Below are 105,454 nucleotides of genomic sequence, written 5' to 3'. Positions count from 1 at the left end.
TGACCTTGGGCCATTTTTCCTGTTCAAGTTGTCTAACTTAAGTGCAATACATGTGCACCAGTAGGTGAGCACAGGGTTGGCGAAGAGTTAGAAGATTTCTTCTTAAATTAAGTTTGTTTAATTGCCACTCACTATAAAGAGTGTGAAAGTTAAAAAAATGATAAATGCCTAGAGACATTTAAATGCAGCTGAACAAAAACCATCAAAGATATTGAAAGGGCACCACCATGACTCAAGTGGTTTATGGCAGTAAATGATGATGGTCCATTTTTCATGTTTAAGGTGTTCCCACTTTGTCTAAATTAAATGCAGCTTTTCTCTGTAACCAGTAGGTGATCACATGAATTGTCAGAAGCTACAGGTCTTTAATTGTAGTTCATGAATTTGACAAGTATTGAATGCCAAGAATCAGCCTGAAGAAATTTAAACTGGAGTTGAAGAAAACCGTAATCATATTGAGAAGTTAAATCCAAGTTTAGTACTGTAGTTTAATGTCTTGCAACTGAAGGCTTCAGCTGAATTGCTGTCATTCCTGAAATATTTGGGAATGTTGTTGAAAATGTTAAATACAATGAATGATTCTCCTAAACATGGAGGAGAATGAAAGTCAGAAATTGTGGACAGAATGAATCTGCTGTTGTGGCAGCCAATGGGAGGAGCCACAGAAGCAGGGACTTATGGGAGTGTTCATGCTGATGTTTGCGAGTTTTAGGTATTGGTCTTTATCAGTTATTCAGTGAAGTTTTGTTGGTTTCACTGTGATTGTTGGTTTGTGATGTCAATGTGATGTCAATATTTGTTATTCAGTGTGGCTGATAATGGGCCACCATGACTGAAGTGGCTATGGCAGCTGATGACCTCTGCCATTTTTCCTGTTCATACCATTCTGACATTGTGTCCTCAAAGCTGCTGCTTCTCTGGTTAGCCACTAGAGGTGAATGCAGGCACAGCAAATTAAAGCAACAAGATATATTTTTTTTTTGTTCAGCTGAAATTTGCTAAATGTTAATATAAAAGGTTTTAAAGGGTCAAAATAGCTTGAAGAAATAAACAGACACTAATATTTTGTCCTAAACATGAAGGAGAAAAAAGGTGCAGAAAACTGTGGAAAAAATGAGTTTAATATCATTGAATATGAAAAGATTTAAAGTTCAAAACCCAATGGACAATCTTTTAAGTTTAGGGTAAAGTGGACTTGAACCTGCTCTCTCTCTCTGCTTCTTCTGCATTTATGGTCCAGTGTTTCTACCACTGAGCCAACAGGAGTCTCTCACAAGCAGTGAGGTTTTCATGCATACATATTGGAGAGCTCTCCCAAGCTGAATGCTTGTAAATGCGCCAATTGAAAACACCTGCCAGGTTGCACTGCCTACCTGCTGAGGTGCATGGACTGTTTATGCTGATGTTTGGGAATTTTAGTTATTGTCCTCATCAGTTATTCAGTGATGTCTTGTTGGTTTCAGTGTGATTGTTGGTTTGTGATGTCAATGTGTGGTTATTGAGGGTGGCTGATAATGGGCCACCATGACTGAAGTGGCTATGGTAGCTGATGACCTCTGGCCATTTTTTCTGACCATGCTGTTCTGACTTTGTGTTATTAAAACTGCTGCTTCTCTGGGTAACCACTAGGGTGAGCGCAGTCACAGCAAATTAAAGCAACAACTTTTTTTTTTTTTTTTTTTTTTGTTTACCTGAAACTTGCTAAAGTGTTAATATAAAAAGTTTTATAGGGTCAAATGGCTTGAAGAAACAAACACACACACAAAAACTTTGTGCTAAACATGAAGGAGAAATAAGGTGCAGAAAACTGTGAAAAAAGTGAGTTAAATATCTTTGAATATGAAGAGATTTAAAGTTCCAAACCCAATGGAAAATCTTTTAAGTTTGGGGTAAAGTGGGACTTGAACCTGCTCTCTCTGCTTTTTCTGCATTCATGGTCCAGTGTTTCTACCACTGAGCCAACAGGAGTCTCGTACAAGCAGTGAGGTTTGCATGCATACATATTGGAGAGCTCTCCCAAGCTGAATGCTTGCAAATGCGCCAATTGAAAACACCTGCGAGGTACACTGCTTACCTGCTGAGGTGCGTGCACTCTGGCCAAATTTGACTCGGCGCAACTGTCAAATAAGTGCTTCTAAATCAAAAACCGTAGCTCCTATCAAAATCATTTTTGAACTGTGAGCACCACAAGGACCTGCTCTAAACAGTGGTGTCATTTTTATTTTCCTGGGCTCAAAAGTGTGGTGTGTGGGAGCAGTTTAAAAAAGGTGCTCATTTCTGCTTTGGAGAAAATCACCTCTCAGAAATTACTATGGAGGTTAATGAAGGAGTTGGAAGGTACTCTCTCTGTTTGAATGCTTACAGTTTAAAAAGTGTACATTGACAGGGTTTAAAGACACATTTTTTGAAAGTAGAGAAGCAGCTCTACATTTTGAGCAAAAAATCATGGCTGTAGAGTGAAGAGTGTGGACACAGCGGCAGTTTAGAAATAAATTTTCCATCTGAAAGTTTTTGAAGTCTCCCACTCTACTAATCAGGCTCCCACTCTAGCAAATGCAATACACAACCATTATAAACTCTGAAACGCCTGAAAAACCTCCTCAAACTTAAATGCTCACTGTGCTTAAACCGTAAAAGATTTTAAAACACAAAGTAATAGCTGAATAGCTGAAAGGCTTGGCTTCATTTTAAAGCTTAAATGGTTTCTCTAGCTTAAGGTATGCTGAAGTTATTAGCTTTCAAAGCCTGAAGGATTTTTAAAGGATTTGAAACTTCCCCATTCATTTTCAATGGGGCTAAAAATTCAGAAAAATATTAATATAAAATCAATGCTTAAAGATTTGAACCAGAAAAGTAATAGCCCACTTCTCCCGAAGAAGCTGAACGTTTTGATACCTTAATTATTTTTGTAGCTTAAGCGGTTTTTGAGTTTTTAGCGGTCAAAAAACGTACGGAAGAACATATAATATATAATAATAATAAAGATTACAAGAACAATACTGTGAATGCTTGCAGCATTCACAGTAACTAGAAAAAGCATTTCCTGAAGAAAATGCACTGTGAATGCTGCATGCTGAAAGATTGGAGCTGAAATGCCAAGAAAGGCTTCAAACAGCTGGAACTTTATTTGCTGAATGAGCTTCAATGAACTGCTGAATACCTGAACTGCGGAACTGTTGAATACCTGAACTGCTGAACTGCTGAATTGCTGAACTGCTGAATACCTGAACTGCTGAATTGCTGAACTGCTGAATTGCTGAATACCTGAATTGCTGAACTGCTGCATTGCTGAACCGCTGAATTGCTGAACTGCTGAATTGCTGAACTTCTGAATACCTGAACTGCTGAACTGTTGAATACCTGAACTGCTGAATTGCTGAACTGCTGAATTGCTGAACTGCTGAATAGCTGAACTGCTGAATTGCTGAACTGCTGAATTGCTGAATACCTGAATTGCTGAACTGCTGCATTGCAGAACCGCTGAATTGCTGAACTGCTGAATTGCTGAACTTCTGAATAGCTGAACTGCTGAACTGTTGAATACCTGAACTGCTGAACTGCTGAATTGCTGAACTGCTGAATACCTGAACTGCTGAATTGCTGAACTGCTGAATACCTTAATTGCTGAACTGCTGAATACCTGAATTGCTGAACTGCTGAATACCTGAACTGCTGAATTGCTAAACTGCTGAATTGCTGAACTGCTGAATTGCTGAACTGCTGAACAGCTGTTAAAAATGCTGAACAGGTGTTAAAACTGCTGAACGGCTGTTAATAATGCTTCAAACAGCTGAAACTTTATTTGCTGAATGATTGGAGCTGAAATGCCAGGAAATGCTTTAGAGCTGAATTCTGATTGGCTGAAAGAGTTAAAGCAGCTGACAAATGCTGAAAATGAAAAACAGCCTGAAGAAATTTTAACAGCAGCTGAAGAAAAACCATAAAAGACATTGAAATGGGTAAAATGGGCCACCATGAGTGAGATGGCTATGGCAGCTGATGACCTTGGGCCATTTTTCCTGTTCAAGTTTATGTAACTTAAGTGCAATTCCTATGTACAACCAGTAGGTGAGCACAGGGTTGGCAAAGAGTTAGAAGACCTCTCTTCTTAAACTCAAGTTTGTTTAACTGCTGCTCACTATAAAGCATTGTGAAAGATAAAAGAAATAAATTCCTGGAGACATTTAAACTGCAGCTGAAGAAAAGCCAGGAAAGATATTGAAAGGGCATCATCATGATTCAAGTGGCTATGGTAGTAGATGACCATGGTCCATTTTTCATGTTTAAGGTGTTCCCACTTTGTCTAAATTAAATGCAGCTTTCCTCTGTAACCAGTAGGTGATCACATGAATTGCCAGAAGCTACTAGGTCTTTAATTGTAGTTCATGAATTTGACAAGTATTGAATGCCAAGAATCAGCCTGAAGAAATTTAAACTGGAGTTGAAGGAAAACCGTAATCATATTGAGAAGTTAAATCCAAGTTTAGTACTGTAGTTTAATGTCTTGCAACTGAAGGCTTTCAGCTAAATTGCTGTCATTCCTGAAATATTTGGGAATGTTGTTGAAAATGTTAAAATACAATGAATGATTCTCCTAAACATGGAGGAGAATGAAAGTGCAGAAAATTGTGGACAGAATGAATCTGCTGTTGTGGCAGCCAATGGGAGGAGCCACAGAAGCAGGGACTTATGGGAGTGTTCATGCTGATGTTTGCGAGTTTTAGTTATTGGTCTTTATCAGTTATTCAGTGAAGTTTTGTTGGTTTCACTGTGATTGGTGGTTTGTGATGTCAATGTGATGTCAGTATGTTGTTATTCAGTGTGGCTGATAATGGGCCACCATGACTGAAGTGGCTATGGCAGCTGATGACCTCTGGCCATTTTTCCCTGTTCATACCGTTCTGACATTGTGTCATTAAAGCTGCTGCTTCTCTGGTTAGCCACTAGAGTGAATGCAGTCACGGTAAATTAAAGGTACAAGATATTTTTTTTTTTTTTTTTTGTCAGCTGAAATTTGCTAAAGTGTTAATATAAAAGGTTTTAAAGGGTCAAAAATAGCTTGAAGAAATAAACAGACACTAATATTTTGTCCTAAACATGAAGGAGAAAAAAGGTGCAGAAAACTGTGGAAAAAATGAGTTTAATATCATTGAATATGAAAAGATTTAAAGTTCAAAACCCAATGGACAATCTTTTAAGTTTAGGGTAAAGTGGGACTTGAACCTGCTTTCTCTGCATTCATGGTCCAGTGTTTCTACCACTGAGCCAACAGGAGTCTTATACAAGCAGTGAGGTTTGCATGCATACATATTGGAGAGCTCTCCCAAGCTGAATGCTTGCAAATGGGCCAATTGAAACCACCTGCAAGGTGCACTGCCTACCTGCTGAGGTGCATGGACTGTTTATGCTGATGTTTGGGAATTTTAGTTATTGGTCCTCATCAGTTATTCAGTGATGTCTTGTTGGTTTCAGTGTGATTGTTGGTTTGTGATGTCAATGTGTGGTTATTGAGGGTGGCTGATAATGGGCCACCATGACTGAAGTGGCTATGGCAGCTGATGACCTCTGGCCATTTTTCCTGACCATGCTGTTCTGACCTTGTGTTATTAAAACTGCTGCTTCTCTGGTTAACCACTAGGGTGAGCGCAGTCACAGCAAATTAAAGCAACAACATTTTTTTTTTTTTTTTGTTCAGCTGAAACTTGCTTAAGTGTTAATATAAAAAGTTTTATAGGGTCAAATGGCTTGAAGAAACAAACACACACACAAAAACTTTGTGCTAAACATGAAGGAGAAACAAGGTGCAGAAAACTGTGAAAAAAGTGAGTTAAATATCTTTGAATATGAAGAGATTTAAAGTTCCAAACCCAATGGAAAATCTTTTAAGTTTGGGGTAAAGTGGGACTTGAACCTGCTCTCTCTGCTTTTTCTGCATTCATGGTCCAGTGTTTCTACCACTGAGCCAACAGGAGTCTCATACAAGCAGTGAGGTTTGCATGCATACATATTGGAGAGCTCTCCCAAGCTGAATGCTTGCAAATGCGCCAATTGAAAACACCTGCGAGGTGCACTGCTTACCTGCTGAGGTGCGTGCACTCTGGCCAAATTTGACTCGGCGCAACTGTCAAATAAGTGCTTCTAAATCAAAAACCGTAGCTCCTATCAAAATCATTTTTGAACTGTGAGCACCACAAGGACCTGCTCTAAACAGTGGTGTCATTTTTATTTTCCTGGGCTCAAAAGTGTGGTTGTGGGAGCAGTTTAAAAAAGGTGCTCATTTCTGCTTTGGAGAAAATCACCTCTCAGAAATTACTATGGAGGTTAATGAAGGAGTTGGAAGGTACTCTCTCTGTTTGAATGCTTACAGTTTAAAAAGTGTACATTTGACAGGGTTTAAAGACACATTTTTTGAAAGTAGAGAAGCAGCTCTACATTTTGAGCAAAAAATCATGGCTGTAGAGTGAAGAGTGTGGACACAGCGGCAGTTTAGAAATAAATTTTCCATCTGAAAGTTTTGAAGTCTCCCACTCTACTAATCAGGCTCCCACTCTAGCAAATGCAATACACAACCATTATAAACTCTGAAACGCCTGAAAAACATCCTCAAACTTAAATGCTCACTGTGCTTAAACCGGAAAAGATTTTAAAACACAAAGTAATAGCTGAATAGCTGAAAGGCTTGGCTTCATTTTAAAGCTTAAATGGTTTCTCTAGCTTAAGGTATGCTGAAGTTATTAGCTTTCAAAGCCTGAAAGGATTTTTAAAGGATTTGAAACTTCCCCATTCATTTTCAATGGGGCTAAAAATTCAGAAAAATATTAATATAAAATCAATGCTTAAAGATTTGAACCAGAAAAGTAATAGCCCACTTCTCCTGAAGAAGCTGAACGTTTTGATACCTTAATTATTTTTGTAGCTTAAGCGGTTTTTGAGTTTTTAGCGGTCAAAAAACGTACGGAAGAACATATAATAATAATAACTAGAAAAAGCATTTCCTGAAGAAAATGCACTGTGAATGCTGCATGCTGAAAGATTGGAGCTGAAATGCCAAGAAAGGCTTCAAACAGCTGGAACTTTATTTGCTGAATGAGCTTCAATGAACTGCTGAATACCTGAACTGCTGAACTGTTGAATACCTGAACTGCTGAACTGCTGAACTGCTGAATTGCTGAACTGCTGAATACCTGAACTGCTGAATTGCTGAACTGCTGAATTGCTGAATACCTGAATTGCTGAACTGCTGCATTGCTGAACCGCTGAATTGCTGAAATGCTGAATTGCTGAACTTCTGAATACCTGAACTGCTGAACTGTTGAATACCTGAACTGCTGAATTGCTGAACTGCTGAATTGCTGAACTGCTGAATACCTGAACTGCTGAATTGCTGAACTGCTGAATTGCTGAATACCTGAATTGCTGAACTGCTGAATTGCTGAACCGCTGAATTGCTGAACTGCTGAATTGCTGAACTGCTGAATTGCTGAATTGCTGAACTGCTGAATTGCTGAACTGCTGAGAAAACTGCTGAACAGCTGCTAAACTGCTGACCAGCTGTTAATAATGCTTCAAACAGCTGAAACTTTATTTGCTGAATGATTGGAGCTGAAATGCCAAGAAAGGCTTCAAAGAGCTGAAACTTTATTTGCTGAATGAGCTTCAATGAACTGCTGAATTGCTGAACTGCTGAGTACCTGAACTGCTGAATTGCTAAACTGCTGAATTGCTGAACTGCTGAACAGCTGTTAAAAATGCTGAACAGGTGTTAAAACTGCTGAAAGGCTGTTAATAATGCTTCAAACAGCTGAAACTTTATTTGCTGAATGATTGGAGCTGAAATGCCAGGAAATGCTTCAGAGCTGAATTCTGATTGGCTGAAAGAGTTAAAGCAGCTGACAAATGCTGAAAATGAATTTTAAATGCAAAACAGCTAAAATTGTCAAGAAAGTAACTAAATTAAATTCGATTTGCTTAAAGGGCAGAAAAACAACCTGAAGAAATTTTAACGGCAGCTGAAGAAAAACCATAAAAGACATTGAAATGGGTAAAATGGGCCACCATGAGTGAGATGGCTATGGCAGCTGATGACCTTGGGCCATTTTTCCTGTTCAAGTTTGTCTAACTTAAGTGCAATACCTATGTGCAACCAGTAGGTGAGCACAGGGTTGGCGAAGAGTTAGAAGATTTCATTCTTAAATTAAGTTTGTTTAATTGCCACTCACTATAAAGAGATGTGAAAGTTAAAAAAATGATAAATCCCTGGAGACATTTAAACTGCAGCTGAACAAAAACCATCAAAGATATTGAAAGGGCACCACCATGACTCAAGTGGTTATGGCAGTAAATGATGATGGCCCATTTTTCATGTTTAAGGTGTTCCCACTTTGTCTAAATTAAATGCAGCTTTTCTCTGTAACCAGTAGGTGATCACATGAATTGTCAGAAGCTACAAGGTCTTTAATTGTAGTTCATGAATTTAACAAGTATTGAATGCCAAGAATCAGCCTGAAGAAATTTAAACTGGAGTTAAAGAAAAACCGTAATCATATTGAGAAGTTAAATCCAAGTTTAGTACTGTAGTTTAATGTCTTGCAACTGAAGGCTTTCAGCTGAATTGCTGTCATTCCTGAAATATTTGGGAATGTTGTTGAAAATGTTAAAATACAATGAATGATTCTCCTAAACATGGAGGAGAATGAAAGTGCAGAAAATTGTGGACAGAATGAATCTGCTGTTGTGGCAGCCAATGGGAGGAGCCACAGAAGCAGGGACTTATGGGAGTGTTCATGCTGATGTTTGCGAGTTTTAGGTATTGGTCTTTATCAGTTATTCAGTGAAGTTTTGTTGGTTTCACTGTGATTGTTGGTTTGTGATGTCAATGTGATGTCAATATGTTGTTATTCAGTGTGGCTGATAATGGGCCACCATGACTGAAGTGGCTATGGCAGCTGATGACCTCTGCCCATTTTTCCTGTTCATACCATTCTGACATTGTGTCATCAAAGCTGCTGCTTCTCTGGTTAGCCACTAGAGTGAATGCAGTCACAGCAAATTAAAGCAACAAAATTTTTTTTTTTTTTTTTTTTGTTCAGCTGAAATTTGCTTAAGTGTTAATATAAAAGGTTTTAAAGGGTCAAAAATAGCTTGAAGAAATAAACAGACACTAATATTTTGTCCTAAACATGAAGGAGAAAAAAGGTGCAGAAAACTGTGGAAAAAATGAGTTTAATATCATTGAATATGAAAAGATTTAAAGTTCAAAACCCAATGGACAATCTTTTAAGTTTAGGGTAAAGTGGGACTTGAACCTGCTCTCTCTCTGCTTCTTCTGCATTTATGGTCCAGTGTTTCTACCACTGAGCCAACAGGAGTCTCATACAAGCAGTGAGGTTTGCATGCATACATATTGGAGAGCTCTCCCAAGCTGAATGCTTGCAAATGCGCCAATTGAAAACACCTGCCAGGTGCACTGCCTACCTGCTGAGGTGCATGGACTGTTTATGCTGATGTTTGGGAATTTTAGTTATTGGTCCTCATCAGTTATTCAGTGATGTCTTGTTGGTTTCAGTGTGATTGTTGGTTTGTGATGTCAATGTGTGGTTATTGAGGGTGGCTGATAATAGGCCACCATGACTGAAGTGGCTATGGTAGCTGATGACCTCTGGCCATTTTTCCTGACCATGCTGTTCTGACTTTGTTTTATTAAAACTGCTGCTTCTCTGGTTAACCACTAGGGTGAGTGCAGTCACAGCAAATTAAAGCAAAAACTTTTTTTTTTTTTTTTTGTTCACCTGAAACTTGCTAAAGTGTTAATGTAAAAAGTTTTAAAGGGTCAAATGGCTTGAAGAAACAAACACACACACAAAAACTTTGTGCTAAACATGAAGGAGAAATAAGGTGCAGAAAACTGTGAGAAAAATGAGTTAAATATCTTTGAATATGAAGAGATTTAAAGTTCCAAACCCAATGGAAAATCTTTTAAGTTTGGGGTAAAGTGGGACTTGAACCTGCTCTCTCTGCTTTTTCTGCATTCATGGTCCAGTGTTTCTACCACTGAGCCAACAGGAGTCTCATACAAGCAGTGAGGTTTGCATGCATACATATTGGAGAGCTCTCCCAAGCTGAATGCTTGCAAATGCGCCAATTGAAAACACCTGCGAGGTGCACTGCTTACCTGCTGAGGTGCGTGCACTCTGGCCAAATTTGACTCGGCGCAACTGTCAAATAAGTGCTTCTAAATCAAAAACCGTAGCTCCTATCAAAATCATTTTTGAACTGTGAGCACCACAAGGACCTGCTCTAAACAGTGGTGTCATTTTTATTTTCCTGGGCTCAAAAGTGTGGTTGTGGGAGCAGTTTAAAAAAGGTGCTCATTTCTGCTTTGGAGAAAATCACCTCTCAGAAATTACTATGGAGGTTAATGAAGGAGTTGGAAGGTACTCTCTCTGTTTGAATGCTTACAGTTTAAAAAGTGTACATTTGACAGGGTTTAAAGACACATTTTTTGAAAGTAGAGAAGCAGCTCTACATTTTGAGCAAAAAATCATGGCTGTAGAGTGAAGAGTGTGGACACAGCGGCAGTTTAGAAATAAATTTTCCATCTGAAAGTTTTGAAGTCTCCCACTCTACTAATCAGGCTCCCACTCTAGCAAATGCAATACACAACCATTATAAACTCTGAAACGCCTGAAAAACCTCCTCAAACTTAAATGCTCACTGTGCTTAAACCGTAAAAGATTTTAAAACACAAAGTAATAGCTGAATAGCTGAAAGGCTTGGCTTCATTTTAAAGCTTAAATGGTTTCTCTAGCTTAAGGTATGCTGAAGTTATTAGCTTTTAAAGCCTGAAAGGATTTTTAAAGGATTTGAAACTTCCCCATTCATTTTCAATGGGGCTAAAAATTCAGAAAAATATTAATATAAAATCAATGCTTAAAGATTAGAACCAGAAAAGTAATAGCCCACTTCTCCCGAAGAAGCTGAACGTTTTGATACCTTAATTATTTTTGTAGCTTAAGCGGTTTTTGAGTTTTTAGCGGTCAAAAAACGTACGGAAGAACATATAATAATAAATAACTAGAAAAAGCATTTCCTGAAGAAAATGCACTGTGAATGCTGCATGCTGAAAGATTGGAGCTGAAATGCCAAGAAAGGCTTCAAACAGCTGGAACTTTATTTGCTGAATGAGCTTCAATGAACTGCTGAATACCTGAACTGCTGAACTGTTGAATACCTGAACTGCTGAACTGCTGAATTGCTGAACTGCTGAATTGCTGAACTGCTGAATACCTGAACTGCTGAATTGCTGAACTGCTGAATTGCTGAATACCTGAATTGCTGAACTGCTGCATTGCTGAACAGCTGAATTGCTGAACTGCTGAATTGCTGAACTTCTGAATACCTGAACTGCTGAAATGGTGAATACCTGAACTGCTGAATTGCTTAAGTGCTGAATTGCTGAACTGCTGAATACCTGAACTGCTGAACTGCTGAATTGCTGAACTGCTGAATACCTGAATTGCTGAACTGCTGAATTGCTGAACCGCTGAATTGCTGAACTGCTGAATTGCTGAACTGCTGAGAAAACTGCTGAACAGCTGCTAAACTGCTGAACAGCTGTTAATAATGCTTCAAACAGCTGAAACTTTATTTGCTGAATGATTGGAGCTGAAATGCCAAGAAATGCTTCAAAGAGCTGAAACTTTATTTGCTGAATGAGCTTCAATGAACTGCTGAATTGCTGAACTGCTGAGTACCTGAACTGCTGAATTGCTAAACTGCTGAATTGCTGAACTGCTGAATTGCTGAACTGCTGAACAGCTGTTAAAAATGCTGAACAGGTGTTAAAACTGCTGAAAGGCTGTTAATAATGCTTCAAACAGCTGAAACTTTATTTGCTGAATGATTGGAGCTGAAATGCCAGGAAATGCTTCAGAGCTGAATTCTGATTGGCTGAAAGAGTTAAAGCAGCTGACAAATGCTGAAAATGAATTTTAAATGCAAAACAGCTAAAATTGTCAAGAAAGTAACTAAATTAAATTCGATTTGCTTAAAGGGCAGAAAAACAACCTGAAGAAATTTTAACGGCAGCTGAAGAAAAACCATAAAAGACATTGAAATGGGTAAAATGGGCCACCATGAGTGAGATGGCTATGGCAGCTGATGACCTTGGGCCATTTTTCCTGTTCAAGTTTGTCTAACTTAAGTGCAATACCTATGTGCAACCAGTAGGTGAGCACAGGGTTGGCGAAGAGTTAGAAGATTTCATTCTTAAATTAAGTTTGTTTAATTGACACTCACTATAAAGAGATGTGAAAGTTAAAAAAATGATAAATCCCTAGAGACATTTAAACTGCAGCTGAACAAAAACCATCAAAGATATTGAAAGGGCACCACCATGACTCAAGTGGTTATGGCAGTAAATGATGATGGCCCATTTTTCATGTTTAAGGTGTTCCCACTTTGTCTAAATTAAATGCAGCTTTTCTCTGTAACCAGTAGGTGATCACATGAATTGTCAGAAACTACAAGGTCTTTAATTGTAGTTCATGAATTTAACAAGTATTGAATGCCAAGAATCAGCCTGAAGAAATTTAAACTGGAGTTAAAGAAAAACCGTAATCATATTGAGAAGTTAAATCCAAGTTTAGTACTGTAGTTTAATGTCTTGCAACTGAAGGCTTTCAGCTGAATTGCTGTCATTCCTGAAATATTTGGGAATGTTGTTGAAAATGTTAAAATACAATGAATGATTCTCCTAAACATGGAGGAGAATGAAAGTGCAGAAAATTGTGGACAGAATGAATCTGCTGTTGTGGCAGCCAATGGGAGGAGCCACAGAAGCAGGGACTTATGGGAGTGTTCATGCTGATGTTTGCGAGTTTTAGGTATTGGTCTTTATCAGTTATTCAGTGAAGTTTTGTTGGTTTCACTGTGATTGTTGGTTTGTGATGTCAATGTGATGTCAATATGTTGTTATTCAGTGTGGCTGATAATGGGCCACCATGACTGAAGTGGCTATGGCAGCTGATGACCTCTGCCCATTTTTCCTGTTCATACCATTCTGACATTGTGTCATCAAAGCTGCTGCTTCTCTTGTTAGCCACTAGAGTGAATGCAGTCACAGCAAATTAAAGCAATAAGATTTTTTTTTTTTTTTGTTCAGCTGAAATTTGCTAAAGTGTTAATATAAAAAGTTTTAAAGGGTCAAATGGCTTGAAGAAACAAACACACTCTAAAACTTTGTGCTAAACATGAAGGAGAAATAAGGTGCAGAAAACTGAAAAAAATTAGTTAAATATCTTTGAATATGAAGAGATTTAAAGTTCCAAACCCAATGGAAAATCTTTTAAGTTTGGGGTAAAGTGGGACTTGAACCTGCTCTCTCTGCTTTTTCTGCATTCATGGTCCAGGGTTTCTACCACTCAGCCAACAGGAGTCTCATACAAGCAGTGAGGTTTGCATGCATACATATTGGAGAGCTCCTCCAAGCTGAATGCTTGCAAATGCGCCAATTGAAAACACCTGCGAGGTGCACTGCTTACCTGCTGAGGTGCGTGCACTCTGGCCAAATTTGACTCGGCGCAACTGTCAAATAAGTGCTTCTAAATCAAAAACCGTAGCTCCTATCAAAATCATTTTTGAACTGTGAGCACCACAAGGACCTGCTCTAAACAGTGGTGTCATTTTTATTTTCCTGGGCTCAAAAGTGTGGTTGTGGGAGCAGTTTAAAAAAGGTGCTCATTTCTGCTTTGGAGAAAATCACCTCTCAGAAATTACTATGGAGGTTAATGAAGGAGTTGGAAGGTACTCTCTCTGTTTGAATGCTTACAGTTTAAAAAGTGTACATTTGACAGGGTTTAAAGACACATTTTTTGAAAGTAGAGAAGCAGCTCTACATTTTGAGCAAAAATCATGGCTGTAGAGTGAAGAGTGTGGACACAGCGGCAATTTAGAAATAAATTTTCCATCTGAAAGTTTTGAAGTCTCCCACTCTACTAATCAGGCTCCCACTCTAGCAAATGCAATACACAACCATTATAAACTCTGAAACGCCTGAAAAACATCCTCAAACTTAAATGCTCACTGTGCTTAAACCGGAAAAGATTTTAAAACACAAAGTAATAGCTGAATAGCTGAAAGGCTTGGCTTCATTTTAAAGCTTAAATGGTTTCTCTAGCTTAAGGTATGCTGAAGTTATTAGCTTTCAAAGCCTGAAAGGATTTTTAAAGGATTTGAAACTTCCCCATTCATTTTCAATGGGGCTAAAAATTCAGAAAAATATTAATATAAAATCAATGCTTAAAGATTTGAACCAGAAAAGTAATAGCCCACTTCTCCTGAAGAAGCTGAACGTTTTGATACCTTAATTATTTTTGTAGCTTAAGCGGTTTTTGAGTTTTTAGCGGTCAAAAAACGTACGGAAGAACATATAATAATAATAATAATAAATAATAAAGATTACAAGAACAATACTGTGAATGCTTGCAGCATTCACAGTAATAAAGATTACAAGAACAATACTGTGAATGCTTGCAGCATTCACAGTAATAATAAATAATAAAGATTACAAGAACAATACTGTGAATGCTTGCAGCATTCACAGTAATAACATCTGGAAGGTCTGGGTTCGATATATATATATATAAAAATGTACATAACTAGTAAAACATAGTTTAAAGCCAAACACAAGAAAAAAGTGAAAATTTGTTACCAGCATGGATTTCTGCTGTAACTTCCTGAATATATTTGAGGTAGAACATTTGAATAAACACAACCTCAGCTGTAGCACATCCCAGATTGCCATTGTGTGGAGACACACAGTGCATTGAACAGCATGAGTTTCTGTATTTTTGGTGAAAATCCGGATGTGCAAGTGGCCAAAGTGACAGGTGAAAACCTTTGAAGCAGTCCAGAGGTGAACAAGGAGATGACTTTGAAGGAGAGATCAGCAAAATTTGGATCTCATCACAGGCGTCTCATTGAGTGTGTGTGTGTGTGTGTGTGTGTGTGTGTGTGTGTGTGTGTGTGTGTGTGTGTGTGTGTGTGTGTGTGTGTGTGTGTGTGTGTGTGTGTGTGTTGGTCTGTGAAACTTTTTAGCAATGTTATCATGGTGCCATTGTTCACATTAATGAAAAAACACTGAGTTTCTAGTTGATCACAGCCCCTGTTTTTATCACCTGTTCTAATTCTTCTTGTGTTGTGTTGTTGATTCCAGTTTTCGCTTTGAGATACGACAGTTTAATAAGTCCCAGGAAGAGTGGCACTTAGTGTGACCACGTTTATATGCCAGTAGTACCAAAAAGCATGTTTTTTTTCCCCATCAAACAAAGCAGTAAGGAGTATTTTTAGGCTTTGCAATTGAAACAAAAAAAACATATGAAAGAAATGTCATCAGTTCCATTGTGGAAGTCCTAAAGGTAAACTAAAGCAAAATCTGAAGTGTTGTCAACACGTTCCCTGGTGCCCTCAAACACCTACACACTTCACACAGTCACATGTCCTCAGACAGCACTAACAGATTGTACAGCCTGTAGACGCACTCCACATATACAGCTATAGATGCACTCATTCCTGCTTGTATTGTGCCCAACCTGGCAAGAAGTAGAGGGTGATGCTAGAGTGAATATCATGGATGAGTCAACACAAAGAAACAGCACAACAACACTGGTGGGCTGAGCTACTTTTATCCGCTGTCTCATGCCTGGATGGCTTAGGTTTCGTACTGCAGTCGGGGGACACGTGGCTCTGAGTGGGGTCTGAGAGGGCAGACACGGAGATTCGGCAGTTGGACGAGCCCTCAGATGAAGCTCTTTTACACCATTGTTCCAGCCATTACAGCAGCCAGCGCTGGTCGCCCTCCCTGCCCTGATCTGAGAGCACCGGGCAGGGATACGTTATCTGCAGAATCCCCTCCAGCCCTTCCAAAGACGAGCTCGCTTTCACATGCTGATGAGCCCAGAGATCACCCACACACTCAAACTGTACATTGCACACACATTGTGAAAGAACCTCACGTGCATGCAAAGAGAGGTCTGTACGTACACACTCACTGTCAGGGTGTATTAAATAACACAAGCGCCGTCACGCACAGCCAATGAGCTTATCTGAAGAACTAATTATCATGGCAATGAGAGGAGAGGGGAGAAAAAAAGGGGGAGATGGTGTGCTGGATGAAGGCATGTCTAGTTGAGGAGATGAGGAAGAGGAAATGATGTTTGAGGGAAAATAAACTCAGGAGGAGGATGAAAGGAGGAAGAGCGACCAAATGTAGAAGAGAGAAGAGGAGAGGGGATGGAGAACTGGGTTGAACAGCGGGGAGTCACAAGAAGAAAAAAAAAAAGTGTGCATCAAGTCATGCTTTGCACTCAGGAGAACGTTTGTGTAGCAGAACAGTTGTCCAACCCTGAGTGAACAATATAAACAAAAATGAACTTTGTGAAGAGCAGTTCCCAACCCTGGAACTGTGTCTAACAAAGCCCACTGAATGATAACAAATGCCACAGTTCAGTTTAACATGAGGTATAACAGAGCCACAGGCATGAATATCCATTCAGCAGTGAGTGGATAATCAGTGGATGCTGAGTGCACAATTCCCCGCGGGCTATATGGGAACTTTGTTTTTTTTGCCAAAGTCAAAAAACATACAGAACACTTTTTTTTTTTTTTTTTTTGACTATTTTATTTATGAAGCGCCAAAATGATGGTACATGCTTCCAAGTACAGTCAACACTAAAATAGTCTTTTAGTGTGTCAGAATAATTTTGTTAATTTTATTAATGAAATGGAGTGCTCGTGATTCAACGGCTTCATCTATAAATAACAGAAAATGTAATAAACTACCTTTTTCTAGTCTCTTTCAGTTCACACTCAGTAATTATAAAGTAATGAACCGAAGTTGCTGCTGTAATTACTTTGGTTTTACAAGACTCAAAATATTCCAGTAGCTTAAATAAGGTAAATGACTGAATTTGATTACATTTTTATAACTTTTTTCCCCTGTTCTGTGTACTAATCACAAAAATATGCACTGCATATTAGCAGAGGAGGCCTTTGTCTCACAATCACTGAGGGTCACCCAGGCTGCCCCACCATCTGTGTTAACGCTTTCTAAAGTTCAACCAGTGCATGTTGTTTTGATGGTGTTTATGTTTGAATGACTAAAATAAGCATTATGATTCTTCCCATAATTTTTAAAAATGTTATTCCTTCAGGGATGCTCAATATAATAGTTTTTCCAAGACATAGCAGCTGTTCTCTTCAGTCATTTGTAAATGGCTCATAAAAAGCCCGGCCTATGTATGCACCATTTCTCAATTTGCAACAGTCTCCCCACAAAGTTCTTTTCATCTCTTAGTGTAATTAACTTTAACAAAGTCATCTGAAAAAAGGTGAAGCTGAACCGGGAAGCAAAGACGACGGGAGGGATTTGTGTCAGCAGCAGAGAGCGTGGATAACGGCCGGGCAGCAGAGCACTGACGGCTCGGTAGAAAGGGTGAGAATTAAGAATGATAATGAAGGAAAAGGTGAGAGCAGTGCTGGCAGCAGGTTATGAATGGCAAGTTTTTAAGGGGAGGACAAGAGCTGTGCTCCTTCCAAACTGGTGGCAGTGAGGTTTAAGTAGAGGGGGAGGACAGGACTAATAGCTGGGTGGAAGTGGACTATATTTGGGAAAAGAGGCTGATGAGGATAAAGGTGGCAGGCAGTGGAGATGATATATACTACAGCAGGAGCAGCATAAAATAACAAAATATGAACCTAATTGCACAAAAATGTAATGAGGTACTTGATCGCATTAGAGATGCATAAATTAATCTGGAATAAAGTTTGTTCAAATGTACACCAGGTCAAAAACACCTTTAGCAGTTTAAACATTGTATCTAATTTTCACTTCCCTGTTAGTGGGAGAGTTTGAAGAGGAAGACGAGTAAAGGCTTCAGGACAGAGAAACTGAGAGAGCTGCACCTCCAGCTTTTCTTAACAGCCAGGGGTCAACATATACTGTCATATTTTTTTTTGGCTCATCCTTCGAGAATGAAGGGGGTCCAGTTACCAGTCTGGTAACTGGACCCCCATCAAAATTACAGTTTCTTCCTGAAAATAGAAGGTATACACTCACAGGTCTGTCATTCCTTTTTTCCTGTGTTCAGCACCTCGGTCAGTGGTTGCTGTTTTTGAAGTGCTTGATAAATAAAGTTGGCTTTGCTTTGCTACTGTCGCCTTCCCATCAGCTCGAAGCAGTCTGGCCGTTCTCCTCTGACCGCTGATATCAACATTTGCACCAAAACAACTGGATATTTTTTCTTTTTCACACCATTCTCTGTAAACCCAAGGGATGGTTGTTTCTGAAATGGCATGTGATTTGCTTATTAGATAAACGCATTAATGAGAAGTTGAAGAGGTGTTCCTAATGAAGTGGTTGGTGAGTGTATTTCCACTATGTGTGTGCAGAGATTCATGGCTTCATGTACAGCTCAGTGAAGAGTGCTAATGTGCTCACTGGCTTTATGCATTTGAATTATTGGACAGATATGATGCTAATTCATGTCATCGAGTGTAAACAAGAAAAAAAAAAGACAGCACAGATCAAGCTTTCGTGAACATCTGCTGTGCACATCCATCAGTGCGTTAGGAATCGCACTGGGAAACCAGTTTGGCTATTGATTGGCTCATTGGGGACTTTGGATCTTTGCCCTTATGGAATTCTCCCACAGATTTCCATCAGCGTATCTCTCTTTAAATGTCTTCAGTCTTTACTTCTCAGCCATATCCCAGCATCTTCTCAGCTATTCCAACACCTTACGTGACACCACCATCACTGATTTACCCATGAATTCTTACCATTCACACATCTGAGATTTAAGAAGTATTTGGACATGCTCAGAATCATGCTCGTCCCGGGCAGATGGATTCACTACCCATCTTTGCTTTCCTCAGTTATAGAGTTTACATTGAATTGGGTAAGGAAAACAACTCCAGGTATTGGAGTCGGGGGGGAAGCAACTGTGACAGTGTTATAGCTATGACAGTGACAGCTGAAGGCAACAGGAATCACAGGACTGAGAAATGATTTTTGTCATATATTAAGTTAAATCAACATTTCTGTCATTTCTTTTATAATTATAATTTACTTTTTTAAAATGTTCTCTGTGGCAGAGCAAACCCGTTTCAGTGCATTGATCTGACACATTATTGCAGCTTTCAACAGTGTTTTACTAAATTAACACGTTTGGATTGGTGGAAATATTAACAACAACAAAAGTAGTCTTTAACAAATAAAAGGAAAATTGATATTTCCATTTAAATTTTGATTAACAGTGATGAGGACAGAAGCAGAAGAGTAGGAGCGCTCGCTGTGAACTGTCGTTATTTTGATGTTGTGTCACGGGTGGGGGGCAATTTTGTTGCTCTTCACATTTATTATCTGCTGTGTAAAAACTCAGACATCACCACAGATGTTTGTAAAAATATATTAACAGCAACAAGAACTCGATACAAAGCAAAACCAAAAAAGTGGAAACTCTCAGGGAGCACGAGTGTGGCAAAATGAAAACTAGCCGCATATTTTAGTATACTGTGGCTGTATGGATATTTTTCTTACATGCATTTATGTGTGTCCACCCATGTGTGTGTGCGTACATGCTCACGCCTACATGTGTGTGTGTGTGCAGGTGTGCGTGCTTATCCACCTGTATGTGTATGTACTTTCCTGGGCTCAGCTCGGGAGCTAACAGGTGCAGAGAAGACGCCCACCGTCACTGAAGAGACTGACATCGATGCAGAGGAGGCGAACCAGGCACCGGCAGCAGAGGATCTGAACCTCAACAGGGGAGTGACTGACCTGGACGCCACAGCCAAGACAGACCTGAACCACTCAGAAAACAAGGTACAGTAAACCAACACTGTGGGTACACATATGCAGTGTGGTACCTATGGCCAGCTGAGGTTCATGTATATTCTTTGTATGTATGGCAGCAATGTGAGAGCTCTTTGTTTGGTTAGCAAGACTAGCAAAGTGCTTTATTCTGTGCATTTGAAACACTTTATCTACCGTGCATACATGGTTATTTTAGAATTGTACGTTAATCTCACACACATTTTCCTCGGACTGCGCAAGTCTGCAGGAGGGTAACAAAGGTTTACATGGGCCGCATTTTACTTCTTAAAGCCTCCTTTTCAAGCGATAGGAAACAGAAAGGCCCCCGGAGACCAGGAGAGTCAAACAAGTTATGCTACTGTTACAAGGAAGATGGCAGTTGGAGACCACAGCACAACCAAAATTATTCCCGCTGTGTGCAACAGACTGTCTTTTTGTCTTTGAAGTGTTGTTTTTGAAGACAGGGACCGGGTCCCCAACCGCTCGCAGTCAGTTTCCATCTTCAAAGTGACTTTGGTGCATCAAGACCGTCATAAAACAGCAATGAGACAAAGTCAGTCTGCTATCAGTTGCGACCGAATGAGGTCAAGTTGCAATTACATGCAATAATGAGGCAGTTAACTGTGATGAATCAGCAAACGAGTTGTGTTCGTCAGCGGATTGATTGCAGCGTGTTTGCAATCTGTGTTTATACATTAGACAGCAGTTATTTGCAGACCTTTGCCAATCTGTCTGAGAGTGACTTCAGTCCATCTGAGTCAGACCACGACTGTATGGAGACAGGTTGCCTAATTGTCTTGTGATCAAAAGTGGTTGAGGGTGTTGTACACTCAACGTCTGGGCAACCAGTTGGTCACCACAGCTGCTTACAATCGGCTCCCAAATGCAAACCACCAGGCAACCACCATTTTTATTAATTTTTTTCTCTTATTTGTAAGAGGCTGCGGTTCTATTTTTACTCTAAAGTAACTGAGCCACCGGCAGAAACCAAACTGATAATTTAAGCTGCAAAAAGCATTTTAAAAATGTATTTATTTATTTTAACTGAAATGGGTTTTTTTGGAATTAGGCCCTATTTCTATCAAATCCATGGTGTTTAACTTTATTCAGCACTATGTGTGTCATGCATTAATTTAACTGTGGCCCATCATTTACTGTATCTTAGACAGTGTGGCCTGTTGGACAAAACTGTTGCCCACCCCCTACCATAGAGAGACCACAACCTCAAAAAGCAGTAGCAGATCAAAGACAGGGTGGCAAAAAATGTGTCTTTGCATTCAAAGCTACACTTATAGTTGGGAAACCTGGCAAGAAATGAAGTATTTGCATATTGTTTCAGGTTAACTTGACTCCACAGGGTCTCCAAAGTTTATACAGACTGTAAATTTTTATTTCTCTAAGGCTCTCGTTCATATAATATTTACTTGAGAAAAATCATAAAGTTTTCATTTCCATTTGACTTTACCTGTATGTATTAAACTCTAGTAAAATCAATGTTATACCAACTCTGTGCTCGTGTATGGCATGGCTACTAAAGCAAAAAGCCTCCACTGCTTGGTTTCTTTCAGAAGCTGTCAGCAGTGTGTTAGCAGCTGAGCTCTGAGACTACCAGTTCATGTCTTTGTGTGGCCTCATAGTGCGAGAGATTTGATACAGCTCAGTCAGACCATCTGCTCTCTGGCCTGTGGAAGCTCACGACCAGCACCTATCTATAACCAGAGAAATACTCTCTGGCCTGTCGGGAGGCGTGTGAGCGTGGCTGTTTTGTCTGGCTGCCAAAGCAGCATAGTAACTGTTGTTTACTAGATTTACTGTTGTATGCAGGGGTGTAATTGTGTTTTTGTTAGAGGCAGCAGTGGGAGGACAACTGCGTGATAAGGGCAGAGATGGGGTGCTGTTTATTATGCTACTCTCTTGCTCTAGACCTAGGGTTCCATACCAAGTTGGCAACAGCGGTGCATTGTAATAATTTTAATACTTTTACTATGTTTTTATTATTTATTGCTTCTCATAGTCTGGCTTTGCTGAGTGAGACGGAGTCGTGAGTGAACACGACTTGTAAAGTATTAAATATTGACGACGTCAGTGTTAACTTTAAGCTGTAGAGTTTTGTGGATGAGTTTATCAGTCTCTCACATCAGTGTGGAAGAATTTTGGTGCACTCTTCTTTACAACGTTGCTTCAGTTCATTCAGGTTTGCGGGTGTTCGTTCATGAACAGCTCCCTTGAGGTCCCAGCAGACAGCCAGGTCGAAGTCTGGACTTTGACTGGGCCGTTTCAACACCTTGATTTGTTTCAACAGTGATTCTATTGCTGGTGTGTTTGGGGCCATTGTCCTTTTGCACAACCCAGTTTTAACCGAGCTTTAGCTGTTGGACAGATGGCCTCATATTTGACTTTAGAATACTTGGGTATACAGAGGAGTTCATGGTCAATTCAACAACTGCAAGGTGCCCAAATCATCACCCCTCCACCACCGTGCTTGCCAGTTGGTATGACGTGTTTGCACTGATATGCTGTGTTTGGCCGTAATGCACAGTACCACTTTTAGGCAGAAACCAAACATCTCTACTTTGGTCTCATCTACACAAAGGATATTTTTCCAGAGGTTTTGTGGTTTGTACAGATGCAACGTTGTAGACCTAAGCTGTGCTGCCATGTTCTTTTTAGAGAGAAGAGGCTTTCCTGGAAACCCTTCCAAACAACCTATACTTCTTCAGTCTTTTTCTAACTGTACTGTCAGGAAGTTTAACATTTAACATGCTAACTGAGGCCTGTAGAGTCTGAGATGTAGCTCTTGGGTTTTTTGCCATTTCTCTGAGCATGTATGGTCCAACCTTGGGACGAATTTACTGGGATGTCCACCCCTAGGAAGCTTGTAGCATTGATTTAATACACATCTCAATGCTCCAGACCAGCAAGTGTCTGCATTTATAGAGGTGCTCACACTCGCTGATGATCAATTATTCAAGTTAATTTGATTAGCAACACCTCGTTGCTGCTTATTTCCTTAATTCCTATGAAAGCAATAAGGGTGTACTTGGTTTTTCACGGGACTGGTCAAACTTTTTTTTCCATAACTGTATATAAGATAAAGGTAGTCACTGTGACGACCTCTTGGTTACTCGGTTTTTATTTTAATGCCTCAATGTGAGCATTTTGGAAATCTCTATCTTATTTTGGTTTTTTTGTTTGTTTAAAAAAGCATGAGTGAGTGGGCTCATGTTCCCAAAGTTTCATTAATTTTGGTTCAGACGTTTTTGGGTTATATTGCTAACAGACAGACAGACAAACAAGCAAACAGGGGTGAAAAATAACCTCCCTCCACCTATCAGTTGGTGAGGTAATGAGACATAATGAGTATATTTAAGAGATACGCCCCATAAAACCATTCACATTCTTCAGATGTCAGATACTTGTAATAGTGTTAAAGCTGAACAAGGTGTTCTTTGTCACTGGTCCCTTGACATTACCAGTCAGGACAAACTGGACCAAACAGAAAAAGCAATCCAGTCATATAACGAGTTAGGAGAGGTGGTGGTAGAACTCAACTAGAAGACCACAGTTTCCTGTCCCATTTGGGATGTTTGTGTTTTGCATTTAATTTTGTTTTCACTTTGTGTTTAGTTAGATTTATGCAACAGAACTACTTGGTTGGGTTGAAGAAATGATTGTTGTTTGGGTAAGAAGATGCTGGTTCACAACATAAGCGTGCACCCTGAAAAATCACTCTTAATTAGTTGGTTTAAATTTTATGCCAAGTTGTCCTGACTAAGTGTCCATGTGTCAGGGTTGAGAATGAGACCCATCTCTCATTATGGCTGCATTCAGTGCATGTCTTTTGTCCTGTCTCTCTCCCCTCACCCCCAACCAGTCGTGGGAGATGACCCCCCCTCCCTGAGCCTGGTTCTCCCAGAGGTTTCTTCCTGTTAAAAGGGAGTTTTTCTTTCCCACTGTTGCCAAGTGCTGCTCCCAGGGGGTCATTTTGGCTGTTAGGTTTTTCCTGTATGGTCTTTACCTTACAGTTTAAAGTGCCTTGAGGTGACTGTGTGTTGTAATTTGGTGCTATATAAATAAAATTGAATTGAATTGAATTGGAGTGCTGTATGACCTTGTGCATACTGCTGACATGACAACTACTATGCTAAAACAGCAGCAATAGACACCCTGGGAATGAAAACCAGCTCTCCAGACTCACTACTGTTTTCACTTTTCTGTAAGCTTTATTTGGTCTAGTATCTATTTTATATGAAGGAATAAGGAATATTAATAAGATTGCTGCTCTCTAGCCAGAAGTAAACAATGCACCAAGATTCATTACTGAGTGCTCTTGAGCGAAAGGCTGTGGCTTCAAGAGTTGCCAGTTTTCTGGACAAAGTTGCAACATTTGCCAAACTTTTCTCCTACTTAGCAAGTCAGAGAGTTGTCTTATTTATTCCCTCTGAAGCTCAGACGGCCACGTTAACACCAGCTGATTTGGGGTGATGTTTTTTTTTTTAATCTCTTTATGGTCTTTTTTCATAAGAATTCATAAAACGCCCTGGGCTGTACTTAACTCATGGTAACTAGGTTGTTCCTTTTTCATCCTCAGTCAATGGCAAATACTGAAACAGACAAGCTGTCAGGCAACACTCCAGGCCAGAGTTAAGTATACTTTTCATCAGGACCCAAATGAGATGTTATGTCACCTCAGGGTACAGGCTGACGGAACCATACCTGTTAACACAGCACATGAAGATGCTAAATCAGAGTTGTATAACCGAGCTACTGTATTCAGCTGGTTGACAGTCCTTGGGTCCCATTAACGTTAGTTATGAGACCCTTCATTACAGCCCCTGATTGAAAGCAACACGGCGTGAAATCACTGGAACAACGAGCTCTCAGCAATGACCTCTATTCTCAGGTCACTGGAGGGAGTGTCTGTGTGTGTGTTACACACTGTTGCATGTTCATGTACTATATGTATTCTTTTAAATGTTTTTTCCCCTCAACACATTTCATCAGTCTTAAATGTGACAGATTAAATGGAAATGCGCAATGACAAGCAGGGGAAGGTAATAGTGAATAAGATGTATGTGTGTGTGTGTGTGTGCGCCACTCTTGTGCCTTTATGTCAGTACCCATATATATGCATTTTTCTGTCACATAACCTTGTGTGTCTGTGTGTGTGTGTGTGTGTGTGTGTGTCAGTGTGTGTCTGTGTCCCTGAGCAAAGGGATTTGATTCACTACAGGGTTTCTTTGGAAGCTCATGAAAGGGAAAGCAGCCTGTGAGTGTTAAAGTTCATTCTCTTCCTGTCAGCTCCCATTAGACTGACAAATCCCTCGAGTGCCTGTGTTCAAATGATCCCAGAGGACTCAGAGAGCACACATCAATCCTACCTTAGGCTTTCTGTCCGTGAGGTTGAGTCAGGACGTTTACCTTTAAAGGGCTTCCCTCAGGGATCAGAAAGAGTATTAATACAAGATAAATTACAAAGACAAAAACCGCAGTATACAAGGGGAAGACAAAAGTGTGTTTTACACATTTCTAACTTGTTTTTTGGTGAGAGATAAATGCTTATCTAATGTCTCAGTCACACTAGAGTAAAAAAAAAGGACGGCAGTCTCCTTGTGACTATGAACAATCGGTGGTTTCCCGGTGATCTCAATAATTTTTTTTGCTGTGGGAAACCAATTGCAAGTAGTTGAAGTGACCAACTGGTCACCCAGAGGTTGAGAGTGCAATAATCTCAATCTCTCTGCAACTTCTTTCTATCGCAAGGCGATTGCACGGGTCACCCGGTGGGAGGCAGCCTGACTCCAGACAATCATGGTGCGACTCGTACCGACTGCAATCGCTCTTATACAGACGGGTGAAGGTTGGCAAATAATTGGTGTCCATAAATTAAGTGCAAATTGAGACGCAGATTGGCAACATGTTGCAATCAATCTGAGGCAGTTTGCACTGATGAGCGCAACTCTTTGCAATAGGGGACTAGACTCAACTGGTTGCACTCTGGTAAATTGCCATCCTGCAGCAACTACATCCGTATTTGTGGAGGTATTTCATTTTTAAACCTGTGAGGATCTGGCTGGACTCTAAATGTAAGTATGTGAATTTTTGTGTATGCAAGCAGCAACAGGTTGTACGTGCTTTACATCTTGACCCCATTCAATCGCAGACTGGCACTATCTTGATGCACCAAATTTGCTTCAAAACGCGGCAGCTGACTGCGAGTGGTCCCCATCCTCGAAGCAACCATTTCAAAAGCAGTCAAGAAGTTTATTGCACACAGTTGCAATGATTTTGGTTGTGCCATTGTCTCAAACCACTGTTTCTGTAGCATGCATGTAGCATATAGCAAAAAAAATAAAATAGAGATCCATCAGTGAATTGAACAAATTCTCACACTGATTTCAGAGAAGAGACGTGTTTTTATGCCAGTCTTTTTTGAATCTCCCATCTAGAAACAAGGGATTGGTGCTGTTCTTTAAACAGAAGTATTTGTTATCTTTGAAGGTGAAATAGAAATGGGAGGACATGTATGTTTACACGGACGTGTGTGCTTTAAAGTTCGGCTGTACAACCAATGCTTTGATAGAGATATTGCTTCTGGTCTGCTTTCAGACGCTGTCAGGTGGGCGTAAACACTCTGATCTATGAGAGTAGCACTACAGGCATCACTCCACTGGCAAAACACTTCCTCTGTCTCTCTCTCTTTTCCTCACCATCCTTCATGAGTTTGCCTCACTTGTTTTAGACTTAATGTGCCCTAACATGGTCGGATTACTAGACAGACTTCCCAAGTCCAAGCTTTGGGGCCCAGTGGGTGAGAGGCAGTGTCTCTGTTAAATGTGATGCGAGTCTTAAAGTTCTTCTAAAGACACTGAGATCAGGTAAAAGCTGAATGTTCTGATTGTATTTTTCTCCTCTCCATTTATTTCTCCTGTATTTTGCTTGTTGTCAGTCTGGCTTTGGGATCATAGCAAATAAAAGAAAAGATACGATTAAATAAACAAAATTAAGTTTCATTTAACAGCAGGACATTTTTCTTTTACCAAATGCGATAAAAATCAAACCTAGAAAATGAGAGTGGCTGGAAAATAATCTGCCAGGAAAACTCAAATAAAACTTTACAGAAAATCAGAACTGAGATGGAACAGAAAATTATGTAGGAAGAGCGAGCTGCCAAAATACAAGGAAGAGGCAGACTTTATAGATCCTAGACACAGTGGCCAGCTGCCTCCTCTTTCTTGATTAGGTCCAGCTCTAGCCAGCCAGGAAACATGGAAAATACAGACAGCATGGACTAAACACACGAGACCCAGAGACAAACCCTGAGGCTGGTGGATAAGTGTGGTAGACAGAAGAATTAATGCCAACAAGTCGATCCAATATTTGTTTAAGTCATACTTTTTACTCTAGGAAACCTGGAGGCAGTATGCAGGATATTTATTATCAATTAATCCAAAATAAGTGTTGAGAGAGTGGAGAATTATTTGGTTACAGCTGTAGGTTCGATGAACAGCATGAAATTTGTCTACAAACAGCTGTAGGGAGAGTCGCATTTCCAAAAATGAATGGAGAATCAACATTAGGGACGGGGGGGATATGGTATCAAGCTTTAGCTCGACTTTTTGGCAAAATGCGTCCCTGAAGTATAACAAACAAAATCAAGATTTCCATAAAAATCCCAGTGCAAACTCAGAAGATACAACAAAGCAGTGCACGTTCTACAGCGAAAAATATTCAGATCTATTTTTTGGTAAACAATTCCTCAAAAACGGTTCCTAAGGTTCCCTTTTATTAAAGTTTCACATCATTTGAGATCATCTTATTCACTGCCAAACACACATATGTGTGTGTGTGTGTGTGTGTGTGTGTGTGTGTGTGTGTGTGTGTGTGTGTGTGTGTGTGTGTGTGTGTGTGTGTGTGTGTGTGTGTGTGTGTTGGGGGTGGGGTGGGGGGTGCATTTAAAATGTGACGTTCATTAATGTTTAATTACATTGATGAGTGCGTTAATCTCAGGCATATATTCACTGTTTGAATGATTCCCGCCTCTGCTGACTCTAGTTTCCAAATCTCTGTTTGCATTTAGTAAACATTTAGCTTGTAATGGGCAGAACGGGATGAAAACAGATTCTAAAACTCTGATATGATGCATTTTCTCAGATATTCCTGTTTCATCATTATTTCAACAGTGATCACTGGGGGGGGGGGGGTTATGTTGATGTGTTTTCCCAAAACTTCTCAGCTGGAGAGTTTATTTTTTAACGTGTTCAGGTTATATTCATGCATCAGTTCTGTGAAGGACGTAGTAACCAAATCCAAATTTGAAATTTTTGGTTCAAATGATTGTCAGTAAGTACGGAGGTCAGGAGAAAGTGAGCGTCTACAGCCGTCTGCAGAACACGGTGGAGGTTCTGTCATGGTTTGGGACTGCAATTCAGCCAGTAGGGTTGGAGGTCCTATCAAAGTTAATGGAATTATGAATGCAGAAAAAGTCATGTCAGATTTTGCCCCATCATGTCTCATATTTCAATAAATTGTTGCACTGTTCCCATTTTCCTAATAAAATATAAGTTAATGAAAGGTCACTCAAGAATTTTGCACACTACTGTATATAATAATTCACTGTATCTAACACTCTGTTCCTGTATGATGATCTTAGTTCAGTAAAATGAGGCTTCTGTTTAGCCTGTACACAATTCACTGAAGTTTCTGTGGGTTACTAATGTAGTTTTAATTTTACAGTCTATTTTTGATCTCTTACTTACAACTGAAAATTAACTTCCTGGTATCTTAATAGTTTGTGTTAAATTCCTCTGCCGTGATTCTGACAGGTCCTGCTGCCATATTTGTGTTTATTCTTTTTTGTTGTCGTCATTTGTATGTTTCACAGGCACGTTAACCTTGAAAGAATTTGTTCTCCTTGTGGAAGTTATAAATGTAGCGCCACTGTTAGATATATTAAATCATAGCATTCATTTATAGCGTGTTAGTCTATTTCATGAAACAATTTTAATCCCATTACTTTGGGCTTTAAAAAAAAATAACATCCATGTCTCTTCAGCCGTAAACTCGCAGCCTCTAAGCTGCAGGCACACTCACACTTGGCCCGTTTCCCCGCCGCCACGGCAGCCTTACACGACTTATCTTTCCAACACTCTTCACACAAGCAGGCACTAAAAATGCAGCCTCTCAACTTTTCACTGTAAACTCAGTGGGCTTTTGTGAAACTGTCTCTTGACCCATTTATATTGGAGGCACTAGCTGAGGTCGTTTCTGTTGATAGCCTCACTGTCTGATTTGATTTCCCAGCATGTGTGTGTGTGTGTGTGTGTCTGTGTGTGTGTGTAGTCTTGTAAAGTTGTGATACAACAGAAGTCTGCCAACAACCAAGGAGTCACCAAGCCCCAAAGCCAAAATCCCATCATGTTACAGACCTTAACATTTTATCATTCCTCATTCATACCCTCTGTTTTTGTCCATGTCTGCTTTTATATGTGTATATGTATGAATGTTCTGGTATGTGGACCTGGTATCATCCCATGTAGGAGGCCCTTCACTCTGTTATCAGCAAACAACACACGAGTTACAGGCTCAAAAAAAATGGTGCCCAAAGAAAGTCAGACAGTGACCTTTTCACCTAAAGGCAGGATTGATCAGCGTTCCAAAGCCTCAGATGATCATACATCCTTTTTGCCTCCACGCTGAGCATTTGTTTCCCTATTTGCCATTTACTTGTTCCGTCTCATCCATCACTAGACTTTCTACCCCATTAGCCTCCATTTTGTGTTGACATTTTACTTATTTTTTTGCCTGCTCCCTACAGGGGTCACCACACCAGATCATCTGCCTCTGTCTGACCCTGTCCCTAGCTTCCTCTTCTGTCACACCAACCTTCCATGAATCTTTTCTGTGATCTCCCTCTTGTCCTTCTGCCTGGCAGCTCCATATTTAACATCCGTCGTCCAATACATCCACTATCCTTCCTTTGCACTTGTCCAAACCATCTCAGCCCTGCCTCTCTAACTTTGTCTCCAAACCTTGGTCCCTACTCTCAGTACAGATCACAATGTCATCTGCAAGCATCATAGTCCTCAGAGATTCGTGCCTGACCTCATCTGTCAACCTGTCCTGCACCAACCTCACATACTTCTCTGCCACTTCCTCATGCAGTACCACAGTTCCTCTCTTGCCACCTTATCGTATGGTTTCTCTAGATCCACAAAGACACAGTGGAGCTCCTTCTGACCTTCTCTGTACTTCTCCATCAACACTCTCAAAGCAAACATCGCATCTGTAGTGCTCTTTCTCAACATGAAACCATACTGCTGCTCACTGATCTTCACCTCTCTCCTTAATCTAGCTCCAACGACTCTTTCCTATATCTTCATGGTACGGATCATCAACTTTATCCCTCTGTAGTTACTGCAGTTCTGCACATCACCCTTTTTATTTTTTGTAAAGTTTTTTTTGGCCTTTTTGTCTTTATTGGATAGGTAACAGTAAAGATAGACAGGAAAGTGAGGAGAGACAGATGGGGGAAGACACACAGCGAAGGGCCACGGGGCGGATGCGAACCCGGGCCAGCTGCACTACAACCATGCAGCATATACGAGCGTCTGCTTACACACACATCACTCTTTTTTCTTGAAAACTGGTATCAGTACACTTTTTCTCCATTTTCCAGGCATCTTCTTAGTCTCCAAGATTGTGTTAAACAATCTGGTTATAAAGTCCACTGATATCTCTCCTTAGTCATCTCCATACCTCCACAGGTATGTCATGAGAACAAACTGCCTTTCCACTCTTCACCCTCATCATAGCTTCCCTCACTTCCTCCTTACTAATCCTCTACACTTCCTGATTCCCTGTCATCCATCCATCCTTAATCCATCCTCCTCTCTATTTAATTTTCTACATTCATCAGATCCTCAAAGTGCTCCTTCCATCTTCTCAACAGACTTTCTTCACTCGATAGTACATTTCCATTTCTGTCCTTAAGCACTCTGACCTGCTGCATATTCTTTCAACCATGATCTCTCTGCTTAGCCAATCAATGCAAGTCCTCTTCTCCTTCCTTAGTGTCCAGTATCGCATACAACTCCCTATAAGTCTTTTCCTTTGCCTTTTCCACCTCTCTCTTTGCTGTACATCTAGTCTCCCTAACTATCCCACTTTTTTTCTTTTCTGTCTCCTTGTCCTCTTTATATTCTTGGCAGTTTCCTTATTTTTGCAGTCATCTGGTAACTCTTTACCACCCAGAGCCTGTCTCAACTCCTCCCTAACCTCTGTGCAACATTCTTCACTCACTTCCTCTTCTTGATATCCAAAGTCCTACAGACTACCACTGGAAGCTGCCTAGCTAAATTCTCCCCTGCCACCACCCTGCAGTCTCCTATCTCTTGCACCTTCCTCCACTCTTATATGTTCCTCTGTCTTCTTAAAGTATGTGTTCACTGCAGCCATTTCCATCATTTTCACAAAATCCCCCACCATCTGTCCTTCTGCATTTCTTTCCATAACACCCCTGCTCCCCTCACCTACATGTCTCCTGAAGTCTTCTCCAGTCACCACCCTCTCCTCCCTGGGGACACACTCTACCAATTTAGCCAATATATTCCAGAATTCGTCTTTCTCTTATAACTGACATCTAGCCTACAGGGCATATGCACAGACATTTACCATTATCCCATCAATTTCCAGCTTCAAACTCATGATCCTGTCTGAGGCTTTCTTCACCACCACAACACTATTCACATACACACACGATAGAACAGTTTGAATCCACATCCAATGCTTCTGGCCTTGCTTACGTTCTATCTTCTTCTTCCGTTCTTCTGCTAGCATTACTGTTCAAAGATCCACATGAAAAATCAGTAAAAAATGGTGGAAATATGAAACAACTGGATGGGAATAGGGACAGCACGATGGTCCAGTGGTTAGCACTTTTCAGTCACAACAAGAGGGTTCATGGTTTGAAACCGCCTGCCAACTGGGGCCTTCCTGTGTGGAGTTTGCATGTTTTTCCCATGCTTGCCGGGTTTCCCTCTGGCTCAGCTTCCTCCCACAGTCCAAAGACACACATGCTAGCCTGACTTCTAATGCTAAATTGACCGTGAGTGTGAATGCGAGTGTAAATGTTGTCTGTCGTGTTGGCCCTGCAACAGACTGATGGCCTGTCCAAGGTGCAGCCCACCCTTTGCCTCATGACAGCTGTCTAAGCTGAAGAAACCGCAAAGATGTAGAATTGCGATGATGGATGAAGACAAATTGGCCTCCCAATCACCTGAATTGAACCAGGAAGGCATCTAGATATATCACATAGTTTTTCACTGGGTGTCAAATGAAATCCAATAGCTACAGACTTGGTTCAACTTGTTCACCATTCCCAATTCCTATAATGTTACCTATTCCACAATGTAACGTGATATTTGTCTTTGACAAGCAACTGTTATTTTTTTCAATTCTTTTTATTGTAAAACAAAAGAAAATGTCCATTATTCTTGTCAAACTTTGATTTCTTGCCCCAAAGTAGCTAAATTTCAATTTTATTTCTTTTTTTCTTTTTATTATTTTGGACACAAAACAGCAAACATAAATTCGAAAGGCACAAAGATTTATTTTTGAAACTTTTGAAACAAATTTTTAAAATTTCTAGATTTGCATGAAGTGTTGGGGTTTATTGTTATTTTTATTTTTTTTTAATTGAACATTGTAACAATTTTTATAGGCAATTTTTGAAGCGAAAACAGCTTAGAAAAAAGGTTAAAACCTAAATAAAAACCACTACTAACTGGTATTATATGGGAAAATGACAAATTTGCAAAATCATTGTCTGAACCACAAAAGCAAATTTTCAGGATCAAAAATATATATATTTTTTAGTTTGTTTACATGTAAAGAACTAGAAAAACAGTTTAAACCAAAGACAAGACAGAAGTGTAAATCTGTTACCTAGTGTTATTTATAATTGGTAACATAAGAGTTGTTTTGCATGAACCCGCCACAGGGCCTACTGCCTACTTTATACTACAGCTTCCCTTTGCTTTCCTGGTCTGAATCAGTCACTGATTAGACATCTTGAATCAAAACGAAGAGAACTTTGAGTAATGAGAGCAGCCAGTGCCTTAAGTACAACAGCATGCAAATTAATGCCCACAACTGTGCGACTGGCATCATTAAAAAGCAATGAGGCAACCATTAGCTGAGGAAACAAGAAATGTCATTTACATTTGCTTTGGCAATAACAATGATGGCTCTGTTGAAAGAGCAGCTGAGATCATTCTGATGACACTAAGGGCAAAAAAATGCACGATTGCAGATATTCACTAACAAGCTCTGTGAGTCTAGCTTGCAGACTGTGTGAATTATTTTAAAAAACAACCACCTGATGCTTGTGTCAGATGTCAAAGGAGTCGGTGGAAATTGGAAAAGAAATGAAAAGCCTTTTCTGAAAGATGACACAACCAGGTTGCCTTCTAGTCTTGGGCAGCACAGGCATTTCATCAGTGTGGCATGCTGGGTTTAAAATGCAGGTTAGTTTGATAAGAAATCAGATTCGCTTTGGTTTTCTGTGGATGTGACAATTTTAAAAAAAAACCTGCTGAAACGTTCTCCGATCAAGTAAACTGCATACGTAACTGAGGAGGCATCATTTGGTGATGGTAAATTCATTTCCATGAGCTTGTTAGAGGATGTGGGGCAAAAATCGAGGGATACGTTTTAGCTGATTTACACGTCACTCAATAAACATTCATTCACCGTGATAACACACAACTCCTATTGTCCATGCCCATAGTTTTTAAATAGTGTTTAAAGTTGAACTTAAATAACTCTTATTTTATGGTCATATTAATTTTTTGTAAAAGTTTTATCTCTAATAAGAAAATACGCGATTTGTCGGGTACCCTGTCTTTGGTGACGTGGTGGATGCTTAGAGGTTAACCAATAGCAAGATGCCTTGGACATTAATAATAAATTACCAAGAGACCACAAAACAAAACATTGTTTAAAGCTGAATAACTTTTTAGTTTAGCTTTTCGCAGAGCTTTTGTTACAGCCCAAAGTTCAGGCCTGTCATTTTGGGCTTTCATAAGAAAACCAGTGTAAAGCAAGGCTCAAAACTCAATTATTATAATGAGTTCTGCAGTTTTTCAAATATACCGTACTGGTTTTCAATCACAAGGATTCACAATGCACAGCTCGGTGTACTGCATACAAAATAGTCCAAATCTAGCATTCATGAAGTAAAAACCTGATTTCCTGAACCTCTAATGACGGATTTGCTGCATTAAGGGGCAACATGCTACCATTATGGTATCATTATGTTACCATTAGGAGTAAAACAGAGTGCAGGGGTACCCTGTTAATTGATTTATTCCTAGAAACATGAAATCTTTGCCCAAGAATGTCAAACACTTCCATCGAAGTAAGATCTTCTCTTGTACCACTACAGCATGATGGCTGATAAGGCTGATGGCATGCAGTAATATAACAGGCAAAGCCACGGTGTATATATAATACTCCCGTTGTTTTGTTTTTTTCTCTCAGAGCCTTTGATAAAGTTGTAAATCTGTAGCCAAGCCTGTCAGCAGTGAAGGAAGCCAAAACCTGTCAGACCTCACGGTGTTTTATAGCCAGTGTGTGTGTGTGTGTGTGTGTGTGTGTGTGTGTGTGTGTGCGTATGTGTGTGGGAGGGAGACCGTCTGCTTGGCAGACCGAGAGCAGCTAATGTAATCACAGCTGTAGGAGGAGAAGTAAAAACTTCCTTGTCCCTCGTCATCTTTAGCTTTTTTTTCTGTCTTACTTTCCCTTTTCTGTCCTTGCCTGGTTTCTTTGCCCGTCCCGCAATGAGTACAATGAGTGTAAGAGGCTGAAAGATAAAGGAAGACTCCTGCTGCCATCTGTGAACTGATGTAATAGCAGCTTTTCCCTCTGAGTCAAACGGTTATGAAACATTTCAGCATTATGCCCCATCCTCTGTAACCCCTGCTGCTCTGTTTGAATATTCACACCACTGTCTTCTGTAATTGGCTTTTTCTGTGGTAAACAAGTTTAGGATTCAGTGCACAGGGGTGGCCTGTTTTTTTTTTTTTTTATTCTGTACAGTAAACAGTGCAGAGAGGCTGAATCGGTGTGCGAATTTGCAAGATTGTGTTTAACAAACTTAAGCTTGTCACTGTGAGTGTGGGGATGTGATCCTTTGTGTGCGAGTTTGGGGCATTAATGTTTGATTCGATGCCTGTGCTCAGCTTTTGTCGTTGACATTGTGGATATTTTTCATTTATCCACCCATTATTCGAGTTAATATACTCATTCTTGCATCTCATGAAAATTCAGAAGATGCTTGCTTTAAAAAAAAAAAAAAGATGGATCTCATCACTGTTCAGGCTTTTTTTTTAAATGGATGAACTTCTTGTACCCATTAACACAAAGATTACAAATCTTCACAATTGAGTGCCTTCTACATACACATTTCCCTGCATCATTTAACATCCTTGACAGTTTTTCATATACATCAACCCTCGCTAGCTCAGCCACCAGTTTTTTAGGAGTCACTCTGGGCATCATGCAGTTTATGGCATTTTTTTGGGGGGGGATAGAAATTGGCTCAAAGGGAAATTATAATTACAGGTTAAAATACTGTGATCTATTTCAGTGAAAATAAAAATGTTTGGCACAAGGTGAAATATTCTTACTTTTTCATCCCCTTTTTTAATGTATTTGTTGCTTATTGAAGCTTCATGAAACAGCAGAACTTTTTCAAAGCAAACACAATATTTTTGTATATTTTAATTAAGAAGAAGAAACAGCCTTTATTGTCCCACAGAGGGGAAATTTGGGTGTAACAGCAGCCGCAGTTATTATAAATATAAATAAAGATATAATAATTCACACTATTAAGAAAGGAATATATATAAAATCAACAAACAATATTAACCTTAATACTACTAATACTAATAACACTATATACAATGTACATGATGTGCCTGTGTGTTGAACCTTAACAGGCCGGACTATTTACAGTATATTATATATTATCCTACATTGTGTAGGCTATTGTGGTTTTTGTTGGGAGCAGTGATGGTTATAAAGTCTTACAGCTGCTGGGAGGAAGGATCTGCGGTAACGCTCCTTTGTGCATTTAGGATGCAGCAGTCTGTCACTGAAGGAGCTCTCCAGCTCAGCAAGTTTCATGCATGGGATGGGAGACCTTGTCCATCAGTGATGTTATTTTGGTCAGAGTCCTTCTGTCTCCCACCACCTGCACTGAGTCGAGAGGACATCCTAGGACAGAGCTGGCTTTCCTGATGAGCTTGTCTATCCTCTTCCTCTCAGCTGTAGACAAGCTGCTGCTCCAACATACTGCTGCATAGAAGATGGCTGATGCCACCACAGAGTCATAGAAGGTCTTCAGGAGTGTCCCCTGCACTCCAAAAGACCTCAGCCTTCTCAGCAGGTAGAGTCTGCTCTGACCCTTCCTGTAGAGCGCATCAGTGTTATGAGTCCAGTCCAGTTTATTGTTTAGGTGAACACCCAGGTACTTATAAGAGTCCACTATCTCAATGTCCACTCCCTGGATGTTCACCGGTGTCCGTGTGGTGGGTCTGCGCCTGCGGAAATCCACCACCAGCTCCTTGGTTTTAGCGGCGTTGATCAGGAGGTGGTTCCGCTGGCACCAGTCCACAAAGTCCTGAGTCCACTGTCTGTACTCTGAGTCATCCTCACCTGTGATGAGGCCAACTATGGCAGAGTCGTCAGAGAACTTCTGCAGATGGCAGCGTGGGGAGTTGATGGAGAAGTCTGCAGTGTAGAGGGTGAAGAGGAACGGTGCCAGCACAGTTCCCTGTGGGGCCCCCGTACTGCAGACCAGCCTGTCAGAGACACAGCCCTGTGTCCTCACGTACTGTGGGCGGTCAGTGAGGTAGTCCAGTATCCACTCGGAGATGTGGTGGTCCACTCCTGACAGTTCCAGCTTGTCTCTCAGAAGTCCTGGCTGGATGGTGTTAAAAGCACTGGAGAAATCAAAGAACATGATCCTCACAGTGCTTCCAGGCTTCTCCAGGTGGGTCAGAGCTCGGTGCAGGAGGTAGATGATGGCGTCATCCACCCCGATGCCAGGCCGGTAGGCGAACTGCAGCGGGTCCAACGAAGACGACACCATGAGGCGTAGATGGTTGAGGACCAGCCTCTCGAGGGTCTTCATTAGATGCGATGTCAGGGCTACCGGCCTGTAGCTGCTAAGATCCTTTGGATGTTTGGTCTTATAGCGATGACTCAGTCATTATAGTTTTACAGCTCGCCATGGCTCTTAGATTTCATATCCCAAGTGCTTGATCTTCTGTGATAGTAAAGTGATAGCAGAGCTATATTTTATTTATATAATATAAAATCCCAGCTCTCACCCTGTGGGCGGTCTTTGTCCTCCAAGCTCGGGTCCTCTACCAGAGGCGTTGGAGCTTGAGGGTCCTGCGCGGTATCTTAGCTGTTCCTAGGACTGCGCTCTTCCACACAGAGATCTCAGATGTTGTTCCTGGAATCTGCTGGAGCCACTCTCCCAGTTTGGGGGTCACTGCGACGAATGTTCTGATTACTGCGGAGACCACTGTTACCTTCACCTTCCACATCCTCTCTAGCTCCTCTCTCAGCCCCTTGTGATGGCTGAAGGATAAATACTAAGTTTGTCCATCTGTATCTGGAAGTCCCACAGGATCTCAGCGCTGTTATTCTCGACCACTCCCGGAGTTGAATCCCATTTGACCTTCGGACTTCCAGGTCATACTTGGCACAGATGTTCCTGTATACTGTGCCAGCCACTTGGTTATGGCGTTCCATGTATTCCCTGCCTTGTGTGGTAGTCCCCAGCCTCTGTCGATCTTGTGCTCAGACCTTGTTCCTGTGCTGCCGTGATTAGTGGCTCTGTGCTATCCTTCAGTCCAGCTTTGTCCAGCCATTGTAGGATTTTTCTATATCAGCCACTTCTTCAATCTGCCGGTGGTACATGCCGTGCAAAGGCCTGTCCTTCATACATATAATACATATATATATAATCTCAAGATAAAGCTTCCTTTTTGACTCAAATGTGGTTTACAAAATGATTTACAAAATGAATGCCATCTTGTATTCAGTAAGAGCTGAAAGTAGCTATTGAGACCATAAACTCATGAGGAAAGTGTTTACTGAGGTCATACAGTAAGGTAGCAGAACCTTCATTTTCACATCAGCTTCTATGCAACCAGACGTCTTGTTGCAGCCAGTGCTGTCACCCCCTGCTGGCCTTCACTTCTGTATGGACTTCACTTTTCAGACTGTTTATTTTTTATATACAGTCTGTGGCCACATCCCGTAATAAATGGTTAGTGTAGTTGACAAACTCTGTGTTTAGTCTGCATAGCAGTGACCTCCCTTTGTCTAGTATTCTTGATTCCTTTGTTTGACAGTACAAAATGAGCTGTTGTTTGCTTCTAGTATGGTAGCATATATTTGACCTGGCTGAGCTCTTTTGTTCATTACAGATGTTTTATGAAAAAATAGGAGCTGTGAGATCCAAGCACATCCCAAAGAGGCTAAAGTTGCCTGTATGCTTGTTAGAGGCTTGAATAGCTCCTCCGTGAAAGCTTCTGTGCATGTTCACAATGGATTTTGCAAAAGCAAATAAAATTACTATTAAAATATGCAGTTATAACACAGACAGTCATTGTTATGAGTGATGGGAAAGGATGGTAAACAGTTCTTCTGATGGGGAAAGTGTTAGAGACGACTATATAAATGTACTTTTGGAATGGGATTTCTTTTCCATCTGTGTTATGTCTTATTCTGCGGCAGCTGACGGTCTGTTTATGTCTGTCTTCTCCTTCTGTTTCTCTATAATTGGAATAGTTCCTGTGTCCACAGCGCTTGTAAGCCAAACATGTCATTCTCTTTCCTCTCTGCTGGCCTGAGTGCTGAATTATCTTATTCACTCTTCCACTTACTAAACCTTCTGGCTGACAACCAGCTTCAAAGCTACCGCAATAATCCTGCTTAACATCCTTTGCTTAGCAGCTGAGCGGTTGTTTTACGTATCTCAGAGTAACTCCAGTGGAATAGAGGTGAAGGAAGTGTCTGCTATAGAGAAGCACTTCAGAGAAAGCTTGTTTATTGTGATCCTACTTGTTACTGAGAAGTCATCCCCGAGAAATTCTCTCTTGTCTCACGTTTATACACACACACACACATTCTAGAGACTTCTGTTATGCTATTCATATCATGAAGGCAGCAAACAACCTGTCAACCTGGATAATGTCCTCTCATTAACCTAAAAGGTCCATCTCAAGCAGGCCATCATTCACATATTCCTCTCATGCAGAGTGCGTCTCCAGAAGGCATCAGAGACAGATGGTGAAGTATTTTGGCCCCGATTCCTTAAGGCAGGTTCAGGTTCAATTTAATCAGGTGTCGGATCGTCAGCCGACCCAACCGTCCGTCACAATTCCAGTCACTCTGAAACACTCTGCAGGTGTAATTAAAAAAAATTGATATCCAGGTATCTGGCTGGCCAACACTATTAGCTAGTGCTGGCATTGAATTTTGCAATTTTGGCAGAAACTGATGGTGTCGCAGAGGTATTGTCACAGCGTCGCACATCTGGATCTTTCTCATTAAAACTTTGGGAGCAGCCGTAGATTACATGTAATGTCAAATTCAGAATCACCACCACTTAACTCCCTTGAAATCAATTTGCCCTCTTTAATTAAGTTCAGCCCTTTGCTCAGTGTTTAATTTTGCCTGCTCAGTTTTCTGTTTCATGACCTCAAGCTCCAACTCTGTTTGTTGTTTGAGCTTTTCACGGTCCAGTTGCAACATTAACAATTCTTTCTGCTGTTCAAATGTCAACTTAGCAGCTGCTGACACAGCTGTTTTGGGTAACTCCTTACCTTCAGTACACACAGAAACAACCTCTGTTGCACGAGTTTGCCATCGGAATGCTTTTCACAGATTCCTTCAAGCGAAATGTGGAAATCTCCACCTTAAAATGATCAGGAATTTTCAACAGTTCATCCTTTGTGCACTGATGAAGGATTTCTTCAGAGGGAGCCTGAATACATTTCTCTACCAGAGGAGTCATGACAGACTTCCAAAATCACCATGAAACTTTGAGCTCGCAAGTGCCTATCAAAATCAGTCAAGGTAGCCCAAAACACACTGCAGTTTTTCCCAACCTAGTCTATCTAATATAGACTAAATACATACACTCGTCACTAGTCTTCAGGTGGTTACTGGTGAGGGGTACTTAACTCACTAAAGCCCAGGAAGTCTGAATAGCCCCTGCTATGTAGTTAACATCAGAGGAAACTGGATGTAATCCCAATCATAAAAGCTCTACTCACTTTCACCACCACAATAATTTTTTTATTTTTTTTTACACATCAAAGTCCCCTAATAGACCCTGTTGTCAAGCCTACCGAGAAAACTCCAGAAGTACCAAACCACCTACCTCTATAGCATAGCATAGACACCAATCACTTACCAAAATCACAAGTTAATTGAATCAAATTGCACAATTGGCAAAACGGGGAAACCGAACTAACATATCAGGTGTGGCACTCCTCATTCCACCAATGAGACAGTTTTTCTGCTTAGGTAGATGCCAAAAACCCCACAAAACTCACCAGATTTTACATTTTCACCTAAATGACGAGCCCCCACCTTTGTCACTGCCCGGCTCAAGGGAAGGATGAAACTGGAGGAGCCCACACATGATAGTAACAAAATGTTACTATCACTTTACAGAACTAACATAACCAAATATGTTAGTCTGTAGTATGTGCAATGTCTGGATGTGTAATACAAAGGACCAAAACCCCAGAAGAACCCTCAAGACTGATGCTGGCAGCTTGAATACCAGAGGCCACTCAGCCAACCCGTTCCCCTCATGACCTCTCTCCACTGAGGAAGCAGCCCAGAACTCACAGGGGGTGTCAGTATGCACAAGGTGGTCTCTGGCGTTGGTGCCTTTACACGCTGGTTGTGCAAACTCGTTGGAAGCTGATGGCTAATGGTCCAGTTTTAAAGAGTGACCGTGTCCACAAGGAGGCAAGGGAGGTGGCAATGGAAATGGACACAGCCACTGTGATGCCACGAACTGGTTTTTGGATTTTAAAGCTTCAACATTGGCATGTTGACCACCACCAGCTTGGTTCTTGGAACCAGGTGTGACCATATTTGGATGACTGTGCGGAGGGCTGATTTATCTGCAAGAAAGTTTGGTTAGGAAGTTGTTATATCCACAGAGATGGTGATAAATAACAGTCTAATAAATACAAATTTTTCTCATCAAAGCTGGATCGCACACTTTGCGCCTCAGAGCAAGCCATAATGTGTCAACCCATTTAAAAACTCTCCAAAGGCACAAACCACACAAACATAGTGAGATGGTCCAGTTTAGTAACTGGAAATGAGAGGTACTGTAGAGAGTGTGTGCTGTTACACCCGTCAGTCAAAGCAGCCGTGCTTCTAACTTTAAGCCAAAACAGTATAAAATTATCTTTAAAAAATCGATTTGACTCGCTTTTGAAACCGGGCTCGAGTGGCCATTAAGCATTTTCAGTTTTTGGAGCTTGACTTCGTTTTTCAGGCCCAGAGGGTGCTGATTTTATATGAGTTAGGTGTGACCGGTGCATCACAGCAAAGCGCACTTAATGTTTGGGGCACCACACGGCCTTCAACCTGCATCAATCATTTGCTAAATGGCTTTGGGGCATAACATGAACGCTGTACTCTCAAGGTCTCAGTGTTGGTCTGAGAGTGCTTTTTTTTATTCTCTATACCAACTATACAACTTGTAACACTGTTTTTAAGAATTTCTCCCTCTCGCTGCTGAAGGAAAAGGAAATCTGACCGTGTATTTTGGGAACAGCAGATGTTTTAAATGTATTTTCTGATTTTGCCCGCTCAGATGTTATCATCATCAATGAATACCAATGATGATTTGATGATTTTTGGATGACATAACTCCAAATATATATCATTTTTGTTTTTTTAACTATCTGAATGATGGAAAGGGTGTGAAGTGTGACTGGTTACTAAAGCCTTGAAACTGTTACAATGCTTCATGGCATCAGATGAAGGAAAACTCATTCCCAAAGCTCATTATTGTTGGAGTGGAGCATTTCAGTGCTCCTGATCTGCATTCTCAGGCAGCGCCACTCATTCCACACTTGGTGCAACTAATCAGCAACTCTACATTTTAAATTCAGATTGTTGTTTTGATGACGGCTCATTCTCCAAGGCATTCTATTGATGCTTTTGCTTGTCCTGATTATATTTATTTATTCATTAGTAATGGCTTTTCTTTTTCTTTTTTTTTATTTGCATCTACTTCTCATGAGCAAATTCCAAAAACTATTTGAAGAGTACACAGTGGAAATGAGTGTATGTACTTTAATGGTACACCTGCAAAATCTAATGAAAACTAATACATAAGCTCTGGCGTAAATGTTTCCTTTTATCGAGTGCATGAAATATTATGTATTATCAAATTGTGTGTTGCTTATACGGTCGAGTTCATTTAGAAATGTTGTGTACTTGTTATAAGATGTGAAAACTATGCTATGCACAAAATTGCTAAAAAAAAAAAAAGAAAAAGGCAGATTTATTACAACAGTCAACTATTGGCACCTTTTACAACTTTTACAATCAATTTCTTGATTATATTAGAACAAGCATAGAAAAGATGGCATATGTATCGTATAGTGTTGGTCCACTGATTCGTCTGAAGGCTTTTCCAACCCGTAAAGAAATTGATACTAAGTTTTTGTCTCCATTACTTTTCCATTGCAGCATTTTCTGTTTAACGCTGACCTCATTTCTTTCTCCCTTTCTCTCTGGTAGCAGGCTTCAGAGGAGGCTTCCCTGCTGTTGTCCAGCCCCAAGATGCTGCTCCCAGCATCAGGGATGCTGCCACCCAGCGCCCCGCTGTCTGTGCACCACCAGATCCAACTGCTCCAGCAGCAGCTCCAGCAGCAACAGCAGCAGACACAAGTGGCTGTGGCACAGGTTAGTTTAACACACGCATTCATCCCACGAGAGTGCAGCTTTTTGCACATGAATAAAAATGTGCTTTACATATATTTAAATTACATTTCATATCGCTCCAGTACCGTCACACTTTGAAGGGCATTACCATAACAAGTAGTACTTTAACCTTGAATGTACAGGATGTTGCCTTGAACACTTGTTATAGTGGCTTCATAACTGGTCACTTTAATATGAAGTCACTCAGTCAATTATGCTTGGCTCAGTAATGCATGGACTCTTTTCTTTGGCATATTGAAAGCTGCTAACAGTATTTGGGGGCAATATTTAAAAAAAAAAAAAAAAAGGATGGAAGGAAGAATTTGAAACAGAATATTTAGAGAGGCTACTTATACCTAGTCATTGTTTTAAACTTTGGCCATTTTTAATATGAGCATCCATCACTATAATAGAAGTATATATTACTGAAAATAAGCCAAAAGAATAGTAGGCCTCTTTTCATTTTTTTATTAACAGCCAATGCTGAATTTACTGGGGAAAAAAAAGGATAATCAGTGGAACGACTCAAGGGTCAGTAATCAATTAAAGAGATCAACACATGACTCAGGGGTGGGGGGGTACCAAGTGCATCCAGCATGAGACATCAATCATCCAGTTTGAGTGGCTGTAGTGGGGGAAGTGAATAGTGACAGAAATGGCTTTGGGTTTATTAGCTGGATCAACACACACACACACAGAAGCCCTAAAGATTATAAAGCGCTGTTTCATAACTCAACACACGCTCTTTCTCGTACATACCGCTCACTCATACTGCTGACCCAGAAGTGTCCCCTACGGTTAAATTCAGACGTCTCACAGCTTCTAGAGGGGGATGCGGAGGTCCTGATTAAACTGCCTGGCCATGCTGAACTTAGCTGTTCTCATCTTAACCTGAATAATGCCGACCAAACTGCTGCCACAACTGACAAATCACACATTCAGACTGAGCGTGCCCATACATAGGTGCTATCAATTACACACTAATGAGGCCAAAGGTCGCTGCCCACTGGCAGAGAAATTAGTGTATCTTTTTTTTTTAATGTATCAAAACTGCTTTGGCTCATAAAGAATTTTCTCCTCATGTAAAATGTTTCAAACGAGTGGGTTTGAAACATTTTAGGCATCTGTGTCTGACCTTGGTTCTTTTGCCATTTAGCAAGGTTTCCCAAGTGATCTTAACTTGTCTGAGCTGCTGTAGCAGTTCGCTTCCACACAGCATCTAAATTAGTTTCTGCTCAGTTTATTTCCTTAAAGGCTTCTGGCTGCACTCGACTGTTTCTACCATCCATCTCTGCAGTGGTAGTGCTTGAATTGCTATCTCAGTAATCGATCAAATAATTGACAGAAAAAAATCTAATATTGAGACATTTAAGGCCCAAGTTCACAAACTTTGGGAGGTCAAAACTCCCGCAACACTCAGTCTGTATACTTTAGTGCTGCTAACTTCTTTACTTGACTCATTTGGTTGGACTTGTGTCCTTCATCGGGGTCATCATAGAAGCGTATTACAGACATTTTAATTAATTTAAGTGCAAATTACAAAGCGACTATTCAAATACAGCCACATCCATATCTGCCAATGAAGCACCTACAAGGATGACATACTGTATGGTCAAGACTTCAGGCCACGCTCAGTGCTGCTACCCTTGTTTTCTATCCGATGCTCACCGTTGACAAGGACAAAGTCTTTAAACAAGTCTTTCCACGAACCCACGAAGTCTGAGTCAGAAGCGCCGTTATTATCTATTCCAAGGTGCTGACTTCCACACCATCGAGAGGCTGCAATTAGATAGGATTTTTAAGACCAATGGCGATACTTGCTGATTTAAAAAAAATCCAATATATTACTGAATTTTTTTTTCTTTCAGATGTGCAAAACATTAACAGATTTCCCTAACATTAGCAAACTCCTGTTTTTTAGCCTCAAACGTAGCATTATAGTTCTTGTGATCTTCTGCCTTTTGGAGCCAGAAAGAGTGAGTGCGTGTGTGTGTATATTACAGGCCTCGTGCGTTCTCTCTCATTGTTCCAGTCAGACTCTCTGATATGTAAGCATAAACTTGCCTGAGGCTATTTCTTAGCAGTATTAATAAGGAAAACCAGCTAACTCTTGTAACGAAGGCCAAACAGTAGAAAATAAAAAGGCTGCATGGATCTGCCCAGAAAGTCCTCATTATGGATGTCGACGCAGAGGAAGAAAGAGATTACACTGGTGTGTCAGCCATATAAATGTGTAAAAATGTGTGTGCGCGCACGCGTGTCTTTATTTCTTTGTGTTTTATGTATTTAAGAGTTCCACAACTTAGTTTACTTTTCAAAACAAATAGCCGTCCCTGGTGTCTCTGCTTCAGTTTCACACCAATAAATTAAAATGACAGTGTCGGGTTTCTCTGGATGTGCTGAGAGAAAATAGTTGAAAACATTTCGCTGGATAACAAAGTAACCTACTTAGTCATGTTTTAGGCAGCTCTAGTTCTTGTTTATGATTTTAGTGTCTCAAACAGAGGGTCCCCACTGATTTTAGGGCTGTCAGACTTGAGTGTATAATTCCTGTCACACAATAACAAATCAACCACCCACAACTGTGATAAACAAAGCCAGAAAAAAAAGGACTTAAGGACTCTGAGTTTCGCCAGCATTAGCATAAATTTAATAAATTATCTAAGGATTTGAAATGGGAGTAGTTCAGCCAAAAATACTGAAACATGCTTTATGCAGTTGCACTATGTACAGAACAGCTTTTTAAAGGTAAAACGTGATATACTGACACCAGTGTTCTGTGTTTACCCGGCTCTGAGACTTTTGCCCGCGAGGAAATGTTTTTGTTTTGCAGCGTGGGTGAACCAATTTTTTAAACTTGCTGTATCAATCAGATCGGTGAGAAAGACACGTTATTGTACATGGCACTGGAATCATTCCTTGAAGAATCAATCAGTGCCCACCTGACCCCTTCAGAATAGGCTGCGTTTGTTGTACAATAACTTCAGTGTATTTAGTGAAGTCACCTCTATATTACAGAAATTGCAGGGCCTCAAAAGTGCATGATGTTTGGCTGAATTTTGGCACTTTAATCAAACAGCAATTGATAGTGATTAATTAATAATTTGTTATTTTTTTTCCAGCAGTTGTTAAGCCTTTATAACGTAAGTACAGGAGCTAATCACGTGAAGTGTTCAGGACTGAAAATAGCAAACAAATCAAAGTCTCACAGTGTCAAAGTCCTTTTTTTTTTTTTATACACAAACTGAGTATCGATATCATGGGAAATATCATAGCTTCAACACCAAAACTACACCAAAGTAATATATGTGACAGAGAACAGCCGCCCCGAGCACTGATGCCCTGGATGTTTAACTTAAAAAAGGAGAAAACTTAAAAAAGTACATTTTGGGGTCAATGTCATCATATCGCTTATGACTATGGTGTGCCACATAGCTGTGAGCTATATACACCATATAGATTATATCACCATTACCAACACTGGAGCTCACATTTTCTGTAGTATAGTTTGGATGCATCGTTGCACTGATCCTGAGGAAGTGAAGATTGAGCATGCAGAAGGATCTGGATCAGAGGTTCTCAAGATCAACAGTTGCTCCGAGTATAAGCCAGCAAATAAGGACTTCAATAAGATGTTCCCCATTTCAATTTTGGACTGATTTGGCCAACAGTAGAATAAGCATTGAGAAGTTTGAAGGAAAGCGTATTCCCGAGGTTTTAATATTTCTGCCACAAACTGATTAAGAAAATGTGAAAATCTGTGCCCAAAACACCAGAATCAGGTTTCTGACTATCAACATTTCCTGATGGAGACTCCCTGCCAGCTATTAACTACCAATTTTAACTTGAGGAAATAAGATTTTGATTTAATCTCTTCGGATTCTATTAATGAATTTACTGATTAAAAGAAAAAAAATAATCTGCATCTGTTTTGGGGAATGATTCAGTAATTTTTTATTTTTTTTTAAAGCCAATTTGTGTCAGTCTGTTTAAAGTAATGAGCTCTGTTCCCAGCTTTGTAAGCTGAAAATTGCAGGGGTTTGGAACAAAGACAAATCTGAAGACCAAATACAGAATATTTATTTATATGAAAAATAATTGCATTGATAATTTCCTTTCCATTTCTCCCCTGTCTGCAAATCTTAGCTTGATAAGCTCGCAGCTGTATTGCAGAGTGATGGATGAAAGCAATACGGCAGCGTTTTTGTCCCAGGTTATTATGGAAGAAATTACCATAAGGGGTGAAGACGAGATTACTTTCACTGTGACCCCATGTGCTGCTGAAAATAACTGTGACTTTGAGCTGCAACCAGGGAACTGGAAAAATATTCTCACAGTTGAACCCTGCTGCAGAGCCCGAGCAGAGGTCACAGTAAATGGAGGTAAATTAGTGAGCTAGCCAACACTAATCACGGCTCACTTAGAGATGAGTGGAAGTGGAGATGTTTAATGAAGTCTTGAAATCGAGGGAGATACGGTAGCTATCTGTTTCAAGACAGCTCTTGTCTGCAGCTGCTGCTCAGCCAGTGCTTAATGGAACCTGACTTCTGGCTCTTGGTCTCTTTTAGCTTGTTTCAGAGCTTCTTTTAGTCATTTTGCGCTTCTGTTGTCCATTTTTGCTTCTTTCCTATCACATCCTACTTCGTTTATTTTTTTCCTCTTCTTCCATTCATCTTTCCTTTGCACATTTCCTTTTCCTTCCATTCGGTCTCAGTCTGTTTTGCGCATGCAGTTCTGCTCCCTCCATTTCTCCCACACTGTTGCTTTTCTGGTTTTCTCTCATATCGTCATGCCCGCTCTTGCCATCTTACCCATATTACAAGTATAAGCACATTTCTAATGGTTTCTTTATCATTGCACCAGCAAAATGATCATTTTCCCTTCAGCCCCATCCTCAAATGAGATAAAAACAGACGAACCACTGCTGGAAGGGTTTCAGACACTTCCACATCAAAGGGACCTGGCGTGGGTGGGCAATGCCATGATGATAATCTGGTGTGAAGAGTACATCCTCAGCAACCAGCCCTGTGCAGTCACCGCACACAACCAATAGATTTAATCCCCTTACACTACCGATGGGACAGTCGCCGTGTCTCAGTCTGAAAGGGAAATGGCGTCATTTAAACAGATTCACCAGCAGTATTTCTACAGTTTTTGTATCTTTACAACACTGGACAATCTTAAGCTGCTTTCACACATAAACTAGAATTATTCCCACAGCCGTCCTTCCGCGTGCAGCGCACAGAAGGAGGTCTGCTTCAGACACAGTCACACAACTGGGAATGCTTTATGTGGTTTAGATGAGGGACCTGCTTGACTGGAGCCTACAGGAGGCAGCTCACGTCACTATTGGTGAATGTACGTATTGGCATTTGTATGAGATATTTGGCAGATTAAAGACCGCCTAATGTCTGATTCCTCTGCATCAGACATTTGTGCTCTCACATGTGCTTCTCTTGGGTAATCCTACCAAAAATTAAGAGCTGCAGTGCATTTGTGTAAACAGCTTTACTGTTTTTACTCACTGAATGGATCCATTGTTATTAGCCCCATACGTGTCACCAGCAGTTACCCACTTGTACAAACTAGCAGGCTCAGTAGACTGTCATCATCAAAGCAGTGATAAACAGAAAGCAACCCAGACTGTGGGGGAGGCATCTGGAGGTGGAGTGAAGTAGAGCATTTAAAAGTTCATACATCCAACTTTGTGTAACACATGTGCTTTGTGTTACTGGCAGGTGCCCCCCCCCCCCCCCCCCCCCCCCCCCCCCCAAAAAAAATGTATTTTGGTGCCTAAACCTAGCCAGCCTATAAACATGAACGTAAAAAGCTGAGGCAGCCTCCAATTGACTCTCAGCTGTGACACACAAGTCTCCTTGCGTCTCACAGTCTCTCAATTGGAGGCTGCCTCAGCCGGCCCTTAGACCTCCTAATGAACTTTTTGTTGCAACCAGGAAAGTCGCTGCTCATTACTTCAGTTTATCAGGATGGAATGACCTCCTTTGAATGAGGTTATAACAACCTCCTAATAGTTGGAGGAGCCCACATGCTGATGATACGTCTGGCATGGATAACAACTGATGAAGGTTATTCACTGGGCCGATAACAATCAAACTGTGGTTTAAAGCAGAAACATTGTAAGCTTGTATGCACTGAGTTAATGAATCACTGATGTGTGACTTGGGAATAGAGGAAAGTAAAAGAGAAAGCCCTGTGGAATTTGTACATGATGAAGTTAGTTAGAGACAGATGCTCTCTGCATTGTAAAGAGGAAATGATGGAAGGATGGAAAATAGGTACTGAGGTTTCACACTGTTGTGAAAGAAGGAACTGGGAAGATCAAAACCGTCCTTGGGTGCCATTCTGCTGGGAATCAGTTTTGAACAATGAAAGTAATAAAAAGACAGAGAGATGCTGCTCACTAATTAGAGATTTAACGAGACGTTTTAGGTGCTTGAAGCTCCTTCACTTTCACGACACTCAGATAAGAGAGCAGAATGGATTGGGTAGCAGCAGGTTTACTACCAAGGGACCACCGCAGCAAAACACAAGTGGTACACCTTTTAATTGGCTCTTTGTCTGAGTTCAGCTTTTAGTAAAAGGTTTTACGTCTGCTCTCTTCAAGGAATAGCAGCATCATTATTTCCAAAGTATTGGGGGGTGGTCTACGAGTGAATTGTTACTGTCTTTCTGCCTGACTGATTGTGGCCATTCTTCCTTCCTTTGCACAGATATGTCAGCCTGTTAGTTTAAAGACTGCAGGTCTAAATCCAGTCTGTGTGAAATTTGAAAACACTTTACTTTAAGCTAGTTGTCTATCCATTTTGTATTTTTTGCAAACTGAATACACTGTAATTACTGAAATGAGTGCTCGGCCCTCGGACCAAGTTCAGCTTAATCCCATTCATTGAATCTCGCTCTCCAAGTCCCTCCTCCGGCTATTCCTCGGACAGCCTCTTCTCCTTTTCTCCTGGGGGTTCCAGGCGAGTGTCGGCCATATGATGTTGCTTGCAGGCTTTCACAGAGTGTCTCCTAACCACCTCCATTTCCTCCTTATCTGCAGTGCTGCTGGCTCCTTCCCCCACAAGCTTCCATAGGTTCTCATTATCGACAACTATTTACAAAGGTCTAGATTTTGTTCTCTGCTGTCTTAGTCGTTCTCCATGTATCTGCTTCACAGAGCAGGGCAGACTTGTGGTGTTTAAACACTTTGACTTAAATAAGAACGTAACCAGAATACAATGAATTGGCAGCTAGTTGAGTTGATTCCTCTATTGCAAAGAGACATATCACAAATGAGTTCCACTCATCAGTGCAGCCTGACTCTCATTGTAACTTGTTGCCTATCTGTCTGCATTCATAAGACGGCAATTATTTGCAAATTTTTGCCAGTCTGAGAGTGATTGCAGACAGTCTGAGTCACGCCAGGATTGTTTGGAGACATGTTGCCTCCTACCAGGCAATGTGCAATCACCTTGCAATCGAAAGTAGTCGCTCTGAGGTTGAGGATGTTGCACTCTCAGCCTATGGGAGACCAGTTGGTTGCCCACAACTACTTATGCAATCGGTTGCCAGAAGGAAAAATATTAGAGCCAGTCACTGGGTAACCACCAGTTATTTGATTGTTTTTTATGTTCAATGTGTCAGTATACTATTCTTGAGTTACCTGTTAGCCTACAAATCGGTTTCATTTAAACCTAAAATATGGAAACTAGGTTTCAGGCGATGATTAGCTGAGTAGCCTTAGAGGCCTGGAGGATATACACAGCAATAACACTGAGTGTAACTACAGAGCTGCAAAATGGAAAGTCAGTTCCATCATTCATAAATTAAGTGATATTTCACTTCAGGTGTAACAATGGAAAGCAAATGAAATCAACTACAGGTGGACAGACAAAAAAGACACACCGGTGAGCAAAAGGTAATAGTCTTAGAGGTCAAGCCAAAGTAACTCGGGGCTTGTTATCTATCATCTCATCTATTTTCAATTCTATTTTTACACTTTATCTGTGGGATAAACTCGAATAAAGTTTAAATCTAACCTTGTGTGGCCACTTCAGAATGAGGCATTGTGCTCTTTTTGATCAGATATCTCAATGATAAAGCCTCGCTCTGACTTTTTAAAAGAAAAGGGATTTTTCCTAGATTATTTTGCTTATCTTATTTGTTCGCTACAGTTTTTTTTTACATTGAATTATTCATTGTGCTTTTAGCAGCCACTGCAACTCAGTGAGACATTTAACCAAGGACAGCTTCAGGACAAATGTTACTCTTGTGGCGAAGGCCTCAGTATAAACCATGGAGGAGTGGCTGATGTGCTATTAGAGCTGTCAGCAGGGCAGCACAAGTCAGAGTCAAGCTCCTCTCTTCCATAGCTCAAGATGGGGTCCTGTCTGCTGTAAATTAAACCACCACAGCCAACATCGGAGTGTCCGTCTTTACAAATGAGGTCTGCAGAGGCCGAACACAATCTATAATCACCTCTGTTTGTTGAGCAGTACAGGGATAATGGAAGTAGATGACTGTCTTCCCTGACACTGTCTGGCTAGTGGATGTGGGAGAAGAGGAGGAAAGGCTCTCTCCACCCCACTGCCTCCTCATTATTATGACGAGGAAGTGATGAGTCAGTCTATTACAGAAAAGTAGCAGGGAGGAATAAATGAGAAAATAGAGAGGTTGGAGAAAAGAGGCACAAAAGAAGCACAAGTTGCAGAAACAGAGCCATAAATGGAATAATACAACCAGCCTATTTTCCATAAAACCATTGCTTTGTGTACAGTTGCAAAAGATTAGTGTATACAAAGCAGCACCTGATGGGTTTGAAGAAAAAGCAAACACAAAATACCAAAAGCTGCAGTTCCTCAAATGGCCACTTGAGGCTGGCTTTAGAAGGGGAGCCGCTCCCCGTAGCCTCGCACATTAAAATGCACAACTTTACAACTGAAATAAATCTGTTTATAGCCTGGCACATAAAACAATTTTGGTCCTTTTAATCAATTTCACCTTCATGACACCTGTGCAGTCATTTTTTTTTTTTAATTGTTTTTGTTGCTAGCCATAATAGTTTGCACCATATTTGGTAACTTGAAAGGTCTGTGTACGTCGTATATGATGTATACTTGAAATTCAAGCCATGACAGTTCAGATCGTAAAGATACAGATACAATATAATTATTTATAGGATAATAATGTAACTGTAACGCTGAAACAGCCAGTTGAGTAATTAATCACTCCATCATTGCAGTCAGGTGAGCAAGCAATTATAAGATATCTGCATGAACCGCTGAAGCGTCAGGCAGTATCCACCATTTTTGTGGGACTTTTTGGCCGAATCGTTAATAGATTAAATCTCTCAATTAAAAGTTCTAATTCAGAGAGAGAGATTCTGAGTTGCTGCATAGATTAATTGGAGTTTCTGATATCAGTCCACGTAACTAATTCATATTTGATTATAAGCTTAAAATAACGATTTCTAGAGTTAAGCTTATTTATGTATTAGTTTAATTAGCAGCAACACTGAGCATTAATAAACTCTGCTGTGGATCTGCCAACAGCTCGTCACCTGGTCAGATGTTAAACATTTGCAGAAAGTTAGCTAAAATATTTTATAATCATGAAAGTTAGTCAAAATACCCCAAAGGAGCTCATTATGTGACACGTTCTCATTAAAACCCACTGCATGAGCACAGCAACCGTAACAGGGAGGCTCTTTCTGCAGAGCAAAGCTGCGTTTCATAGTGCTGGAGTGGCCTTGGTGCATTGTTCCAAGCCTGATTACAGTGTGTTTTGTAGTTTTTGCTTTCTTTGTTTAAAATGTGTGTAACCACTGACGTCAACAGCCGAGAGCCTTCGTGCTACCACGGTAACACGATCTTCGCTGCTGCATCGAGCTGAAATTAGAAACTAGGGAGTGATTAGGAGTTTCAGTTACTTACACCTCCGTATGAGGCCCCGTCATTCACAGTGCTCTGAAAATACACTGTCAGCCCTTCACACCAGCTGCCTTCCTCGGATTGTATGGGCAACAGTTCATAATCACTTTGGTACTGAATAAACTTCTTATAGGCACAAAATCTTACTGACAAGAAGCTGTTTTAAAAAAAAAAGGGAAGAAACCACTTAATTGGCACTGTTTAACATTAAAATCCATGCAGCATTATTGGTTAGAAGGATGTTTCCCACTTTTTTGCTCAGTGATTCTTCGACTGTTAAACAGCTGATGTTTGAAGCACTGCTGGACCATGTTCAAAGTCCAGGGTTAAGCTTAATCAAATTATTGAGGGCTCCTTCGCCTCCACTGTCAGAAAATCATTAATAAGTGGTCTCCTTTAACACACCGGCTCTCTTCTGAACCATTCTTGTGATTTGAAACCTTGAAAATTTCTCCTTTGAAACTGTTGAGAGCAAATTTGTGCTCTGGATGGGAGATGGCTGAACAGGGTGGGAGGTGGGACCACTAACATTTGATTTGAGGAGTACTTTGAAGTCAAAGCGGGGAGCCGTCGCTGCTACAAAACCTACGTGTGTGTGTGTGTGTATGTGTGTGTGTGTGTTTGGGCACTGACTGAACGGTTTCTTTCTCCCCTTCCTCTCCTTTTATATCAGTGATTCAAAGTATAAAAGAAGTTGAGCCGTTCAGTCTTAAATTGAAATGGAGTCTGAGCTTTAATCTGGCAGACCACAGCAGGCTGTAGCATTAAGGTTACATGAGGATCAGAGCTGCCAAATGAGCCCCATTCATCTCGTAATAAAAGATAAAGCTGCAGTAATTATAGCACAAAGAGATTTCATCTATCAATAATGTTTTCTGTGTGTGTGTGTTTCTTTTAGATAATTTAATAGAAAGACAGATCGGGTATGAGAAGGTTGAGTCAAAAGAGTTATTTAAACATTTGCTCATGCTTAATTAACTTAAAAAAGTTACAAAAATGATTGAAACTGGTAAAAAAAAAAATGTAAGTAAAGTTTAGTTATATAGCCCTTTTCAAGAACAAAAGTCACAAAGTGCGCTTCCCAATGTAAAATAAGATACAATAATTAAAAGTATAAATGGGTAAAAGTAAATAAAAGCAAGCCTGCACGGGTGGGTCTTAAGCTTCTTTTTAAACGTCCGCTGATCTCCACAGGAGAAATATATTCAAGACAGACAATGTTCTGCAGATGGGTCCAAGATTTTTGCATTTTTGAAATGGGTCAAAATCCGAAGAATTTTACTTATACTGAGATAATTAAGAAATCACAAAATTCCAAAATTTTTATTTATTTTTTTCCTGAAAAAGAAGATAAGCTGAAGATGGACTGATAGTCTTAGGCTGAAGGAATTGCTGCATACAAAACAGACTTACCCCGAAGGCAATGAATAAATTAGAACAAATACACAACTGTAAACACTGTAGACGCATCCAGCTGAAGGTAGAATAGTTCCAAAATAAATTCATGCTGAAGATTTTTCTGTGTAAAGAAAAACTCTTTGCAAATCCCCACCGGATTTTCACTGATTGATCCGTTTGACTGAACAACACTCAGACAATTAGCTGGGTTTGTTTTTTTTTTCCTCTGCGCGGCTTTGATTGATGAACACAATGAAAATATGATGTGATCGATCAATCACTGCCACCTCCTAAGCTGAGTTAGCCACATGCTAAAGCCTCTCATCTCACAATCAGTGTAGTTACTAGAAGAGGGGCTACATGTGACCTGTAGTCACTGTGTAATTGCATACATTTTTGCTGTGTGCAAATCCCTCTGAAGCTTTATATTTTAACTGCCAGTTTACAAAATCAGTGCTAAAAATTCAGATTACAGCAATAACAAAGAAAAGAAGAATGCCAAAAAAAAAAAAAGATACAATTACCCACATCCCACTGCTGGAAGTGTCAGTGTTGTTCTGGCATTTTTAATATTGTCTTTAAAGTTATCATACTGTGTTGCATACTTTTGTATGGTATTATATTGCACTCAGATTAAAGACAAAGAAGTATTCTGCAGAATTATACATAAATATTTTACTTAAGTACACTTTTACATACAATGCGAATTAAAATGAGCTTGTATAAACTTGAGGATATAAAATATAACACAAAAAAAGGGTTCATTCTCTGATGTAAGGAGTGGTTGCAAAACCTGCAGGTAGTTTGTGTACCAGGTGTGAGAGAGCCAGAGCTCGTGCAGGGAATGCTTAATGCTGCAGTGACTGCACGTTCAGATGCTGATAGAAATCTGTCCAACCTGTCTCTTGAGCTGTTAGCCCTGTGCTGTTTGACTGATTCTAGTTTTCTTGTTGAGCTCAGGCTCAGTGGTCTCTGTGTTGGGGGAAGGAGATGCATCAGCATTTTTTATTTTTTTTTCAGCTCTCTTCAGCTTGTCAAATCTTTCAATCTCTTCCTCTGACCGTCATTACTTTTCTCGCTCCTGGAAAGCAGGCTCAGATAAAAATGCATGTTGCGTTACTATGACAACAACCTTGAGTTGTCATGTCATTAGCTGCAGAAAAACTGCAATTACACAGAGCCATTCAAAGCATGTAAATTAACTTTTTGTGTCCTTTTTTTCTTGTTACTGAAATATTTGTGGCAAACGGCACATACCGCTGATTTCTCAGACAAGAAAATTGTGCTCCTTCAGATGACTGCTGTTGTGATTTGGCGATATATATAAATAAAATTAAATTGAATTGTTGGTAAGGTCAACACAGTTTGGCCTTGGTCTTCAAACAGCGTGGTACGTGGTGCATTGTTTTGTTTGGGGAATTCAGATAAGAGGAGCAGCACAGCAGCCTGGGAAAAAATGTTTGTGTGAGGTGGATTAGGGTTTGCCTCGCTCATTACAAAGAATCTGTTTCTCTCCCTTCCTTTTTCCTCCTCCTCATCAAACTCTTGACCCTTCACATCTTCTCTTGCAGGTCCATCTCTTGAAGGACCAGCTGAGTGCGGAGGCCACGGCTCGGCTGGAGGCCCAGGCACGTGTCCACCAGCTGCTGCTCCAGAACAAAGACCTGCTGCAGCACATCTCGCTGCTGGTTAAACAGATCCAGGAGCTGGAGACCAAAATGGCTGGACCAAATTCCAGTGAGTAGATTGCACAAGAAGCTCATACACATGCATTGCTTTATATTCCAATTTATACACATATATACCCATTTTATGGTAATATAAAAAGTACATACAGATCTACCGGACGTACAGGGTCAGAGAAACAGGTTGCTTTGGGCAGGTTTGTAAATTGTGACCTGCATCAGTCTTTGCTGGCAGTCAGTAGAAAATGTAATCTGCTCCATTATCTGTATTTAGTAGTTCTTTATTAATAAAAAGACACATCAGTTAGATGATGGACTGCAAGAACACAGCATAACTAAGTTTTTTTTTTTGATAATTTTTGTATCTCTAGTGTTTCAGGCTATGCAAAATTTTACCTTCGTATTCTGAATATTTTGTGGATTAGAGGCCCTCAAAGTACATAGAGTGGCTTGAAATTTGGCACATTTTAATTAACATTATTTTTTCCAGTACTGAAAAACACATATAAACTCTGTAAAAACTAAAACCAAAGCAACTTTACATCCTCTCCAATTCTCACACTCTGAAGACTAAATCTTAAGTTTCTTTGGTAAGTTTTTGCATCATCAACTTAAGTATCATTGGATAAATTGTATTTTAAATAGCAAAACTGCACCGATTTACCCCCGAGTCACACTAACCATCAGAATGCTCGAAGTGCAGGTTGAGGAGGAGGAGTAGCAGCAATCTTCCACTCCAACTTATTAATTATCCAAAGACCCAGACAGAGTTTTATAGAATTTGAAAGCGTGACTCTTAGACTTGTCCACCCAAACTGGAAAGTGTAAAAATTTGTTTTATTTATTATCTATCGTTCACCTGACTTCTGAGACTTTTTTTTATCAGATTTAGTGCTCAGTTCAGATAAATTAATTATAGTGGGTGATTTTAACATCCATGTAGATGCTGAAAATGACAGCCTCAATGCTGCATTTAATCTGTTATTAGATTTAATTGCCTTCTCTCAAAATGTAAATGAGCCCACCCACCACTTTAATCATACTCTGGATCTTGTTTTGGCACATAAACTGAACATTTAACAGCATTCCCTGAAAACCCTCTTTTGTCTTATCATTTCTCAGTAACATTTAAATTTACAATAATGGATTACACAGCAGTGGGGAACAAATATCACTACAGTAGAAATCATTCCAAAAGCGCTGTAACTAAGTTTAAGGATATAATTCCTCCATTATTATACTCTTCACTGCCATGTGCCAACACAGTGCAGAGCAGCTACCTAAACTCTGCTCCCACATGGGTTGATTACCTTGTCAGTAGTTTTAAATCCGCATTCTGTACAACTGTGGCTGTTCTGAAAAAGAAAGCTTGAAATCAGAAATGCCTGACTCCCTGGTATAAGTCAAAAGTGTTCAGCTTAAAGCAGATAAATGGAAATGGCCTCTCTCTAATTTAGGAGATCTTTAAGATTACATTTAAAACAATTCATTTAATCATTAGTTATTATAATCTGTGGCTCTCTTCCACATCATGTCTTTTGTCCTGTCTCCCTCCCCTCACTTCCAACCAGTCACAGCTGGAGGTTTCTTCATGTTAAAAGGGAGTTTTTCCTTCCCACTGTTGCCAAGTGCTGCTCATAGGGGGTCGTTTTGATTGTTGGGGTTTTCTCTGTATTATTGTAGGGTCTTTACCTTACAATATAAAGTGCCCTAATGGGATTTGGTGCTATATAAATAAAATTGAATTAAATTCATGTCTATGACACAGCATGACAGAAACAAGCATTAGTATCCTGGATGTTTTGTCTGTCTTCTGATAATTTAATGGAGAAAACTTCAAAAAGTGTCACGGGTCATATCACAATGTTGGACAGATGATTGGTGAAAACAGGTTAGAGCATCTGAAATGTCTCCTTTATGCCTACATTTTGATACAAGGTTTACAAGGTCCTTCTTTGTCAAGATAACTTTCTACCCCTGAGTAGGAACGTTGTAAAATAACTCCCTTCATAGAGTTTCCTAGCCTCTAGCAGTATAAAAACAGCTGCAGCCACTGATGCTGCTGACCCTTAGTGAAGGCAAAAAAACTCTACCAAGGAAATAATATGGTGAAAAGCTAAACTGAATCATCTGTACGTGAGATGTTGCACAGAACAGCTGTTTGGTCACACCAAAAGCGTCGTGACAAACAAGCAAACGGACAAGGGTAGTGACAAGAAAAAAGTGAAAGATAGGCATGGAGGAGGCAGAAAAAGGCATTAATAATTCTGCATCGCACTCTAGCTCAGCACACATCACTGTCAGGCATGCAGAACAGTCATCCAGCAACACACAGACACACAAAAGCATTAAAAAGCAGGCGTGTCCAGTAAAAGAGTGGGTAGTGTCCATGGATCAACCTCTCACCATTACCCCGTCTGTCCTTTCCATATCCCCCCCCCCCTCAGCTCCACACGGTTTTAGTCCTCTTCTTCTACTCTTTACACAGACAGTCTTCTCAGCACTATCGCAGTCCTTCGGCGTGTCGCCCTGCAAGAGACAATCTTTATCTTATCAGACAACATTTCAAACATTCATTTCCACCTGTGCATTTTGAATATTTTAACATTCACTTCATTTCACACAAGGTCAGTGGAACTTTTCTGTGTACTCATTCAAAATATATCTGAGTGGAGCTGAAAGAGATTTTTCTAAAGCGCTATGATAAGCAACAGCAGCTTCTTTTCACACGTTACTCAGCAATAGATCATTCTCACAACATACTTTGACATGTCAAACACACACATTGCTAACATCATAAAAACTACACTTCATCTTCAAGGTGTCAGTTTCAGCACTTTGGGATTGCACACGATAGCCCACTGGCATAGCTTATTGCTGCACTTTAAAAAGACAGATCTGCTCTATCTAATGTTATTAGTTACACCTAACCTTTTTCTTGCTATGGCGGGCCATGGCATCCATGATTTTAAAGGTCTGTTTCACATATTTTGCAGAATATTTTTGGTGACCACCCCTTTATTATAACAAACCTTTATTTAACCAGTAAGTGAAACTCTTGAGATTAAGAATCTCTTTTGGATTAATGTCCTGAGCGCAAAAAGGCAGTATTAACATTGTGTGTTTTACAGTCATGGGAACATATAAAGTCAACACAATCAGTCTGCTGTCTGTCCATTTCACTCAGTGGGTTAGTCTAATTTCTTATATTGTGCGTCTCACCTGTACCCTAAAGGGAATCTATAATGCTAATTATATAATTATCTATAATGCTAATTTCTAGCTCTTTTTTCCCCCATTCTTAGATTCTACTTTATCAAGGGGGATATTTTAAAGATCTATTTCTATTATTTTGTGCTTCTGGAAGCTAACCTCCTCAATGCTTGTGTTACTGTAGGATAGCAAATCTGTGCACATAATCATAATCATCTCTAGGGTTTTGCAACGTGTGGTTCAGAAAAAGAGAAAATATCCAGCGAGCAGCAGTTCTGTGGGTTAAAAACACTCTGTTGATGTCAGAGGTCAGAGGAGAATAGCCAGACTGCTTCAAGCTGATAGGAAGGCAACATTAACTTAAAAAACTACTCGTTACAACCAAGATATGCGGAACACATTGAACCTTGAAGCAGATGGGCTACAGCAGCAGAAGACCACACTGGGTGCCATTCCTGTCAGCTAAGAACAGGAAACTGAGGCTACAATTTGCACCGGCTTATCAAAATTGAATGATAGAAGATTGGAAAAATGTTGCCTGGTCTGATGAGTCTTGGTTTCTGCTGCAACATTCAAATGGTAGGTTCAGAATTCGGCGTAAACAACTTGAAAGTATGGATCCATCGTGTCTTATATCAAAGGTTCAGACTGGTGGTGGTGTAATGGTGTGGGGGATAGTTTCTTGGTACACTTTGGGCCCTGTAGAATCAATTAAGCATCATTTGATTGCCACGGCCTACATGAGTATTGTTGCTGTCTCTTTGTGATCGCAGTCTACCCATCGTCTGATGGCTGCTTCCAGCAGGATACTGTGCCATGTCACAAAGATTCAGATCATCTCAAACTGGTATCTTGAACATAACGATAAGTTCACTGTAATCAAATGGACCTCCACAGTCGCCAGATCTCAATCCAAAAGAGCATCTTTGGGATGTGGTGGAACAGGAGATTTTCAACATAGATACAACATGATGCGTTTTCCAGCAACTTGTTGAATTCATGAAGAATGAAGCCAGTTCAGAAAGCAAAAGGGGGTCCAACCCAGTACTAGTAACGTGGACCTAGTAAAGTGGGCAGTGTGTGTGGGCGTATGACAAACAAATAGGTCCCCTTTTTAAAAAAAAAAACCTCTATGTATAAAAGAGACAAAGTACTGCAGAAACTACAGTACTGCAGATTGTACTGCACGAGCAGTTTGAGACATTTGATTGATGGTGGTGTTTTAACTCTGAATGACTCCTGGAGAACACTGTAACTGCTGTGAACCCAAACGAACTGCTGCTGTCCTCCACGAAGGAGTGGCTGAGTCATCTTTCATGTTTATTCTGGGTTAGTATTTGATACCGAAGACATATTTCTTTAACGTATCTCTTTCTCAGTGTTCCAGCTCCAGGTCTGTGCTGTGTGCCCGTAAAGAACCCTGCAAAACTTGTTTCACTGAGCAGTTGTGATGATGATGAAATGCTTTGAAACATGTTGTTTTTTTCTTTTCTGCTTACGCTGTATGAGCGTGCATTGATTTATTGGTCACAGAGTGATTTATTTTCCTGGGACTTGGAATCTTTATTTACCACAATTCACAGATATGTATGTGGCATACATTAATCTTCTGCCTGCAAAGCTGATAGCAGATTCATTTAAATCAAGGCTCGTTTTTAAATGTGGTTTAAAATATTTCATGTTTCTTTCTTCTTGCTTATTCACCTTTTACTCTACTTCTTATGCTTCACCTGAAATCTCTTTACTTTGTCTCCTCTGTCCAGTGGGTTCCCAGGACAGTTTGTTGGAGATCACCTTCCGGTCTACAGTACCCCCCGTGATATGTGACCCCACAACACCTAAACCCGAGGTGTCGACCCTCAACCTGCACACACTCGGCAACAGCGACGGGACCAGCAATGCCTTTTCATCATCCAACGGGACTCTGGGAAGCCCACTAGGTAGGGACCAATGTCTACTCAAACTGGAGTGTTTCCGTTTCCTCCCGGGACCCCCGGGGCCTCCACCTCCTCGACTCCCCTCGCCTCCCCAACCGCTCAAGGTTAACAAGCCAGAGATAAAATGTCAAGACGTATCAGAGGCTCCAGTAAAGTCATTGTCCCGCGACATTAAATCTCTGAGTTGCCTGGAATTCACAAGGTTTCGCGAGTCGGGTATTGCCTCTGAGTATGAGTCAAACACGGACGACAGCGATGACAGGGAGGATGAGGACGAGGATGATGAAGATGAGGAGGAGGACGAGGAGGAGGAGGAGATGGAGATCTTTGGATGGGGAACAGATCAGGAGACAGTCAGGCTGCTTAATGTTCTCAACAGACAGGGAACTCCCGACTGTCTGGGAGATGAAATAGTGGTGTAACACTTTAACCTGGCCCCCTGAAGAATCCTGTGGTGGAGATAAAACGGAAAAGTCTCGGCCTGTTTTTGTTTACTTACTTAAAATTGATGTGTAAGAATAATATATACCAAGTTTTTAGATAACAGACAACACCCCTCTGATTTTTATTTGCGTATTAAATATGTACCTATAAGCTGTCCTTTAAGGTGCGTTCAGCTTGAACATGAAGTGAATTTAAGATAATTGTTGTTCAGGCTGTTTTCAGATGGACTTGAGCCTTCTATGAGAAAGCAACCTTGTCCCTCATTTGAAGTTAGTACATTAACATTACAGTCACACGAGAGAAAGCGCTGCTTAGGGACCATGTCCTTGCAATTTTGTTGCCTTTGAAATGGTTGCTTTGAAGACGGAGACAAGGTCTCCTGCCACTCGCAGTCACTTCCTGTCCTCAAAGTGACTTTGACCAAACTGCAGTAAGACAGGGTCACCCTGCTATCGGTCTGTGATTAAGTGAGGTTAATGGCAATTGCATGCAGTCAGGTAGTGATAATGTGGCAATTAACTAAGATAAATTGGTGAAAAATTGCAAATCTATTACCGTCTACATACACAGGAATTCACATTAACTAACAGTCAGAGTCCAGGGAGAACCTCATAAATCTGAAACAGGAATTCCTCCACAGATAGTAACAGATTTGCTGCAGGATGCTCAGCAGCGTTGCTTTTTTTACAGGAATATAACCAGGAGTCTGGCCAGCTGACGGTCAGTTGAGTCGACTCCCCTGTTCCAAAGAGAGGAATCGCAGGCGAGTTACGCTCATCGGCACAGACTGACTCAGATTGATTTGTCTGTGTTTATAAATTAGATGGCAATTTATTCTCAAACCTGAGAGTGATTGCAGTCAGTCACAGTTTGTCTGCTGTTGTTTGTCAGACAGGTTGCCTCCTGCTAGGAGATGTGCAAATGCACTCAAAAACTAATTCTTGGCCCTCATAAATATAAAGCAATAATTTTGAGTACAATGCAACTGAGATACATAAAATCCAAAGTTTATTTATTCATCATTAAGGAAAATATGCTTGGTATGATCTGAATGTATACCAAGTAAATTTCATTTGACCAGATTCCACTAAATTTAATGTTTTACATTGTACTTATGCAACAAAATTGCATGGAAAATTCACATGCAACTTAAAGTCAGCGTTTCGGGCATAAATATTTTTTTGGGTGTTGCTCGGTCTGTCCCTGGGTGAACAGGTGCTCATCGCAACTACATGAAATCAGTCACCACATGTGAAAAAAATTAATGCAATCACCAGGCAACATAAATTTTACTTAGTTGGGGACGTTGTTGTCTTATTTTATTTATTTTTTTAACTCTTGTGTGACTGAGCCGTAACTCAGTGGGGGTTCCAGCACACCCATCATTACGACAGTCCACTGTCGTAACAGCATAACACGATATAAATATGAATGATGTCCGCGTTAGCTGACCGGTAACGTTGTCTAGCATTTTGAGCACCACAAGAGCAGCGCCATTTAGTTCTATTACACTTAACCCTAGAACACTAACAGCGGGTGATTTTCACCCATGTGAAAGTGAGAGTAATAATGTCACAAAACTCACTTTAGTGTTCTAGGGTTAAGAGAAAGAAGACATTAAATAAACATTAAAACATTAAATATGTACCTTTAATTTTGGGATATGGTGTAACTTTAAAATAAAGGCACGTGTGCACAAAGAAAATAATGACGTCACCCTAAAGAGAGATGAACAATGCACCGACTTCAATAGCAGGATGATAAATCAGATATCACTGATAGCAGGACATCCTGACAATGTAAAACATATGAATTGATAAATATGTTGAAAATATGAGCTCACTGCAGATTGTTAGGAGCCATAATCCAAACAGAAACATGCTAACAACAATGTGACGTTATTAATTATAGCACTGGTTTTTTTATAATAAATGATGGCAGCGAGCTCAGGACTCCCATAACTGTATTTATTCGTGTAGGTCTGTCTGTTGCCAATAAATCCAGAGCTTATTACAAATCAACTGTGAGCAAATAAAGTTAGATTCTAGATAATTTGCTTCCAATTCAGTCTGAACGCACCTTAAGAATAATAATGATCTCAGTTGGTCACGTATCCTCAAGAGACAACTCTGTGAGCCTCATCTATATGCTCACTCATGCAGATCCTCTTATTTCTCTGAATCTGTTGCTCCTGTTTGCTTCCTTTTCTTTTGCCTTTTTTTTTTTTTCTTTTCTTGATTATACACACAAACACACTCACAAGATTCAGACTTAAAGGTTTTCCCCTTTGGATAAATTTAAATTGCGATTCTGCGTGTGTGCTGATCTTGTCACGGGGCTGTCAGGATGTAACAGGAAATCAATCACTTAGCAAATGGTAGTTGTTTGAAAATGTACATAAACAATATCTCCTTTAGGTTAGTTCAGGGGCAAGCGTTCACTCTGTTAGCATCGGCGGAGTAGCGGTCATTCACGCCGGCAGGGTTCGGGACTAAAGAGACGTGAGACTGATGAGTTCGCGTCATTGCTGGAGTGAAAAGTGACTCTTCCTGCAACGAATGCCGAACAGTTGGGTCTAACTTTTGGAGGAACTTTGGTACTTTGTAAGGGAAAGCCCTTTCTTGCTCTGTTCATAATTAATGAAAGACTATTTTTAGACAGAAATCTCTATCTACGTGTACAAACTTTGTTTTCTACACAGAACTGTTGGAACCTCTCCGTCCTTGACTTCTGCAGGCAGCCCTCTTTTTCTTTTTTTTCTTTTTTTTTTTTGTCTCTCACTGTTTGTCATCTTGGTAGTCAGAGCATGTTTGGACTCTTTTCAGTTGTCCACACATCTCCTCACTTTTTAATTTATGTAAAGCTGGGATTAGTTGGACCTCGAGGAATGCTGTTTGTTTCTTTTATTCATCCGGTAAACAAAAACTCTTCTCACATGCCAGAACAGCGGCTCACGGATGACAGCCAAGAGTGGTCCTGTTTGTTTTAACCCGGCTCTGTGTACGGCCTCCGGGCACGAGTCAATATTAAAGTATTCATTTTGTTTCATGAGGAAAGCTGCAGAGTTTTCATTTTGTGTTCTGTGGGCATAGTTTTAACAGTACAGCCCTCCTCTCTGATCAGTGCAGACGGTCATATTTGGCAAACGTAGATGCTGCAGAGATTTGAAGAGGAAGTGAGCCAATTCTCTAAGTGCTTAATATCTTTTGCAAAGAGCTTTAGTCAGATTGGAACTAAACCAGTCAGTGAGAGTCCAGTAAACTGCTATCCACTTGCCATCTGATTGTGTTTGTATTAAAAGATAACAAAGATCCTGTCTGAGATGCTGTTTCTCTAAAGTTTGTTTGGACATTTGCGCCAAAGTGGTTTCACATGAGAACTAAGTGGTGTATGTAACCAGTAAAGATTATACAGACCAACAGTTCTCAGGGACAGAGATTTTGACCATGGATCTATAATCAGTCCACAGCAGATGTTTTCACTGGTACAGATTTTGGGCCTGACCCAAAATTGATCTGAGTTACATTTCTGGAGACATTGACCTATTGGGAAAATGACCTGTGAAGATTCAGACCTCAACTGGTCATTACCAAGCCTGCTCAGTTGGGCTTGGCTGTTGGTTGTACCAAACAAATTAAAGCATAGTCTTAAATGTTAGGCTGGTCTTGGTGAAGCGTGCTGTGACTGTGGCTGTTGCCTACCAGAAAGTGCTGTATTGCCCATTTATAATTTCTGATTTGAGACAACTGTGGAAGAGGAAAGCAAAAGAAAACGCAGATTCACCAACACTGAAATGAGAACATGGAGTTAAGAGTTGTACAGCGAGGATAAGAGCATGCTGGCAAGCAGTCTAACCTGATATCACAAACAAGCAGCACCACGTAAAGTGTCAGTATCAACAATATAACTTGATTTTAGTCAGTGTGGAAAGCAGACGTTCCAACCAGCTACTAGGTTATGATTTGCAGAAACTGCACATACGATGACAACACTTGGCCTAAGTCGGGGGGTTCTGGGGCAGGAGACCATGCTTTTGGGTCTTTTGTGCTTTGATTCATTTTCCCTGATTTTTTCTACTTTCCCCAAAAGTGCTTGGTTAGATTTTAAAATATGCTTCTGCATGTTAAAAAAATGAAAAGGTACTTGATTTGAAAACAGCCATATTTGACAGAGCAAAGCTCTGTGGCTGAAGTCGAATGGAAGAGCTACAGTTCGGGCGAGCTGCACACTTGGGATTTGGTCGTTACGTTTTCCATTTGACCTTTTATAGCAGAAACTAAACTAAGCATTTCACAAAAAAAAAAGTACCTTGAATATTCCAACTCTTTAAGAGTCCCCAGTCCTATATCAACAAACGTGTACTCGTAACCTTCTTTGAAGGCATTTCTTTGACTATTGAGGTAGACAGATACGACAGCAGATCAAAGATCCTCTGATTGAAACCCTCACCTTCACATTGTCTTCTTTATTCCTCTTCCCTTGTGTTTTGTCCCTGCTTTCCTCTGCTGTCGTTTGTTCATGTTAATTTAGATCATTTAAATCTAGACGACAGTCGAGTGGTTATAGCACATCCCACAGGGCTGCAGATGCCTGCAGCAATGAGTCCCCTGTTCAGTTCCCGGGTGTCCGGACATTTGCTGCATGTCTCGTTCTCTCTTTCACTATATTTCTATTCCCTCTCTCCACTGTTATTATGTGATTAAGGCAGAAATACCTAGAAAAAACACACATGTTTAAAGCTTTTGATGCAGTCACCATCAGAACATATTCCATTTAATCAAAGAATGTGCCACATCAGGAAAGAAACGCCCTCAGTCTCAGGCCCCGTCACGTTCTTTGATGCACGCAGAGAGAGATTACGAGCAAACCTTTAAACAAGGTATGTCAGGAGGCCAAGTATTATGCAACGTAAATTACACAAACAAAATCACTGTGTTTTTGCGCTTTTACAAAATGATCTCCTTCCTCTTATGGCCCTAACCCACAAATATACTTATTTAAAACAGAGCCAGAGAAAGTGTTATTTATCTTGGCGAGTTGTCACCTGATGATGAGGATGCTGCTGCTCAAAAGAGGCGTTCCAAACAACACATCACAGAAAAAAATGGTTTCAGATGTCACTGGAATGTCAGCTGGCTATTTTTTTTATTTTTGTTTTTTTGCATCTTTAACTGTTTGCACTACCTGTCAAATATAATACTTGTGCAATGTAGTGATAGTTTACACAAATAGTTGTATTTATTCTTTGGTCTATATAGAAAAAGATGATGATATAACTTGAGTTTGATGTCTCGACCTTTTTTAAGTCCATTTTTAAGTTTATTTCACTCATGTGCAACAAAGATTCAGTGACCAGGTAAACAAATTATAAACTACCTTAAACGAGCTTCCGGTCTGTGAATCTAACCTTCCTCTCGAAGCCTCAGTCAGTGAATCTGTGCATTGGCACTGCAGGCCAAACATCTCCACTTGCAGTTTCTCTGAGCACTGCACAGTCTAACCTTGGGCTGAATTTACTGGGACGTCCTCTCCTGAGAAGATTGTGGTATTATGTTAACATACAAATGAATGCTCCAGACCAGCAAACTGCCAAAACTTCTGCTGGTGGTCAGAGGTTTATAGAGGTTTGCTGCTGATCAATGAATGAATTAATGACATTTGGCTGGCAGCACCTGGCTGCTGCTTACCCTCTTAATTCCAGCAGAAGCAGTAAGGTTGTACTTGTACATATAGTGCTGTGAAAACTTTCTTTTTCACGACTGTAAAGTTACAGCATTTTAATGAACCATTACCCCAAGGTCAAATTTAAATATTCTGGCTTGTGGTGCTAGTTTTCATGTAGATTATTTTAGTATGAAGAGAGTACCCTATAGAACACTTAAATGTGATTTGGGAGTGAACTCGGCCCCAGTCCTGTAAAGTCTCTTACACTAGAGCCATTTGCAGGCTTAAGCTGCATTTCTTTATACCACACCTACATCTGTATTCTGCTCAGAATTTGGATAAATTGTCTTTTTAAGTCTTTTCTGCTTTCTTTTGATTTCATCTATATTTCTCTCACATACTTGACCTTAACCTTATTCCCCTGATCCCGCTTTTCCTCCGACCTCTCCAAAATGTCAGACATGCTGTAATTCTAAACACCCTCTTGTTGTTTTCTGTATTAGTGATTCATGTTGTGTGGCTGGAGGAAAAAAGTATAGCCCACAGCCTTTAACCTTGACAAAGAGGTTGGTAATTACTGCTCAAGTGCATGTGGAGGAGAAAGAGTTATTATGAGGAGCAGCTTTTCATGAAATGTTGACTAATATTAACCATCTGTTCCTTGGATTTATAGTGAGATCAAACTCAGAAGTGAAGTTGTCACTGGGCGTGGCAGGTTCAGCTCAGTGTGAAACTCATTCCCACTTTGTAACTAGTTATTGATTGAGCCTCTAATGAATTTATGGGATACGGCTGAATCCTGGAAAGAAAAAAGTGTCTATTTCTGGTTGCATGTGTGCAAGTAGTGTGGGAGTGAGGTCATCTAGAATTCGTAGGCCTCACTCTTAGATGAATTCATTTGTATCCATTATTGTAGTGAAGAGTAAAACGCCAGACTTCTTTTTAACAGTAGAAGATGTTTGAGCTTCACTGATGATGATACATACTGATGCAATGCAGCAGATTCACTCCCACACTCGCTCACCTGTAGACTGTCTTGGAAAGGTTTAGCTCTTGTATCTGCAGATGCTTTGATTCTGCTCTGGTCTTAAATCTTTATCTTTGTTGCAGCTTGTCTCTCTCAGACATGCTGTGCGATTTCCTCCGTGTTCTCGGCACCGATAAAACGTCCAGTGGGGCTTTTCGCTGCGATTCGAAGGCCACATTGCCAACCCGTCTGACCAAGCACAACGGGGTTTGGTGACTTGTATCGATTTCCCCGTCACAAGCGCGTGTCGTTCGAAACCAGGGTTAACTACTGGGACAGAAAGGGAGCGGTGCAAATCAATACAGAGTACACAACTCACACTGTCAGCGGCAGGGACACACTTAAATGCAACACACACAGCAAATGTACAGCAGGCTCAGAGCTAGCCAACCAAGGCGTGACGCACACCTACAAGCAATGGAGCTTCAAACTGTCTCACTGGTTGGCTGTGGCATGTGCTGTGCAGTCCTTAAGGAGTACACAGAGACTTTTTTTCATTACTTTGGCCCCGTGCTCTAGCAGATTGCTTCTGAACTTACAATAACGTTAAAATACAGACTTTAATTTTTAATACTGTTTGTTCATGTCGTGGTTGGATGGCCAGTGTTGGTCTCTGTACTGTAAACTGCCAAAAAGTTGTCAGAACTTTAAATATTGCAGCTCAGATATTTTTTATTAGTTTTATTCAGCCTTCAGCTGATCCAAAATGCTGCAGCTAGAGTCCTGACAGGGACTAGAAAGAGAGAGCAGATTTCTCCCATATTGGCTTCTCTTCATTGGCTCCCTGTTAAATCTACAATAGAATTTAAAATTCTTCTCCTCACATACAAGGTCTTGAATAATCAGGCCCCATCTTATCTCAAAGACCTCATAGTACCGTATCACCCCAACAGAGCACTTTGCTATCAGACTGCAGGCTTTAGGTGACCCTGAGCCATCCCTTAGTTATGCTGCAGTAGGCCTAGACTGCTGGGGGGGTTCCCATGATGCACTGAGTGTTTCTTTTTCATTCACCTCTTTTCCCTTTGTTTATACCCGACTCCTCATTTAATCATTAATTATTATTAATCTCTGTCTCTCTCCCCTCAACCCCAGCCTGTCGCGGCAGATGACTGCCCCTCCCTGAGCCTGGTTCTTCTGGAGGTTTCTTCCTGTTTTTGCTTCCCACTGTCACCAAGTGCTGCTCATAGGGGGTCTTTTTGACTGTTGAGTTTTCTCTGTAATTATTGTAGGGTCTTTACCCACAATACAAAGCACCTTGAGGCGACAGTTTGTTGTGATTTGGCGCTATATAAATAAAATTGAATTGAATTGAATAGTTTTCATAAATTCTTGTTTAATTTTTGGAATACCTCTTGACTAACAGCAAGACAGCCTAAAATGTACTTTTATACAACGAGCACTCTACAAGCTTCTCTGTGTACTAACACAGTGACAGTACACCCTGCTACTTGCTTTGCTCAGGCTGTTACAGCTTTGCTCCTCTAACGTGACGGTAAATAAAACACAACCTGAGCAACACGAACAATTAAGCCAGTTCTGAAGGTGGTCCAGCCTGATACCAGGAAGGTGTGCCTGTTAAAGTGTCTGGTGAGTGTAGGTGTAATGTTTTTATGATTGGTTCCAGCTCCATACTTTCCTTTTTTGACTCTTCTAGAGCAGCTTTGCATGAATCACAGTTCAAAATAAGCCATATTTAAATGATACAGGAGCAGCCCCTCAGTTCATCGTCTGTCTAAAAAAAAAAAAGAGTAGATTTTGTTCCTTTTCCTTGCCTTATACTGTAAGGCAACTTTCTGATTGGCTGCTCCTCACAAACAGAAGGTTTATTCAGCCTGTGCCTGAGATGGCCATATTGTACAAATCCTCTCTTGTTTATATCACACAGAGCAAAGAGTAGGAAAAAACTATCTGAAACTGAGTTTTTAGACCAGTCTGCGTTCTGAGATTTTTTTGGCTCACAGGGATTACGCATACACTGACTTCATTATTTGAAACCTTGACCATGTTTAATATGAGGGTTCATCACTGTAAGAGTATAAGTAAGTGACCAAGTTGACCTTGAAGTGATACTGGCTACAAATTAAATGTGTCCAGGTACAATCTAAACAGTTCTAACATTTGGCACATGTTGAAAACGCTGGATATGATAAAAGTCAGTTTCACATACTGACACATTCATTATGGTCATGTTTATTATGTCCCAGCTTTTTGTGTATGGCCACGTATACACAAAGAACTATGTGTACTCAGTGTCGTGGGCTTGTTAGGAGCTGGCTGAGGTCGTTTCGTTAATGTGAAAGTAGTGCTGACGGTAGCATGAGGAGTTAGTAGGTCGCATATAAACAAACAGTCGCAACAGCCCCTCGCAGTGCTAAAATTAATGACCATGTTTGCCAGAAGAGCAGAGGGAATAAAGGACTTTAAAAGCTGAGCAATTAATCCTCTGACTTTGACATTAATGACTGGAGCCAAGTAGGGTTCCACCAGAAAAGATTCGCACTAACTAAACTTTGCATAGCAAGCTGCCTCACCCAAAGCTGAAATTCATTAGTGTATGTCTGTGGGTTCATTTGCATCTCGAGGTTTTGTGCTTTCTTAATAATTTGTTCACAGAGTCGCGGCTCCCCACGGTCTCTGACAGTGGTCTTCCACTGGGTCAGTGGAGTTGAACCAGACACCTACCACTCACTGTCTAACCTTTCAGCTGCCGCCGCACTCTTCCTCGTGGAGGCGTTTTTCTTGCTTTTATCTCACCATTCACGCACGTCTGCGTATCCATTTGAAGGCAGCAGGGACCTCAGCAGCACCACGCTCATGTCCTGACTAGATTCCTGCTGTGTGTTGACATCTGGATGTGGTGGTAATCTGCTTTGATGCTCCCACGGTGCAGAGCTAAAGGCCATGCTGAGCAGCAGCAGCTTGGCGTGGTCCATAATCTGGAACATATGCAGCTCCAGATGTAAAGAAATAAAAGTGCAAACTTATCTTGAATTGGCAGCACAGCTGAAGGCCTGTCTCAGCCACATCTGTCTGTCAGCCCGTCTATCTTGTCCCATTTCTTCCCTTCTTCTGAAGCCTCCTTTGTGTTTCTTCACTTATGCGCTGACAAAAGCAAGCTGACAAATGCAGTCGCGTACACATGCTGAATTTAAAGTGGAGGTGAAAGATGGAATCAGCCTCAAAGAGAACAACTCCCACTGAGCCAGGTGGGGGCTGAAAAGGAAAGACAAGAAACAGCTTTGATCATTTTTAGCTCTCAGTCAGAAATATCTCAACTTTATTAGTGTTTGATGTGTCATGGTGGGGCTGAAAATATGACACATTCAGACACATCGTATCCCTCACTGTGCCGCCTTAAGAGCAAACTCAGATTGCCAAATAGTGTCGAGCACACAAAAAGCACAGTTTGCCCCCCCCCCCCCGATGCCTTTAAATAACTGCCTCATTACTGCATAGCCAAAAGGCTCAGTGGACACATACATTTATCTGCATACTTTGTACTTTTTTATGCTGCCTTTTAGCCCATCGATTCCAGTAGAATCTAACTTATAATTTCTATTAGCTTGTGGCAGCAGTTTGAAGAAGGCCTTTTTCCCTGTTTTGACACATCAGTGTGACTGTGCACAAAGAGAAAACGGCTGTTTTCATGGTCTGTGGTGGAAGATCTTGACATGCTTGGATAGACCACTGACCCTTAACACCATCCAGGGGCTCACTGGACTGTAAGCTAGGCATTATTGTTGTCCACCATCAGTGTTGAACCTCATTATTGCTTTTGTTTACATAGTTTCTTATGGTGTCCATATACTTTTGGCCACATTCCATGTATGTCTGTCTCTTGCCCCTCATCATCCAGCAGTCACAGCAGATGGCCTCTACCTGAGAAAGTTCTCATTGATGTCTCTTCCTGTTAAAAGTCAGTTCTTGCTCTCCACCATTGCCAAATGCTTGCTCACAGGGCATCATGGGATACTGTGGGGTCTTTAGTTTACAATATAAAGCATCTTGAGATGACTGTCATTGTGAACTGAATTAAATTAAAGCAAATATTAGTAAACAGAGCACTTGATTTAAAAAAAAATCAAACTATAATGGAACTACTTTTAATCATGGGACCCATAATTTATTCCTTAAAAAATCCAGAACCAGCCACGTTCTTTTACTTTTTTACAACAGTTCTTATCAGAAGCTACTGGACATTCGGCTGCTCCCTTGTCAACAAGGGGTGGCCACAGTGGGTGGCCCTGCATGTTTGATTTGGCAGAGTTTTGCACTGGATGCCCTTCCTGATGCAACCCCAAAAGGGGTTTACAACATTTCTTACCAGAATTGGGCCAAAAACACACAAATCAAGACAACGAGAATTGGATAAGGCCAGAGAGTAACCAAATACCCAGAACCACAGCCCCATTATTTTCTTGCTGCCTCGTTTCCCCCCTTGCTGTTTGTTTCATGGCTGCACTCGTACTTTGGTGTCTCAGACAGTCTTCGGGGGGAGCAGTGGGGTCAGACAGACTGTGATGTGGCAAATGGCTGAATGAATTATTGATCTGATGACTTTGATCTGGAGGAGACTGAAGGCACCCAAACATGTCTGGCTACACCATGCAGTCTTGTAGTCTACCCTCTGTTTTTAGGTCTCCTATTTCTCTGACTTATTTTCCATCAGAGTGGACTTCTGGGTACATTTATTTTAGCAGTGCAGTTATCTTACACTGTCGATTATTGTAAGGCCAGTGTGAGAGACTGAGAAATCTTCCACTTGATACATTGTTGCGAGTCATTTGAGCTATTTAGTGTTGTAAATTACTGCGTTAACTTCTTCTTGCTTGGGCAGAAATTTCCCAGAATGTTCATGAAGGAGAGCCAGCAAACGGAGTGAACTCATTCCAAGTGGCCATGGTTTTTATATATTCATGTGGAGACGGGAAGCATATAACTGTTGTTGTCTAGTAAAAGGGAACAGCTGAGAAAAACACACGTCCTCCCTTTTAATTATCGAATGCAACGTGAGCTTTGGGTTCTCCGCAGTTCGCTTTGCTCAGGCCCTAGAGAGTAGAGAAGTTCATACAGTATCTAAGCATCTTTTTAAAAGCATATTCATGACAGTGAATCTGAAATTTATATCAACAATACTGACATTTACTGGTGTCCCACTGCAAGTAAGGAAATTGCAACAATCTGTCAAGTGTCACAATCTAAAGTTAAAATCTTGTTGGTCTGCTTGTTTGCTTTCTTTAACCAACTTTGAGCATCAATATGACGGGATATTGATGACACATGAGGCCTGAACGCAAGTGTCGCAGCAATCGTATTAGTGCCTGGATAAATCGGCACAAAATTTAACACGTGCGTTTCCTCCTTCACCAGCATGAAGGCGTTCGTGCTTGTGGGTGAAACGTCTCATTGGCAGATGCTCCACATGCGAACAGTTACTGAAGACACAAATCTGTTCAGCAGCAGTGATGTGTGTTGGGCAAAAGGCTGAGCCGAGGTGTGCCGCAGTAATTGCCCCATTGAACAGTCAGGTCAGGTCGGCACACTCTGTTCCAACCTGTTTTTGTAAACAGGTTGGAACAGCACAGAATCAGTATTGGATTCTGTGCAGATTATGTGGGATTACTCATTGCATGGTCTAAATTCAATAGCAGAGATTCATTAGTTTTAGTTTTAGTTTTAATGGAGAATTTTTGCTTTGCAAAGTCAGAGGCTTGTTTCATTTGTATTAGTTTCACTTGACAGTTCTGGTGCCATGTAGCCTAAATGCAGTTTCTGCCAGTAAAACAATCCCACAGGGAAGAGTTTACCTGAGGTAGAGGACGAAAAAGGCAGAAGCTGAAGAGGAGAAAGCAGGTTAGTTTTTTTGTTTTAATAAGATTTTGTTGTGACCTGAGACTGAGGGTCAGATCTGAAGGCCCAGCTCTCACAACAAGGCAGATGTTGACTAATGTTTTGAGGGATGAAATTCAAAAGTTAAAGGTCGTCTATGAATATGTGGGTCCAGTTTAAGAAGACGAGGAGGGCAGGTTGAGTAATGGCACAAGAGGAGGACGGGGCAGCTTTGTAATCATCTGCAGAGCTCAGATTTTACTGCTGAGCTGTTGGTTCCTTCCAAAGCCAGCAGTCCTGCAGGAAAAGCAAATTCCTCTAATTAAGTTAGATAAAACTGAAATTATATCCTGGGGGGAAAATTAGGCAGGAGATAAGATGCAGACAAAAATGGGTGAAGATAATTCTACTAATTAAAACAACTGAACAATCAAGCAGGAGATAAATGTGTCAGAACTGGCCTTAATTTGACGTTTCATCGGATCTATTAAGAGTTGTGCTAATTGTTAAGTTATTTTAATTGAAAGCTGATTTTAAAAGCATTTTGTTCAAAAACAGTAGATGGAAAAAATGCAAAGTAATGCAAGAATATTTCTGAATGCAGAATATTACATTCTTCTTACTGTTGACCTCTTGGCTCCTCTTGGCATGAAGGTTGGGGTCTCCATCTAAAAGATCCCAAATCTAGTTTTTAAAGACGTGTTTTTGCGCCTTTTACTGAACGTCCCTCCATAAAACTGGAAGTGAAATCCATTTTCTAAGTGGAAAAAGCCTCAAAGCAGACACAGAGCGGTGATGCGAAAGGCAACAGATCGGTGAGAGTTCAGTCTGAACAATCAGAAACTTCCTCCATGAATCCTCTCCCATACTCGGCCCCTCATCATTTCAGAAGCAGGCTTTTACCAGAGCCCCCTCGCTTTAATCATTCATGTAATGACACCAAGTCAAAAATTGATGAGCGGCTCTACCTTTTTGCGTGTCTTCAAGAGGTTTTTTTTTTTTTCTTCCCTGCTATGAATGTGCATACATGATTGGCTTCTCTCCTACTAATACTTTACTCACACACCAACACACACACGCACACGCATATGTTAATGTAGGCAAGTGAGAGCTCTAATTTAATACATCAGCGATAATGACCCTGTCTGGCCTGAAGATTAGTATGTTTAGTGTTGAAGTGAGCAGGTTTCAGTTCACACGTCCTTTCAGCCCGGCGCACGTCTCACAGCAGCTTTGTCTGCATCTTTCACTGAAGTGCCGCTCTTAGCACTACTGATTCTACAATCCCGATTCCAGAAAACAGAATGCAAAAAAAAACCCACAGAGAGAACGCATCAGATTTTTAATCTGAGAAAATGTAACGTCTAAAAAAAAAAAAAAGGTTGGTTCAAAAATGTTTTGCAGCCTATTTATTGGTGATTCACAGTAGAGCACAGCTTTGCTTTCCTAATGAGCTCTCAGAATGTTTCATGAAGATAAACATCTGCCATCGGGCTGTTTGTTTTAGTAACCTAAGATTTTATTTGCATCATTTTCTAGGAGGGTGGTGCATTGGTTAGCACCGTTGCCTCGCAGCAAGAAGGTCCTGGGTTAGAATCCACCATCTTCTCCCTGTGTGAGCTCTCTTGGCTGAATGAATTATTGATCTGGAGGAGACTGAATGCACCCAAACATGTCAGGCTACAAGCATGCAGTCTCGTAGTCTACCCTCTGTTTTTAATCCCCCCCTTTTCTCTGACTTATTTTCCATCAGAGTGGACTTCTGGGTGCTTTTATTTTAGCAGTGCAGTTACCTTACACTGTCGATTATTGTAAGGCCAGTGTGAGAGACCGAGAAATCTTCCACTTGATACAGTGCGGAAGGTCATTTGTGATGCTTAATCTATTTCAAGAGATATTCAGTGATCAATAAAGAAGGATTGTAAATGACTGCATTAAGAAGTTAATAATTTATGAGCCTTTTTGCGTGTCTTCAAGAGTTTTTTTTTTTCTTCCCTTCCCTGCTGTGAATTTTCGTACGATTGGCGTCTCTCCTACTAATACTTTAATTAACAACAGGACGCACACGCATATGTTAATGAAGTCAAGTGGGAGCTCTATTTTAATACATCAGTGATAATGACCCTGTCTGGCCTGAAGATTGGTATGTTTAGTGTTGAAGTGAGCAGGTTTCAGTTCACACATCCTTTCAGCCCAGCGCACATCTCTCTGCATGTTCACAGTGGTGCAGTGGTTAGCACCAGTGCCTCGCAGCAAGTAGGTCCTGGGTATGTTCTCCCTTCATGGGTCCTCCTGCAGTCCAAAGATATAAACATTAGTTAATTGGCTGTAGCTGTGAGTGGGAATGGTTGTCTGTCTGCGTTAGCCCTGCGATAGATTTGCAACCTGTTCACGGTGTACACAAATCATCCCAGAAAATGGATGGAGGGATCAATGAATGATTTTTCTCATGCTTTTGAGAAAAATCATTCATTGATCCCTAAAAGTAGCAGATCAATTTTACATGGTTGCAGGTGTATAAATCATCTACACCGACTTAAATGCAAAGAAACAGCAGAAACAGCCAAAGGCCAATCAGGCTTCAGTGATGCGAAGCAGGTCGGTACCAAGCTAAACTAATGTCAGCTTTAAGGCTAGCAGTTTAAGCAACAATGAAAGTCAATGCAGTGGGCAACAAGCAGATTTCTTCATATGTGGACAGGCCTTAATTCTCTTATGTTTGTTGGAAATAAGTTAATTCATATTTTTCATTTTCTTCCATATTAACATCGGGGTTTTTGGTCAAAATCTCAATGAAGAAAAGAAGATCTGAGTGTGTTTGTGTGTGTCTCTGCACACGTACACAGCTCTGTGTGCATGTCCTGCCTCTGACAGAAGTGGGTTACCCTCAGCTAAGAAGAAAGCAGGGAGTTTGGCACTTTGATTGGTGACACCAAAGCCAAGCTGGGATGATTACAAGCTCACAGAGAGCTCCCTGGGAGGCCAGCGAAAACTGATTTGGCCAATTACCAGTGCCACATAATAAAAACTGTACTCGCAGGCACATCATAATTCACCATTACTGCTTATTAAGATGGAAGATGTGTGTGGAAAAATGACCCTGCAGTGAAAAAATGTACATTACTGCGGAGACAAAACCTGTAATCAAGGTTTAAGGACCCGAGGTGCCGTTAAGCGTCAGAGGTAATTACACCTTGATTAAACACCAGATAGGTGAGTGACTGATTGAATATGAGTGATTAAACATGGTGCTGTAGATACAGAATATGTGGGGACATTTGTTTCGCAGAGGAAGTAGGCGTGAAGAAGTCAAGTTCAACACTGGAATAACAATTTGTCTCACAACTGAGGTATTAATGCACTTAAAAGGTTGCTTTTTTTTTCACTGTTTTAAAGGTTATCAGCACGTGGCAAATCCCTCTGCTTGTTCCAAAACGCCGCTATTACCTGATTCCTGCTAAGACCGCAGCGAGTTCAATCCTCCTGGGCCAAATCATGTATGTTTTTAAAGAGCTTCACAAAATGCACTGCTTTTAAAAAGTGATGCTGCATGTCAGGAAAGCAGTCCTGTTATAGCAAAGTATAACAAACTTCTTAGACAGGTTGTACCACGTAGCGCCTCGTATTCAGGGTTCTAGCCAGCGGTTGATCGTCCGGTGCTGTGCTGGGCTGAGGTACTCTCGCTGAGAATTTCACCGGTTCACTCTCGGCACCGTTCGCTGTTACCGCAATTGGCAAACAGGCGTGCTAATGCCAGGCTGCAGCTACACGGTCATTTAAAAACGGGAATCTGTGGGGACTGACTCGCTTGTGGAGCTGCAGTTTTTACATTTCCACATTCGTTTTATTTTTCAATCAAGCAGCAAACTCAGTGATGCTATCTAGTGAGCGATATTTATAGATGATAAACCAAACAGCCACTATAAACACATTTTGGTTCATGTGATAGTTATTTATTCATTATTTCAGCTCTACAAGCATCATTTCTGTTGAAGGTGAAATGGAGAAACTTTGCTTTATACCACGCCCAGTGACGGCTGGGATAGGCTCTGGCTCCCCCCCGTGACCCTGAATTGGCTAAATGGTTAAAAAAAAATGAATGGATGGACCGACCACGGTGCCCATAACACCCACGCTCTGTCATTAATTGTTAACAACATTATTCCACCCACACACAACATGGCTGTTTGCAGCTCTGCCAGCACATACCTTTGGGAAAAAAAATCCATGAGATGTATCAACACAAGTGTAAATACAAGTCATATTTTTCATGTTTCGAGAACAACTTCACCTAAGCTGACTGCCACTGAAGTTTGTCTGGACTCTCCCGCTCTTCTCTTTAGGCCTCACTTGTTCAAACACAGACTAACCTATAATTAGACTGTAAGATTAACATGAATTTTCTCTTTGAGCTAGATTGCAGAAGATTGCGTGATCATTGCACTGGATTCAGCCTGGCATCCAGTGCCAGTACATGAGTGGGAGTGAGCTCTTTGGTTTTGTTGACTCCTTTGTTTTGTGCTCAGTAAATGTCTCGCTTTCTTTCATTACTCTCTTTCCTGATTATTCTGCAGGGTGCAGGACTGATTGGATGTAAGAAAAACTATTGTAATTAGATGTCATACACAAGGATGGGAGGGATTACATGTTGGATTACACATTAAAAATAGCCCTTTCCACTTTGCATGCTTCTCTGTCTCTGTTTCTAATCTGGCTGTTGTCTGAATAATGCTGTTAATCCACAGCAGCTCCTGAAGAAAGAAACAAAATCCTCATTTCAGTGTTAATGAACGATAATTATTACAGATGGAGTTCTTCAGGCGTGTTTGTAATTAAAAGCCGACACGCACGCACACACGCACACACACACGAGCGCACACAAATGGTAAACAAGTCAATATTATGCACACTCCTCCAGAACTAAACAAACAAGTGGCAAGAGCCTTCTGGGGTAAAGCGGCTGGAGTGATTTATATTTACACCTTCTTTTTTTCCAGATATGATTATTCTTAACCCCTGTCTCAAGACATCTTAGTTTTATGGGGCAGAGAAATTTCCAGGTGATTGCAGGAGGTAGAAGGGAGAGTGTTTGGTCCACTCATCAGCACAGTCAGCAGCTGGAGCTGCAGCAGAGGCTGAAGCAGCTCATAGAGGCAACTTATGGTACTTATGCTCTCTCCCTTCTGAGTCATACCTCCATTAAATCTGAGCACACAGACGTGCACATGCACAGTTTTAGATCCAGTTTGAATACAAAATGCAAATCATGGTGAATAATTCTAAAATGCCTTAAAAAAAAAAGAAAAAGACGTCCTGTGTAAAAATCCTCTCGCTTATTCAGTTTGTGAGTAATCCAGTGGCTTCCTGTGAATCCGTGGATACATCACAAACAGTTTGACCTCTTCACTGACCTTCTAGAAACACTTGGCAGCCATCTTCAAACACTTCCAGGCAGTTATAGCTCATAACTAAATGAATGAGGAGAAAGCCATAACCTAAAATTTACTGAGGTGTTAAAAAAAAAATCACCTGTACAGAATCACTAGTAAAAACCAGCTTTGAAAGTTTGCTAAGTTTCTCCCCAAGATTATAATATATAAATGCAACAATGAAATCACCCACTACAGCATAAGAGATTCAACACAGTACCATAAGTGAAGCTTGATTGTGTCCCTTAGATTTCTGTTCTGTTGTTCGAGTGCTGTGTCACCTCCTTATGCAGTGTCTCTGTCATTCATCTGTTCTTATAACCACTGTGTATTTTCTGGGTTGGGGGTTGTCATTATCTCCAATTATTGGAAGTATTGGAAGAGTCAGACACTGAAAACCTCTTCACCAGCATCTACTGATACTACAAAGCGTACAACTTGCTGACAGTGCATTTATCTGGCAGTTATTATGCAAAAGCATAATGTGTTTTACTGAGTGTGCTGGAATATAAACAAGTGGTGACTCCCATAAGAGGCGCGGCCAGAATCCACTGCAACCCCAGTAAGTGGTAAAGGTTTAGAACTGGGACTTTACACAATTGTTGTGGTTTTAACAACTCCGTTGCACTTTTCTGCCGGTGTATTACTCGTCTAATTTTAAAACTTCAGTAAGTTAGATTTGCAGGGGGGGAAAAAAAACCCGAATCATAGTAGGGCTGCAGCACAGGCCCAGAAGCCCGTCCATGAGAGAACATGGCTTAAGTGGACAAATGAAATCCTCAGTTAAGAGTTGTGGATGCTGGAGGTAAATCTCAGCACAGGGAGTGACAAATCAAACAGAGCAGCTCTTAAACTGCCACGAGTGAGCGTCCTGTCAGTGGGAAGTAGGGCTTACTAAAATTAAAGCTTTCAGTTTGCTGGTAATGAAATTAGTGCCTTTTATTTATGATTTAAGCCATCCATCCATTTCCTTCCATTTATCCAATGCAGGGTCGCGGTGGGGCTGGAGCCTGTCCCAGCTGTTATAGGGCAAGAGGCAGGGTACACCCTGCAGTCTGTTGGATGGCTAATAAATAGACCATTCACACTCACATTCACACCTATGGTCAATTTAGAATCACCAATTAACCCCACTAATTGCATGTCTTTGGACTGTGGGTGTAAGCCAGAGTACCCAGATAACACCCACATAGACACAGGGAGAACATGCAAACTCCACACAGAAAGGTCCCCAGGCAGGATTCAAACCGAGGACCTTCTTACTGTGAGGCGAATTTTTCATGTGCGCTCCCTGGCACTCACTTTGAATGCCCCAGTAAGAGAGACACATTATGGGGGAAGAGACAGAGAGACAGATTTGTGTGTGTTACATGTTGTTCTGACAGTCGTTTATCTGGTGTTTGTTTTTCATACCTTTTCATAATTCTTCAAACTTGGTAAAGAATCCATCGTGCAAACTGGATTTCTACCTGTGTGAGCCTTTGTTTTACTAGACGGCGCGTGTCTCATAGCCGTATTAAGTTTCAGACTTTTGAGTTCTTAAATGTTTTCTTTTCAAAGGAGGATAAATGTTGTTGCTTTTTTTTCATATTGTTTAAACATTGGTTTTAAGCGCAGGAATACTGGGATGGTAGGTGTTTGCATACATCTTTGAGAATTTTCCTCAGTTCTTTCAGGCTGTCTCACTGCCTTCTGTCTCTTTATGCAATCCCAGTCTGACTCCATGATGTTGAGATCAGAGCTCTGTGGGGACCACAGCACGTCCTTGTTCTTTACTTCTTTATAACTGGCTGTATGTTTTGGTTCAGTCACAGATCAGAGTCCCTCCTGGTGGAAGTACTTGATTACAAATCTAAGAAAAAGCATAAAATCCTGGCATATTAACATGCCGTATACACAGGGTTCAGCCAGGTGTCACACTCCAATAGAAAGCACGGGTTACACCAAAGTGTAGCATTCAAACTTAACATAATAACTATCTTATTCAGGGACCGTGATCAAAGTACGCTGGACTGTGGGACAAAAGTATTTGTATTAAATGAAAACAAACACGTTTTGGAAGATGATCAACGATCACATTTGTTTGGTGTATGGGGCAAATCCACCACCTCTTTTTCAATTTAAAATTCAAGTGATGTCACAAGGCATTTGGGTAGGGTGAAAAAATGCCCCCAGAAAAACAACATGGATGGATTTGACCAATTTCCCAAAGTGTTTAAACTCTAACCACACAGACTTTGCTGTCAAGTAAAAGCAAAGTGCCAATGAAAAACTCTTTAACCTCTTAGGATTAGGGTTCGATTATGTTTTAGCCAAATAGGCAAATTATTAGAAAACAGAAGATGTTACCTCCCAAATGAAGCTGCATACATTTTGGTATTCTGTTTGTCACCTGAGGTCTAAGTAATCATCAACTCTAACTCTAATCCTAGGTAATATAAATTTATAATTTTTATTATTATAAAATTCTTCTCTCAGGTCTTGACAGTCAGGGAACAAAGACAATAATCATTCTGACACAAACCAAAAATCATTTATAGTGTTTGGAAAAAAAAAAAAAAAGAAGTCTATTTTGCCTTTTTCCAAAATACAGAGCTAAGCTAGGGTTATCATCTATGATGATTTAGACCTTAGAGGCTTAAAAACCTTTAGACAACCTAGGAGCGCCCTGGGAGAAAAGTCATGTGGAACAAATGTTGAACATCGGATTAATTCTCACGGCAGAACAATGAAACTTTAGTGGGTATGTTTCGCTAGTCACAGCGACTAGAGAATCTCTCCACCTGTTGTGTACATAGAGCAAGCAGTTGTGCTGCTGCTTCGCCACATACACACACACACACACACACACGCAACCGACCGCACTTTGCGTGGGGCGTGGAGGATTTGATCCAGCGAAGTGGGGCATGACAGAAAAAGTTTGAGAACCGCTGCTCTAACTCTAGTTGGGTTATCCTTGACTGGTTGGATGGAGAGGTTAATTGTTTGGTTTTTTTTTTGTTGTTGTTGTTTTTGATGTGATGGATTGCTTTTTGAACATGGAGATTGATGGGAAAGTCTTTATATTTAATGAAAGCAGCTGCATATTTTGGAAGATGATCAAAGGTCACACTCGCCTTCATTGTCCATTTAAAAAACGGCTGTCAGGGAGTGGATTCAGCCCGCACTGCTGCATACACTAGAAATACATTGCCTGTAATATCCAATGAAGGCGAAATATTTATTTATTTATTTTTAAATCTTTAAATCTTTTGTGTTTCACTGATTATATATTTAGCCAGGACAAGCTGACCTTCAGTCACAGTGGAAATGCTGGCATTTTAACATAGCACAATGGAAAGGCTTTGAATTTGCATTCATTTAGCGAGCCATAATAGCAACAGAGTTTCAGTGCTGGCTCAGGGACAGTCCAGCAGTGAAATGCCCATAAATAGTGATGATAAACCACATCTGTGTGTAAATGAGCCAGCCAGAGACACTGGCTCATTTTCAAACAGCAGTTTTCACCTTTTCACCATGTTCAGAGAAAACCTGCGAAACATTAAATATTAAGACTCGTGCATACATTTTTCAGAGTACATTGGAAGGCGTGTCACAAACATCTTACTTCCTGTTGCCCTTCACAAGCCGCTGTGGGGGTTACTACATTACAAAGTCTTTCTGTTAACTCCCCGTTGCAGTGTAATATAGGAGTCTGTGGCCTCATTGTCTGGTGGGATCAATAAGGATGGTTTACGGCCCATGCAATGGGACACTATTGATCCTGAGATCACTCAATTACCTTGATGTACAGTCAGAGCACGTGAATAATGTTCACAGGCAGGCCAAACATTGCACAAAGCCTTAAAGCTACTTAAATTAAGCTCCAGTTTTATCACAGCTTTAATTAAGCAAATCTGTACCAATATACCATTTGTTAGCAATGCCAAGACTGAGCTTCTCATTCGGGGAAAAAATGCTAATTTGGTTTGTAATTTTGGATCAAGCCAATACACAGAAAATACGAATGATTCACATGTAATAACCAAACATTTGGTGGGAGAAACTGCAGAGTTATGGTTATGCTAATGACTTGCACGCTGATATGCTAGCTAACAATTAAGAGACTGAATTTTCAGCAATATTATTTTTGTTAATTATCAAATAAACCACCAATTATTTGCTTATGGAACCAATTCAAATTTTGAGTTATAAAACATCAGAAAATACTGAAACATTCTAGTTTCCTAAGCCCGAGGAAGCATCTTCACTTTGCTTATTTTTTAAGATATTTGAGAAACAGCGCAGCTGATGTTCTGCGAATATTTGGGCTGTTTCGCTTATGAAAATATCAGATCATACAAAAGGTTGAACATTTCAGCTCTTGTAAAAATACAAAACTGCTGTGGCGCGTGATATTTGTAGACCAGGACCATTTTCGTTTGGTCTTACCACTAGGTGGCGCCAAATTGGTAAAATTGTTTGATTCTACGTGGCCTGTATTGTTTGGATCACACTCAGCTTACAGTGTCATTTACTGCAAGTTTGATGTCACGTTTTTTTTTTTGCACCTCTATTCTCTGGAAACGCACGTGCAACGTGACGCCCTCTGTGAACACGTGTCCGCACGCTGTAAAGTAACTGCATATATTTCTCTCTGTTCTTCACACAGCAATTTCTCTCTCCTTGAAGTTAATGCCCTGTGTATCAAGTTGATTCATAATATCAGATCACATTTCCTCTGGCCTTCTCTCTAATGGGCTTTTTGTAGATCTCCTGATTGGGGTGGCAAGTGAAATATTTGTGTGCGCACAAAGAGAAGTCAAGGTTACCCTTTGATACCCCATCTGATTCCAAATAGCTGTATTTTCTCCACGTTTATCTGATGACGACAATGTACTTTTCAGATATGCATATATACGACTCTGGGCTGCGTTCTTTAGCTGTTACCTTGTAGCAGAAACAGTAACCTGCAGCTTCAGTGGTATAATGATTGATATCTGATACTTCTGTGTCTCACTGAATGCCTTCCGAGAAATATTTCTCTCAAAGAGGTAAGATCGTCTGTCTTGAGTGGACCTGAGCTCACCTTTGGTTTTTTTGCTTTTCCTCATCCTGCATCCTTTCTGCTTCATTGTTCTTGCCTATGTATTTGCATGTGTTACTGCACTATTGTTAAATTTTGTTTTATGTATTGTTCTGTGATATCAGTGGAACTGCTGCACCATCTAGACCCCCCACCCACCCCCATAATGCATTCTCATGAATCGTGATGAGACGATGCAAAGCTGCAGAGAACGCGATGAGAACTTGAAATGTTTGAAGAAGTACTCTACAAAAGATGAATTTGATTATAAAAGTTTGCCCAGTAGCTCAGCAAAAAAAAAAAGACAGAAAATATGAAAGAAACTTTTAAAATATTAGTCAAAAGTATTCATTTCAATGGAATATTTCTTTGTTTTCTCTCAAGAACTCATCTCAGAGTAAAAATCCCATTTGTATTACCAAACACTTGAAAGGTCTGCAGCTTCGCAGCACGCTCTTTTAAAAGCAGACATGTTCACATCTTTTTGAAGTCCTACTGTGTATTCACCTCTCTCTCTCTCGCTCTGTCTCTCTCTCGCTCTCTGACTCTTTCTCTCTCCATTTTTTTGTGCACAGTTGATCAAAGTATGTTTGAGAACTCCATCGCCCAGCAGCAGAGTCCTCAGACCTCGAGGCCAGGTCCGCCCTCGACCCGCCGCTCCACAGTGACAGCTAATTCCAACCTGGGGTCCAGCTGCGTCGACTCGCCGTCCTCTGGAGGACAGCAGAGGCTGAAAAATGCCATTAACCTGGGCAAGGCAGTCGGGGCAAAGGTTAGTGCACCACGAGCAGAATCGGGACATTGAGCTCTGCAGGTTCTGTATTCCTTTATGCTTTTAAATAAGGTCATGTAGTGAAAGTGAGTTTAAGCTTTATTATTATTTCAACTGTGAAATAATTCCTTCCTTCCTTCCTTGTCTTTCCTTTTTTCAGGTCAATGACTTGTTAAGAAGAAAAGAGCCCAGCAACCTCGGAGACATTGGGGTCACTGAGGTCAACAAGAATGTTGGTGCAATTTGGAGCCGCATGGACCAACTCAACCAGACTGCTCCCAGCAGGTGTGCACGCTTATGCACACACACACATTTATACTGACGTGTATTTCTTCTTTGATCCTAATACTGAACAAGCTGCTCACCCAAAATAATTAGCGGGCTCGTATGTCAAAGGATTTTAGGATGAATATGTGAAAATCAGAAACTTTTCCACACATCTAATTCATTAATAAAACCACTGAAAGACATTATTTTAATTTATTCAAAAATATTCCATTACCTATACTGAGCAGAGAACATATCTATCACTGTAGAATTGGGCTCTGGGTCAGAAAAGGTGAATAATTAAAGATTTTTCCTGTGAAATGTGGGTTTAAATTAATAATGATCCATCAGAGGTGCCTGGGAGATGCCTGGAATTGAATAAGCCAGTTTTTCACTTTGAAGTTTTCAGGTTTTTTATATGTCAATTTAATATGTTTATGTACTTGCACACACATACTCTGGAGGATTTTCTCTTTTTTTTTTTATCTGTTGTCTCTCATCGGCCGAGTAAACGTCATTTTTCAGCAGCTCAGGTTCCATTTATCTGCATTTGCTGCACCCAGAACAGATTTAGCTTCATTTACCAGTGATCTAAAGATTGTTCTGGACCACCAGCTGCTTCAGCAGAGTCTTTTACATAATAGCTGACTCACTCGTCATTGTTGAAACTTGAATGCATGAGATGAGGTGTGCAGAGCCTTCCCATCTTCCTCAGGCAATGAAAAATCTACAAAACCTGTGACCTCCTTAATAAGGTTTTATTTTTTTCTTGTATTTTTAATGTTAATGATGCACCGTTGTGACAAAAAGGTGCATTTCCTGCTCCCAGACACCACAGCAGTGCTTATTGAACTGTGTCCCCCTGTCAGCTGCAGTGAAAGGTCACGCAGCAGTAATAATTTCGTGGCCTGCAGATACATGATTACCTACCGACACTGGCGGGAACAGCTTAAGAATTAAGCACGGTTTTGCAAACGCTTTCAGTGAAGTCAGTGAGGAGCTAATTAGAGCTATGACCAGGAGTGAAAGTAGATTTGAGTTCTTGCTGCTGCTCTCCAGCCGCCATCCTCCTCCATCACTCACCATGTTCTTATTAGTAGGCAGGAGCGGGTTTGAAGTTTGAGTCATCCTGCCAGGTTTCATTCTTCTATCGGTGGCACTGAAGCAGCACGCAAACTTTGGATGGCCTTTGTTCAACAAATTCTTATTCAGTTAAGATATTAAACAATTCGTGGTTCTTTGATGCAGCAAACAATCCCTGACAGGATTCTATTATTCTGCAAAAATCACAGTGGGGCCATCAGCCAATTAGCTGTCAAATTTTCCTGACATGTTTAGTCATAGTCCCGCCCAGTATTTTGGTGTGTACCGACTACAGAATTCGAAATTCATTTAGTGGTATTGGTGGATGCTGCTGCTATGAAGGAATCTTTGCCATAATTTATACCTTTGCCTACTGTGCTTGTAGTAGCATTGCATATAAAGCAATCTTTCGCTGTATATAAAAGATGGATGTACAACACAACTGCACATTTGCCCCAGTGTTCGTGTTTTGGCTGCTGCCTTGTTGGCTTTTTTGGAGTCTGAATCGACCTTACGGGTGGAGTGCTGAAATATCAGCTGATGTTAGCAAGCTGCATTTGTGTGCGGTGTCCCAGGGACTCATAGTGGTAGAATTTCACTCAGCAGAACTGAGGAACAGACTTCCTGCACAGTTTGTATCTCACAGGAAACTGTATTTTTTTTTTTTTTTTTTAAATGCTTCAAAGGCAGCGAGAGCACAAACGCAGTGGAGGTCAGAGGTGAAGCCTCACAAACACCAATACTGCACAACTACATCAAAGCTCCTTTTACTTTAAGGCTACTTTAAATCAGTATCCACATGAAATTATGGAAAAATTCACCCACTGTACAGCTGTTATGAAGGGAGAAATTATCCTAAATGATTTTTTAAGCAACTGAGAGTGCCCAAGAGAGGGGAAGCATAGAGTGCAGGCAGGGTGGAGTGGGTGGAGACGAGTGTCAGGGGTGATGTGTGACAGGAGAACAGCAGCAAGAGTGAAATGGTAGGGAGACTATGACGTATGGTTGGGCAACAGTACCGCTGACAAAAAGACAGGAGGTGGAGGTGGCAGAGTTGGATCCTAAGATTTTTGTTGGGAATGACCAGGAGGGGCAGGATTAGAAATGAGTATATCAGAGGGACGGCTCAGGCTGAGAGGTTTAGACACAGTTAGAGATGCAAGGCTGAGACGGGATGTTGAAGATGGAGCTGGCAGGCAGAAGGAATGGAGGAAGACCTCAGAGGAGGAGGACGTGCAGAGGAAGGAGGATGCTTGGGATACGGTGAGGCTGTGGCGACCTCTAAAGGGAGCAGCCAAGAGGAAATTATCCTGTAAACATGCAGCGAAGCTGGACATTTTGGCACCAGCATCAAGTGGCCTCTTGCATGTTGCTTTCATTTTCCGCCCCAGGGGTTGTCCTTGATGGCGACGAAACATTTTAAATATGTCTTGATCTGCGATGCCCACAGCGATGACAGGACTAAATTTAAGTCATAAAATATCAAACTAGGTAAAAAAAAAAAAAACAATCTCTCACATGCAGCAAATCAGCAGCTTAGAAAGCAACTGGCTTTCCACTGCATTGTTTTCAGAGCACCTGCATGTACCTGTCACTGTCACCTTGCACATTACCTTTGCTGTACGTCTCTCCTTCAGTTTGAAGAGCTCTGGTCAATCAAAACAGCTAAACCTCAGCAGCAGATGCCAGTTTTAGTTGAATCTATTTCTTCTTTGTGGCACAAGTTTTCTTACAGTTTTTCTGTCTTTTATATCTTTGCCTCCCTTTTTCTCCCCTCAATTCCTTCCTCTCTCCTCTCCTCTTTTCCAGTGACTTCACCTCCTTTGACTCCTTCCCCCGACTGGACCCGCCACCCCCATCAGGGAAGAAGCGCCTCCCTCGAGCACTGAAGACGACCCAGGACATGATGATCTCCTCTGACCCGGTGGTCTCCTCCCCCGACCCTGTAGATTCTTCCTCCTTCCTTTCCTCCCCTGAGAAGACGTCCCTCATCGCTCAGGAGGAGATAAGGAGTGAGGAGGAACAGCAGCAGGGCAAGGAGGAGGAAAAGAGCTCATCCGGCCCAGCAGAGAAGAAACTTTCAGCTGATTTAGAGACAGCTGAGGCCAATGACAAAGTGGATACAGTGACAGGTGGAGAAATTGATGGTGTAGAAGTTGGAAGCGCTGATGAAGGCATAGACGAACATGGGCTTCAGCTCCACCTCTCTGTACCAGACCTCATCAATAAAGATCCCCCTCTGGAGTCCAAAGCCAAACCCTGCGACGCCTGGCAGAAGGCCTCGGGGCCTGACTTGCGGCTGGCCTCCACTCCCCGCTCGGGTAAAACGCCGTGCCGCATCAGCCTGGGCGAGGATGTCCTGCTGGGAAACGGCGCCCCCTATAGTAAAGCCTCTGGAGGGAGCAGTGAAGACGCAGAGCACCATCCAGACCTGCTGTCTTTTGAGTAACACACAGAGCTGGGGCCAAATAACCAGTTCAGTAGATTTCAAAAAGCTGTTAAGTTTTTCTTTTAGACTCCATCCCAGAAATGTCTGTGGAGGTAAATCAAACAGACTGCAGTAAGCGCTGCAAATCAAAAATTCCCTGCCACGTTTCAATTTTTAAACTCATCCTGCTCCGGGCTTTACTTTAGGAAAAGGGAACAAGCACTTCCAGGACCTAGGGCTTTTTAAAAAAATCTTTTTATCTGATTTCTGGATGTGGGATTAGCTGAAAGGTCACGGTAATTAAGTCTGGCCTTCTAACATGGCTGATCTGAGGTCAGTTGGATGCTTCAAGAATCTTCTTAATGAATAAAAACAATGCTGAAAAGCATGAGAGGAAGACGGAGGAGCAACAGGGGAACTCTGGTTCTTTTTAGTGCAGTTAAAGTTAAACAAAAAAATCCAAACTGTAAAAACTTCTGATTTATTCACTGTGTATTTCTTATGTATGCAAACACATATCATGCCTTACTCAGTAATGTAATGATGAGCAGACAGTGTAACAATGAATGTTTTAAGTGAGATGAAATATCCTTTAAATGGGCTAAAATGTTACAGTCAGAAAGTTAGTGGCAAATATAACCAGAGACATTAAATCTTATTTAGCATTATTTTATCAGTATTAAGTTTCACCATGGCATTTTCGCTCTGTTTAAAGGGACATTTCGTTGCATTTTTTTTTTTTTTTTTGTATCAATCAAACAAAAAGCTGCTGATTTATACAACAATATAATGTATATTTAGAATCCTTTAGCATAACACTTAAGTGATAAGGGTTAGATGCCGGCTCAGGAAAAGAAGGTGGAAGTGAAGGGAGGAGGGCGGGAAGAATGTGAACGTGTTCGAGATGGAAAAGCTTAGGGAGGAATTTTCCTTTCAGTTCAGTCAGGATGGGATGTCACTCACACAGCACTCTCTGCCACAGGAGGGTAAAAGCCTTTTGGCCCGCAGCTCCACCCCAACGAAATGAATTTGTGAGCCGCGTTTGTTTGAGGGCCAATCTGGATCAGAACTTTCTCCAACATGATCCTTTGGCACTGACTTCGACCCTGGGAGTGACCTTTGTAAACGAGGAAAAGTTACCGATCACTCTGACAAACTGATTTTATTTCCTATGAGTCAGTTTTTATCTCACCAAGTCTTTGCTTCCATAAACTGCACAGATATTTGTTTTTTAGGAGGATGCAGCATTTTTAACCAGATGTTCTGACTGATAACAGTAGACTGAGCTTGTGGTTGAATTGTGTCCTCTGGCAGAAAGAAAGCGGACCAAAAGTGTAGGCAGAAAGTGCATGTAGAGTCAGTTAGTGCACTCCTGAAAATGTATTTGCCTTGGAAAGAGAACTGATGGAGTATCTGCATACCTTCCAAATCATCTTCCTGTCCCGGCTGAACTGAAAGTGAATTCAGATTACCTCCCAAAAAAACCTGAAAGGGAGTCAAAAGAGAGACGGGTGGATGGATGGGCAGCTTTGGAGGGAGGGCTGCTGAAAAGTTGTTTGCGAGCTAAGGACGAGCGGGGTAATTAGCTGTCAGCAGAGAGAGAGAGATGAAAGAAGTGTGTTTTATTCAAGCAGATCATCAAGTGACAGACCAAAGATTGAAATGATTGGCTCAGTCAGACACGCCGTTTTTGTCACGTTATTTCAGTGAGAAAACAGAAGCGATGATTTCTGCAGAAGAGCTTATCTCTCCGTTACTTTATCTGCTCTGAAAAATAAAAACCAAAATCTGTGTATTAATAACGATGCCGTGGCGGTTACACGCGCTTGTTTGAAACTTTCAGACTCAGAAAAGGGTTTGTTCGGTTTTTTGTTTGTTTGTTTGTTTGTTTGCTCGCTGTAAAAAGAGCACAATCAATTTGCCATGGTTATTGTAGCACAAGCAAAAGCTGTATTTTTATAACACGACTGTGTGAGCATCTGTTCTGTAGATCTGTGCAGCTGGATTAAAGCGCACTTTTGACATGTGGAAAGTGCACACAGAGATCCCAATCCCACACCCAGAAAAGAACCCATTTTTCTGTGAAGTCTGCAAGTGGCCTCAGTAAGTGACCTGCTGTCCTTGCAGGGATACGCTGACCTTAGGAAATATCAAAGAGCTCCCAGAGGACACCGAGACAGCGACACAGGCAGCGGTAGCTGCGGTCAGGTCGTGCCCGGCAGAATGAGAGGAATGTGGAGCTGAACCGAGACGCAGAAAGGAAGCTTTGTCTCCGTCTGTCTTACTCCCATCCACTGCCTCACTAAAGCGGCGACAGAGAATTAGAGAGTCATTTCACCCAAATCACAAACCATAACTCTCTTATTAGCTTTAGGAGTGCTCCCTTTAGCTTTTTTTTTTTTTTTTTTTTTTTACTGTTTTTAGTACCCAGATCATTATTCACAAAAACATGAGTGGCAGATGTTTCAGATGAGAGGGTTTTTTTTTTTTTATTTAAATGTGTGTGAACTGACCCTTTAAGGTGGGGCAAGAATGGAAAAAACTCTGATATAAGATGATGACAGTGGCTTGAAGAATTTTGTACAGAGAGATTACAAAATGTTACCTGCTGACAGTTATTACAGTATGAACAGTGAAAATATAGCCACCATTATTAAACTGGGATTTTTTACACCAAAGCAGTTTGTTAAAGAGGACTGTTTCCACTCATTTCCAGCTCTATATGTTTATTCTTGGACTCTACTACAGTAGAACTGCATGATTCAGTTCAGTTATCTGAAACAAGCTGTCTGAGCTCTTTTCCTTTGAGCCGGCTGTCTTCTGATTCGCTGCTCTGGAAACGGATCCAAAAGCAGAGAAAACTGTCTAATCTGAGTGATTAGAGCAGTCTGAAGCCTCAGCTTTCAGCTCACAGGGATTACATGTACAAACACTGACCTCATTATTTGAAGCTTTGACTATGTTTAATATGAGTATCCACCATTTTATATATATATGGCAGTCTGTAAAGTCTTATTTATTAAGGGTTGGACACTGAAATTATCCTGAAAGAGGAGTTTGATTATATTTAAAGTGAACCTCTTCTGCTTTTCCTTATTTCCTGTCATATATATATTGTTCCAATGGTGGATGCTCATATTAAGATAAGGTCAGATAATCAGCCAGTGTATGTACGTGTGATCACTGTGAGCCAAAAGGCTCTAAACACTCAGATTACGCAGTGTTTTTCTACTTTTGGCTCTGTATGATGTCAGTTAGGGTGGATATCCCTTATATGGTCATTTGAGGCACACAGCTCTGGCCGTGAGCACAGAAGCCCCACCCTACTGTTTACGAGGGGCAACCAATCAGAAGGAAGGTGGAGGCCTGTGACAGCTTGTTTCTAACAGTGGATGAGGTAAATAAGGATTTTTTTTTTTTTTTTTTGAACGGCGAATAATACAAAGCAGCTACAGTAGAGTCCAAGAATATAAATATGTTGCTGTAAATGAGCATAATAGGTCCACTGTAAGCAGAACTGGAAACAAGAGCAGAAAAAGCCTTTCCCTCTTTAAACAGCTGAGACAAACAGGCAGAAATCTGTCGGGTCAAATAACCATGTTTCCATGTTCATGTAGAACTCATCACCCCTCAGAAAGCTCACTGAGAAGAGATGTTTTCAAGTCCCTAAAACAAAAAAAAATGAAAATAAAAATTATACCTTGTAGTCTGTCGGTCAGTGATAAGAGTCACTCAGCACAGAGATAATTGCTTCACACCTCAATGAGCCACTTATCAGAGGCTTTAACCTGATCTAACAAACACACCAACAGGCCGATAAGAGCCGCTTAGATTTAGTCAGCAGGTAAAAGCAGTCCGCTTTTTGCTTTTCAGTGAGATCATTGGTTCAGAGAACACACAGAGCAGCTTTATGCATTTAGGACCATTACTAGAAGAGCACTAAAGTTGATTTCTGTTCTTTTCGCTGATGAAGGAAGAGCTGTGTGCATTTTATGGAAGTGTATGGCTGTATGGCTATTTTTATAATGTGTGTGAATATGCAAATCATTTTGTTGCTCTAACAAATGAAGGAAAGATTTATTTTGATATACAGTCGCAGAGTGTAGTTATGGCGATCTGTCTTATTTAGCTGCTGCTGAATCTGATAAATAGAAAAAAAATGATCATGCTTTGTGTTTAGTCGTGTTTTGTTTTTGTCGTTTTAAAGCTGGTCGATGTCATTTCGGCAGTTATGATGGATGAAGGAAGCTGCTGAGTGGACAGCTGAAGCAAAGAGGACCTTTTAGCGACTGTACTTTAAACTGTTGCAGATTGTGTGACTGTATCTCCTTTTATATAACGAAAAATCAAAATAAATTAATAATTTTTGCCTTTTTATCCTCCCAATGTAGTTTTTTTTTTTTTTTCTGTAATTGGGGAAATGATTCCTCCAATGGCTGTAATCTTTGGAAAAATAGACTTAATCATGAACTTCTTCTTGTCTTCTGTGTCTTTTTAAAAGATAACAAGATGTTTTCTCTTTATTCCTTGTGGGAATATTCTGTTCTTACCTTTGTTTCATTCCTACCGCTCAGACTGCCTGTTTGTACAGAGCACTCATCAGCTTTAGCTGATTTTTGCTCCTAAGTTTCTGCCAGCATCGAGGGGCCCCTGCGTCCTCCCTCTGTTGGATGGCTCTCGGTGGCGGGGATTCTGGAGCGGGAGCTGCTCTGATGTTTAATTCATCCGTGTTTGTCCTAATTCATGAAATTCCTGGTCACCGGTCGCCACCGGTGTAAACATGCAAGCCTTGTCGCTGTTTAATAATTCAGACATGATGCTCTTATTGATTTTCTACAAAAGAATCTGGGCCTACATGCATAATGAATTATATCATAGAGCACGATAAACTGGGCGCAGCTTCTCGGCCCGGCAAGCTTCTCTCTCCCGTGTCCTTTTATGAGTCTCTCAGCTAATTTGAATAAAGACTTGCCTGCAGCATAGAACATGCTGCTGTTGTTCTATAAAAAAAAAAAAAAAGAAAACAAAAAACAATTTTTTTTTTTGTAAAGAGCAAATTAATAAAACTTAGTTGCTCAAACTCAACTGAGGCTGAGATTCCCTGACTTTTCATCCGCTTAGTTAGAGCCTACATTTGATATAAAGCAACTTGATAGCCTTCACACCTCAAACGTAGTCCGTACATTTAGAGGCGACTGACGTCTTTTCAGAAGTGAATCCAGAACCTCTCCATCTCCCCCTGGTGGCTGATTGCAGTAAAAGTCAATTGCGCTCCGGATGGCGCATGAGCCAAACACCTTAAATACATGTAGTTTCTGACCTATTTAATGCTCCTTATCATGCTGATGTTTATTCTAATGTTCCCTTTTTTTTTCCTCACCACTTTGTTTTTCTTTGGTTCTTTGATGCTATAAAAAGGATGCTGATTGACAGCTGCTCTGAATAAGGTAATCACAGAGGTACCTGCAGACGTCAGTTTGGGAGTTTTACAAAAGAACAACAAAAGACTTTTCTTTTGTCGTCTCTTTTAAATAAACAAAGTCAGCTAGATAACAAGAAAAGTTTAACTGATAAGTTTGGGCCAATCAGGAGTCGGGATCCCAGCAACACATACAGTGCCCTCCATAATGTTTAGGACTCAATTTTTGTAGTTTTGCAGCCAATACCTGTAGAACCCCTGGATATGTTTCCTCCCTTGAGTTGCTCCACTGGGCCTTTACTGCAGCCACCTTCAGTTTCTCCTTGTTTGTGGGTCTCTCTGCATTCACATTTGGATTTAATAAGTGAAAAGCTGCTCTGTTAGGCTGAGATCAGGTGTCTGACTTGGTCATTGAAGAATGTCCCATTTCTTTACCTTGAGAAACACTCGTGTTGCATTTGCACTGTATAGTGTTGCCTGATCGGTTTCACAGCATTTGTCTGAATCTGAGCAGAGAGTACAGCCCTGCACACTTCATCTTTCATCCTGTTACTTCTCTCAGCAGTCCATCATCAATAAATACTAGTGGCCCAGTTCCACTGGCAGCCACACATACCCATGCCATAATGCTGCCCCCACCATGTTAGACAGATAATGTGGTATATTTGGCTCACCAGCTGTTTCTCTCCTCCATGCATTTGTCTTTCCATCATTCTGGAACAAGTTAACCTTTATTTCATCTGTCTAAAAAAAAATTTTATTTTTTACATAACTGTGTTGACTCTTTTAGATGTTTTCTGGCAAACATTTAATCTGACCCTCTGGTCTTAAGCGTAATCAGAGGTTTGCACCTTGTTGTAAACTCTGTATTTCTGTTCATTAAGGCATCTCTTGATTGTAGACTTAGTTTGGATCAACTTCAGATATTATATCGGCTTCATTTGTCAGGGAGCAGGCCTCACCTGGCCGTGAAACTGCTTGTCAGTCAATTGTCCCATTACTTTTGAACATCTGAAAATGGGAGACTGCATAAAAATTCATCTTTTTATACAGTCCATGTCTCAGTCATGGTGGACTCCAAAGGACATGAAACTTTCTTAGTCCATAGTGTCCATCTTTGAAACAGCTATTCACAGTACTGTATGTCTGCCTCGTTAGCGTGGCAGCAAGTTTAATTCCACAGTTAAAAGCATGTCCTGAACACAGCCACACCCAAACTTGAAATAACTTCAACCACAAAAAGCAATTACCCAGAGGTGGCAACAGTACAGACATTCTGTACTTAAGTAGAATTACAGACACTTGTGTAAAAAAATACTCAGATAGTTGAAAAATACTCAGATAGTTGAAGTACTGATTCAATTTTAAAGTAAAAGTGAAAAAGTTCAGGCTCTGAAATGCACTCGGAGTAAGAAACTAAAAGTAGCTCTTTGGAGGATGTTTCTACCGGCTATTTTTGCTAAATGAACCATGTGCCATATTAATGTAACAATAAAAAATATTATTACATGAGATGCAAACTTTATTTCAGTCTAAATTCTAATTCTAATGAATTCACTCAGCTTATGTACAACATTAGCAGAGAAAAAGAGAGGATTTTTTTAAAACCTCTATTTGCTGTTACCTACATTGCAGAGAGTGACTCTGCCTGAACACCTACACAAAAAATGAGTACAGTCAAGGGTTACAGCTGGATTCAGCAGGTGGGCTTGACCCTAAGATCGGTCGTAGTGGCTCCATTTGGGGTAAAGAATCACTGGTCACAATAATTTCTACTGTGAGCTCCAGTAGATTTGATTTGTGTGCAGGCTGTGATCAGCTGCTGCTGCTCTGAGGTTTACTGCTCTTTGTGGATTTGAATTCAACAAGATGTAATGCAGTATTTCATGAGCTATCTTAGCTGATTTCCATCCCCTACACTGACAGTATACAGTTGGTATAAATGTTGAATTGAGTCAATGAATCTAAGCTTAAATGTAACCCAACTCTGACCATGAACATTGCCACTGTGCACCAGTCCAACACAGAGCTTTACTGTAAAATTACCACAGTACAGCAAACTAACCTGTTTATCCTGCACTAAACTGCAGTATTTTCATGCAACCTTTCAATAACACAAAGTTAGTGTACCTCACTTTGTTTTGCAGGACATTTCACAATATTAAAAAAAACGTAACTTCACATCAGATCCAAGATCGGATTTTTAAAAAAATGTAATCTTTAAATGTCCTGTTTATCAGATGTCCCTGAGCAGTCCTTACCTTTAAATCTCACCTCTCTGCTTCCTGTCCTCTCCTCTTTAGACATCTTTCTCCATCTCTGAGTGAACTTCTCTCTCATTCTGGGAAATACAGCAGCTGGACCTTTAGCTAGCAGACACACTGTGTGACAAACTGCACACAAACAGGTTGTGTGTTTGCTGATATCTGTTGGGCTGATAGAAACATTGCATTTGAAATGACCTGCCGGAACACCTTATTCCCTTTATGCTCACTCCTTTTCTGTAGTGCTACCACAACACTCACTGGACAGAGTTGTGACACTGATGATTGTTTCATTTAATCTATTTTGACTGTGGTGTAGCAGTTAACTCAAACCCACCCTCAGGAGGTCACAAGCCAGAGTATTCCCAGTACCGCACAAGATCGGATAAAAAGCAGGGTTGTGTCAGGAAGGACATCCAGTGTAAAACCTGGACCTTTCCTTTGTTTGGGGTCTTTTGGAGCATTTATTGGAATTAGCTGACGAATAATGATGCCTGCTGTGTGATACAGACCATGGAAGAAGTTTGAGCTTCGGTTTTGGTGAGTGATTTTTTTTTTTTCACTGGCAAGTATGTGTGTGCATTGTGCCTGTATATTTTGTTTTACTAAACCAGCTTCCTGTCCAGTTATGATCTCTTCTGGCTCCAAAAACAGCAGAACTGCATCCAAAAGTCTACAAAGTCTACAACCAGTAGGTGACGTCACAGTGGTCATGTCCACCTTTTGTATACAGTCTATGTTGTGGTCTAGGCCACAGCCATCTACGTACGTTGCAGAGTTTGATAAGAGGTGCAACAAATTTAAAACCTTGAACCCACAGACATCAGTGCAACAATGTCCTCCAAAACACTTGGGCTGGGCCTGACTAAGCCTTCGTGAGTACATCCACAATATTTTCTTTCCAGCACAGTGTTATTTGTATGAACTGGTCTGCGAGGGAGGGAGAGATTTGAAAAGAAAATTAGGGCAGAGAGAACAAAGCTGTTGCTTCTACAAATGAGCTCTTCCGTGAATGCCTTTCAGAGCGTTGTGAAAATGAATAGATGTTCTGATTGATTATCAAAAATAAATCCCATACTGAGAGTGAGGCTCTAATAACGATATGTAATACAGGCTGTTCTATTATCCGATGAGATGGGTAATGTCTTCCCAGGTGCTTCTTGCCGCCAGCACAGAGCAAAGTATCAGAGAAGTCTGCTCACTGACTACAGCCCTGTGATGAAGGGGTAAATGTCAAACTGATGAGAGGATGCACAGCTGTGCCACGATAACAGCCAATTTCTTTCTAAAAGTAGACTAAGAATTACTCTGGGAGATGGAGGGACCGGTGTAAATCTTCCTACCTTATCATTGTGAGGATGACCTTTCCCATGGTAGCTTTACTTTGTAACCTGTGTGGTTCCAGCTTCGAGGATGGCGGGTAGGTTAAACCAGGTAAGTTCATCACTATCAGTGTGTTGGATGTCTTTTCTGTGCGTTCTTAGCAATTATTTCATATTCAGCATTTAAAATGATGCATTGGAGAGGACACAGTAGAAAAAGATAGATGTAGCAACCATTATGTCACCCGCTGGTTTGTGAAATTGTGTCATGAAGTCTGGAATTGAGTGTTTTTTGTCATCATCTTGGTGTTTTGAAATCAGGTGAATCAAAGGATGCAGCACACTCTCAGGTTGGAAGCTTGGTCTGTTTTCCCAGAGATTTCTGTACAAACGGAAGTGTTTTCGTAACCAGAGATGTTAGACAAGGCACTTTAGGCATAGAATAAAAGGACTGTGTGAATGTGTGTGTGTGACTGGGTGCTCAATTAGAGTAGAAAAGCACTTATATAAGTCCATTTACCCCAATCCCTGGTTTTACTAAATTATAATGACACTGACACTGTGTAATCTGAGGCATATTTAGATTTTTGAGAAATGCAACTTGTAACTCATCTTTCAGGTCAATATTAATTTACCTGATTACTATAAGGTGGTCTTGTCCCTCTCTTAGCCAGGTAAGAGTAACAGTAACTGAGTCAGTTAATTATCTAAAAGTGAAATGTGACAGGTGGTTTAATACCATTTGGCATTTAAAAAATAACACCAATTCAACCAAAGTAAGACCCCTAAGAGTGCCCTGATGCACGCCTGATGGATATTTACTCTGCTGTTGTTTCTAAATCGTTGATCTCTCTTTTTTTATGTCTACAAACACACCGGGTCCTCATAGCTTGACTTGGATCTTATGTGTTTAGTGAACACATTTGTCTGGAGTCTCATCATGCTGAACACGTATAAAAGTTTTCTCATCCTCCGTGTCTTTCTCATATGTGAGCAACACTCTCGACTCTCGGGAGAAACCATGTGTTCTTCAGCTCATTACTCACTGCCAGCTGGCAGGATGGAGTTCTTATCACATTTATTGATCAGCATGGGAAAAGATTGGAGTTCTGTGTGTGTGTGTGTGTGTGTGTGTGTGTGTGTGTGTGTATATGTGTGAAAGGTAGCCAAAGAGGACTCTGTTAGCCCAGACAGGCACAACAAAGCCTCAAATGATCGGAGCTTTAGCCACACAGTAAAACCGAGATCTGATCATTAAAGCCGCTGGTGCCTCTTGACAAAAACAACTGCACACAACAAATCAGTAGACATGTTCTGCCAAAGTTCTCAAGTGTCCCTGGTGTTTGCAGATTATTGATTAAAAAAAAAAAGAAAAATCATTCCAATATTGTTCTGCAATACCATAAACAGTGATTGGAATGTTTTGTGATTCAGTGGAAGTGAACAAGCAGCTCTTCAGTTGTTTTACTGCCTTTCACACAGGCCCTTTTTTCTACATCTGAGTGCTTTCTGTCTAACATTCGCACAATTAATGCACCGGGAGCAGCACGGGGTTCAGCATCTTGCCCAAGGATACTTTGGCATGCAGACTGGAGCAGCCTGGGATTGAACCACCAACCTTCTGCTTAGTAGATGACCTCTGACCTACCTCCTGAGTCACAGCCATTCCTTATCACAGCTCATTACCTGTGGTGTAATTTCCTGGCTTTGGTCCCTGGCTCCTCCAGTCATATCATGTTATGAGAATTACACACCAGGTTTAAAAAAGGCTGCAGGCTGTAGGCTATATCATATACTATGCTGGCCACTTGGTTATGGTGTTCCATGTAGGCTCTGCTTGCAAACGTCTTGCACCCTGCTGTTATGTGCTGTCTCAGGGGCATCTCTGCACAACCTGCACTCTGGTTTCCTCCCATAGTCCACAGACCCTAACCCTAACTTCTGAACCCTAACCCCCAGCCAGCCCACCCCATCCTCCCCCGCGACCCTGAGAAGGATGAGTGAAAGAAAATGGATGGACATCGACTTTAAATTGGCTAATAATCATTTCATCACAAAGTGAAAACTCTAAATTGAGAAATGCAAATAATCAAATTCTGAATGAACACATAAAAATCTGAACAAGTAAAAAAAAAACTTGAATTTGTGCTGTCAGAATGAATGTAAATTTTCAGGCTGAACCTTTTTTTTGAGAAAAGAATATCTTAATTTGAGTAAATAAAAGTCATTGCTGGGCTGGGCTGTGAAATTTTCCTGGCTAGAAGCCCGTCTTCATGCTCATCAAAATACAAGAGAAAGTTTGTTTAGCCACTTAAGACTGGCATACGAATCATTCAAGCATAATAAAGGCATCAATCTCAAGGGATGAACCAGTGTTGTGTTTACACAGACAACATAGCAAAGAACCAGTTTTAAATTGTATCTTTAGGCACTTTGTTACTGGCCGCCTGTCACAAAAACACATCATTTGTTCCCATTTCTTCAGTTGAGTCTCCCAAAAATGCCAAAGATAACACAGTTTGACAGGCATGAAATTATATTTTTGCACCAACAAGGTGATTCAACAAGAGCTATTAGCTGAAAACCTGGTATATTTCAGCATGGTGTGCAGTGTGTGCTTTAAAAATGAGGAAACTGGACAAGTGGAGGACACAAGAAGAAGCATCAGTCCTTCAAAACTATATCACTGATGAAGAGTATCTGAAAGTCTTGTCCTTAAGAACTTAAGCTGATCCATCTACTGTTTGCTAAAGCCTCAGAAATGGTCTCAGTGGAAGGATGGCTGCCAAGAAGCCATTCAGAAGTAAAGGAAACAGGGAGAAAAGGCTGCGTTATGCCAAGTAGTATCAGTGGCAACAGATGTAGAGTGATGAATCCAAATTTGGAATCTTTGGCTCAATTCATCACACAGATAGAAATGTGATAGAATCGTGGAATGGCGTCCTGGACCTTGACGCTGGACGTGGATCGACGCAGTGCGGGATTACCTTAACAAACAAACAGAACAAAAGGCAGCCAACTTCCAAAGAAGAGCTTTGAATGTCCTTCAGGAAGCCTGGAGAACTATTCCTGAAGGCTGCTTAAAGAAACGACGGAAAGCTGCCTCAGAGAGTTCAGGCTGTGTTGACGAATAAAGATGGTCACACCAAATATCGACTTCCAAGCTCGTTAGAACTGTACAAACTCTGTTTTGCTCAACAAAATATAAAGAAATGAGGGGTGGCTCAAGACTTTTGCACAGTACTGTATGTTTTTATTTATTTATACAGGCATAGAACATATTAGAAGAGACAATCCTTCTGTTGTGGTTTGAAGAAAATATTGAATTATAACTACTTCTGGCATAGCAAACTAGGCCGCTACTTATCTGCTTTATTTCCGCTTCTTATTCCGAGGCACGATCTGCTTCTATGTGTCTTTTGAAGAGAGTAATTAAAAGAAAGCTACAGAACTTAAGGGATGGAAAATATGTGTTTTCTGTTATTTATGCTTCTGTTCTTTCCTTCTCCCTTTGCTCAAATCTGTGGGGAGTGCAGGAGTCTCTTGTGGCTTTCTTCCTTCTCCTCCTCCTCCACCCTCTCCTTTGTCCGTCTCTCTCGTGAGGCCGATGACGTCTCGGACAGTAAATGCTCCCGTCTCTCACAGCGTTTGGTCCTGTTTGACTTTGACTTTTGCTTGGGTCACTCATGACTGACCAAAAGACAGATGCTGTGAAGTTATTCTGAGAACATCTACTTCACAACCTCCCCTGTCTTCATCTATTCATACATCTATCCATCTGTCATCGTGGGCCCAGCGCAACCTTTCAAAGCCCAGACAGGGCCTCTTTTATAGGGAGCAGGCTGTCAAAGGATGCACAGACACATAATCAGACAGACAGGCTGTTAGCTGAGGCAACATTAGTCTGCCTGTAAAGTGAAATAGGCCACAGGGGCTCTGCTGCTGCAAAAACCCTGTATTTTAACAAGCCATTAAATTCACTGTTGGCTCTTTAAAGCTTGTTTTTCTTCAGGGAAGAGAGGCAGAAACCTGTCAGTGAGGTATAATTGTTTCATTTGTTTCTAGCGCAAATCAACATCTCATTTAAAGTCAAGCTCCCACCTTTGTTAGTTCTTTTTTTCAAAGGTAGAAATAAATCCCCAAATTAGATTAAATGCATTTATTAACTTCCATTAAACGGGGGTTCCCTCAGGATTCAAGTAAAAATAATCACGTACCTCACAAAAATACTGAAAAATGGAGCAGCGTTCAGGAAGCAGAGAGCACTTTGTGTTTTGCCTATTGTGGAACTGAAGTGTTCGAAGTTGAAGAACAGTGCAGCCATTTTTCCTTTGTTGGAAGGGTCACCTGTGGCTCATCCCAGGTTGCACACTAATCTGTGCAGAACTGGTTTAGTGGAACTGGTCAACCCACAGTTATCCAAAAGGACAAAGCATTGCCATTTGGCTCCGAACCCCAGCATTCTAAAATGTGCAACTCTTCTCCTCAACTTTAGGGCAACATCCAGCGAAGTTAAATGCATGCACATATTAGTGCACACACTTAACTGTAGCAGATATTTGTGTATATATACAGTATATATGTCACTGTGGCTTTAGTGGTCCGTCCACCAATTTGCTCAAAACTAAACTATCTCTACAAGCTGTCAAGCTATTCAGCTATCAGACGTCATCCCGTCCCCCTGAGGATAAAGTGCAGAAACTTTTAATTAACCTCCAAGTTTAGTCCATAGACTGTAATTTAAACAGCAACTTTTTACACTCACCTAGCATGCAAAGCACTTTCTACACTGCATCCACACACACATTTTTTAACTGTAATACACACATTCGGTTGCTTTTACATCTCAAACATGGCTTCCATCTTGAATTTCCTGAGGGGTAATGGGCTTTATAAAAAAGCAATCATAAAAGATTTGAGTATTTGTATCCACCTGTGAATGATTTCCCTGTAATGTTATCTGCTGCTCTAATTCCAAAGAAGATTCATTAGAGTTAACATTAAACAGCATCCTAAATATTCCTTCCTTTAGCTTTTTGAATAAATTAATGAGGTTCAGATACATGTAGGCTTTTTATATTATATCATGTATTATTCTGTTTTTTGCTATTTCACTTTTTCACATTATATTATTACTTAATATTTTTTATTCAAATACATATTTATTTTACTTTAATTAATCAAATATAAATACAATAATTTGTTTCAAAATTCTGCATTATATTTTATTCTTATTAAGCTACATATTTTAATATATTTGTTTTTATATTTTTTGTGTTTAACCTACTTTCTTAACGTAACAAAGGAATTTCCCAACTTTGGGATAAATAAAGTGTATTTTTTTCTTTTTTTAATCTTATCCTAGTTTGAAAGTTCACCTTAGTCTTCCTCGCTCAGTGACCTCCTTTATCACACAAGGAAAAGCCTTCCCGCCCGGCCTATAAAACAAGACTAAATAGTTCTATCTAGTGGACAAATGAAAACATTACAGCTTCAAAAGGCATTACCTAGTGACCCAGAATCAGTTTCAATAAATAAATACATAAATAAATAATAAATAACACAACTGTAATAATCAGTGATAAGCATGTTTCATTATTAATTCAAGTAAGTTGAAAGGCAGATTGAAGACTGGCAAACAAGTTTAAATATAGAGCTAGTATGTAAAGTAACTTTCATGTATTGTATGTATCTGATGTTGTACTTACATTTTACAGCTCTGTACAGCTGGCAGTAGCTCCTCTATTCACGTCAGGGTTGTTGTGTCTTTGTCACCAACATTCAGAAACCCATTAGATGATGATTATAAGGATATTATTTCTTCATGAGTAACTTCTATCTGTCACATCACATAAGGTGAAGCCAACTCATCTTCCTCAGCGAGGCACAGGGGTGAAAATCCAGATCAGCCTCACCAAATAAGAGCTCGTCTCTCAGCTTGTGTTACTGTGTTTGTGTGTATTTTAATACTGTGCGATCAATAATAACCAGATCCTCTGCTGGAATAAAAGGACCAGTACAACATTGTAAAAATACACCAGTAGACTTAAAAATTTATATGTTTACTTAAATAAACTGAAGTATTATCGGCAAGTACGGGTTCTTGTTCTGCCCTGTGATTTTTGTCTCCTTCTATCTTATACGACTGGATTATCTACACAGTTTCAGCAGGACGAGAACCCTCTGGCTAGATTTGCTAGAGTCTGAACACAGAACCCAATAACTGCATAAATAAACTATCCCAGCTTTCTTTCAGAATCGTAACCTGTAATCTGTGCTTCAAAATCTGTCCCTGACAAAATCTACACACCCACCTTCCAGCACTCAAACTGAATGACGGTCGCTGCAATCCCAAAAATAGCATTCAACACAAATTCAGCTGTTTTCCCCTCTCCTGTTTTTCCTTCCCCGTTTCCTGTTCCTACAGCAGATTGCTGCGTGTCAGACACCTTGTCGACTGGTAAGCTGCCAGTGTAGCCTGCAGCACGGTGCAAAGCAACACAACATTATCTTGGTTAGATGATTAATATTGGTTTCCAAATCTGTTGTAAAAATCAGTCACACCTCAAAACAAGCATCAGCTACTTCCATCTGCTGCTCATCAGTTTTAAAGCCTAAATTTGTTTTATTTATATTCAATAATCTGAGAGCAGTAGTAAAGAAAGATCCAACTATTCCACTTGAACATTTGGATTCAAAAGTGCTGTTCCTCTAATGACCAACACTTGAGCCGCGTGAACTCCACACGTTTGTAAATCCTGACAGAAGTGATCCCAGCATCTCCTCTTGTCAAATCAGGAGTGTTTGGCTTCTTCGGGCTTCATGTGCTGATAAAGGTGAGGAAAAAAAAAAAGAGCTAAATTTGGTTGAGGTCAAGTGATTGAGGATTGAAAGAGCTCGTGACAGTCAGCACACCTTCATCTTCCAGTAGTTCTGTAAAGGCGTGTTTGGGCTCCTGATCCTGCTGCGGTGTGAATTTTTCTGCACAAAGATGCAAATCAGAGCACGGTTCCTGAACAATGCAGTTCTGCCGCTCTCTTTTTGTCTCGCTTATGAATTAGATGCAACTGCTGCAGCATTAAGAAACCTTCAGGCTGGCCATGTTTGACACTGTGAAACACTCTTTCCTTAGAACAACAGAATTCTGACACTTTCTAATGCCATTTATCCCACAATCACAGTACTGTTTAGTCATTATGGAACCCCGAGTTCAAAGAGTCTTGTAGTCTCTAGTCTGAGGTAATGATGGTGTCTGGGATAAGGGTCTGGCTAAGGCTGCAGTGAAGGACAGCAGCAGGAGCTTGTCAGAGCTGATGGAGTTTTTGGAGCACCATTCAGGCTAACGAGAAGGCCA

At 40.7% G+C, this 105,454-nt stretch overlaps 1 protein-coding gene across 1 annotated transcript; it reads left to right on the top strand.

Annotated features, from left to right (window-relative positions):
• The first annotated feature begins 19,769 nt into the window (after positions 1 to 19,769).
• On the top strand, positions 19,770 to 91,512 carry c6h1orf226 (chromosome 6 C1orf226 homolog). Its single transcript, XM_030727711.1, has 7 exons — positions 19,770 to 19,882; positions 42,752 to 42,901; positions 55,821 to 55,986; positions 60,911 to 61,087; positions 85,121 to 85,317; positions 85,478 to 85,602; positions 88,477 to 91,512. Exons 2-7 carry the CDS (start codon positions 42,779 to 42,781, stop codon positions 89,114 to 89,116), a joined length of 1,428 nt encoding a protein of 475 aa, XP_030583571.1. The 5' UTR covers positions 19,770 to 19,882; positions 42,752 to 42,778; the 3' UTR covers positions 89,117 to 91,512.
• Positions 91,513 to 105,454: the final 13,942 nt, after the last annotated feature.

Source organism: Archocentrus centrarchus, chromosome 4 (genome assembly GCF_007364275.1).
Source record: "Archocentrus centrarchus isolate MPI-CPG fArcCen1 chromosome 4, fArcCen1, whole genome shotgun sequence".
NCBI lineage: Eukaryota > Metazoa > Chordata > Actinopteri > Cichliformes > Cichlidae > Archocentrus > Archocentrus centrarchus.
Note: the sequence above shows the minus strand (reverse complement) of the source record. Positions and strands in the feature narration are given on the sequence as shown.

Coding starts and splice junctions, on each gene's coding strand:
- c6h1orf226 (XM_030727711.1), top strand. CDS start 42,779: ATGCTGCTCCCAGCATCAGGGATGCTGCCACCCAGCGCCCCGCTGTCT. Junction 42,902..55,820: donor CACAAGTGGCTGTGGCACAG/GTTAGTTTAACA, acceptor CTTCTCTTGCAG/GTCCATCTCTTGAAGGACCA. Junction 55,987..60,910: donor AATGGCTGGACCAAATTCCA/GTGAGTAGATTG, acceptor TCCTCTGTCCAG/TGGGTTCCCAGGACAGTTTG.